At 40.8% G+C, this 117342-nt stretch overlaps 2 protein-coding genes across 2 annotated transcripts; one reads left to right on the top strand and one right to left on the bottom strand.

Moving 5' to 3' along the window:
• Nucleotides 1–9497: 9497 nt before the first annotated feature.
• Nucleotides 9498–83023, bottom strand: IGFBP3 (insulin like growth factor binding protein 3). The gene is made up of 4 exons (XM_070767122.1): nt 82685–83023; nt 75102–75322; nt 22661–22780; nt 9498–10329 (listed from the first exon to the last, which is right to left on the bottom strand). The coding sequence occupies exons 1-4, from the start codon at nt 82962–82964 to the stop codon at nt 10204–10206; spliced, it is 747 nt and encodes a 248-aa protein (XP_070623223.1). The 5' UTR covers nt 82965–83023; the 3' UTR covers nt 9498–10203.
• An 8972-nt stretch (nt 83024–91995) lies between these two features.
• LOC139153828 (uncharacterized protein PF3D7_1120000-like) lies at nt 91996–92817 on the top strand. The gene has a single exon (XM_070728247.1). It carries the CDS (start codon nt 91996–91998, stop codon nt 92815–92817), a length of 822 nt encoding a protein of 273 aa, XP_070584348.1.
• Nucleotides 92818–117342: the final 24525 nt, after the last annotated feature.

The raw sequence follows: 117342 nt of genomic DNA, 5'->3' as shown, positions 1-117342 counted from the left end.
GCCCCCTGGCGGACTACATGGCTGACTTTCGGTCCCTGGCTGGGCAGGTCCAATGGAAAGAGGCTGCCCTGCTCGAGGCCTTTCAGGATGGATTATCGGACACTATGTTGGATGAGCTGGTGCATGAGGTGCTGCCCGGCACTCTGGACGCTTTGGAGTGGCATTGCTTGGCAATAGAGGCCAGGCTGTTGGCCAGGGAAGTCCATCGAGCAGGATGGTCCAACCCCTGTGCTTCAGGCATCCCACCGACACCTGTTCCACGGCGGGGGTTGTCGACCGTAGCAACCCTGACTCCAGCCCCTGTGCCCTGACGTTTTCAACCAGTGCTGCCTCCATGCCTGATGGATTGTGTTTCCGCTGGGGAGCCGATGGACATGAGTTACGCCCGACCCCGCCAGACCCCGAAGGAATGGGGGCATCGGCAGGCGTCCGGGTTGTGTTTCTATTACGGGGCCCCGGGACATTTTGCTGTGGTTTGTCCCCACAAGAGGTGGAGCACGGTGGCTGCCGCCGTTCCAGTACCCTCCAGCTCTCCTGTGCTTCCAGTGGCTTCCCCCGTTCATTTCCAGGAGACAACCCCTTGTGTCACTGTCCCTGTCATGGACTCTGATGGCGGGTCCTTCATCTGGACATCCTCAGTCGCCGGAGCAGTTGGGAAATGAGGGGGGCCCGGCTTGGTGGCAACACTAGGTCAGGCAGGGATCCCACTTTCTACCGACTCCGCGGCTACCGACTCCGGACCATTTTAACACCTGACGCTCTCTGTGACCCTGCATATTGCTCAACGGACTTGGACTTATCCTGCGTTGGCCCTCGTGGATTTGGGGGTGACTACAAATTTTCTGGACGAAGCCTTTGCCCAATGCCATTCCTTGCCCCTTTGTCCTGTCACCCCTCCGTTAACTGTTGAGACCATTGATGGGCGGGTGTTGCTGGCTGGTCCCATCCATTTCCAGACCCTACCGGTGCGGATGTGCATCGGAACTCATGAGGAGGCCCTGCAGTTCTATGTCACCAAGGGGCTTCATTTTCCCCTCGTGCTGGGGTTGTCGTGGCTGCGCGTGCATGACCCGCATGTGGTGTGGTCCCAGAACCTTGTAACTTTCTCCAGCTTGCAGTGTGTGGACCACCACCGACATGTGTGCGCAGCCCACAGCCCAGTAGTTCCCGTGATCCAGTTACCCCGTTGCCTCAAGGAGTTCGCCAATGTTTTCAACGAGAAGGAGGCAGATCGTCTACCACCGCATAAGTCGTACGACTGCGCCATAGACCTGATCCCTGACGCCAAGCTCCCGGCTGGTCGTTTGTACTCCATGTCAGAGCCGGAGCTTGTGGCTCTCAAGGAGTTTATTGAGAAGAACTTGACCAAGGGTTTTATTCGGCCGTCCAAGTCCCCCTTGTTTGCCCCTGTTCTGTTTGTGAAGAAGAAAACAGGGATCTTCGCCTCTGCTGTGACTATCAGCGCCTTAACGCCATCACAGTGCATAATAGGTACCCTTTGCCCTTGATCCCTGAACTCATGGACCGGTTGCAGACGGCAACGGTGTAAACTAAAATTGATTTGCGCAGCGCGTACAATTTGGTCCGAATGCGGGCCGGGGATGAATGGAAGACAGCGTTCGGCACTCGTTACGGCCACTTTGAATACACCGTGATGCCCTTTGGCCTCACCAACGTCCCGGCAGTATTTCAGCATCTGATGAATGATGTGTTTCGGGACATGTTGGATCATTTTGTTGTGATTTATCTTGATGACATTTTGGTATATTCCCCGACCCATGCCATGCACTTGGGCCATTTGCGCCGGGTCCTGCTCCGGTTATGAGAGCAGCATTTGTATGCCAAGCTGGAGAAGTGCAAATTCTTCCAGACCACCATCGAATTCCTCGGGCACATTTTATCTCCAGGTGGCATTTCCATGGACCCGGGCAAAGTGGCCGCGCTTCAGTCTTGGCAACCTCCACATCAGGTTAAAGACGTACGTCTCTTGGGGTTTACGAATTGCTATCATACTTTTATTCTGGGGTATGCCACGTTAACCACGCCCTTGACTCGTTTATTACAGAAACAAGTCCCGTTTAGTTGGGGGGAGGCGGGACAGCGGGCTTTTGATGCCCTGAAAGCAGCGTTCATGGCTGAACCGCTCCTGCGTCATCCTGATCCCGCTCAGCCGTTTGTGATGGAAACAGATGCCTCGGATGTAGCGGTTGGCACAGTGCTATTTCTCTTTTCATCTTGCTTCCCATTATCTACCTCTCCTTTCCTACTGTCTCTATTTCCTCCCAGTGACATCCTGTTTCCATGTGCTTACTTCTCCCACAAATTGTCACCCTCGGAACGAAACTATACAATTTGGGAGAAGGAACTCTTAGCGGTTAAGGCCGCCTTTGAACATTGGCGGCATTACCTGGAGGGGGCCCGTCACCAGATAGAAGTACGGACGGACCACCGGAACCTAGAGTATCTCCAGACAGCTCAGAAATTGAACCACAGACAAATCGCTGGTCCTTCTTTTTTGCGCGGTTCAATTTCCGCATCAGGTACACTCCCAGCACCCAGAACCCTCGAGCGGACGCATTGTCTCGTAAGCCAGAGTACACTCACCCGAAGGAGCCGGCTCCTCTTCAGACGATCCTTCCCCCTGCAGCTTTGGCTGCGACCCAGGACCCAGTGGACTTGTGTCGCTATTTACGGGAGGCACAGCGGGGGGATGGGTTCGTAACGCAGAGGGTGCAGGAGTTAGTACCCAATTCCCCATGGACGTTCCAAGACGGTCTGCTCCAGTACTGGGGGCAGCTGTATGTTCCTGCAGGCCCAGTGAGGGGCCTGATTATGGTCCAGTGTCATGACAGTCCAGTGGTGGGGCATTTTGGCCTTTTCAAAACATTAGAGCTGGTCACTCGGACATTCTGGTGGCCACGCATCCAAGATGATGTGCGTTCCTATGTGGCCACCTGTGTCCGGTGTCGTACGGCCAAGGGGGTGACTGGAGCCCCGCCAGGACTACTGCAACCCTTGCCCATGCCCGAGAGACCCTGGGGTGCCATGTCCAATGACTTTGTGACCCATATGCCTTCCTCTGCTCGCCCCGAGTCTTCGGAGAGGGGCGGCATACAAATCTAATAAATTATTATTATTATTATTATTATTATTATTATTATTATTATTATTATTATTATTCACGGCAGTCATGGTGGTGATGGATATGCTCACCAAGATGGTTCATTTTGTACCATGCACTAGGGTGCCCACTGCCCAACTCACGGCCCAAATGTTTATCAGCCACGTTTTCAGGTTGTGTGGGCTTCCGGATTGGGTGGTCTCTGACAGGGGAACCCAATTCACAGCCCGGTTCTGGCGAAAATTGATGTCAGCCCTGAATGTGTGTGTGTGCCTCACATCGACGCACCACCCCCAGACCGATGGAGGCACAGAAAAGGTCATAGGGATACTGGAGCAATACCTGCGGTGTGTAGTGGCGGATCACCAGTCTGATTGGTCCCGGTTCCTCCCTGTCACAGAGTTTGCTTTTAACAACTCCCACCACTCCTCAACCCGACTCATGCCCTTTTTTGCGAATTATGGCTTCCATCCCCGCTTCTTCCCATTGACCCTCTTAGATTCCCCAGTGCCCGCTGCAGAGGACTTCCTCTCGGAGCTGCAGGCGGTACACGAGATGGTCAAATGGTATCTCAATAAGGCCAAGGAGGATTATAAGAGGGTGGCTGACCGCTCCAGATGGGATGTGCCCCCCTTGGTGGTGGGGGATCAGGTGTGGCCATCCACGAAATACATAGCCTCCGAATTACCTAGGCACAAGTTAGATCCCCGGTTCCTGGGACCTTCTCCCGTCGAAAAGGTTATCAACCCGGTGGCCTACCGGCTCACCTTGCCGGCCAACTTACGGGTCCACCCTGTGTTTCACCGTTCCCTGTTAGTCCCTGTCCCTCCCAATTGTCCGCTCCGTCCCAACATTCCCGTGTTTCCTGCCCCGTGTGTTTGTGACCACTTCCCTGATGCCATGGTGCATGTCATTCTGGATTCCCGTTGGGTGGACACTTGTTTCCAATACAAGGTACAATGGGTGGAGGGGGACCCTGATGATTGCTCCTGGGTGGAAGCAGCATTGCTGGACGCTCCTGATCTCATTCGGGACTATCACGCCCGGTTTCCCCAGAAACCACGTCCTCTCCGCTGGCAGGTGGGGAGGGGCCTTCCGAGGGGAGATGGTGTTGTGGTTCAGCCTGAGGCTGCTCAGGGGCTGGCTGTGTCTCTGCTGGCTCCATGCCCGGAGGAGGATGACAGCGAAGAGGAGGGGGCTGAGCAGTCGGACGAGGGAGAGGAAAGTCAGGAATGGGACGAGGGAAAACAGCAGGATAGCCCCGGGGGTGGGGGCTCTCCCCAGCCAGTAGCTTGGAGTCATTAGGTGATAAAGCACAAACCGTCATTGACATGCGACAGAGACGTTCAGATCAAAGAAAGGAGCAATTAAAGAAGTATCATCAGCAGTGAATTAGGAACAGCAGGGCTTGGGTGTGGTCCTCATTAGCAGGGTTTAAAAGGCAGGCAAGCCCTTGAAGCCATGTGGAGTGTTATCAGTTGGAGTTACGGTGACCTGCTTTGTTCTCGATGTCTCTGTTCCTGGCTTGTGGCCCAGCAGTTTGGAAGACCCATGGGAGGTGTAGGTCTGCTATCTACAGCCTCGTCTTGGCAGCAAGAATCCTGTATTGCTGCATGGACTTTTGCCTTCTTGGTATATTTGAAGTTCCAGCGTTTTCCTGTTTGTAAGGACATTTTCTGTTACCTGTGTTTTTCTTGAATTTTATAAACTGCCTTTGCCTTTTACCGGTGTGTCTGGCTTCTCTTTTTGGGGTTGGTCTTGGCTTACAGAGTGACCCAGATAGAACACCATGTCTGCTTTGAGATTCAGTGTATGAAGGGAGAGGCAATGGGATGGAAATTCAGTGTATGAAGGGAGAGGTGATGTTTTCCAGATGCTTGAGGATGCTTGAGAAGTTAGGCTTCTTCTTTGATGTACAGTGATCCCTCGATCATCGCGAGGGTTCCGTTCCAGGACCCCACGCGATGATCGATTTTTAGCGAAGTAGCGGTGCGGAAGTAAAAACACCATCTGCGCATGCGCAGATGGTGTTTTTACTTCCACTGCCGCCCGCCCTTCGCCCGCCCACCCCGTTGATCGCGCCTGGGGTGCTCGCGCGCTTGGGGACACCCCAGCTCCGCTTCCCAGCTGGGAAGCGGAGGTGGGGTGTCCCCAAGCAAGCGCGCTTTCCCCAGCAACGCGCGCACGGTGGGGACACCCTAGCTCCGCTTCCCAGCTGGGAAGCGGAGGTGGGGTGTCCCCAAGCGCGCGCGCTTTCCCCAGCAACGCACGCGCGGTGGGGACACGCTAGCTCCGCTTCCCAGCTGGGAAGCGGAGGTGGGGTGTCCCCAAGCGCGTGCGCTTTCCCCAGCAACGCGCGCGCTGGGGACACCCTAGCTCCGCTTCCCAGCTGGGAAGCGGAGGTGGGGTGTCCCCAAGCGCGTGCGCTTTCCCCAGCAACGCGCGCGCGCGTGGGGACACCCTAGCAGATGGCGGAGTTTACTTCCGGGTTGAAAACTCGCGATATAGCCCTTTCGCGATGCTCGAGGACGCGAAACTCGAGGGATCACTGTAATCAGAAGGGGGAGGTGTGGTTTGGGAAAGGCTTTGCAGATCTGAAGATAGGGTGTTGAGATGCTTTGTGTTGTTCTGTAACAGCGGCTGTCTCCAGGATGTGGGAGGGGAGGTTAGTGCTTCACGAAATTTACCAGTTGAATCCAGGTTAATTAAGGCTATTTCCTTAGTTCTGGGTTCAGCTGAGAATGGGCTTGCTGGCTTTGAGGATTACTGTGGGAATCCCAGCATAGTTTGCACTTAGCAAAGGAAAAATCTTGGCTTTTAAACAATACCCTGCCTGGGTTTATGGCTTCCTGCTCTCTGGGTCTCTTTACGACCTGGCTGTCATGGTGATACTTAACAACTTCACTTAAGCAGTTTGTAATGTTAAGAAAGAGGTAAGTGGCTGAAACAGGCAAGAACAATGGCTTTCAAATGTACAGTACCCCCCCCTCTTCCTTCGCAGCCAGCACTTTGAAATTTTAAGCAGTTTTGAACAGTCCTCTTGAGGCTGATGGCAAAGTTGTATCCAAATGGTCTCTACCCATCCCGCACAAATGTCTCAATAGTCCCTGCTTACCCTTTGATCAGGATAGCTGAAGGATTCGAAGGCTTTCCTCTTAACTGAGCCCTGTGGATGCTTTCCACTAGAAATCCTTTAGCTCTCTTCCAGCTGAGCTCTGTGGAGGCTTTCCACTAGAAGGTAGGAGTCCATGGGCACCTCTTCAGTAGTTGTTTTAGTATTTTTTCATTGTTTTAGATACTTTGGAGATGTCTTTTCCACTTTGAAAGGAGCAGCTCTGCCTCTCTGCTGCCTGCCTCTCTGCCTGCTTCACAGGGATGCTTCTAGGGATGCTTCTAGGCCCTCAGCAGTCAGGATTCAGACCCGGCTACAGCACGGAAACTGCTTTGGTTGCGCTGATGGATGATCTCTGGTGGGACTCTGTCCTGGTGCTTCTTGACCTCTCAGTGGCTTTTGATACCATCAATCATGATATCCTTCTGCGCCGACTGGATGGGTTGGGACTGGGAAGTACTGCTTTATGGTGGTTCTCCTCCTACCTCTCTGGTCGGTCGCAGTCGGTGTTAGCGGGGGGCAGAGGTCAACTCCAAGGTCCCTACCTTGTGGGGTTCCTCAGGGGTCGGTTCTCTCCCCTCTGCTGTTTAATATCTACAAGAAACTGCTGTGTGAGATCATCCAAGGACATGGGGTGAGTTACCATCAGTATGCTGATGACACTCAGTTGTACATCTCCACCCCATGTCCACTCAGTGAAGCAGTGGAATTGATGTGCCGGTGTCTGGAGGCTGTCAGGGTCTGGATGGGTGCCAACAGGCTCAGACTCAATCCAGACAAGACAGAGTGGCTGTGGATACTGCCTCCCAAGGACACGTCCATCTGTGCATCCATCACTCTGGGGGGTGGAAACTATTGACCTCCTCAGAGAGGGTTTGCAACTTGGGCATCCTCCTTGATCCCCAGCTAATCTTAGAACACCATCTTTTGGCTGTGGCAAGGGGGGCGTTTGCCTAGGTCCGCCTGGTGCACCAGTTGCAGCCCTATTTGGACATGGAGTCTTTGCTCATGGTCACTCATGCCCTATCATCTTGAGGTTCGACTACTGCAATGCTCTCTATATGGGGCTACGGAAACTTCAACTCATCCAAAATGCAGCCACGCGAGCAGTCTTGGGGCTTCCAAGAAATGCCCACATCTCTGCAGACTGCATTGGCTACAAATCCGTTTCCAGGCACAATTCAAAGTGTTGGTTATGACCTATAAAGCCCTTCATGGCATAGGACCAGATTATCTCAGAGACCGCCTTCTGCCACACGAATCCCAATGACCGGTGAGGTCCTACAGAGTTGGCCTCCTTAGGATCCTGTTGACCAAACAATGTTGGCTGGTGGGACCTAGGTGAAGAGCCTTCTCTGTGGGAGCCCCGAGCCTCTAGAATCAGCTTCCCCAAGAGATTCGTACTGCCCCCACCCTCCTTGCCTTCCGAAAGAGCTTAAAAACTCACCTTTGCCGCCAGGCTTGGGACTTTTAAATCTTCCCCTGACCAATGATTGTTTTATGTATGAGTGCTGAATTATTAGTTTGATTGGTTTTCCTTTTTTAAAAATTAAATTTAATAGTTGTTTTAATGTAGTATCAATTAATTAATTAATTAATTAATTGGATTCATATTGTTGTTTTGTTTTTGTATATGCTGTGAGCCACCGCGAGTCCTTGGAGAGAGGTGGCATACAAATCCAATTAGATAGATAGATAGATAGATAGATAGATAGATAGATAGATAGATAGATAGATAGATAGATAGATAGATAAATAAAGTCTTTCCTCACTAAGAGCACCAATCAAGTCCAAAACCCAGCAGTAATTTTTTGTACATAACAATGTTTTTTACATTCCCAAAATAATTGATTCCACATATTTTACTCAATTGAATTCCACACTAATTACGGTTAGCAACCAGGAACTTACATTCCAAAATACTTCAATTTAATTTAATATTTGCATTTAATTGGGTAAACAGTCCAATTTAATTTAATTGTAATTCAAAGTAAAATGAAAATGAATCAATTCAATTTCTGATAATTATTTTTATTACTAACTGGATTAATTGCTGTCTCTTACAGTAATCTCCTCATTGATATGTAAGTCAAAAACAGAAATATTGCCACAAAATTTTATAGTTTCTATGAATTTTAACAAATAGCTTTGACATTTTTTGCTTAGTATTTTTATAGTCTGGTATCTTACATGAAATCGTTTTATTTTTATCCATTGATGAATGTGATGTGATATCAAGAATTTTGGAATCCATTTAATATGCGTACTGGGAACAAATATGTAAACCTTTAAACAGGCTGTTCAGATATCTGGCTAAACAGACTATCATGGCATCTTAAAAATTGACAAATTTATTATAGCATAATATTTTTGTAGATCAGATGTTACTTTGAAAAGCATTTTTCAACTATTGTAATTCTATAACTAAACTCTATTTAAGGGTCTAGTAAGATACTTGATTTGAATTTTTTATAATCAAATCCTTATCTCCTTTTATCTATCATTTCTAATTTTGCCTGATGGTTACTCAATTGATTTAATCAATATTTGGCAACTGATTCAGACTAGTGTCAACAAATGTAATTTTGAGATAGTGTTCCAATTTCTGAAAGGTGGCCACAATGAGAAGAGGGTCAATTTATTTTACAAAGCACCAGAGGGCAAGATAAGGAACAATGGATGGAAACTAAGCAACTAAGCAACCTAGAACTAAGGAGAAATTTCCTGACAGTAAGAACAATTAATCAGTGGAATGGCTTGCTTTCAGGAGTTGTGGGTGCTCCATCACTGGAGGCTTTTAAAGTGGCTGGATAGCCATTTGTCCAGAATGGTATAGGGTTTTCTGCTTGAGCAAGTGGGTTGGACTAGGAGACCTCAAGGCCTCTTCCAACTCTGTTAGTCTGTTATTCTGTTACTCAGTATTGGACAATGATTCATGAGCAATGCTAATTAAAATATAATGAGCATTGCATTTTACTGAAAAGTACTGCTTTTTTCTGAATCTAGAATTTTGTAAATATTGATTGATCCACAAACAGTTTCTGGGAAAGACAATTTTGGTAACACGTGATGTTGATGTTACATTTAAATAGTTTATTAAAAAATTATATTAAATACAGATGAACAGAATAGTCATATATTTTGACAGAAAAAAATAACCAAGTAGAAACATGTGTATTTTAAAAGTTCACATGTTTTACCCGTGAAATAAAGTTCTTGTAAGACCTGTATAAAAACAAAACATCTTAGTTGAAAACTCTGAGTTTGATTCAGCCCAAGATAATCAGTATTAATAGTACCATCCTACATGTTTATCAACTATAAATTCCCACTGAATTTAATGGAACTCTTTCTTAAGCTTAAATATTGCAATTTAAGTTTCTTTCATTTCAATGAAAGATGTTTAAACATATGGATAGCCAATGTAACTTTAAAATGCTTAACTTGGCTTGTGTCATACCTATATCTTCATGATAATTACAGTCTACAAATTCTTCAAAATAAAAGCATGATTATCTTTCGGGATCAAATTGGTCACAGGCCATTATTTGAAAAAACAAAAAACAAACAGTGGGTGCTCCCTGAATCCATTCTGAAGTGCCTTTTTTCTCTTTCCTTATTTATTTATTTATTTATTTATTTATTTATTTATTAATTATTAGATTTGTATGCCACCCCTCTCCGCAGACACAGGGCGGCTCACAACACTCGGAGCGGCATTCTGGGGGTTAATAGTGCAGATATATCTGGGATTTCAGACCTCCCTATATCAATCTATAGAAAGCAGAAAGTGAATCTGTGGTAGGATGCAGTTGCAGAATCCAGGGCTACTGACTCTCTCCAATATAGATAGGAGTCAAAACTCAGAATTCCCAAGTCCAACGCATTCCATGCTGTAGCCCAGTCACTCCAAGGCTTCTGGCTGGTAAAGATGCCATATACAGACTCAATGGAAGCTAGGGGTCTCCTCTTATTTGCTTTCTAAATTGTAACAATGGACTTCTTCTTTCCTTTTCCCACCATATCCAGGGAGTGGCTGCCCATATTTATCTACACACCAGCAATATCCTCTCTTCCAGCCTCTGGATGGACGACACTAAAAAACAAAGAGAAAAGGGGTTACATTTTATTAATATTTTAAAAATCTAAGCATTTTAAATAGTTTTAGGGCTAGGTCCTAACTAAATACACTGGTATTTCTCTAAAAAGAAATCACAAAAAATAATTGCATTGTTTGAATAACTATTTTTATTTAACAATCAAAACTGATATTAAAACTATCCCAAGCACATGGAGAAAGAAATACCATATTTTTCAGAGTATAAGATGCACTTTTTCTTGCCCTAAAAGAGGGTGAAAATTTGGGTGAGTCTTATACACTGAATGTAGTCAAAAGGGCAAGGCATAGAGGAGGCAATGGTCTGTGGCAATCCCTGAAGCCCCGTTCACACTCCTGGATGTCTCCTTGTTGTTCACTCAACAAATACTGTTTCATACCTCAGTTACAAAATAGAGACAGTAGGAAAGGAGAGGTAGATAATGGGAAGCAAGATGAAAAGAGAAATAAAGAATATAAAGAATACAAAGATATTAGAATAACAAGAGCTGCTAAACCAAAGTATAGATAGAGAAATGAAAAAGGAAATAGAAATGATGTCTATAAATGTAAATGGACTAAATTCACCCCCCAAAAGGAAAAAAAAACCCTTTACATAAGATAAGTCAGATGCATTTAGATGTAATAATAATACAAAAGACACATATTAAGCACCAAAACAAACACTTACTATATTATCCTAGATTGGGGAATGTATTTATGTCCTTATCAAAGTATTTAAAAAGTGGTGTTGCAATATATGTAAATAGTGAATTTACAATGAAGCAGATATATGCTGACAATGATGGGAAGATACTCGTAGTTGAAATAATCTTGAATGAAGAAAAAAATAGCAATAGTTGAACTATATGCTCCCAATGAGGGACAGAAATCATTTTATAAAAACTACACAAAATTATAGGCAATCTGGAGTATGAGAAGATAGGCATAATTGGAGATTTTAATGCCATTACTGACAGGAAAATAGACTACAAGAGTAATAATATGAAAAAAGGAATGAAAAAAAATTGGCCTATAATCTTTTTAAAATGACAGATGAATTAAATCTCAAAGACAGAAATACAACAATGCAACAATTTACTATTACTCGGGTCAACATAGTTCCTGGTCCAGGATTGATATGGAATGGTCATCAGCAGAGCTAAATTTAGATATAGAGGAAATTACAAGTGATACGAATTACTGGGCGATCACAATCCAATAAGAATTAAATTGAAATGAGAAAAGAAAATTAGAAGATGGAGATTAAAAATGGAAATTTTAAACCACAACAAGTTTAAATTACAGATGGAGGACCAATTATATTTATTTTTCAAAATTCACAACAAAGAAGATACAAACTGTCAAAACTGGTGGGTTATTGCCAAGGTGTTTATGAGAGTAGTGGCGATTGCCTGCATGGCTAAAGTGAACAACAACAACAAAAAGAACTACAAAGAAAATTAGTTGAAGAATTAAAAATAGAAGAGGCTAAACTTCAATTTGAACCTAACACTTAGGAGACAAAACAACAAATTAACTTTATTAAACACAAAATGAATAATATTGATAAGGCAGAATTGGCCCAACAAATAAGATATGCCAAACAAAATTACTTTGAAAATGCCAAAATCCTGGAAGATGGCTTGCCCATCGAATAAAAAAATAAAGGGAAGAAAAGAGAATCAATAAATTACACAATGAGCTAGAAGAAATAATATACAATTAAAAAGGGAAAAACGCATAATATTTGAATTCTATAAGAAATTATACAATGATATAGAGAGAAACAATAATAGTAATATTTGGCAATACTTACAAAAATCTGATTTCCCGATAATCCCCATAGATATTCAAAAAATCTTAAATGCAGAAATAACGCCCTTAGAAATTTCTAATACAATTAGAAAACAAAAAAAATAACAAGACACCTGATCCAGATGATATACTGGCGGAACTATATAAAACCTTTCAAGAAACCCTGGGCATAGGACTACTACGCCTATATAACAAGGTATTAAAAATGGAAAAATCCCATCCTCGTGGGAAGAAACAACAATAACCTTGATTCCCAAAGTCAATACAGATATGACATATATAAACTTTTCTAAAATTTTAGGCTAGAATTTTCTAAAGAACTGTCCTTTTGGATTTATGCAGTAAATATAAAGAGAAGAGGGAGGAAGCAGCTAATGTAACATTGGAAATATTCAACTATTATTGAAATGACTCAGAAAGTTATAGCTAAAACCCAGATTGTTGGACTATTTCTTCTTTGGATTTATAATTTGGACTAAAAAAAAGAATTTAAAACAAGAAGCTTAAGATCTTTTCTTGGACTTAAAATAAAAAACCCAGGAATTTATTTTAAGTGGTGGTGCCATCTGCTGGTGGAGAATGAACGGGCTAATGGTCACATGTTTTATTATGAGTATATTGGTACTAGCACTAATAAAAAACAGATGTGAGCAGAAGCATGGGATTTGCAGACTAAGGAAGAAATTAAGAAAAAGGGAAGGTTGAGATTGGTAAAGACTGGTTACTTGAAGAAAGGAAGAGGCAAAAAAGAAAGAAAAGGTAGTACAAAAAGACAAGAAAGATCTTAACTTTAAACAGAAAGCTATTGATTTTAAACAAGGAAACCAGAAGTTTGAAAGGGATAAATAGTTGGGATTTTTTCTTTTCGATAATAATTTTTAGAAATTATTTTGAATTTGTATTAAGTATTGATAGTACTATTGACCTTAGTAACTTTGTTAAACATATACATATATATAAAAATTTATTTGTATGAGTATTATAAATGAATTTTTTAAATGAGGTATATAATGATGCACTGATAAGTATTAATAATGGCTATAAGATATATTAATTATTAAGAGAGATGATTAATTAGATAAGAGCTAGAAGGGTTTTTAGCTCTTTAGAAAAATGTATAAGGAGGGGAGGAGATATTATGGCTTAATATTTAAGATTTTAGAAATATTGGTGTTTTTTAAATAGGAAGGAACATTAATGATGAAATAAATTAGAAGACAATTGGTTAATTGGGATGACAAAATTAGAAACCTGACAACAAAAAAGATTGATACCAACATTAAATTTGAGTTAAGATTTTTTTGTGATTATATATGATGTACTAATCAAATCATCTTTTAAAAAGAGAAGATATTTTGTATTGTATGTTTTATGATGGAGAACCTCCCCCTCCAAAAAAAAAAGAATGTTTAAAGTGATATATTCAAGACAGAAAGCCAGATTGATTATTAATGGGAAAACAATGGAAAGCTTTCAAATTAAAAAAGAGTATCCTTACTATTTATATTATCATTAGAAGTGTTAACAAGAAACATTAAGTTGGATGGATGGATTAAAAGTCTTGAAGTCAATAGAGAGAGATTCAAACTGCAGGCTTTTGTAGACGATTTAACATTTATAACTGAAGAGCCACTACAGTCAAGATGTAGATTAATGGAAGCACTGGTGGAATATGGAGAATTGGCTGGTTTAAAAATTAATAGGGAAAAAAACAAAATGATTGTTAAAAATATGACTAAAAGACAAGAACAAGAACTAATAGGGAAATTTGATATTCAAATCACAAAAAAACATATTTGGAAATACAAATTATATCAAGGTATATCACATTGAAAAGAGATAATTAAAACAAATTGTTAAATCAAATAAAATTAGGCTTAGATAAATGGACAAGTCTTCAACTTTCCTTTATGGGCAGAATCACACTAGTAAAAATGAACATCCTATCAAGACTATTATTTTGACTGCAATGCATACCGATTAAGGTTGAAAAATCTTTTTTCCAAAATCTTAATAAAATTCCATGCAAATTTATTTGGCAAAAAAGAAGGGCAAGAATTAAATTAAAACTACTGCAAGATTCAAAGGGAGGGGGAATTTGAACTCCAGGATTAGGAAAAATATGATCTGGTTACTAAATTATTATGGATAAGAGATTGGATACAATTTTTAAACAATGAAAGACTGTTAAAATTGGAGAGACACGATTTGCAAGCCATCTGGCATGCCTTTTTATGGGAGGAAAAAAATAAAAACCACCAGTATTTTTTGAGACACTAAGAGGAGATAGATCTAGAATGGCAAGTCTACCCACAACTTCAGTCAAACTATAGTAAGGATAAAAAAGATCCAGATATTAAAATGGAACCATCAGAATTAGATAAAATACTTTTAGGATTAGAAGAGAAGGCAATAAAAAAATTTATCACCATTTATTAGAACAAGCTTTATGTGAGGATTGAGTCAAAGAAACAATGTGTCAATGAACCAAATAGCATCTGAGAAATAAATCGCATTCTACTCCTGTGCTCTCACACAAGGTTCAATTTATTAACTTCGCCATGTTAGATTCATGCTCCATCATTCCAACACTAAATTATCTTCAGTTCCCCATCCAGGTTAAGGTTCATCTCACATCCACAAGTGCAATCACATGGACCAATCCAGTGAAGGGATTCACTGGCTTCTTCATTTGTTCAGTTGACCTTGGACTCTGTGTAAGGAATGTGTGGTGATATCAATCTCTCTCTCTCACCCCTCCCATTTCCCAATCACTGCTAACTGTGGCAGGCCCAAAGCCTCTAACGTCACATAATGGCTTTGGGCCTGACAGGCGCCCCCCCCTTCCGCAAAGACCCGTCTCCTAGAACAATAGAATAAAACATAGTACTGCTTCCAAATCATTCTATCTCCCCCCTGGTGCCCCTTTGGCTTATTCGGATAATTTTCATGGAACTACTTGACTAACCTATCAGCCTTGACATCCCGACTCTTTACTCAGATAGCCTCCGACAGAGGGTACGCCTTCCAATGAATAAGGTACTGTAAATTACCCCAGAAAATGCGGGAATCCCAATTTTTTTTCACTTCATAGTACAGTTACCCCTGTATCACTACAAGGGAAGGGGGTGGCTGTGTGTGTGGTCTAATGTTGGACCCAATCACCGGCTTAAGCAGGCTGAAGTGAAATACAGGGTGGATCCTCCCTAGGATTTTAGGCAATCTGCACCGTGACTGGGTTGATTACTTTACAATTGGGAAAGGGCCCAGGAATATAGGACCTAGCTTTTTGCTAGGCAGCCTTAACTGAATGTATTTGGTAGACAGGAAAACCTTATCTCCCACTGTAAAAGGAGGTTGGGGAGATAGGTGTTTATCTGCTTGTTTCTTGTAGGCTTGTCAGCACCTTCTTGGTGTCCTCCCATCCTTTCTTCAGCTTCTCCACCCACTCTGTCAACATATTGGACGAGGAAGGTTCTGTAGGTAGTTCCAGCATGGGAAAAAATCTTGACCATTGGCAACCTGGAAAGGAGTTAGTCCCGTGCTGCTGTGTACAGAATTGTTGTATGCTACTTCTGCAAAAGAGAGCAATTCAGCCCAATTGTTCTGCTGGTAACTCACCTAAAACCTGACGTATTGTTCCACTAGGGTGTTAGCTCTCTCTGCTGCTCCATTTGTGGAAGGGCGGAACACAGAACTAAGTCCTTGGGTGGAACCAATGGTGCGGACAAATTCTCTCCAGAATCTTGGACCCCCCGATCTGATATGATTCTACGGTGGACTCCATGCAACCTGTAAATGTGTTTTAGGAATAACTTAGCCAGGTGTCTGGCTGTGGGTAGCCCCAAACAAGTGATAAAATGGGCTTGTTTGAAGAATAAATCGATGACAGTCCAAATAAGCATGTTGCCCTTGCTCTCGGGGAGTTCCACTATGAAATCCACCGCTATCTCTCCCCAAGGCCTTGTAGGGCTGGCTACTTGCTGTAGTAATCCGGGTTTTTTTCCAAGCCTATGTTTCCTGGTGGCACAGATGGCACAACTTTTCACATAATCTTCGACTTCCGCTCTCATTCTGGGTCACCAAAACTGCCTCCACACCAGGTGCAATGTTTTCAGGAACCCAAAATGGCCTCCTAGTCTGGGGTCATGACTCCATTGGAGAATCTCTAATCACAGACTGGCAGGCACATATAGTTTGGTTCCCTTCCAAGCCAACCCTTCCATCAGTATTAGGATTTCTTTATAGTTGTTGAAAGTGGGCAAAGCTAACTTCAATTTGTTCTCCCATTCCCCCTTTCCTAGTGGAAACTGTCTCCTGATCTGGTCTTGGGTGAGGACAGCTGCAACTTTCTCCTTACTTTCAGGATGCGGGGAAAGACATGGGATGATTGGATGTACTTCTTCCTTTCCCTTGCTATTGTACTGTGGTTTTCATGACAGAGCGTTAGCAATGAGATTCTTCCCAGCTGGGATATGTTTCAGTGTAAAATTGAAATGTCTGAAGTATTGGGCCTATCGCACTTGCTTAGGAGAAAGCCTCCAAGGGGTCTTTAATGCTTCAAGGTTTTTATGGTCAGTCCACACTTTGAAAGGAATTGCTCCACCTTCCAGAAATTGCCTCCATGTCCCCAGTGCTACACGTACAGCAAATGTTTCTGTCTCCCAAATAGCCCACCTCCTTTTGGTGGGGGTTAGCTTCTTGGAAAGGTATGCACAAGTCAGCAACTGTCCCTTTCCATTGTCTTGTAATAACACTGCAGCTATTGCCACATCGCTGGCGTCCGAGTGGATTACAAACTTCCGCTTGGGATTAGGATGTTGCAGGATTGGCTTCTTTGCAAAAAGTCTTTTGAGTCTTTTGAAAGTCTTTTGGCATTCCATCATCCACCTGATTGGCCGAGACGGTCTGGGCTTATTAGGGGCTGACCCGGTCTTTAGTAGCTCGGTTAGGGGCAAGGCAACTTCAGCGAAAGCTGGAATGAACTGCCGGTAGAAATTTGCAAATCCTAAGAAACTCTGTAATTGTTTGCATGTGTGGAGAACTTGCCAATCGAGCACAGCCTTCACCTTGGCTGAGTCCATCCCTATGCCTTTGTTTATATCCCAAATAGTCTACTAAAGTCTGGTGAAATTCGCATTTGGAAAGTGAAAAAAATAAATGCATATTATAATATGGTGTCAATCTCTCTCTCTCACACACACATCCCTCCCATTTCCCAATCACTGCTAACTGTGGCAGGCCCAAAGCCTCTAACTTCACATAATGGCTTTGGGCCTGACACAATGATAATTTGGAGTAGAGATTTTGGATACAATATTGAATTAAACAAATGGGAAGATTTCTAGAATAGAAATTTGAAACTGGCCTTATTTTATTTTATTTATTTTTATTATTTAGATTTGTATGCCGCCCCTCTCCAAAGACTCGGGGCGGCTCACAACAAGATAGAACAAATCATAAATAATCAGAAAACTTTAAAATTTATACAAGATTTAAAAGAACCCCATATACTAACAGATGCACACACAAACATACCATGCATAAATTAAACATGCCCGGGGGAGGTGTTTCAATTCCCCCATGCCTGATGGCAGAGGTGGGTTTTAAGGAGTTTACGGAAGGCAGGGAGAGTAGGGGCAGTTCTAATCTCTGGGGGGAGTTGGTTCCAGAGAGTCGGTGCCGCCACAGAGAAGGCTCTTCCCCTGGGGCCCGCCAACCTTAGATACCTTGTATAAAGAAAACCTATACAAGATGTTTTATAAGTGACATCTCCCACCAACAAGATTAGCAAAGATGGATACAAAAGTATCATCAGCTTGTTGGGAGATTTGGGTACTTATTATCACATGTGATGGGAATGTCATAAATCACAAAAATTTTGGATAACAATAAAATATTGTTTGGAAGAAATATTGGACATGCAATTGGACTTAAAACCAGAACTTTTCCTACTAGGGATAACAAGGGACATGTATGAGAAAAACGCCACCTATTTAATGCTGCATATATTGGCCACTGCAAAACTCACCTATGTTCAACATTGGAAGATCAGGAATATACCTGAAGAAGAAGTAGTTCTACATAAAGTACTAATGTGTGTGGAGACGGACAGACTAAAGTTGGAATTGAAAGGGAAAAAATGAAATTTTTTGGTGTTTTTTTTAATGTGTTTTATGAATAAAAAACTTTTTAAAAACTCAAATACTATTTCAGTTTCTAAACAGTCCTCAACTCTCACACACTGACAGGATGCTAATTAAATAAATGCTGATAGGCAGAGGCAGATTTTTTTTCTTATTTTCCTTCTCAAAAACTAAGGTACGTCTTACGTTAATTTTAATCTTTTGATTTTTAATCTTTGTGTTTTTAGTATGCTAATTATTTTATATTGTTTCATGATGTAAGTCACTCAAGTCAAGACAATGAGATGGGTAGCATACAAATGAAATAAATAAAGACTAATTAAAATTAAAAATTAGGAAGGACAACCAATAATTACAGGTTTAATATTAACGTCTTTGTGATCCATTGAAAGGGGGGGGAGCAGTGACAATTTTTTGTAATCATTTTGATTTAAGATTAAAAGATGCAAACCTAACTACTTGGAAAGAAATCTCTAAATGAAATTTAAGAAAAAGAAAATATTTTGTTTTATAGGTATTGTTCTGATTCAGGCTAGTCAGATGATAGTTGAATAATTTGCTTCAGACACTTAATGTTCAAACAGTAACACTTCTATTTATTTCTTCTACTCCATTCAGTACAATACACTTCTGAGACGCAGCAGAATTACTGTTGGTTTTCCGCATGATAAACTAGACCATATATCTCTATAATTGCTTCACTGGCTTCTAGGAGGCATGCTTTAATTATCTGGCCAATTTTGGCTGATTAGAAAGGCAATAAAAATGCAATAACTCACACAATAAAAACTTCACATTCTGCCACTTTTCTGGCAGCGTCTGGATTTCTGGATGTCAGATTGATGCAAGCAGCTACTGTTTCCATCCAACTCTGGATGTGATGTAATTAATTAATTAATTAATTAACTATGCTCTAAACTGCATCTTAAAATCTCTTCCCAGTAACTTCTTCTGACCTTTTCTGCCACCTTCTGAATTTTGTGTCTAACCATCTCAAATCCTGAAAGCTGGAACTGTCTGAAGACACATCTGTCTAAAAGCTTTTACTCGAAAGCTAAATCAGGTAAATTGACAAGTTCCATTTCACCCTCCCCCTCTGAATCTGAGCATTCCAATGTACATTAAGCAAACAGTGTATTTCCCCAGATCAAATGAGAAGATGTTACTTTGAACTTTCAAAGCTGACTTTCATACCCCAAATGTATAAAATTTTGATCAAGGATGTGTTAGTATGTCTCGGTGAAGCCCTGTGCGAAACCGTCGACATACACACAGCAGAGTGATAGCAGTGGTGTAATTATGTGGGTTAGCCAGTAAATACACAACTTAGTATTTAACAAAGTATTATTTACAAATATATTATTATTTTATTATTATTTATTAGATTTGTATATTGCCCCTCTCCGCAGACATACAGATATCAACAACAGAGAATAAACTGCACATAACTATTCTCAAAGATAACTCCCCCCCCCCCAGGGAACGGTACTGGCGCCCTCTTATGGCCAAACCAGTCAAAACTCTTAGAGACATTTTACATCTTTACAGTCACAGACTACTATTGGTAGTTTACTACATGGCAACCTCAAAACAGGTGAGTACCATGTGCTAACAATCTCCCCCCTTGGGGTTGACAATATAGTTTTCCATTCAATACAGTTTCACATTTACTGTTTCATGTTGTACCTAGTACAATTCTCAACATGTAGTTTAGCTCCTTGTGCCTTGTCAGCTATGTTATCTGGACTCTCACAGTATTCAAGCTTGATTATCCCATCCTTTACACACTGTCTTACATTCAGGTATTTTAGGTCTGTGTGTTTTGACAGTTTTACCTTTTGCCATACTTATAGATGACTGATTGTCTTCATATACCATAATAGGCTTTTGACACTCCATACCTAAGTCTAACAGCAACTGCTACCACTAAATCTGTACATAACTGTGACAGACTAGCAAATTTGGCCTCCATGGTAGACAGAGTAATGTGTTGCTATCTCATTGACTTCCATTCTACCAAGACTCCACCAAACAGAATAGCTAAACCAGACGTAGACTTCCTGGTTACATTACCACAGGCGAAACTGGCATATGCCGTCAATTTCAAACTATCATCAGGTTCCAAATATAAACCATGATGCATGGTACCCTTCAAATACCACAATATCCTCTTCGCAGCCTTCCAATAATATTCAACTGATTCCAACTGCTTCATTCTATATGCTATATCCAGCCGTGAATAATTTCCCAAATACGACAAGCTTCCTACAAGCGAATGATACAGTCTCTTATCAACAGCCTTTCCATCCTTCTTGCCATGCACAAAGCAACTTTCCATCGGAGTTCTAGCAATCTTATAATTTTCCATATTGTATTTCTTTAACAGACTGTTAATCTTTCCAGCTTGCGACAATCTATAGCAGTGATGGGCAACCTTTTGAGCTTGGTGTGTCAAAATTCGCCAAAAAACCGAGCATAACTCGGGTGGTGTGTCACCTTGAGAAAAAAACACTCTCACTCTCTCTCACTCTCTTCCTTCCTCTCTCATCTCTCACTCTTTCTTTCTTGCTCTCTCTCACTATCTATCTTCCTTTCTTTCCTTCTCTCTTCCTTCCACTTTTTTCTCTTTCTCTCTTTTCCTTCCTTCCTTCTCTTCCCCTCCCTCTCCCTCTCCCTTTATATTTATCTCTTCCTTCCTTCCTCTCTTCCTCCCTTTCTCTCTCCCTCTCGTTCACTTTTCTCTCCCGTCCCTTCCTCCCTCCTTCCTCTCCTCTTTCCCTCCCTCTTTTTCCCTTCTTTCTCTCCACGTCTCCAGCGGGCAGACGGCTTTGCTAACCGGCACAAGGCTCAAGCCAGCTGCCTGGGAAAGCCCTGTGCCAGACAGGAAAGCCGGCTTTACGGGAAAGCAGCGCGCTTTTCAAATGCGCTGCTTTCCTGCTGCAACTCTTTCCTGGGCAGGGGGGGCGCCCGAACAGAGGCGGCGGCAGGTTCAAGGGACCAACAGCCGGTCCTTTTCGGGGCTGCGTTGTTGCAGCGTCTGAGGCTGCCGCTGCCTCCACCTCCAGGCGAAGGGATCTCCTCGGTGGGCGGCCTCAGAGACTGCAACAACGCAGCCCCAAAAAGGACTGGCTGTTGGTCCCTTAAAACTGCCGCTGTCGCCCACTGCAGAGATCCCTTCGCCTGGAGGCGGAGGCGGCGGCAGCCTCAGACGCTGCAACAACGCAGCCCTGAAAAGGAACGGCTGTTGGTCCCTTGAACCCGCCGCCGCCGCCTCTGTTCGGGCGAAGGGATCTCCGCAGTGGGCGGCAGCAGCTTGAAGAGACCAACAGCCGATCCTCATTGAGTTGAGTTTCCTTTGGCTTCCTTCGAGGCAGCAGGTGAGCTTTGCAGCTTTGCCTCGAAGGAAGCCAAAGGAAGCTCAGCTCGGGGGCGGGCCTGAAGCAGCCGCCGCCTACTCTGCCCCACGCTTCGGCCGCGCCGGGGCCAAGTAAGCTGAGGCTAGGCCCATCGCCCCGGCTCCAAGTGCGGGGCCTGGGCGGGCAAGCATTGGGAGGGCCTCGCCGTCGCTTGGCGGGAGAAGAGCTCCCCTCCCCGTGATCCAGGACAGCATGGCCGTCAACAAGTTAGTGCGCGGGGGTCCTGATGGCTTGCTTACGGCCCCCTCCAGCCGCTCTTGCAGGGCTTCCAGGCTTCCCGCGGGGCGGCGAAGAAGCAAAAAAGCGGCACTGGAGGGACCAAGACGGTCGGCAGCTGAGCGTCTGGAGGAGGAGGAGGAGGAAAGCCAGGGGGCGGGGAGGAAAGCGGGCCTGCAATTGGCCAATTTCTTTCTCGCCTTCAGGGAGAGGAACTGCTGCTGCTCTGCCATAGGGTGCTTTCCTCCCCGCCCCCTGGCTTTCTTCCTTGCCGCCGCCAGACGCTCAGCAGCAGAGTGGAGGGGAGATTCGGGAGCTTATGGTAAAGTCTCGTACGTTGCCGGGGCCCGGGTAAATGGCCTCAGCGGGCCATAGTTTGGGGACCACTGCCCTAAAGTTCCCCGTTTCTCCAGCCGCGTGTCACCGAAAATGGCTACGCGTGTCAGTGCTGACACGCGTGTCATAGGTTCGCCATCACTGATCTATAGCCTTTCTTAGTCTTCACAATATCAATATGAGTCCATTAGGAGAAGGGTGGCTTATACATTTAAATAATAAATAAATTTAAATAATAAATATGTTGTTTTAGATCTAAGCCAAAAGGTGCTCTAAACTATCACCAATTTATTTTGCATTTAAAACACTGTGAATTCTTTGTTGTTGTTGCTTATTGATTATTACATGGAATCTTCAAGAGGAAGAAATGGAAATACAGTACTAAATAGTTCATCTCACCTGTTTTTTCTTATAAAATCCTTTCTTGTCACAGTTTGGAATATGCAATCCTCTTGGACTTAAAACATTCAAAATCTTCAGATTGTTTAATGTGTCTTCCATCTCTCTTCGACAAGGACCCTGTGAATTTCAATTTCAATATATATTGTTATAAATTAACAATTTCTTGCATGTCTGGATTTCTATGCCACCCTTCTCCTCAGACTCAGGGCAGCTTATGAAAATAATAATATAATACAAAATACAACAAAGAGAAACCCAAACATGAGTATTAAAACCACAAAAGATATTTAAAAAGCAAACATTCATATTCATTCTAACTAAGATTCTACAATCATAATATTGACCAGAGCAAGATGCTTGTGCTCAACAGCCCCAAACCTGCCCACAAAGGTGAGTTTTTAGGACCTTATGAAAGGCCAGGAGGATGGGGGTGGTGTGAATCTCTGGAGGGATTGATTCCAGAGGGTTTGTTGTTTTGGAGGAGGAAGATCAAGTGGATATATTCATTTCCTTGAGTTATTTGTAAAATGATAAAGGCAGAATACAAATAAATAAATGAAAAATAATGCTATGCATTTTATAAATTAATGGGCTGCTCTTTGTCAGGAGCAGTCTTCCCAATCATGGTCTCCTCCAGATGTATTTGACTACAACTGCCCTAAATTCTAGTCTGCACAGGTGATTTGGTAATGGTTGAGGGAATGATCTTGGAAGACAGGGCAAAGAGACACAATCCAATAAATGAATGAATGGCCTCTTTATTTATTTATTTTATTTGTCATACAAATATAGTATTGTATTGTAGTATGTTTAACATAATATAAGTATAAAGTAGAGATAGAAAAGATAAAAAGACATTAGGACAGGAACGGGAGGCACAAGGTGCATTTATGCACGCTCCTTACAGACCTCTTAGAAAAGGGGAGAGGTCTATTGTAGATAATGTAAGGTTGAAAATTTTGGGATTGGGGGAAGAAACAACAGAGTCCGGTAGTGAATTCCAGACGTTGACCACTCTATTGCTGAAATCATATTTTCTGCAGTCTAGTTTGCAGCGATTTATATTTAGTTTGTATCTATTGCATGCTCTTGTGTTGTTGCTGTTGTTGAAGGTGAAGTAGTCGCCAACAAGGAGTACATTGTGATGTATGATTTCATGAACAACAGTTAAATCAGTTCGGAGCCAGTGTAGCTGTAAATTTTCTAAACATAGTAATTGAAGTCTGGAGGAGCAAGGTAATTTGTTGTGTGAGGAGGAGTGGAGGACTCTTTTTGTGAAGTATTTCTGGACTCCTTTGATTGTATTAATGTCTGTTATGTAGTGTGGATTCCATACAGGTGAGTTGTATTCAAGAATTGGTCTGACAAATGTTTTATATGCTCTGGTTAGTAGATCGGTGCTTCTAGAGAAGAAGCTGCATAGAATTCAGTTTGTGATTCTTAGTGCTTTTTTTGGCAATGCTGTTGCAGTGGGCTCTGGCACTTAGGTCATTGGAAATGAGTACTCCAAGGTCTTTGACTGAGTGAGGGTCTTCTGCGAGTTCAGTTTGTCCAAGTGTATATTTAGTATTCAGAATCTTTTTACCAATGTGTAGGACAGAGCATTTTTGGATGAGATTTGCAGTTGCCAGTTGTTAGACCATTCAGCTGCATGGTCAAGGTCCTTTTGAAGAGTAGAAGTATTATCGGATGTATTAAATAGCTTAACATCATCAGCAAAGAGAACACAATTGCTTGTAATATTGTCACAGAGATCGTTTATGTAGAGTATAAAGAGAGTGGGTCCTAGGATACTGCCTTGGGGAACACCACTGTTAACTGGAGCAGGATTAGATATGGCATTACCTCTTTTGACCACCTGTTGTCTGTTTGACAGGAACACTGATATCCAATTGTGCAGTGGTCCTGAGATGCCATAAGATTTCAGTTTCCTAAGACGTTTGTCATGAATTACTGAATCAAAGGCTTTGCAAAAGTCTATGTAGATTGCATCAATTGATTTACCCTGGTCAATTTGGGAAGTCCATATGTTTTTGCAGTGTAAAAATTGCAGGTTGCAGGATAATTTTTTTCTGAAAACGAATTGTTTGTTGGAAAGTAGGTTATTTGTTTCAAGGTGGAGTGTAATGGATTGGTTAATGATGGATTCCATGACTTTGCAAGTGACGCAGATCATGGAGATTGGTCTATAATTTTCAACATTGCTAGGATCACCCTTTTTGAAAATAGGGATAACCGTGGCTAGAGACCAGAATTTAGGTAGGGAGCTTTTTGTAGAAAATATTTTGAAAATTATGCTTACAGTTCAGCCAGAGTTGAGGAGAGGTTTTTTTAAGAAGTATGCACATTGTCCTTCAGGTCCAATAGATAGAGATGTTTTTAGGTTGTGCAGTGATTTCTTAACGTTTTCTTCAGTAAAGTTGATTTGTGTTAGATCATTGAAGTTAGTTGGGGTGCAACTAGGAAATGCTGGGCATGAGCCGTTGCTGTTCAAAAAGACAGAGCTAAAGAAATTGTTAAAGAGATTGGCTTTAATAGAATAGAATAGAATAGAATAGAATAGAATAGAATTTTATTGGCCAAGTGTGATTGGACACACAAGGAATTTGTCTTGGTGCATGTGTTCTCAATGTACATAAAAGAAAAATAGACATTTGTCAAGAATCATGTAGTACAACACTTAATGATTGTCATAGGGGTCAAATAAGCAATGAAGAAACAATCAATATTAATAAAAATCTTAGGATACAAGCAATAAGTTACAGTCATACAGTCCTAAGTGGAAGGAAAAGGATGATAGGAATGATGAGAAAAACTAGTAGAATAGAAGTGCAGATTTAGTAAAAAGTCTGACAGTGTTGAGGGAATTATTTGTTTAGTAGAGTGATGGCATTCAGGAAAAAACTGTTCTTGTGTCAAGATGTCTTGGTGTGCAGTGCTCTGTAGTGACGTTTTGAGGGTAGGAGTTGAAACAGTTTATGTCCAGGATGCGAGGGGGCAGTAAATATTTGCCCTGCCCTCTTTTTTGACTTGTGCAGTATACAGGTCCTCAATGGAAGGCAGGTTGGCAGCAATTGTTTTTTCTGCTATATTTTCTATATGTATATTCTCAATATACTCTTTGTCATTTGGTCCCATAAGTGATGGGATGGATCTAGAGACTAAGTTTGTTTTTTACAAAGTTATAGAAGGCACCTGTGGATTTCCTGCGTAGGTTTTCTTCTTGTTTGATATGATAGCTGGTACATTCAGTCTTTATTTGATGACATACATTTTTATAGCAGTTTTTAAAGTTTGCAACATAACCTGTTTTGTTTTTACAACAAAGTAATCTTTTTTTGGATTGTAGCTTTCTTATTTTTATGGGTAATTTATTTCTCTTGGTTTTGGTGTATATTAGCTGTACATGTGATTTTATGACTCTTTGGATCTCAAGCAGAAATTTATTCTAATAGTCATCTACAGTGATACAGCCGGAGAATATTGTGTTCCAATCAAAAGATGAGAGGTCAGAGTCTATGTTATCATAGTTGGCTTTCTTAAAATTGAAATTGGTTGTTCTGCTTTTGGCATTGTTTATGAGAGGATGTACATTGAGGCAAAAGTTGATTATGCTGTGGTCACTGTTAGAAAAGGATTCTCTTACTTGGAGTGCATAAATTGAGTGTAAACTGTTGCAGAAGATGAGGTCTAGGCAGTTGTTGAGTCTGGTGTTGTCAGTAACTAGTTACACTAGCCCTAGACTAATGATAGCATTGTAGAGGGTTGAGTGAATGGGTTCAGTTGTGCATTCATTTAGGGACTAGTTAATATGTAGTAGGTTTAGGTCACCAAGAAATATGAGGGGATGTTGGTAGGAGGTTGCCCACGTTAGTAGTGAGGTTAACTTGTTCGCATGTGAGATGTCATAGTCAGGGGCTCTATAGCATAGGAGGAAGCGGAGTGTGGTGTCTGAGGTTAGTTCACAGATGATAGTTTGAGGGAGGTAAAGTTCTTGTTTAACTTGGATTTGCTTTATAATGAGTGATTTCTTGTAGAAGATTGCAACTCCACCTCCTCTATGGATTGCGCGATCAGAGCGGAAAACGTGTTAGTCTTTTGTAGTGATAATGGAGTTGGGGAGGGATGTACAGTGATCCCTCGATTTTCGCGATCTCGATCTTCGTGAAACGCTATATCGCGATTTTTCAAAAAATATTAATTAAAAAATACTCCACGGTTTTTTTGCTATACCGCGGTTTTTCCCACCCGATGACGTCACTCTCTTCCTTTCTCATCTTTCTTTCTCTCTCTCTTTCTCTATCTTGCTTCTTCCTCTCTCACACTCTCTTCCTCCCTCTCTCATCTCTTTCTTTCCTTCTCTCTCTTTCTCTATCTCTCCCCCTTTTGCTCTCGAGCGGCGGGCGGCGGGCGGGCGGGCGAGCGGCGGGCGGGCAGCAGCGAGGAGCCGAAGATCGGGGTTTCCCCTTTGCGTGGGCGGCGGGGAAGACCCAGGGAAGGTTTCTTCGGCCGCCCAGCAGCTGATCTGCTCGGCAGCGCGGCAGCAGCGAGGAGCCGAAGATCGGGGTTTCCCCTTTGCGTGGGCGGCGGGGAAACCCCGATCTTCGGCTCCTCGCTGCTGCCACGCTGCCGAGCAGATCAGCTGCTGGGCGGCCAAAGAAACCTTCCCTGGGTCTTCCCCGCCGCCCACGCAAACTCCACCATCTGCGCATGCGCGGCCATGGAAAAAGGGCGCGCATGCGCAGATGGTGTTTTTACTTCCGCACCACTATATCGCGAAAAATCGATTATCGCGAGGGGTCTTGGAACGTAACCCTCGCGATACTCGAGGGATCACTGTAGTTAACCACATTTCGCATATAAAAGTGATGTCAAATTTGGTGGTTTTTAGTAGGAAAAGGAGTTTGGGTATTTTGTTAACAATGCTTCTTGCGTTTATTAGTTTACATTTAATGTTAGAAGTGGTTGATGATGAGGAAGTAAGGGGCGTGCATTCCTAGTCTTGGTTGAATGGGAATTGGTTTTGGTTGGGATGGGCAGGTAGTTTAAGAGAAACCCTTCCACCCTTCCACCTCTCACAATACTAGACAATACAGTATCAACTGTAGAGACCTTCAAATTTCTAGGTTCTATCATATCTCAAGACCTAAAATGGTCACCTAACATCAAAAACATCATCAAAAAAGCACAACAAAGAATGTTCTTTCTGCGCCAGCTCAGGAAGCTCAAACTGCCCAAGGAGCTGCTGATTCAGTTCTATAGAGGAATCATTGAGTCTGTCATCTGCACCTCTATAACTGTCTGGTTTGGTGCTGCAACCCAACAAGACCGACACAGACTTCAGAGGATAATCAGAATTGCAGAAAAAACAATTGCTGCCAATCTGCCTTCAATTGAGGACCTGTATACTGCACGAGTCAAAAAGAGGGCGGGTAAAATATTTACTGACCCCTCACATCCTGGACACAAATTGTTTCAACTCCTACCCTCAAAACGTCGCTACAGAGCACTGCACACCAAGACAACTAGACACAAGAACAGTTTTTTCCCGAACGCCATCACTGTACTAAACAAATAATTCCCTCAACACTGTCAGACTTTCTACTAAATCTGCACTTCTATTCTACTAGTTTTCCTCATCATTCCTATCACCCATTTCCTCCCACTTAGGACTGTATGACTGTAACTTGTTGCGTATATCCTAAGATTTTTATTAATATTGCTTCTTCATTGCTTATTTGACCCCTATGACAATCATTAAGTGTTGTACCACATGATTCTTGACAAATGTATATTTTATTTTATGTACGTTGAGAGCATATGCACCAAGACAAATTCCTTGTGTGTCCAATCACACTTGGCCAATAAAATTCTATTCTATTCTATTCTATTCTAGTTAGGATGGATTTGAGCAGTAGTTGTTTGAGGGTTGAGGTTTATGGTGGGTTGTTCTTGGTTGACGGTGAATTGTATGCTGGGATGGTTTTGGATGCTGGAGTTTGGAGAGTTGAATGATGGGATGTGGGTCTTGGTTTTGATGCAGCCAGCTCGGTAGTCAATGTATAGGTTGGTTTGTCCTTAGTCTTGACATTTTTTAAGTTCTGCACGAAGTTCTCGATTGGATTCTTTGCAAAATGGATAAGTCCAGTTTTGCACAGTTTCTTGGGGTTGGGGTCATTTCAATTAATGGAATTTATAGTATTGATGAACTTACGTTTGCTAACTTTGTTTTTGCAGATGACTCTGCAGAATTAGGGGGCTGCTGAGCCATCTCTGTATTTGAACTCGGGACCGTCTCTGGACACTTCGATGATTTCATCCATAGGGATTACTGGTGCAATGATATTGCGAATCTTGTTAATATCAGGTTCATTTGTGATATCCAGGCCAAATAGGATGGCATTGTTATGTTTTTGTTCCCTTTCAAGGGTGTCTTTGATTAGTAGGGATAGGTTATTTGGGTGGTTGGTGGATTTATGAGGAGGTGATTGACATGATTGCTCGTATGATGGAGGTAGTAAGTGATGGGTTATTGGTTGAGTTAGAGGTTGTTGATGATCAATTAAATTTCTGTTTGCCTGTGCTGAGATTTTGTTGTCCAAGGATGTGAAGCATGCTTGTATTCGTGCTTCTATCCATGTTTCCATGTACTCAATATTTTTTTTTGTGAGGATAGGGTTGATTCGAGGTTGTGAAATTTATTGGACATGGTTATTAGTTTATTTAGCTTGGGTAGGCATGTTGGGCAAAAATGAATAAAAGTGGGACCTTTTTGAAGAAAGTTGTTTGTTTTTGTTTATTTCCAGGCAGGAATTGTGGGCATAATTTGAGCACATTTCGCATTGGTTACATTCTTCTATATGTAAGGTATTTTTGGTGCATTTATAGCAAATGGTATATTTGGTAGCTGTATGTTCCATTTGAGGATGTTTGTAAGTGGAGGTTTTTGATTTCTTGTTTGGCATGGTTGATGAAAACATTTCTAGGCTTTGTGAACGTTCCTATGCAAACAAGGGCAGTTGCCTTTGTTCCTTAAATGTTCACCACTTTAGATTTATTTATTTATTTATTTACCTATTTATTTTATTAGATTTGTATGCCACCCCTCTCCGAAGACTTGGAGCGGCTCACAACAACAAAACACAGTACAAATCCAATAATTAAAAAACCATTTAAAACCCTTAATATAAAAACAGTCATACATCCCAGACAAACCATACATAAAGCAGAAACGGCCTGGGGGAATCAATTTCCCCATGCCTGATGGCAGAGGTGGGTTTTAAGGAGTTTGTGAAAGGCAAGGAGGGTGGGGGCAGTCCTAATCTCTGGGGGGAGTTGATTCCAGAGGGTCAGGGCTGCCACAGAGAAAGCTCTTCCCTGGGTCCTGCCAGACAACATTGTTTCATCAACGGGACCTGGGGAAGGCCAACTCTGTGGGATTTGTGTGGCAGAAGGCAGTCCCGGAGATATTATGGTCTGATGCCATGAAGGGCTTTATAGGTCATAACCAACACTTTGAATTGTGACCAGAAACTGATCAGCAACCAATGCAGACTGTGGAGTGTTGGTATGACATGGGCGTATCTGGGAAAGCCCATGATTGCTCTCGCAGCTACATTCTGCACAATCTGAAGTTTACGAACACTCTTCAAAGGTAGCCCCGAGTCTTCGGAGAGGGGCGGCATACAAATCCAAGTAATAAATAAATAAATAAATAAATGTAGAGAGTGTTACAGTAATCGACTATGAGTGACTGTGAGCAGTGACTCCCAGTCCAGGTAGGGCCGCACCTGGTGCACCAGGCAAACCTGGGCAAATGCCCCCCTCGCCACAGTTGAAAGATGGTTCTCTAATGTTAGCTGTGGATCGAGGAGGACACCCACATTGCAGACCCTCTCTCTTTTTTTATATAAATTTTATTTATATACATATATACAGTGGTACCTTAAGATACGAACTTAATTGGTGCCGGGGGGAGGTTCGTAAGACGAAAGGTTCGTAAGACGAAACATTGTTTCCCATAGGAAACAATGTAAAGTCAATTAATCCGTGCAACAACAAAAAAAACCCGCAAAAAAACGCTGCCGCCCGGCTGTCACCTTTTAAAACAGCCGTGCGGCAGGAGATAGGCTTTGAGTTTTTGGCTGGGGGGGGGAGAAGTAGGACCTTCCTAACTCCCCCCCCCCAGCCACAAGGAGCGGCGAAGCGGCGAAGTGACGTGGAAGAATGAAGTGGCGTCCCACTCATCGCCCGTGTCTGGCAGAAGCTTCTGCCCGAGTGCTCTTGGCCGGCGGGATTCAAAGTGCTGGGGTGGGAGGTGTCCCGACAGTTCCCCCCCCACCCCAGCACTTTGAATCCTGCCGGCCAAGAGCACTCGGGCAGAAGCTTCTGCCAGACACGGGCAATGAGCGGGACGAGCGGCGCGGAAGCCGCTTGCAACAGCTGCCACAGCCACCGGCTTCCGCGCCGCTCATCCCGCTCATTGCCCGTGTCTGGCAGAAGCTGCCACCCGACCGCTCTTGCCCAGCGGGAGGCGAAGCACTGGGGTGGGGGGGCTGTCGGAACACCCCCCACCCCAGCACTTTGAATCCCGCCAGCCAAGAGCACTCGGGCAGAAGCTTCCCCCTCATCGCCCGTGTCTGGCAGAAGCTTCTGCCCGAGTGCTCTTGGCCGGCGGGATTCAAAGTGCTGGGGTGGGAGGTGTCCCGACAGCCCCACCCCACCCCAGCACTTTGAATCCCGCCGGCCAAGAGCACTCGGGCAGAAGCTTCTGCCAGACACGGGCAATGAGCGGGATGAGCGGCACGGAAGCCTCTTGCAGCAGCTGCCACAGCCATCGGCTTCCGCGCCGCTCGTCCCGCTCATTGCCCGTGTCTGGCAGAAGCTGCCACCCGAACGCTCTTGCCCAGCGGGAGGCGAAGCACTGGGGTGGGGTGGGGGCTGTCGGGACACCCCCACCCCAGCACTTTGAATCCCGCCAGCCAAGAGCACTCGGGCAGAAGCTTCGCCCTCATCGCCCATGTCTGGCAGAAGCTTCTGCCCGAGTGCTCTTGGCCGGCGGGATTCAAAGTGCTGGGGTGGGAGGTGTCCCGACAGCCCCACCCCAGCACTTTGAATCCCGCTGGCCAAGAGCACTCGGGCAGAAGCTTCTGCCAGACACGGGCAATGAGCGGGATGAGCGGCACGGAAGCCTCTTGCAGCAGCTGCCACAGCCATCGGCTTCCGCGCCGCTCGTCCCGCTCATTGCCCGTGTCTGGCAGAAGCTGCCACCCGAGCGCTCTTGCCCAGCGGGAGGCGAAGCACTGGGGTGGGGTGGGGGGCTGTCGGGACACCCCCACCCCAGCACTTTGAATCCCGCCAGCCAAGAGCACTCGGGCAGAAGCTTCCCCCTCATCGCCCATGTCTGGCAGAAGCTTCTGCCCGAGTGCTCTTGGCAGGCGGGATTCAAAGTGCTGGGGTGGGAGGTGTCCCGACAGAAATGGGCTCTGAAGCGGCGCAAAGTTATCCTGTCTCTCCACCTCCTCCCCCTGCGGCCGCCTTCCCAAAGGAGCTTTCTGGCTGCCCAGGGGGCGGGGTTAGCTTTGTGCCGGGGGAGCGGGGGCAGCCACCCGAGCGCTCTTGCCCAGCAAGAGGCGAAGCACTGGGGTGGGGGGTGGGGCTGTCGGGACACCCCCCCCACCCCAGCACTTTGAATCCCGCCGGCCAAGAGCACTCGGGCAGAAGCTTCCCCCTCATCGCCCGTGTCTGGCAGAAGCTTCTGCCCGAGTGCTCTTGGCCGGCGGGATTCAAAGTGCTGGGGTGGGAGGTGTCCCGACAGAAACGGGCTCCGAAGTGGCGCAAAGTTATCCTGTCTCTCCACCTCCTCCCCCTGCAGCCGCCTTCCCAAAGGAGCCTTCTGGCTGCCCAGGGGGCGGAGTTAGCTTTGTGCCAGGGGAGCGGGGGCTGCCACCCGAGCGCTCTTGCCCAGCGGGAGGTGAAGCACTGGGGTGGCGGGTGGGGCTGTCGGGACACCCCCCCACCCCAGCACTTTGAATCCCGCCGGCCAAGAGCACTCGGGCAGAAGCTTCCCCCTCATTGCCCGTGTCTGGCAGAAGCTTCTGCCCGAGTGCTCTTGGCCGGCGGGATTCAAAGTGCTGGGGTGGGAGGTGTCCCGACAGAAACGGGCTCCGAAGCGGCGCAAAGTTATCCTGTCTCTCCACCTCCTCCCCCTGCGGCCGCCTTCCCAAAGGAGCCTTCTGGCTGCCCAGGGGGCCGAGTTAGCTTTGTGCCGGGGGAGCGGGGGCTGCCACCCGAGCGCTCTTGCCCAGCGGGAGGCGAAGCACTGGGGTGGGGGGTAGGGCTGTCGGGACACCCCCCCACCCCAGCACTTTGAATCCCGCCGGCCAAGAGCACTCGGGCAGAAGCTTCCCCCTCATCGCCCGTGTCTGGCAGAAGCTTCTGCCCGAGTGCTCTTGGCCGGCGGGATTCAAAGTGCTGGGGTGGGAGGTGTCCCGACAGCCCCACCCCCACCCCAGTGCTTTGCCTCCCGATGGGCAAGAGCACTCAGGTGGCAGCCCCCGCTCCCCCGGCACAAAACTAACCCTGCCCCCTGGGCAGCCAGAAGGCTCCTTTGGGAAGGCGGCCGCAGGGGGAGGAGGTGGAGAGACACGATAACTTTGCGCCGCTTCGGAGCCCGTTTCTTTCCTGCTGCCACTATCTTCTTGAAGGTTTTCCCAACGAAGCGCTGCGCTGGGCTCCGAAGACATGGCGTTCTACAAGGTACAAATTGGAAAATGTAGATCAAGCCATGTACTTTCTTGAACAGAGTGGTTTGGGCCACTCCGACTACGCAAGTAACCAACAAGTGGTTCAACTACAACTAGTTCAACAGCAACCAGGGGAAAAACCACCAACTCAGCAAGAAGAAAACCTGGGGGCAACTGCTCAAGTAATAGAGCAGGACCAAGGTGCGAGAAGAGTTCAACCTCAGCGAGAAACTAAAAAAACCATTAAATGACAATGAATAAAGATTTTAAAATCTTCTCTGTAAATGTTAATGGACTTAATGAACCGAGAAAAAGGAAGCAAATTTTTTCTAAAATTAGAAATCAAAATGTTCAGATTGCAATACTACAAGAAGTACATATTAAAAAAGATAATCAAAAATTACTGGTGAATCCCAAAATTGGAAAAATGTATGCTGCATTAGCAGACCAAAAAAAAAGGGGTGTAGTGATGTATGTCAAGAATTCTATAAATTCCAAACAAATATATAAGGATAAAGAGGGTAGGATATTGATTGTACAAGTAGATATTGAACCTAGACCTCTAGTGGTTGTTTCTATTTATGCTCCCAATGAAGACCAAATGACATTTTATAAAAATTTACACCAAACAATAATAGATTTAGCTATTGACAATGTATTGATAATAGGTGATTTCAATGCTATCGCGAATAGACAATTAGACCATTCAGGAGGGGGAGGTAATAAAAAAAGGGGAAAAGGTAAAAAAACAAGAAGAAATTTGTTACCTAGTACTTTTCAAAAAATGAAAGCGGAACTACTACTAAGCGACATTTGGAGGGAAAGACACCCTCACAAAAGGCAATTTACCTTTTACTCCAATCCTCACAAAATTTGGACGAGAATTGACATGTTATGGGCACCAAAAACGGTGGCAGAACAAATAAGAGAGGTTGAGATAGACGTTAATACATGGGCTGATCACAACCCAATAGTGGTCTATATGACGATGAACAATAAACAGAACAACTGGCGGATGAATAGATATATATTAAATGATAAGAAATATAAGGATTGGATTGAAAAGGAACTAAAAATATTTTTTGAAATTAATAAAACATCAGACACTACTCCACAGAACTTATGGGATACAGCTAAAGCGTATATAAGGGGTTTAACAATATCTTACACAGCAAAACACAATAAGGAAAAGAAATTAGAGTATTTACAATTAACAAACGAACTAAAACAATTAGAATCCCTATCGCAGCAACATACTAAGAACAGAGATCTAAAGACAGAAATAAACGTAATTAAACATAAAATTAGAGTTACAGAACAAAACCAACTAACTGAAAAGATCAAAAGAGCAAAGCAACATTATTTTGAACATGCAAATAAACCTGGCAGATGGTTAGCGTACAAACTTAGAAAACAGAGTCAATCAAAATTAATCCAAAAATTAGAAGATAAAGATGGTAAAATAAAATATGACACAAAAGGCAAGGCAGACATTGTTTATAATTTTTATAAAGAATTATATGCTAAAGCTCATGTTATCGAAGATGAAGTTTTTAACTATTTAGAGGCTTCAAATCTACCACAAATAACAGAAGATCAACAGGCCACCATGGACGGACCAATAACAATGGAGGAACTTTTAACAACAATTAAAAAACAGAAAAACAACAAGGCTACAGGCCCAGATGCCATACCTGCAGAATGGTACAAGATAGATAACGAAATAATAAGAAACCATATGTTAGAAACTTTTAATTTATGTAGACTGGAGGGGAAAATTCCCAAATCTTGGTCAGAATCACTGACAACCTTAATACATAAACAGGGTACAGAACCAGAAAAGATTAAAAATTATAGGCCTATATCACTATTAAATGTAGATTATAAGATTTTTATCGCCATTTATGCAGAGAGACTTAAAAGAGTTATAAATGGAATAATACACCAAGACCAAAATGGGTTTCTTCCAGGAAGACAAATTAAAAACAATATTAGAACTGTAATAAATATACTAGAGTACTATGAACAACACCCAGACAAGACGGCATCTTTAATGTTTTTGGACGCTCAAAAAGCCTTTGACAACGTTAATTGGATATTTATAAAAATGCAATTAAATAAAATGAGATTTGGCCCAAAATTTGTTAACCTAATAGACACCATATATTCAAAACAAACAACGAATATAATATTGAATAATAGCCAATTACCAATACTTGACATAAATAAGGGAGTTCGCCAAGGATGTCCTATATCACCATTGCTATTTATCATGACCCTTGAAACTTTATTAATTAAAATAAGAGCGGACCCCAAAATAAAAGGTTTAACCGTAGGAGATGAAACCTACAAACTCCAGGCCTTTGCAGACGATCTAATGTTTATAATTGAAGAGCCGATTACAACAGTTCCTACTTTACTACAAACCATTGAACAGTATGGAAATGTAGCAGGTTTAAAGATAAACAAAAGCAAAACACATTACTTGACTAAAAACATGAATAAAATACTAGAAACGAAATTAGAAAGTATTTCTGCAATAAAGATCGTAAAAAAGGTAAAATATTTAGGAATAAATTTAACAGCGAAAACAATAACATTAAAAAATGATAATTATATGAAATTATTAGCAGAAATTAAAAATGACTTAGCAATGTGGAATAATTTGAAAATATCTTTCTTAGGAAGAATTGCAACAATCAAGATGAACATTTTACCCAAGGTTTTATTTCTTTTCCAGACAATACCAATAAACCCAGGGGGTATCTTTTTAAAAACTCTAACAAACTTAGTTAAAAAATTTATATGGCAAGGTAAAAAAGCAAGGATAAAAATGAATTGTTTAGAAGATATTAAAGAAAGAGGCGGATTTGGCCTTCCAAATTGGAAACTATACTATCAGGCCGCTGCATTAACATGGCTTAGAGATTGGATAACTTTAGATAACAAAAGAATACTCGACCTAGAAGGACATGATTTAATGCTTGGATGGCACGCATTTTTATGGTATGACAAGGACAAAAATCATTCATATTTTAAAAGGCATACGTTGAGGAAATACTTATTAGAAGTATGGAAAGACATAAAGAAAAATCATTTTTTAAGTATCCCAGACTGGCTAGCTCCTTTAGAAGCAATAATACATCCAAAGTCTATAAAAGATAGGAAAATAACTTATAGATATAAAGAACTATTAAATGATCAGATGAAGCTTAAATCTAGAATTGAATTACAAGAAGAAGGCACAATAATAGATTGGTGGCACTATGCCCAGATCCGATCCAGATATCAGAAGGACAAAATTCTTTACATTTTTAATAAAAGTAAAAATCCTTTAACTACTTTAATCACCATCAATTCAACAAAAATGATAGGGAAAATATATAAACTACTTATTGCTCATAAAAATATAGAGTTGACTTTAAAAGATACTATGATAAGATGGTGTAGAAATATTGGTAAGGAAATAGATATAGACACATGGGAGAAAGTATGGACTAATAATTGGAAAATGACTAAATCAGTTTCCCTAAAAGAAAATCAAATCAAAATGTTTTATAGATGGCACCTTCCACCAAATAGGATAGCAAAAATGTTTCCTAATACATCCCCAATATGTTGGAAATGTAAGAAGGATATAGGAACCTATTATCATCAATGGTGGACATGTGGTAAAGCAAAAATATATTGGAAAATGATTGAAAAAATGTTAAAAGAAATAATAAAGCAAGATATAGATAATACCCCGGAATTCTATTTACTAGGTGTTACAAATCAGACCTATAAGAAAGAAATCTTTTATTTAATTATACATATATTAACTGCGGCTAGAATAATATATGCGCAAAATTGGAAAGGGGAGGAAATCCCCAAGGAAGAAGAGGTTATAGCTAAAATATTAGATTGCGCTGAAATGGATATGATGACAAGAAGATTAAACGATCAAGAGGATACTAAATTTTATGAAACATGGAACAATGTCTATAGATGGATAGATAAGAAAAAATAAGATATATCCTTAGTTGTTTTTTTTTTGTATTAGTTTTTACCTAGGTGATAATAATACTAATATTAGTTTAAAAGGACTTTTTGATGATTATGATATAGTAGTGTATGTATGTATAAGTACAAGCAATATACCAAGATGTATAATAGTTGAATTTAGCTTTATTGTTTGAATTGAAGGTTTGACATTATTTTACTAAAGTAACTAAGATTATATTAAAGGTATTTTTTGGAAATTATGTTATACTAACCTTACTTAATACTCATATCAAGATTTGTAAAACTTTAACTCAAATTTATTAACTTTTTCTACTATAATAGTTAACATATATTTAACTATGTATTCTTTTTCTATACTTGAATGTATACTTTCAAAAGAAGCGGGGGAAATATACCCCCACTTTATGTTTATTGTTTGTATGTATTTGTTTGTTTTTATGAAAAAATAATAAAAAAAAAAAAAAAAAAAAAAAGAAACGGGCTCCGAGGCGGTGCAAAGTTATCCTGTCTCTCCACCTCCTCCCCCTGCGGCCGCCTTCCCAAAGGAGCCTTCTGGCTGCCCAGGGGGTGGGGTTAGCTTTGTGCCGGGGGAGCGAGTGCTGCCACCCGAGCGCTCTTGCCCATCGGGAGGCGAAGCACTGGGGTGGGGGTGGGGCTGTCGGGACACCTCCCACCCCAGCACTTTGAATCCCGCCAGCCAAGAGCACTCGGGCAGAAGCTTCTGCCAGACACGGGCGATGAGGGGGAAGCTTCTGCCCGAGTGCTCTTGGCCGGCGGGATTCAAAGTGCTGGGGTGGGAGGTGTCCCGACAGCCCCACCCCCACCCCAAAGATCTTCCCGTCTGCAGAGGCTGGCTGAGCCGGAAGATCGCAGCGCGCGTTGCCTGTGCTGGCGAGGGAAGCCAAGCCGGGAGCGATCTTCCGGCTCAGCCAGCCTCAGCGGATCAAGCCCGGCCCGGCAGCTGCCTTCCGTCACTGAGCCTCGCCGGCCGGGAAGATCACAGCATGCGTTGCCTGCGGCGGCGAGGGAAGCCAAGCCGGGAGCGGCGGCGACGCGGCTCCGGTTGCCTGGTCCTCTCCTGCCTCCCACGCTGATGTTCCCCGCTGCGTCGGGCGCCGCCAGCCCTGAGTCGGACGCACCCTCCCCACAGCGCCCAGCCGCTGCCCGCCCCATCCTAGCCGGAGCCTGAGCCGGGTCTGCTCGGTCGCGCCTCCTCGCCCGCCGCCCGCCCAGGATGCAGACCTGCTGCCTCTCCCCACGCCCGCCGCCGGCCCGATCCTGCGCCTCCTGCTTCCCCCCCCAGCCAAAAATACAAATGTGGTCGCCCGCGGAGCAATGAGAAGCTGAAGCCGCTGGCGGTTTCAGACTCCTGCTGCTCCACGCTGCTCCGCCCTGCCTGTCATGCGGCGGCAGACCCTCTTTGTGTTTTTCGCTGAGGGGGGAGCAGGAGGACCTTCCTGACTCCCTCCCCCAGCGCCGGACCTCCAGCCAAAAACCCAAAGCGGCCTCCCAACCTGCCGCCGCCGCCGCCCGGCTGTTACCTTTTAAACAGCCTCCCGAAGTCGAACGCCAAACCCGAACTTCTGGGTTCGGCTTCGGGAGGCTGCTGGGAAGCCCCCCAGCTGTTTTAAAAGGTGACAGCCGGGCTGCGGGGCTTCCCAGTAGCCTCCGGAATGCCGAACCCGGAAGTTCGGGTTTGGCGTTCGTAAGACGAAAAAAGTTCGTAAGAAGAGGCAAAAATTTCCTCAACCCCGGGTTCGTATCTCGGGTTGTTCGTAAGACGAGGGGTTCGTATCTTGAGGTACCACTGTACATATATATATATATATACAATACATAAATCAATACCACTACATTTAAAAGAAAAAGAAAAAGAAAAAAACATAGAACAAAGAAAAAACAGACAATGTTTGGACGTATTTGCAGCATATCCTATAGAAAAAACGGTTCCAACTATGGCAACATTCTATTATAGCACTATTAAATTATCTGCATATGCAGTTTTGAAAAAGAATACACATCTTAAATTATACAAAACATTCTATATCTTAATATTAACAATAGATTCTAATACCAGGCAATAGTTTTGTCAAATAAATGTTTTTCTGATCTTATTTTAACCATGGTTTTTTCCTTTTTTCTCTAATCACAAATAGAACCTTTCCCAACACTTATAAAAGTCTGATTCTTCCTTATTTTTGATTTCTAACATTAATGTATCCATTTCTGTGCAGAGTATGACTTTTTCTATGATCTCTCCCACCTGAGGGATTTCTTCATTCTTCCAATATTGGGCATAAATTAACCTGATCGCAGTAGTTATGTGGATAATCAAATATATTTGGTGTTTTTTAAATTTTTGCTAGAATATTTCTAGCAAAAAGCTTTCTGTCTGTCTGTATTTCTATGCCACCCTTCTCCTCAGACTCAGGCCAGCTTACAAAAATAATAATACAATACAAAATAGAGCAAAGAGAAACCCAAACATAAAACTAGTATTAAAACTACAAAAGATATCTTAAAAGCAAACATTCATTTTCATTCTAACTAAGATTCTAAATTCATAACATCAGCCAGAGCAAGATGCTTGTGCTCAACAGCCCCAAACCTGCCGGAAAAGGTGAGGTTCTAGGACCTTATGAAAGGCCAGGAGGGTGTGTGTGGGGGGGGGGTGCGAATCTCTGGAGGGATTGATTCCAGAGGGCTGGGGCTATCACAGAGAAAGCTCTTCCCCAGACCCCACCAGCTGACATTGCTTAGCTGACGGGACCTGGAGAAGGCTGACTCTATGATGGCAAAGAATTTTTTTATTATTTCACGCCAATCACATATGCAAAATAATATACCATCAATCTTAAATTGCATTACAATAATTCATTTTTTAAAAATTCGGTATACACAATCCATCCAATGCTGCCTCCTTTACATTTGGCATCTTGGCAAAAATAGTTACTCAAATGTGTTACATGAATTTAAAAAGGTATCAGCTAATACACTTTTTAGGCTGCTTCTATTCTAATCACATCTAATAATTTAGGCCATAATGCCTAAATGATTATCCTTAATATCAATTTCATGTGTGTGTGTGTATATATATATATATATATCACTTTGAGGGGGGGGGATCCAAAGTTTGTCACATATGTCACAATAAATCCAATTGATAATAGTTCCTTTGGTAGGTAAGTTAAAAAATAAAAAGAAGAAAAAGAAAAAAGAAAGAAAGGAAAAGAATACCTTTTCCCCTTTTCTTTCATATATCCCTTGTAAAACCCAATATAGTCATCATACCCTATGCAATTTTATGGTTCAAAGAGCCCAATAAAATCCTCAAACCCTACTTTATTTCATATCACTGTAAATCCAGTGGAATCATCATGCCCTCGTCTAATTATTTCACTACAAACCCAATTAAGTCATCATACTCCATTCTAGTTATCTCATTATGAAGCCAAACCCAGCGGAATCATCATGCCCTGTTCTAAAAATAATTCACTGTAAGCCCAGTGGAATCATCATGCCCTACACTAATTAGAGAAAGCTGACTCTATGGGACTTGACCAGCCACTGGGATACATGAGGCAGAAGAAAGTCCTGTACAGCTCTCACGGCTGCATTTTGCACCAACTGTAGTCTCTGAAAATTCTTTAGTTGTAGTCCCACATAGAGGGCATTGCAGTAGTTGAACCTCAAGGTGATGAGGGCATGAGCAACTGTGAGAAGAGACTCCCTGTCCAAATAGGGCCACAACTAGTGCACAAAGTGAACCTATGCAAATGCCCCCCTTGTCACAGCTAAAAGATGATGTTCCAAGCTCAGCTGTGATGCATGGAGATGCCATTCAGCAAAGGCTGAATGATAAAGAGACGGCTGCTATAATGTTATCTGTCGAAGATAGCCAGTTAGTAAATGTAAGGCTAACAGATAATGCTTCTCAGGTTTGTGGAAGGTTTAAGGAGTTATTTCAAAAAGAAACAGCTGGAACAAAGGTCATCTTGACTAGACAACTGTATAATTTAAAGCTGCAGCTGAGTGAGTATGTTAATCAACACGTGCACAAGATAAAAAGCTTATCTGCCAAATTAAAATGCAGAGGCTTGACTTTTCCAGAGGAACATAAGACTTATATATTGCTGTCATCACTAGATAAGAGCTGGGAGGAATTTGTTTTGAGTCTCCAAAGTGTTCATGAGACATCTTTAAATATGGATTTTGTTGCATCCAAATTATTATGTAAAACAAAGACAGTTACAACAGGAAGATCAAGAGAAGACTGAGAAAACTGGAAAAACATTTTCTGTTGTTAGATGTTATTTTTGTGGCAAAGTAGGGCATATTGCAAGAGACTATACACAAAGAAATAAATCATTGAGTAAAGCTAAAAAGGGAGGGAGTTGGTGGAATGAAGATAAACAAAGATTCAGCTTGCCTAGTGTCAGCAAAAAGGCAACAGAACAAGGCAACTTGGATCCTAGGTTCGGTTTGTTCTGAGCATATTGTGAATTCAAAAGATATACTTAATGGTGATTTGAAAATATCTTAACTAAAACATATAACTTTAGCAGATGGTTCAGCTTCACAAGTACAATTAACTGGTTCAGCATATATTCCTTGTTTGGGAACAATTGTAATTTGTGTTCCAAAATTAAAGTTTTGTTTGTTAAGTGTGGGGAAATTAACAGCTGAAGGTTACATAGTCCATGTCTATGAGAAGGACTGTAAAATTTTGTGAAATAGTACGGTTTGTGCTGGAGGAATTATGCAAGACAAACTGTATGTAGTGCTTAACAAAAGTGAAACAGGGAATGCTATTTGTATAAAAAATGAACCAGTACATAATAATAGTTTACATTACCTACATCAAGTATTAGGACATGCAAGTTTTATTATGTTAAGGAGGATGTCTGGTATATGTAACCTAAATATTGTAATAAATGTTTAGGTTGTTCTATATGTAGTATGGTTAAAGTGAAAGCATACCTGAATCCAAGGTTTAATACCAGAATCACAAAAAGACCATTTGAACTAGTGCATGGAGATTTATCTGCACCATTTAAAGCAAGTCAAGGAGATGTTAGATACAGTGATCCCTCGATTATCGCGAGGGTTCCGTTCCAAGACCCCTCGCGATAATCGATTTTTCGCGATGTAGGGTTGCAGAAGTAAAAACACCATCTGCGCATGCGCGCCCTTTTTCCATGGCCGTGCATGCGCAGATGGTGGAGTTTGCGTGGGCGGCGGGGAAACCCGGATCTTCGTTTGCTCGCTGCTGCCGCGGCCGCCCAGCAGCTGATCTGCTCGGCGGCAGCAGCGAGCAGACGAAGATCCGGGTTTCCCCGCCGCCCACGCAAAGGGGAAACCCCGGCTCCTCGCTGATGCCCCCGCTCGCCCACCTGCCCACCCGCCCGCCGCCCGCCGCCCGCCAGCAAGAAGGGGAGAGATAGAGAAAGAGAGAGAAGGAAAGAAAGAGATGAGAGAGGGAGGAAGAGAGTGTGAGAGAGGAAGAAGCAAGATAAAGAGAGAGAGAAAGAAAGATGAGAAAGGAAGGAAGAGAGTGACGTCATCGGGTGGGAAAAATCGCGATATAGCGTTTCGCGAAGATCGAGATCGTGAAACTCGAGGGATCACTGTATATATTTGTATTAGTTGACAACTATACAAGGCATACATTTTATTGAAATTTAAAAGTGAAGTACAGTGGTACCCCTACCTAAGAACGCCTCTACTTAACAACTTTTCTAGATAAGAACTGGGTGTTCAAGATTTTGCCTCTTCTCAAGAACCATTTTCTACTTAAGAACCCGAGCCCAGAAAACTTTCCCAGAAATTTGAGAGCGGCACAAAGGCCTAGCCAGTTTCCTGCCATTCCCTCTTTAATCCTGTCCATCTCGGACTTTTCTGAGCTGCCAGAGGAGCCTTTCAGTGGTGCTTAAGGAGGCTTTGGCAGTCCAGAGCGAATGAAGCATTTTACTTTCTCTGGGAGCTTCCCTGTGGTGACTCCCTCATGCTGCCTCCCATACATCCGGCGCAAGGTTGCCTCCCAGAACTTCTGGGTGTGGAAAGGCAAAAGGGGGCACTTCACCCCGGCTTCAGCCAAACCAAGAAGTCACCACAGTGAAGAAAAGGCGCCAGCTACAAAGTGAGTTAGCGAGAAGAGAGGGGAGTCCTTCAGCATGGGAAGGAAGAGGAAGCAGGTAGCAGCAGCAGCAGAAGCAGCTGCCACCTTTCGGTCCAAGGAGCAGGAGGTTCCATCCTCTCGCCTACCTGGGTTTCTCTCTCTGGTGCAGTGTAATGGAGGCAGCCTCACGCCGAATGTATGGGAGGCGCATGCTACTCCTCACCATCTCAGAGTCCCTCTTTTTTTTAAGCCTTAAAACTTTGGCAACAACTGTCTTCCTCCTCTTCTTCCTCCTCCTCCTCCCACCCAAATTCTGAGCTTTTATTTCTTTCCTAATGGGTTTGCATGCATTATTTGCTTTTACATTGATTCCTATGAAAAATTGTCTCTACTTACAAACTTTTCTACTTAAGAACCTGGTCACAGAATGAATTAAGTTCTTAAGTAGAGATACCGCTGTATTTCAAAAATTCAAAAAATGGGTGACTATGGTGGAAAGGCAGTTTGATTGTAAATTGGTAAAAATTTACCAGTTACAACTTTAAAAGATAGCTTAATATGAAAGGGATAATACACAGATTAACAAACCCTCATTCCCCAGCAGAGAATGGTATTGTAGAATGACGGAAAGGAATGCTAAATGTAATCTCATTGTTTTTCCACACCTTACAGAGATTCAAATTCACATACTTCAAATTAAAATACAATACTATATAATATCAATGGCCAAATTCTTAATCAAAATGTCCTAATTATTTATCCATTTTATTCTGGTACACATCATTCATATTGTGCTACCTCCTTTTCAGATTTTATCATCTGGATTTCAGACATTATTTTTCGCTTTCATTTGAATTCAACAAGCTATTAGCTATCCAAATTTCTCTTGGCTTTTTGTTTTTATCTACTAAAACTATGCCGCCGTGTTTCAATCAATTTCTTATATTCATACTTAACTCATTCCTGCTTTTTAAACCTTCATTTTATCGTAGCTGCCCTTAACAAAAACAAAACTCCAAATTTACTTCTCTTTATATCACATGAAAGAAAGAAGAAGAAAAAAGAACATCCACAGTCTGATTATAACATCAATACATATAGGAGGGTTATTATTTTAAAAAATTAAGATAGATTTTCTACTCTCTGTATTTAAGCATTTTATCATTCCTTTCATTTCTTCCATTTTACCAATATATCATTTCTAATTTAACAAATCATAATCATTATGTAACATATTTTTCTATTTTCTTTTCACAAAAATATCTACATTTAAGAATCCCAATATAATAATAATCTTCCCTAATCTATATATTTTCTACTGTTGTTCTCAGTGTAATAATCTTCCTTAATCTATAAATTTTACTGCCAATCCCATCTTTCCTAATCTATACATCACTGTCGTACCCAGCGTAATAATCTTCCCTATTCTAATTGTTTTCACTGCCAATTGCAGTGTGATAATCTTCCCTAATCTATGTTTCCCTAATTTATATATCTTCCCTATTTTATATATCTTCCACTATTGAACTCAGTGTGATACTTTTCCCTAATTTATTTAATTTAGGTATCATTCCCCAAAAAATAACTTTTCCTTACTCTATCTTTCACTATCGTGCCCAACATAATAAATACTAATTATTTATCTCATATTAATCCTGCTTTAATAATCATAGCTTATATTATATCCTTTTTCCCTTTCCTCCTACAGTGGTACCTCTACTTAAGAACGCCTCTACTTAAGAACCTTTCTAGATAAGAACCGGGTTTTCAAGAATTTTTTTTTCCAATTTTTTTTAATTAATTTTTTAAAATAAACAAACACACATACAAACATTAAACATAAAGTGGGGGTACATTTCCCCCGCTTATCTTGAAAGTATAAATTCAAATACAGAAAAAGAATACATAGTTAGCAATATATTGAATATTAAAAAAATCTAATAAATTTGAGTTAAAGTTTTCCCAATTTTTACTAATATATGTAGATAAAACAAAATTCTTACTATGTTCCTTATACATAAACTAATTCTACCATAATCATCAAGCAGTATATTTAAACTAATGTTGACATTAATATTACCCAAATAAAAACAAATTCAACAAATTAACTAAAAATAGGTTTATATGTCTTATTTTTTCTTATCTATCCATTTATAAACATTGTTCCACGTTTCATAGAACTTAGTATCTTCCTGATCATTTAAATGTCTTGTCATCATATCCATTTCAGCGCAGTCTAGTACTTTTGCTATAACTTCTTCTTCTTTGGGGATTTCTTCCCCCTTCCAATTTTGCGCATATATAATTCTAGCCGCAGTTAATATGTGTATAATTAAATATAAAATTTCTTTCTTATAAGTCTGATTCGTGATTCCTAGTAAATAGAATTCCGGAGTGTTTTCTATATCCTGCTTAACTATTCCTTTTATTATTTTCTCTATCATCTTCCAATATGTTTTAGCTTTACCACATGACCACCATTGATGGTAATATGTTCCTATTTCTTTCTTACATTTCCAGCACAATGGAGATGTTTTGGGAAACATTTTTGCTATCCTGTTTGGTGGGAGATGCCACCTATAGAACATTTTAATTTGGTTTTCTTTTAATGATACTGATTTAGTCATTTTCCAATTGTTAATCCAAACTTTCTCCCATGTATCGATATCTATTTCCTTGTCAATATTTCTGCACCATCTTATCATATTGTCTTTTAAGGTCAATTCTATATTTTTGTGTGCGATAAGAAATTTATATATTTTACCTATTGTTTTTGTTTGGTTGATAGTAATTAAATTGCTCAACAAATTTTTGCTTTTATTAAAAATATAGAGGGTTTTGTCCTTCTGATATCTAGATCGAATCTGGGCATAGTGCCACCAATCTGTTGTTATCCCTTCTTCTTGTAATTTAGTCCTGGATTTTAACTTCATTTGGTCATTTAGTAAATCTTTATATCTTATAATTTTTTTCTTGTCTTTTTTAGACTTCGGATGTGTTATTGCTTCTAGAGGGGCAAGCCATTCAGGAATAGTTTAAAAATGATTTTTCCTTATATCTTTCCAAACCTCTAGTAAATATTTCCTTAATGTGTGTCTTTTAAAATATGAGTGGTTTTTCTCCTTATCATACCATAAAAATGCATGCCATCCAAGCATAAGATCATGTCCTTCTAAATTTAATATTCTTTTATTATCTAGGGTTATCCAATCTCTAATCCATGTTAAGACGGCCGCCTGGTAATATAGTTTCCAATTTGGAAGACCAAATCCTCCTCTTTCTTTAATATCTTCTAGACAGTTTATTTTTATCCTTGCTTTTTTCCCTTGCCATAAATTTTTTTTAACTATATTTGTTAAAGTTTTGAAGAAAATACCCCCTGGATTTATTGGAATTACCTGGAAGAGAAATAAAACCTTAGGTAAAATATTCATCTTAATTGTTGCAACTCTTCCTAAGAAAGATATTTTCAAGTTATTCCACATTGCTAAATCTTTTTTAATTTCTGTTAATAATTTTATGTAGTTGTCATTTTTTAAAGTTATTGTTTTAGCTGTTAGAGATATTCCTAAATATTTTACTTTTTTGACAATCTTTATTCCAGAGATGCTTTCTAGTTTGGTTTCTTGCATTTTACTCATATTTTTAGTTAAAAATTGTGTTTTACTTTTATTTATCTTTAAGCCTGCTACCTTTCCATATTGTTCTATAGCTTGCATTAATATAGGAACTGTTGTTATCGGTTCTTCAATTATAAACGTTAAATCATCTGCAAAGGCTTGGACTTTATAAGTTTCATCTCCTACAGTAAGGCCTTTTATTTTAGAGTCTGTTCTTATCTTGATTAATAGAGTCTCCAGAACCATAATAACAGTGGTGATATAGGACAACCTTGATGGACTCCCCTATTTATCTCCAGTATTGGTAGTTGATTATTATTCAATATTATATTTGTTGTTTGTTTTGAATATATAGTATCTATTAAGTTAACAAATTTTGGGCCAAATCTCATTTTATTTAGTTGCATTTTTATAAATATCCAATTGACATTATCAAAGGCTTTTTGAGCATCTAAGAACATTAGGGATGCTGCCTTACCTGGGTGTTGTTCATAATATTCTAATGTGTTTATGACTGTTCTAAGATTATTTTTAATTTGTCTACCTGGTAAGAACCCATTTTGGTCTTGATGTATTATTCCATTTATAACTCTTTTAAGTCTGTCTGCATAAATAGCGATAAATATCTTGTAATCTACATTTAACAATGTTATAGGCCTGTAATTTTTAATTTTTTCTGGCTCTGTACCCAGTTTATGTATTAAGGTTGTTAATGATTCTGACCAGGATTTGGGAATTTTACCCTCCAGTCTACATTCATTAAAAATTTCTAACATATTGTTTCTTATTGTTTCATTTTCTATTTTATACCATTCTGCAGGTATAGCGTCTGGGCCCGTGGCCTTATTATTTTTCTGTTTTTTAATTGTTGTTAGGAGTTCTTCCATTGTTATTGGGCCATCCATAGTAGCCTGTTGGTCTTCTGTTATTTGTGGTAATTTTAAAAGTTGTAAGTAGTTAAAAACTTCGTCCTCACTAATATTATCTTTTGCATATAGATCTTTATAGAAATTGTACACAATAGCTGCCTTTCCTTCTGTGTCATGTTTTATTATACCATCTTTGTCTTCTAGTTTTTTAATTAATTTTAATTGCCTCTGTTTTCTAAGTTTATATGCTAACCATCTGCCTGGTTTTTTTGCATGTTCAAAATAATGCTGCTTTGCTCTTTTGATTTTTTCAATCATCTGATTTTGTTCTATAATTCTAATTTTATGTTTAATTACGTTTATTTCTGTTTTTAAATCTCTATTCTTTATGTGCTGCTGTGCTAAAGATTCTATTTGTTTTAATTCATTTATTAGTTGTACATACTTTAATTTGTTTTCCTTATTAAGTTTTGCTGTATAAGATATTGTTAAACCTCTAATATAAGTTTTAGCTGTGTCCCATAAATTTTGTGGAGTAGTATCTAAGTTTTTATTAATTTCAAAAAAAGTTTTTAATTCTTTTTCGATCCAATCCTTATATTTCTTATCGTTTAATATGTTTCTATTCATCCGCCAATTATTCTGTTTATTATTAATTCTCATAAAAACTACTACTGGATTGTAGTCGGCCCATGTATTGACATCTATCTCAACCTCTTTTATTTGTTCTGCAATAGTTTTTGGTGCCCATATCATGTCTATTCTTGTCCAAATTTTGTGGGGGTTGGAGTAGAAGGTATACTGTCTCTCGTGGGGGTGTCTTTCCCTCCAAATATCGTTTAGTAATAGTTCCGCTTTCATTTTTTGAAAGGTACTAGATAATAAATTCTTTCTTCTTTTTTTACTTTTGTTGTTGCCTCCCCCCCCCCTGAATGATCTAATTGTCTATTTGCAATAGCATTGAAGTCACCAATTATTAATACATTTTCAATATCTAATTCTGTTATTATTTGATGTAATTTTTTATAAAATGTCGTTTGATCTTCATTAGGGGCATAGATAGAAACAATAACCAGAGGTCTAGGTTCAATATCAACTTGTACAATCAATATTCTACCCTCATTATCCTTATATATTTGTTTGGAATTTATAGAATTCTCAACATACATCACTACTCCTCTTTTTTTTTTTGATCTGCTAATGCAGCATACATTTTTCCAATTTTGGGATTCAACAGTAATTTTTGGTTACTTTTTTTGATATGCACTTCTTGTAATATTGCAATTTGAGCATTTTGATTTCTGATTTTAGAAAAGATTTGTTTCCTTTTCCTTGGTTCATTGAGTCCATTGACATTTACGGAAAAGATTTTTAAGTCTTTACTTATTGTCATTTAGTAGGTTTCTTGGTTTCTCGCTGCGGTTGAACTCTTCTAGCACCTTGGTCCTGCTCGACTATCTAAGCAGTAGCCCCCAGATCTTCTTCCTGCTGGGTTGCAGGTTTTTCCACTGGTTGCTGTTGTACTGGTTGTTGTTGAGCAAATTGTTGTTTGGCTGTCTGATCCAGTTGGCTGATGCCGCTATTTTCAAAAAAGTACATGGCTTGATCTAGATTTTCCAGTTTGTATCTTGTAGAGCGCCAAGTCAGAGATAGTCCTTGTGGAATGAGCCAACGAAAAGTTATATTTTCTTTAATCAAAATTCTAGTTAAGAAATGATAGTCTCTTCTAGTTTCTCTAACACTTCTTGGAACTTGTTTCAGTATTTTTATTTCAACTCCTTTATGTTGCAATTTGGAGTTTCTTGCCCAGTGGAGTATGTCATCTCGCAGGGCTTTTCTTGTAAACTTGATGTGTATCTCTCTTGGAAGATTGTGGCGACGAATGTAGCTATTCGAAGTTCTGAAAACTTCATCGATTTCTTTCAGTAGTGCTGTGGGATCCTCTTGGAGTATTCCTCCAATAGTTTCAGCCATAGTCATTTTTAAATCTTCATCTTTTTCTTCTTTTATATTCTGAAATCGTAGCCCATACGAAGCACGTTGCATCTCCAAATGAGTGATTGATTCATCATATCTTCTGTATCGTGCATCAGCTCTGCCTTCGAGATAGTCCATTCTTTTTTCAGTTTTGTCAGACTTCTCTTCAACTTTCTTAACACGATCTTCACTTTCTTGTAGTGTTTGTTGCATCTCCTTTATCTGTTCTTTCATTTCTCCCATGTCAGCTTTCAATTCAGTCATCTCTGTTTTGAATTCTGCCAACTCAGATTTTATAGCTTCTCTTTGTTGTGTTGCATCCTCTTTTATAGCCTCTCGTTGTTGGGTTGCATCTTCTTGAGATTTAAACATAAAATCTTTCAATGTGTTCAGAGTTTCTTGTATTGTTGCAAAATTAGATTGCATTGATTTGTCCTTGTCTTTGTCCTTCTCCTTGGTAGACATAGTGACTGATAACACCTGGTGCGTCGGGGAAGGATGGGGTGACCCTTGTGGGGAAGAAATAGCTGCTGTGGTTTGTTTTTTAACTGTTTTGACATAGGTTGAAGTGCTTGACATTCTCAAATTTGGATCTACTGTTTCAAACCTGAAATTACTTTCAATTTGTATGGAGTGAAAGGAAGAAAATTCCTATAAATTCCAAACCTATTCAATTTACCTTATTAGCAATTTCCCTTAAAATATAACAATATAACAATATTTCAATCAAATTACTAACAAAATTCAAGATATATTGTTATTTTTAAATTTTTAAATAGGCAAAACCAAAAAAAAAAGCCAGGTGTAACACTTTTAAAAATAAGAAAGGAGAAAAAAGGAAAAGGAAATAATCTGGAAAGAGGACAGAATGAATAAAGAGAAACAACTATTCATGAGAGGAAAAAAGAGCATAAGAAGAGAAAAATATAAGAGGGGAAGAGGAGGGAGAGAAGAAAGAAGAAAAAGAAAAAAAAAGAAAGAAAAAGAAAGGAGTAAAGAGAATTATTTTAATAGGGAGGAAAGCAAAAGGAGGGGGTATTTTAATCCAACTGTAAAAGAGCAGGAAACCAAGGTTTGTTAACAACGCATATGTTTCAAATCAATTTTCTTTTAAAAATAACACTGCACTAGAAAAGGAGAAAAACGTATCTTCTTCTTATCTTCTTCTTATGAATCAAATAATTTTGCTGGTAAAGGAAGGTTATAAATCCAAATGTCAAGGAGTAGTTCCAATTTCAAGTTCAGAAGGGAAATCAAATTAAAAGTTTTCGTTTATTTAAAATGGAGTCAGTTTATTTATTTTCCAAATCCAAGACAGATATAGACAGGCAAATCTTAAAATGGAGTCAGGTTATATTTCGTACACCAAGGCAGGTATTAAGAAGATCTCAGCAAATAGTCCAAAAGCAATCAGCAAGTAATCCAAATACGATAATCCAAAGGCAAATAATCCACAGGAAAGGCTGAGTAAACTCTTTTTAATTTAATATTTCAGTTCCCTTTATTTTCCATTTATTTTCAAATTATTGTATTATTTCGTTGTTGTATAGGAGAAAACGGCAAAATGAGAAAAAAGGCAGCAAAAATGTGTTCCTCCGCTGTCAAAGTTAGAGCCCGGAACACAGTATTGTTGACGATCTAAAAAATCCAAGTTTCAATCATCATTGCAGGTTACCTTTAACAGTTTAAATCTTTTCCATAGTCATATCAAATTTAGATTGTTTTATTAATCCATCAAAGAAGAGAAAAAAATATATTTTTTTTGTTTCAAAGTTCAAGTTCAAGATAGAAAGAACGAATGTGAAAAAATTAGATTCGGCTGTTATTTGCGGATGGATACAAATTGTCCAAAAACTTTCACCTTCGCCTTGTTAAGAAAAAACTTTCACTTGAAACTTTTGCTATGATCGGATCTTCTGTTCTTACACATGGAACAAAAAAAAACTTTTTACCTTGGGTTGTTGTCTGCAGTATTCCTTTTCAGTCAGATAGGTTACGATAACTTTCACTTTCTTTAACTTTCTCTTGCTTCCCGCTGGGTATGGAGAGAATGCACTGGCCGAATCCTCCTGATTGAGGAGGATCGGTTCTCCCTTCTCCGAAGCTGCGGGGCGAACCGCTGTCTCTGGAGCCTCAGCGACGGCTCCTCGGACAGAGGGGAGCCCCCTGTTCTAGGATCGGGCCATCCGGACCCGATCCGATCGCAATTAGCGACCTTCGGAGGGGTAGAAGGAGTCTCGAGGCAGAGCCCTGCCGAAGGAGACTCCGCTGCGGTCTCTTCCAGACCGGAAGTTCAAGAATTTTTTGCCTCTACTTAAGAACCATTTTCTACTTTAAGAACCTGAGCCCGGAAATTTTTCCCAGGAAATTTGAGAGCAGCACGAAGGCCCGGACAGTTTTCTGCCAACCCCCTTTTAATCCCAGCCATCTGGGCTGCCAGAGGAGCCTTTTGGTGGCACTTAAGGAGGCTTTGGCAGTCCAGAGTGAATGAAGCATTTTCCTTTCTCTGGGTGCTTCGACAGGGAATAAACCTCTGCCAGCGCCCAGAGAAAAGAAATGCTCCCTTTGCTCTAGGCAGCCGAGGAGTCACCACAGTGAAGGAAAGGTGCCGGCTACAAAGCAAGCGAGTGAGAAGAGAGGGGAGCCCTTCAGCATGGGAAGGAAGAGGCAGCGGGTAGCAGCAGCAGCCAGTGTATGGGAGGCAGTGTATGGGAGGCAGCCTCACACCAGGTGTATTGGAGACATGTTCTCCTCCTCACTGCCTCAGTGTCCCTTTTTCTTTTTAAGCCTTAAAGTTTTGGATTTTTGATTCCTTTCATCTCACCTTCTTCCCTCGGCAGCGACTGTCCACCCCTTCTTCCTCCTCCTCCCACCCAAATTCTGAGCTTTTTATTTCTTTCCTAATGGGTTTGCACAAATTATTTGCTTTTACATTGATTCCTATGGGGAAAATCGCTTCTACTTAAGGAAGTTTCCACTTAAGGAACTGGTCACAGAACAAACTAAGTTCTTAAGTAGAGGTACCACTGTATTTTATCTATCACTATAGCAATATCAAAAATATTAATCATCTATAATAATATCTGTTTTCAATTTTCTCATCCATAATAATCATAATCATTTCATTTTCAATTTTCACATCCATAATAATAACCATTTCAGTTTTCTCTTCCCTAATCAATCATTCCATTTTAGCATTCTTTATCTCTTACTTTCTTTTCAATATCTTCCAATAAAATTAAATCATTAATAATTCCAATTCCTTTAATTGCATAGTCTTTTCTTTTTAAAATGTGTAACTTTGTGGTAGAACTCAGTCCTCTTCCTCTGCTTTTACAGTATTGTTGCCATCTATATTCCATATCTGTGAGGAATATATTCCACTCTGTATTCTTCATAGAAAAACAAATGTGAAGGCCAAACAGATAACATATGCTTTCCACCAAGATGTTTTAACAAAAACATATTTACACCAACTGCAATATTTTCCCCAACCACTATATGGCACTAGATGATAAATTTTCAAATCTTCCGATATGTAATATTCCTCTTCATTTGGTGAATATAAGGGAAAGAAACAGCCTCCACAAAGGAATTTTTTTAGACCCTGATCTAGCAAAAACGAATTTATAAATAGTTAAATATCTCAGCAATTGAATCCTCGGCAATTTGCTATGTTCCGAAGCCTTTGCCATTCGCCCCATAGCCGCTTCCAGTTCCATTTCTGGCAGTTTTAGCTCCGTTGAAAGACAAATAAAAAAATTAAAAACCAAAAATCCCTTTCGGTAGTTCTCGCTCACCAGTACCAAATTTGATCCTTTCTTCTCTCTGTAAGTATTCCTCCCTCTCTTTCTAGATGTTACCGCTCATCTGTCCCAGTGTTTTGTTGTCTCCGCAGCTGTGTCGGCTCAGACATGGCTGCCTGTCCAGCTTCGCACCACCGCTGGTGCAAGACTGAACCGGTTCATCTAGTGAGGTATGCCGACCCCTAACCAGACCCCCGGTAGTGTCCCCTGCATCACCTCCCCTTCAGGGAGGATCCAGTCTGGTTCAAAAGGACCAGAACCCCCGGATGGTGGGGATTCGGAGCCTTCCCAAGACAGCGGGAAGGCTCCTGCTGCTGCAGCCATTTGACCCCACCCCTCTCTCCTGTGATGCATTGTTGACTGATGCTGGTTTGCAGTTCCATTATTGGGGAGAAGTCATAAAAACAGCCATATGTGTTAAATAGAACATGGAGTTCCAGTATTAACCAAACTCATTACATGTTATATAGGAAAAGCCCTAATTTAGGTTATAGATTTTCTGTTGCATTTGCAAATTTTAAAAAGCACTTTGGTTGGGAGAGAATACATAAAGAATGATGTTAAACCACAGTAACAACAAAACAGAAAGTTCTAAAGCATTGCAGGAAAGTAGTAAACCAGAAACTAAGGTTGAAAGTATATTAAATTCAGAATCAACATAGAGTTATGACAATGATAGGCCATTACCAGAAACTCTGTCAGATACAACAAAGGAATACCACCAGAGAGCTTTGGGTATACACAGGATGTATGTATATAATTTATCGTGTGAACCACAAAATTATAATGATATGTTAAAAAGACCACCAGAGGAAATTAGACAATGAAAGAAAGCTATGGATCTAGAGTTTGAAGTTCTGAAAAAGAAAAATATGTTTGAGGTTGTGAGTTTACCTACAAAGCAGATATCAGTTGCATCAAAATGGATGTATAGATTAAAAACAATGCTGGATGGAAGCTTAAAGTATAAAGCAAGGCTTATAGCACAGGGATTTGTACAAAGTTATATGTATAATTATGACAAAATGTACTCTCCTACTGCGAAGGCTGAATCCATGAGGATAATGTTGGTATTAACACTCAAGAAGGGGTTCAGAGTGAAATATTTTGACTTTGAACGTGCTTACCTGAATGCTTAATTAACAGAAGTAGTTTATTTGAAATCAGCACCTGGGTATGAATTAGAGCAGTGATGGCGAACCTATGACACGCGTGTCAGCACTGACATGCGTAGCCATTTTCGGTGACACGCGGCTGGAGAAACGGGGAACTTTAGGGCAGTGGTCCCCAAACTACGGCCCGCTGAGGCCATTTACCCGGGCCCTGGCAACGTACGAGACTTTACCATAAGCTCCCGAATCTCCCCTCCACTCTGCTGCTGAGCATCTGGCGGCGGCAAAGAAGAAAGCCAGGGGGCGGGGAGGAAAGCACCCTATGGCAGAGCAGCAGCAGTTCCTCTCCCTGAAGGCGAGAAAGAAATTGGCCAATTGCAGGCCCGCTTTCCTCCCCGCCCCCTGGCTTTCCTCCTCCTCCTCCTCCTCCAGACGCTCAGCTGCAGACCGTCTTGGTCCCTCCAGTCCCGCTTTTTTGCTTCTTCGCCGCCCCGTGGGAAGCCTGGAAGCCCTGCAAGAGCGGCTGGAGGGGGCCGTAAGCAAGCCATCAGGACCCCCGCGCACTAACTTGTTGATGGCCATGCCGTCCCGGATCGCGGGGAGGGGAGCTCTTCTCCCGCCAAGCAACGGCGAGGCCCTCCCAATGCTTGCCCGCCCAGGCCCCGCACTTGGAGCCGGAGCGACGGGCCTAGCCTCAGCTTACTTGGCCCCGGCGCGGCCGAAGCGTGGGGCAGAGTAGGTGGCGGCTGCTTCAGGCCTGCCCCCGAGCTGAGCTTCCTTTGGCTTCCTTCGAGGCAAAGCTGCAAAGCTCACCTGCTGCCTCGAAGGAAGCCAAAGGAAACTCAACTCAATGAGGATCGGCTGTTGGTCTCTTCAAGCTGCTGCCGCCCACTGCGGAGATCCCTTCGCCCAAACAGAGGCGGCGGCGGCGGGTTCAAGGGACCAACAGCCGGTCCTTTTCAGGGCTGCGTTGTTGCAGCGTCTGAGGCTGCCGCCGCCGCCGCCTCCAGGAGAAGGGATCTCCGCAGTGGGCGACAGCGGCAGTTTTAAGGGACCAACAGCCAGTCCTTTTCGGGGCTGCGTTGTTGCAGCCTCTGAGGCCGCCCACCGAGGAGATCCCTTCGCCTGGAGGCGGAGGCAGCGGCAGCCTCAGATGCTGCAACAACGCAGCCCCGAAAAGGACCGGCTGTTGGTCCCTTGAACCCGCCGCCGCCTCTATTCGGGTGCCCCCCCCTGCCCAGGAAAGAGTTGCAGCAGGAAAGCAGCGCATTTGAAAAGCGCGCTGCTTTCCCGTAAAGCCGGCTTTCCTGGCTGGCACAGGGCTTTCCCGGGCAGCTGGCTTGAGCCTTGTGCCGGTTAGCAAAGCCGTCTGCCCACCGGAGACGTGGAGAGAAAGAAGGGGAAAAGAGGGAGGGAAAGAGGAGAGGAAGGAGGGAGGGAGGGAAGGGAGAGAAAAGTGAATGAGAGGGAGAGAGAAAGGGAGGAAGAGAGGAAGGAAGGAAGAGATAAATATAAAGGGAGAGGGAGAGGGAGGGGAAGAGAGGAAGGAAGGAAAAGAGAGAAAGAGAAAAAAGTGGAAGGAAGAGAGAAGGAAAGAAAGGAAGATAGATAGTGAGAGAGAGCAAGAAAGAAAGAGTGAGAGATGAGAGAGGAAGGAAGAGAGTGAGAGAGAGTGAGAGTGTTTTTTTCTCAAGGTGACACACCACCTGAGTTATGCTCGGTTTTTTGGCGAATTTTGACACACCAAGCTCAAAAGGTTGCCCATCACTGAATTAGAGGATACGAACAAAATGTATAGATTGAAAAAGGTGTTGTATGGTTTAAAGTAATCTGCACAGAAGCGGAATACATGTTTGAATACAAAGTTATTAGAAATGGAATTTAAAGGTAGCATAGCACATGCTTGTATTTATAATAAGGGGCATGGAGACAGTCAGATTATGATAATTGTCTACATAGATGATATCTGTGCAAAGGATGACTATATGATGAATCAGGTGTTTATTTATTTATTTATTTATTATTTGGATTTGTATGCCGCCCCTCTCCGAAGACCCGGGGCGGCTCACAACAAGTGAAAAACAATCCAATACAATCCAATTAATTAAAATATTACAAGTTTAAGAGAATCCCCAATACTAACATACACACATACAGGCATACCATATATAACTTCAACGTGCCCAGGGGGAGATATTTAGTTTCCCCATGCCTGACGGCAAAGGTGGGTTTTGAGGAGTTTACGGAAGGCAGGAAGAATAGGGGCAGTTCTGATCTCCGGGGGGAGTTGGTTCCAGAGGGCCGGTGCCGCCACAGAGAAGGCTCTCCCCCTGGGGCCCGCCAATCGGCATTGTTTAGTTGACGGGACCCGGAGGAGGCCCACTCTGTGGGACCGAATCGGTCGCTGGGATTCGTGCGGCAGAAGGCGGTCTCGGAGATATTCTGGTCCAGTGCCATGAAGGGCTTTAAAGGTCATAACCAACACTTTGAATTGTGACCGGAAACTGATCGGCAGCCAATGCAGACTGCGGAGTGATGGTGAAACATGGGCATACCTGGGTAAGCCCATGACTGCTCTCGCAGCTGCATTCTGCACGATCTGAAGTTTCCGAACACTTTTCAAAGGTAGCCCCATGTAGAGAGCATTACAGTAGTCGAACCTCGAGGTGATGAGGGCATGAGTGACTGTGAGTAATGAGTCCCGGTCCAGATAGGGCCGCAACTGGTGCACCAGGCGAACCTGGGCAAACGCCCCCCTCGCCACAGCCGAAAGGTGGTTCTCTAATGTCAGCTGTGGATCGAGGAGGACGCCCAAGTTGACACCCATCCAGGCCCCAACAGCCTCCAGGCACCGGCACATCACTTCCACCGCTTCGTTGACTGGGCATGGGGTGGAGATGTAAAGCTGGGTATCATCGGCATATTGATGATACCTCACCCCATGTCCTTGGATGATCTCACCCAGCGGTTTCATGTAGATGTTAAATAGCAAGGGGGAGAGGACCGACCCCTGGGGTACTCCACAAGGGAGAGACCTCGGAGTCGACCTCTGACCCCCCACTAACACCGACTGCGACCGGCCAGAGAGGTAGGAGGAGAACCACTGAAGCACAGTGCCTCCCACCCCCAACCCCTCCAACCGGTGCAGAAGGATACCATGGTCGATGGTATCGAAAGCCGCTGAGAGATCGAGGAGCACCAGGACAGAGGATAAACCCCTGTCCCGGGCCCGCCAAAGATCATCCATCAACGCGACCAAAGCGGTTTCCGTGCTGTAACCGGGCCTGAAGCCCGACTGCTGGGGACCTAGATAATCGGCTTCTTCCAAGGACCGCTGGAGCTGGAGTGCCACCACCTTCTCGACAACCTTCCCCATGAAGGGAAGGTTGGAGACTGGACGATAGTTGTTAAGTACTGCTGGGTCCAGGGAAGGCTTCTTGAGGAGGGGGCGCACAAGCGCTTCTTTATAGAGTGATGGAAAAACTCCCCTCCCCAAGGAAGCGTTGGTAATCTCCTGGGCCCAGCTCCGTGTCACCTCCCTGCTGGCCGAGACCAACCAGGAGGGACACGGATCCAGTAAACAGGTGGCGGAACTCACAGCTCCAATGGCCTTGTCCACTTCATCAGGTGTCACCAGATCAAACTCTTCCCAGACAGGTGGACAAGTCACCTCGACTGACTCGTTGTCAGCCGACTCTGTTTTACAATTGGAGTCGAGGTCGGCCCGGATCTGAGCGACTTTATCAGCGAAAAACGTGTTAAACTCCTCGGCACTACTCTGCAAGGGCTCCCCAACTCCCCCCTGGTTAAGAAGGGAGCGGGTCACCCTAAACAGAGCGGCCGGGCGGGATTCCGCTGATGCAATCAAGGCGGCATGGTACGCGCATCTTGCCGCCTTGAGCGCCACTTTGTAAGTCTTAATAAAGGCTCTTACAAGTGTTCGATCAGATTCAGACCTACTCTTCCTCCATCGCTTCTCTAGTCTCTTTTGGCGTTTCAACTCCCGGAGCTCCTCGTTGAACCATGGAGCTCTACGGGGTCTAGCGCCACGGAGAGGTCGCAAAGGCGCAATCCGGTCGAGAGCCTCCGCAGCAGCCGTATTCCAGGCCTCCGCAAGAGACTCTGCCGAACTGTGGATGAGTGCCTCTGGAATAACCCCAAGCGCCGTCTGGAAACCCTCTGGATCCATTAGGCGTCTGGGGCGGAACATCTTCATTGGTTCCGCCTCCCTGCGGGGAAGGATTGGAGCCAGGAAGTCAAGCCGTAGTAGAAAATGGTCTGACCATGACAAAGGCACTGCTTCTAAGCCCCTTAGTCTCAGACCATTGCTCAGTTGCTCGGAAAGGAATACCATGTCAGGTGCGTGCCCCCCCTCATGAGTTGGACCCCGTACTACTTGAGTCAGGTCCATGGCTGTCATGGTGGCCATGAACTCCTGTGCCAACCCCGAGGTTTCGCCGAGTGACGGCAGGTTGAAGTCCCCCAAGACAATGAGTCTGGGGAACTCCACCGCCAACCCGGCTACCTCCTCGAGTAGCACAGGCAGGGCTTTTGACACGCAGCTGGGAGGCAGGTACGTGAGAAATAAGCCCACCTGAACCCCTAAGTCCAACCTCATCAAGAGTGACTCGCAACCCGCAATTTCCGGAGCAATGAGTCCACGTAGGCAAAGGCTCTCCCTGGCTATAATAGCCACTCCTCCCCCCCTTCCCTGGGGTCGAGGTTGATGCCATATCTGAAACCCAGCTGGGCAAATTTCGGAGAGAGGAACACCTCCCTCCGGGCCCAGCCAGGTTTCAGTGATACATGCCAGGTCGGCCTCCTCATCCAGGATCAAATCCCGGATGAGGAGAGCTTTATTTACCACCGACCTGGCATTAAGGAGCAGCAACCTGAGTCCAGGGCCAGAGTTACACTCATCACCAGTACCCAAGATTGGGCTCACAGAGTTGGAACAAGGGACCGTTATTAAGCAACGGTCTCTCGTTCCCCTGGAACGGCTAACTCTGTGACCCCCGCCATATCTGCCTCTCCCCAGCAACACAGGGATATTCCGGCCCTCTGCCACCCCAGAGATCAATGCCCCTTCCTCCCCTGCCTCCCGAGCGTCAGGTGGGCCAATTCTGTCGCTCATACTACTGTCACTCATCCCATCCATACCATATTCCCACCCACCCCAACCATCACACTCATACTCATTCATTCCATATACAACATTGAATCTACTCCAGTCATCCATTAATTAGAAACCCCCCCCAATATTAAAAGAGGATTAAATTAATAATAGATAAAAATGCTGATAGAATATAGCACAGTATAATACATATAAATAGAATAAAAAGTTCACAAGATTAATAATTGATAAAATAGTATAAAATGTTAAAAAATGGTATAAATCAGTTCTTAATATTAATTATTAGCTAATCGTCGGTTAATCAATCGGCCCAGGTGTAGTGTCTTTATAGGTCTTCAATGGATTTATGGATTGAATATGTCATTTTTAGTTAGGGAGTGATGTGAGTCAATGAAAAATGTATTATTTTAATGTAAAAACATCCTGGAACTGATAGAAAATAATATTCATGGAGAACAGGGACTCATAATAAGCAAAGTAATGCCTGCAGAGAGCAGAGACTCTAAGACAGTATATACTTCGGCCTCACAGGAATAGTGGTGTCCACAAAGGATAGGGACCCCAAACTCAGGTATTATTAAAAATTGGCTGTTCTTGCTGGTGGGCCAGCAAATTCTTGTTAACTAGCCTAAATATTTACCTGATTACTAAAGTCAATAAGGAGAGTCCAATCTGGATCAAGTCAATGAAGCTAAGAGAAATTCTTAAAAAGTCCCTAACTACAATTGTTTTTTTAAAGAGGATAAATCAGCATCTAAAAAACAATAACTTATTGGACCCAAATCAGCATGGCTTTGCTGAAGGCAAATCGTGTCAGACTAATCTCATTGAGTTCTTTGACTATGTCACAAAGGTGTTGGATCAAGGTGGTGCCGTGGATATTGCCTATCTGGACTTCAGCAAAGCCTTTGATACGGTTCCACATAAAGAGCTGATAGATAAATTAGTGAAGATTGGACTTAATCCCTGGATAGTTCAGTGGATTTCAAGCTGGCTGAAGCATAGACATCAGAGAGTTATTGTTAATGGCGAGTATTCTGAGCAGAGACAGGTTACAAGCGGTGTGCCACAAGGGTCTGTTCTGGGTCCTATTCTTTTTAATATGTTTGTGAGTGACATAGGGGAAGGTTTGGTAGGGAAGGTTTGCCTATTTGCCGATGACTCTAAAGTGTGCAATAGGGTTGATATTCCTGGAGGGGTCTGTAATATGGTAAATGATTTAGCGTTACTAGATAAATGGTCAAAGCAATGGAAACTGCAGTTTAATGTTTCCAAATGTAAAATAATGCACTTGGGGAAAAGGAATCCTAAATCTGAGTATTGCATTGGCAGTTCTGTGTTAGCAAAAACTTCAGAAGAGAAGGATTTAGGGGTAGTGATTTCTGACAGTCTCAAAATGGGTGAGCAGTGTGGTCGGGCAGTAGGAAAGGCAAGTAGGATGCTTGGCTGCATAGCTAGAGGTATAACAAGCAGGAAGAGGGAGATTGTGATCCCCTTATATAGAGCACTGGTGAGACCACATTTGGAGTACTGTGTTCAGTTCTGGAGACCTCACCTACAAAAAGATATTGACAAAATTGAACGGGTCCAAAGACGGGCTACAAGAATGGTGGAAGGTCTGAAGTATAAAACGTATCAGGAAAGACTTAATGAACTCAATCTGTATAGTCTGGAAGACAGAAGGAAAAGGGGGGACATGATCGAAACATTTAAATATGTTAAAGGGTTAAATAGGGTTCAGGAGGGAAGTGTTTTTAACAGGAAAGTGAACACAAGAACAAGGGGACACAATCTGAAGTTAGTTGGGGGAAAGATCAAAGGCAACATGAGAAAGTATTATTTTACTGAAAGAGTAGTAGATCCTTGGAACAAACTTCCAGCAGACGTGGTTGGTAAATCCACAGTAACCAAATTTAAACATGCCTGGGATAAACATATATCCATTGTAAGATAAAATACAGGAAATAGTAAAAGGGCAGACTAGATGGACCATGGGGTCTTTTTCTGCCGTCAGTCTTCTATGTTTCTATGTTTCTATGTTTCTACAACTGAATTTTAAAAACTGGCCTTCTAGGCAGCTAGAGGGCACTATCTCATTTCTGAACCATGTTGGACTCTCCTTAGCAGTGCATTGGAGAGAAAAAAAGTGCTTTTTTGTCCTCCATCCACTCGTGTGTTCTTACTCATTGTACAATTCATGCATTTTGGTATGTCTTAGATGGGAACAATAAACCAATTGTGTCTTACGGTTTTGCCTGAAGTTATTTGGGAACATATTTGATGTTGTGTCTTTGCAGGAGTGGTATTCACTTACCTTCCCTACTGGTTTCCAAATGTGAATGTGCAAATCATCTGCACATGCACAGTCTTCCGTGCATATGCACAGCTTCCAAAACGTGCATAAATGGGACATGATTATGCCCAGGTGGATGGGGCCATCCACAGTCAACGCTACCAGTTCGCCCAAACCGGATAGAATTGATTGAATACCACCACTGTGTCTTCTTCTGAAGTGGATGAGATAATTATAGAAATCTGAAGATCAAGAGCACAGAATTCCTACATTAATAAAACCCTTTTGTTTAAATATGTTTTCATATTTTGTAAATCTAGATTCAGTTATGTGGAGAGGCATTCCAGTGAGTAGCTATAACGTAAAGATTTAGATGCTGGAAATAAAGGATGCTGGCAATATTACTTCAGCTTAGCAATATTTCATCTACAAGGTCCAGACCTTTTTATATGCATCTGGAAACTCAGTGACAGAAAAGAAAAGAAAAACAACAACAAACCAATAGCAAGGGCTTTTTTAAAAAAGTTATATTAATTCATTCATTCATTCATTCATTCATTCATTCATTCATTCATTCATTCATTCATTCATTCATTCATTAGATTTGTATACCGCACCTCTCCGCAGATTCGGGGCGGCTCACAACAGTGATAAAACAATATACAATAACAAATCTAATATTAAAAGTCTAAAATAACAATTTAACATTAAAAGCCTAAAAACCCCATTATTTAAAAAGCATACACACAAAAATACCATACATAAAATTACATAGGCAAGGGGAGATATCTCAGTTCCCCCATGCCTGACGGCAGAGGTGGGTTTTAAGAAGTTTACAAAAGACAAGGAGGGGGGGCAATACTAATCTCTGGGGGGAGCTGGTTCCAGAGGGTTGGGGTTGCCACAGAGAAGGCTCTTCCCCTGGGTCCTGCCAACCGAGTCAGTCGAGGTGACTGGGGCTTGTCTTTGTCCATCTGTCTGGGAGGAGTTTGACTTGGCGACACGTGATGAAGTGGACAAGGCCATTGGAGCTGTGAGTTCTGCCACCTGTTTACTGGATCCGTGTCCCTCTTGGTTGGTTTCGGCCAGTCGAGAGGTGACATTGAGCTGGGTCCAGGAGATTGTCAACGCTTTCTTGGGGAGAGGGTCCTTCCCGGCTCCCTACAAGGAGGCACTTGTGCACCCCCTCCTCAAGAAGCCTTCCCTGGACCCAGCCATTCTTAATAACTACCATCCAGTCTCCAACCTTCCCTTTATGGGGAAGGTTGTTGAGAAGGTGGTGGCACTCCAACTCCAGCAGCCCTTGGAAGAAGCCGATTATCTAGGCCCTCAACAGTCAGGATTCAGGCCCGGCTACAGCACGGAAACTGCTTTGGTCGTGCTGATGGATGATCTCTGGTGGGCCCAGGACAGGGGCTTGTCCTCTGTTCTGGTGCTTCTTGACCTTTCAGCGGCTTTCGATACCATCGACCATGATATCCTTCTGTGTGGGCTGGAGTGGCTGTTAGTGGGAGGCACTGTCCTTCAGTGGTTCTCCTACCTCTCCGGTCAGTCGCAGTCGGTGTTAGTGGGGGATCAGAGGTTGACCTCTAGGTGTATCCCTTGTGGAGTGCTTCAAGAGTCGGTCCTCCCCCCCCTGCTATTTAATATCTACATGAAACCGCTGGGCAAGATCATCCAAGGGCATGGGGTGAGGTATCATCAGTATGCTGATGATACCCAGTTATACATCTCCACCCCATGTCCAGTCAACGAAGCAGTGGAAATGATGTGCCGGTGCCTGGAGGCTGTTGGGGCCTGGATGGGTGTCAACAAGCTCAAACTCAACCCTGACAAGACGGAGTGGCTGTGGGTCTTGCTTCCCAAGGACAATTCTATCTGTCCGTCCATTACCCTGGGGGGGGAATTATTGACCCCCTCAGAGAGGGTTCGCAACTTGGGCATCCTCCTCGATCCACAGCTAACATTGGAACACCATCTTTCAACTGTGGGGAGGAGGGTGTTTGCCCAGGTTCGCCTGGTGCACCAGTTGCTGCCCTATTTGGACAGGGAGTCATTACTCACAGTTGCTCAAGCCCTCATCACCTCGAGGTTCGATTACTGCAATGCTCTCTACATGGGGCTACCTTTGAAAAGTGTTCAGAAATTTCAGATCGTGCAGAATGCGGCCGTGAGAGCTATCGTGGGGCTTCCCAGATTTGCCCACGTTTCTCCAACTCCGTGGCTTGCACTGGCTGCCGATCAGTTTCCGGTCACAATTCAAAATGTTGGTAATGACCTTTAAAGCCCTACATGGCATCGGACCAGAATACCTCCGGAACCGCCTTCTACCACACGAATCCCAGCGGCCGATAAGGTCCCACAGAGTTGGCCTTCTCTGGGTCCCGTCGACTAAACAATGTTGTTTGGCAGGCACCAGGGGAAGACCCTTCTCTGTGGTGGCCCCGGCCCTCTGGAATCAACTCCCCCCAGAGATTAGAACTGCCCCCACCCTCCTCATCTTTCTCAAACTACTTAAGACCCAACTGTATCGCCAGGCATGGGAGAACTGAGACACTTCCCTCAGGCTTTTATATTTCATGTTTTGTATGTGTGTGCTGCATAGTTTTAAATGATGGGTTTTATATGTTTTTTAATATTAGATTTGTTTCATTGTAATATTGTTTTATTATTGTTGTGAACCACCCTGAGTCTTCGGAGAGGGGCGGCATGCAAATCTAATAAATTATTATTATTATTGTTGTTGTTGTTGTTTAGTCGACAGGACCCGGAGAAGGCCAACTTTGTGGGACCTAACCAGCCACTGGGATTCGTGTGGCAGAAGGCGGTCTCACAGATATTCTGGTCTGGTGCCATGAACGGCTTTATAGGTCATAACCAACACTTTGAATTGTGACCAGAAACTGATCGGCAACCTATGCAGACTGCGGAGTGTTGGTATAACATGGGCATACCTAGGGAAGCCCATGATTGCTCTCGCAGCTGCATTCTGCACGATCTGAAGTTTCCGAACACTCTTCAAAGGTAGCCCCATGTAGAGAGCTTATTTTACTGAGTTTTGGCCTTATGCCTTGCAATATTGAGCATTTAAAATCTATGACCTCCATGATTTTTCCCCCTCATTTGTGATCTATATGTAACAATTGGTTATGATGGCCTTAGAATGGGTAATTATGGCTCATAAAGCACATCCAGCTGTCATGTCCTGCTCACTGATAACTGTATTTCAGCCACCTGGTAAATGACTAGTCTTTGCAAATTCTACAATCATATGACTGTCCTTTTAGCTAGTTCTGGCAAACAGTGCCCATGTGAAAAAATATTTAACTTAACAAACATAAACATGTTGAAGAAAAAAGGCTCCACTTTGATATCTGGATTTTGGGCCACAACTGTGTTGGTACAACAACAACAATAACAACAAAAACAACAACAATCGTCATCATTAATTTTATAAAGCCTGAAAATTTCAAATGAAATAATTGTGTATTTTTCACTCTGAACATTGTTAATGTCATGTATCTGAGAAGTTGAGGCTGCTGCTGCTCAATATCAGGTCGGCTGTAAATAAAGCTCCCCTCCTAGAGGAGGTGATTGACCTGGCATGTGTGACTGAGACCTGGCTAGGTCCAGAGGGGTCCCTCTCTCTGAAATGTGCCCAGCCAGGTTTCAGATATGGCACCAGCCACAACCCGAGGGAAGGGGAGGAGGAGTAGCTATTAGAGCTGAAAAGACCATCAGTCTACGCAGGTTCACTGTTTCTGACATAGCAGGTTGAGAGTCTCTCCTTGTGAAGCTGGACCTAATGGTTCAGGTGGGCTTGTTGCTCATGTACCTGCCCTCCCAGCTGCTTGTCAACAACCCTGCCTGCACTACTCAAGGAGGCAGTGGAGTTCCCCAGATTTATTGTCTTGGGGGACTTTTACCTACTGTCGCTCAACGAATCCTCTGGGTGGGCACAGGAGTTCATGGCCACCATGGCAACCATGGACTTGAGCCAAGTAATTCAGGATCTGACTCATGAGGGAGGACACACTCTTGACATTGTATTTCTCTCAGAACAGTTGAGCAATTATATGAAATTAAGGGGCTTAGAGATTTTATCTTTGTCATGGTCAGATCATTTCCTGCTATGGCTTGATTTTAAGGCTCCAATACTCCCCACTGGGAGGCGGAAACCATTAAGAGGTTCCACCCCATGCACCTGATGGACCCAGAGGGCTTTCAGAGGGACTCACTTGTACTGGACTCACTTGTACACAGTTCATAAGAGTCCCTTATCACTGCCTGGAATACGGTGGCAGTAGGGACTCTAGACTGAATTGTGCTTTTATGACCTCTCTGAGGCAGTAGACCCTGGAGATCTCCTTGGTTCATTGAGGAACTCCAGGGGATGAAACACCAGAAGAGACTTCTAGAGGATCACTGAAGGAAAAGTAAATCCGAATCAGACAGAACACAGCTAAGTGCTTATGTTAAGACTTATCAAGTGGCGCGTATCATGCTCAAGATGATGGACAAGATGTGCGTGTCATGTCTCTCTAATTGCATCTGCGGAATCTCACCCAGCTGCCCTGTTTAGGGTGACTCACTGTCTCCTCAATCGGGGGTGGGGACAGTTTGACAAACCTTTACAGGATAGTGCTGAGGACTTTAATATGTTTTTCATGGACAAAATCACTCAGATCCAGACAGACCTCGATTCCAATTGGAACGCAGTGTCGGCTGACAATGAGTAAGTCAAAATGACAGGGGCTCACCTTAGTCCTGTTGTGTGTGGAGAGTCTGACCTGGTAACACCTGATGAAGTGGACCAGACCACTTTACTCTGTGGGACCTTATCGGTCGCTGGGATTCGTGCGATAGCAGGCAGTTCCGGAGGTACTCTGGTCCAATGCCATGTAGGGCTTTAAAGGTCATAACCAACAGTGGAAGAGCCTTTTCTGTGGTGGCCCCGGCCCTCTGGAACCAACTCCCCCTAGAGATTAGAATTGCCCCCACCCTCCTCGCCTTTCGTAAGCTCCTTAAAACCCACCTCTGCCGTCAGGCATGGGAGAACTGAGATATTCTTTCCCCCTAGGCCTTTACAATTTTATGCATGGTATGTTTGTATTTATGTTTGGTTTTATAATAAGGGTTTTTTTTTAGTTGTTTTAGTATTGGATTGTTACATGCTGTTTTTATTGCTGTTGTTAGCTGCCCCGAGTCTACCAGTTGCGGCCCTATCTGAACTGTCTCTACTCACAGTCACGCATACCCTTACGCACCCTCTCTGAGGGGTTCAAACATTCCCCCCCCCCAGGATGATGGATTGGCAGATAGAATTGTCCCTGGGTGGCAAAACCCACAACCCCTCTGTTCTGTTGGGGTTGAGCCTGAGCTTGTTAACACCCATCACAGTCCCCAGACACCTCTACTGTTTCACTGGACACAGATGTAGATATGTACAGCTGAGTGTCATCAGCATACTGGTGGTATTTCACCCAGCAACCAGTTAGGTCCCAGAGAGTCAGCCTTCTCCAGGTCCTGCCAACTAGACAATGTTTCTTGGCAGGATCTAGGGGAAGAGCCTTCTCTGTGGGGGGCTCAGCTCCCCCGATTCGTACTGCCCCCACCCACCTCACCTTTCGTATGAATCTGAAGACTCATCTATGGCGCCAGGCTTGGGCCCATTGGAAACTACCCCCTGGCCAATGAATGTATGGTGAGTTTGTTGACTGCTGTGAGTTTGAAAACCCTGTTTTTTTCCTTGACCCCCAATAATATGGATATGAGTGTATTTTAATTGGTTTTCAGGCTTTTAGTTTTTAACTTTAATTAATTGGATTGTCATGTACATTGTTTTTTTTATGTTGTAAGCCACACCGAGTCTTCGGAGAGGGGAGCATATAAATCAGATAGACAGACAGACCGACAGACAGACTGACAGACAGACAGACAAATAAATCGAAAGGCTGGCCACTTCAGGCAGGCCGCCATTTGTGGAAGAGCATGGCGAGATCACCCGGAAAATCCAGCACCCATGCTGGGCAGGAGGGGCTAGAAGGTGGAGTGCAGAGTCCCCATATAAAAGGGGCAGGTGCACCATTCTGCACCCTCTTTGTGGTCTATTTGTCAGTCCTGCTGCAGGCCAATGGGTATTTGGCCAAAGCTGCATGTGGGTCCAAAGATTTGACCCCTGCTGTGGTAGAAAGAGGTGAAAAGGGGGGGCTAACAACAACTGAGTGATCTCCTTTAGGACACCTTTTGCAAGGTGATGGGTTGTCCCTCCCAGAAACTCCGGGCTTATCTGGCCTAAGTGTTGGGGAGGTGGTGTCCTTGGGGCTCACCTACCGCAGGCCTACAGGCGATGAAGTGGGGGTGAACCTTCCCACATGCCTTGGGCATGGTGGAGAGCAAGGGAAGACCAAGGTCAAGGTCAAAGGCAGCCTTCCCTTGTTCAGCAAGGAGCTTCACCCATAATTGCCCAGGAATGTTAAGAACATTGATTTACACCCTATTTGGTTTACCTCTGCAGGTCCAGAAAGAAATTAATAAAACCCAGCTCTGTTGTCTGTGTGATTATTCCACATCCAAAGCAAGGGAACAGCCGGCCACTTGAGGCTAGCCACCATTTACAACGGGGCCAGAAGAACACAGCCACTGTTGCCGAAGCCAGGGAGGAGGGGGTGATCTCGCAGAAATGTGCAAGATTACCCAGGAGGGGCTAGAGGGTAGAGCGGTGAGCCCCCATATAAAAGGACAGATGCACATAAGGACATAAGAAGAGCCATGCTGAATCAGGCCAAAGCCCATTGAGTCCAGCATTCTGTGTCACACAGTTACCTACCAATTGTACATAGGGATCTTGAGCAGAAAGAGGGGGCAAAACCCTACTTTTCCCTTGACCCTCAAAAAATGGTACCCAAGGGAATCCTGCCTGCCTCAACCAACACAGAGACAGCACTTGGGCATCCATTTCAATAACCACTGATACACTTGACATCCATGAATTTGTCTAATCCTGCCTTGAAGCTATCCAGGCTGACAGCTGTCACAACTTCTTCTGAGAGTGAATTCCATAAACCAATGACCCTCTGGGTGAAGAAATATTTCCCTTTATTTGACCTCACTTTCTTACCTATGAGCTTTGTCCTAGTATTGTGTGATAGAGAAAATATTTTTTCTATATCCACCTTTTCTATCCCATGCATGATTTTATACACTTCAATCAAATCACCTCTTAAACACTGTCTTTCAAGGCTGAAGAGACCAAGGCATTGCAACCTGGTTTCATAAGGGAGGTGCTCCCTTTCCTTGACCATTCTTGTTGCCCTTTTTTGCTCTTTTTTTAGTTCCATTATATCCTTCTTGAGGTGCAGTGATGAGAACTGTACAGAGAACTCCAAATGTGGTCTTAACATCGATTTGTACAGAGGCAATACAACACTTGCCAACCTATTTTCAATTCCCTTCCTAATCATGCCAAGCATCTTCATTGAGCTGTCCACCAAAAGCTCAATATCCCTGTCTTGAGTTGTCTCAGAAAGCTTGGTCCCCATCACTTACTAGGTATAATTGAGGTTCTTTACCCCAATATACATAACTTTGCACTTGTTTAGGTTAAAATGCATTTGCCACTTTGTTGACCACTCGCTCAATTTTGAGAGGTCTTTCTGGAGCTCCTGACAATCAGTTTCACTTTTCATTACCCGAAACAATTCAGTATCATCAGCAAACTTTGCTACCTCACTATTTACTTCTACATCCAGATCATTAATAAATAAATTAAAAAGTAAAGGTCTCAAAACTGCACCTTGGGGTACACCACTTCTCACTTCTTTCCATCCAGAGAATTGTCCATTATTGCCACCCTTTGCTTCCTACAGTTTAGCCAGTTAGCAATCCAGGACAAGACCTGTCTTCTAATTCTGTGGCTGAAGAGCTTTTTTAGGAGCCTTTGGTGAGGGACTTTGTCAAAAGCCTTTTTGAAAGTCAAGATATACAATATCAACTGGATCCCCTTTATCTATGTGTTTATTTACATCCTCAAAGAATTCTAACAAGTTAGTAAGACATGATTTACTTTTGCAGAAACCATGTTGATTTTCTTTCAGCAATGTCTGATTTTCTATGTGCCCAGTAATTTTATCTTTAATAATGGTTTCCATCACTTTGCCTGGAACTGAAGTTAAACTGACTGGTCTATAATTTCCTTGATCACCTCTGGATCCTTTCTTGAAGATCAGGGTTACATTTGCCTCCCTCCAAGCCTCAGGTACTGTGCCTGATCTTAGAGAAAGATATATTTTAGCTAGAAGTTCAGCAAATTCACACTTGAGTTCCTTGAAAACTCTAGGGTGGATGACATCTGGACCCGGCGATTTGTTGACATTTAGTTTAGCAAGGCATCCGAAAACATCTTCCTTGTTTGTCTCTATCTGATTTAATTTTTCTAATTTTTTCCCTGTGAAAACTAATTCTGCAGCAGGCAAATACTCTCTATCCTCCTCATTGTCATCAAGTGGCCCAACAGTTTTTCTGATTGGGTTCCTGCTTCTGATGTACTTAAAAAGTTTTTGTTATTATTTTTAATATTCTTTGCTATTTGGTCCTTAAAATCTCTCTGGCTCTCCTGACTATCACCTTGCATTTAGTCTGCCAGAGTTTGTGGTCCTTCCTGTTCTCCTCAGTAGGAAGAGCCTTCCATTTCTTAAATGAGTTTTTCTTCTTTCCAACATCCTCCTTTACCTTGCTCGTAAGCCATACTGGTGTCTTCTTTGACTTTCCAGTCCTCTTTCTTCTTTTAGGAATGCATTTTAGTTGAACACTTCTTGGCACCCTCTTTGTGGTCTACTCGTCAGCCCCATTGGCACCTGCCCAACCTTCCCTTTTGTCTCAGCGTGACTACTGATTGCCTTCGGGGGATGAGTAGGAATTTTTTGCAGCTGTAGTGCATTTTATGTTGCAGCCATTTTTTCGCCTACTCCACACTGGGAGCTGGGGACAGGAGAGATTAGGGAGTGCTTTGCAGTTATTAGATCCTTAGGACTAGATCAATTCAATCCCTTTGGTAACTGGGGTGGCAGAAAGCGGCAGAAAAAGGGGGCTAACAACAACTGCATCATTTCCTTCAGGGCACCTTTTGGAAGGTGAAGGGTTGCCCTCCTCAGAAGCTCCAGGCTCATCTGGACTGAGTCTTGGAGAGGGGGTACCCTTGGGGCTCACCTCTGCAGGACTACAAGTGACAAGCTGGGGGTGAGCGTTCCCACATGCCTTGGACATGGTGGAGAGCGAGGGAAGACCAAGGTCAAGGTCAAAGACAGCCTTCCCTTGGTCAGCAAGGAGCTTCGCCCATAGTTGCCCAGGAATGAACGTTGATTTACACCCCATTTGGTTTACCTCTGCAGGTCCAGAAAGAAACTAATAAAGTGACCCATGAATCCCAGCTCTGTTGTCCGTGTGATTATTTTGTATCCGACACAATTAAGTAGCAGTACTTAAGTGGAAGAAAGCCAGAAATGATTTGGCCTATAGGTTAGATTGGGTAATTGAGGCTGTGGAGGATAGATTTGAACTCAACTCAAATGAGATATTTTATTGCTTTTTCCCCGGCAGCCATTAGTCAATCCTATCACAAAAACATGGCACTCAAGTAACAAAATTTCACATTTCTGGTCATTTTTGCTTTGCTGTGAGGGAGGAAAGGAAGGAAGGAAGGAAGGAAGGAAGTGACTTATTTCAAACTAACCTGCAGAAAAAATGGCTTTAAAAAAAGATTTCAGAAATACTTTACCTATATATAATAATAAAATTATAATTGTAAAATTATAAAATTATTTAGGAAATACTTGGTTTTTTTTAACTGGAAACATTAAAACATTGTAAGAACAGGCGGAAGCATTTCACCAGAACATTTCAAGTAGCATTGTTTTTCTAAAATTTGATTTTATTCATATATGTAAATCTCTGAGTAGAGACAGTCCAGATAGGGCCGCAACTGGTGCATCAGGCGAACCTGGGCAAACATTCCCCTTGCCACAGTAAAAACAAAATGAGAGGACTGGATTTTTCAAAAATATTACAATTTTATTTATAAATTTGTAGAGTCCGTGGTTGAAGAAAAAAGTTTGAAATGAAGTGTTTACTATCTTTTGCAGATTTATAAACCGTTTTCTCCAGGGGTCAAATTCTTTCGGTCTGGGCATGCCTATTGGTTGTCAGAAAGCAAGTTGCGAAGGCAGTGCGAGGCTTTGCCTACCCATCCATATGCTACCCTTTTCAGTTTCTTTTACCCTCTACACATGCACAAAGCATTCTGTGCATGTGCAGAGGGTAAAAGAACCCAAGTGGTGGCATCTGGGCAGGTAGGCCATGCCTTGTGCTGTCCTTGTGACTGGCTCTCTGACAACTGACAGGCACACCCGAACTGGGAGCATTTCACCCTTAGTTTTCTGACCTAAAATCTGGGATAACTTTGAAATTTCTTAAGCCTAGAAATATAAAATATTTAATCAATTCCTGTTTGTGTCTTCTCAGAAGCCAGACTCACTGAACTTCAAAATCCATAGCAATTTTAGAAAAAATATTTTGAACAGTTTGGGTGAATCTGGTTTTCTAAGAATTTTTTTTTTCCAAATCATGATGCATGATTACTTCCAGTTAGCAAGTCTTTAAGAGGCTGCAATCATCATTTGTCTCATTCTCTGTCTTCTCTCTCTCTCATCATAAACTGAAGTTTATATCTGGAAATTTATATAGATACCAATGCAATTGAATTATTCTGATTTCAGAATTTGAGTACTTTCATTGGCTAAAAAGTGCTTGCATTGAAATACAATTACGCTACCTATTTTATTTCTGTTCAAGAGAGAAATGGACTTCGAAAACCAACATTGATGGACTGCCTCTGAAAAATGAGACTCTTTTATGACAGAATTAGCAGGACAGGCACTTTTTGCATTTTTTTCAGACTCCAAACATTTTTATTTCTGTGGGCTTTTGGAATAGCCTCTCCTGCAATTTTTTTTCTTTTCAACAACACAACACTGTGTCAAGATCAGCTATGAATATTTTGATGTAAAGCCAAGAAATACCCAGCAATGTTTTGTGTGCCTGTTGGCATAGACATGGGGATAAGCAGATTTCCTGCCAAGAACAGTACATGAACCACAGTATTCTATGCTCACATTTCCTACAACTCGGCTAGCCTGCAGACTTTGTTCGCACACTGCACATAAGGAACAAGAAACAGTAGCCACTTCATCCCCATGTGTTATTTTGCCCAAAGGCATCTCAGTATGGTAGAGCAATCACTAATGAAGGTAGACATGACTTTAGGAGCAGTAGACACCTTTTGATAGACAGCCAAAACTTGATTCAGAATCTTACATTCATTATACTCGCTGGAATTTGCTGCTTAGGATGCAAGCTCACAGAATAGAAGTAAGAAATTTTATATTTATTCATAATTTGCCTTGTCTATTGGGAGGAATAAAAGTGAATCAATCCATTATCTCCAGAAAAAAAAACCCATGCTAATCAAAGTGTAGGCATGCATGAATGTACACATTATTCTTTAATTTTTTAAATTTCTAAATGATGACTTTATTAAAAGGTTTACATCTTGTGAAATTACTAGACATTTTCTGGAACAGGAATCACAACATTTGTCTAAATGCTTACTAGTCTGCTTATTTTATAGAATTATTCACAAACCCAAGAAGAAAATTAGTACTTTTAAAAGGTAAAAGAACATATATGGCACCAGCTTCGATATTTGTGGTGGAGCTCCTTTGGTGAGGTCAAACATAAAAAGCCATTGATTGACTTTGGGCCAGTTCTCTGTTAGCTAACCCAATTTAATTCACAGGAGTTGTTATGGGAAAAACAGGGAAGAAGGAAACATTGCACATGCTTCCTGGAGCTTCTGAACAAAAGGCAGAATGTAACTCTAACAATAGATAATGAATAAATAAAATATTTTTTTAAGGAACTAAATCAAGAAAAAAATTTCTTTCATCTTCTCTAAAATATTTGTGATATTTTCTCCAAACTAGAACTTTTATAGTTACTAAAATGTAATTGAAGATGCTGTTTGATGACATCTTCAAAGTAAAGTCAATGTGATCTATTGTTAAAGCACCAAGCTAAAAAGCAGGAGAGTGTGAGCTCTAGTCCTGCTTTGAGCTTGAAAGCCAACTGGGTGATTTTAGGTTAATCACCCTTTTTTAGCCAAAACCACAGGGCTGTTGTTCTAGGGAAAATAAAAGAAGGAAGGTATATTAGGTATGTTTTCCATCTAAAATTATTTATAAAAACAATCAAGGTTGATTAAAAATAAAATGAAACCTTTAGCTATAAATGATGGGTAATTACATAAGAGTAAATATTTAATTACCTATAAGATAATAATGGAATAACAAAATAAAACTGATAAACAAAACTTCAAATTCCATTAAATCGATACTCTAATAATTTTGATGGCAGCAAAAACTCAGGTAAAACTCAGGCTGTGTATTTTATTTTTTTTATTATTTTAATTGATTTTTTAAAAACTTTGTTCATTGCCCAGAATCACTTCGTGAGATTGGTGGCTATACAAATTAAATAAATAAGTTAATTAATAAATATGTAAAATTTATCCATTTAAAATGATATAATGAAGACATGGATATATACAGTATAACACTGTTATGTAAATTTTATCTACATGATATTATTAAACAAATGTTTACATATTTGTAAGCAAGTAAGTATATAACAAACTTAAGTACTTACATATTCAGTGTCCTGTTTAGATTCAGAAGAGAAATTCTGTGTGTCTGTGCTTTGTGAATTGTACTTATAGCGCTGGGTATTTTTGGCATATTCTTTCCTTATGACATCTATTTTGGTCTGATGGACATGTGACTTAGAATCTAACAGACTGTTGGTGCTGGGAACAGACTGATTTTCTGTACTACTAATATTCTGGTCTTCATCTGAATCACTGGAATTCCCTTTAAATAAAAACAAGTTAAACAAGCTGTTAGCCAATGATAGTTTAATAAATATCAACTTATGAACAGCTTTTGAATAATTGTTTATACTTTGCCATCATTTGCATAGAACATTACTGAATAGGAAACAAAAAAAAAAAAACAGGTCAGTTTAATTCTGAGGAAGCATAACAAAGCAAGGAATCTAAATAAATATTATGCATATATTTAGATTAAGGATTACATAGAGAAAATGATCTGCTACTGATGCCACAATATTTAAAAACACCTACTTATTGTGTCCTGAATGCAACACATAGTTCAGAGCACATTGTTTTAAGATGACAGCCTTGGGCATCATATAGATAATAACACCTGTTTAGAGTTCAGTGATCCCATGACAAAAGGAACCTAGTAACTTCTCAACCTATAATTTCAACATTATTGGGTTGCAACGCTTGTGCTTCTTTCATTTATATTTAAATGTTTGAATAATGGCCTATATATTCCTAGTCATATTTTTGAACCCTAAATTGAGGAAGACCTCAACTTACAGCAGTTTGCTTAGTGACCTTTTGAAGTTACAACAGCACTGAAAAAAGCAACTTATGACCATTTTTCACACATGACCACTGCAGCATCCCCATGATCATGTGATCAAAATTCACACACCTGACTCATATTTATGACAATTGCAGTTTCCCAGGTTTAAGGTTTTGAGACCCTTGACAAGCAAAGTCGATGGGGAAACTAGAGTCACTACACAATGGTGCTACTAATTTAAAAACTGCAACGATTGATTTTTCATTGGCAACAAAAGTTGTAAAATGGGGAAAACTTAACAAATTTCTCACTTAGCAACATAAATTTTGGGCTCAATTGTGGCCGTAAGCTAAGGACTACTGCAGAAATAGAAAGCAGCTTTTCCTCTACGTATTTAAATTATCTCTAACTTGTCACCAGAAGATGGCAGAATTGTATCAGGATTGAATTGCTTCTAAATCTGAACCTAAATCAAGAATATATTGGGATGTTATCTTGACTTTTAAAGGATTGAAATAGTTTGCCTATTATTAATAAGATTTATTTATTATTCATAAAATTGATTTTAAGAGTATTTAATTTTGAGTTTGCCATGAAAGTTTTTCATAAATGGATGCAGACACAGTATAATCTGTAATAATAAAATGGAATTATTTAATAATCACTAATCATTAGTTTTTTTTAAAAAAAATCTTAAACCAGGAGTCCCCAACTCCTGGTTAAAGGCCTGATACTGGTCCACAGCCCATTGGGAATGGGTCATGCAAGCAGTGGGCAAACACACAAAGTTCTATTTGCAATCTGCACGATTAGGTTGTGTGCATGAAATCATCCTTTTTCCCACTGACATCACCACCAGGTGTGGGGCAGAAAATGTTTTAAACAAAAAAAAAAACCTGGAAATTCCTTTCAGGGCTGTTAATATTACTGTGCTATCATTCTAAAAAACAAATATGTGTACTTTGTTTTTCCTGAAACTTTAAAAAAAGTCACTTTCATAAAGGAAGTTTTCAAATATGTGGCAGACAAACAATTCCTACAGAATCAAAAGCCTATACATATAATTTTTCTCCAGCTCCTCTTGTACCTGGCTACACTTCCTCTGTGTATTTTAGTATTTTCCTAGCTCATTGGGCATTTATTTTTCAGCCAAAAGACACCTTGGCAATAGCTCAAAAAAGTCACAATGTTCAATGATTAACAGGGAATGTATTCACCTATAAAGCAATGGGCTCAGAAACATACCAACTTCATATTCAGCTACAAAAAATAATATAAATGAAAGCTATTCATAGTATAGAAAAGCCCACTCAGAAGAGGCCTATGGCATGTTGCCAAAAGACAAAGGAATGGGGTCAAAACTAGGTACTTGCTATTAATATCTTGCCCCCACCACTGAACAAGTGGCAAAAATAGTAGAGAGAATAAATTTCTCACAAAAGGTGAAGGAAGGAAAATTATTGGCTTTATATAGATTACTTCTAGAGGTCAACAGTTAACCTCTTAAGCTTTACATATAATTTTTAATGGCATTTTCTTTTTTATTGTTAATTGCATTATCATATAAGTACAGCTCCCTTTTTAAACATATTATTACATGTGCGTATATTGCATAATATTGAATGCCCATCATTAAAATATGACAAAATTGTTTTGTATAATTGAGACTATTTAAGGTACCAATGATAAATCTGACCCACTTTTCATATTAAAAAATATTTCCTTTTGACTTTTTGAGGGGAAAAATTACTTTAAATCATCCAGTAATCCCTATAGAAAGACTATAAACAGGCATAAGGAGTCTACGGAGAGGGGCGGCATACAAATCTAATAAATAAATAAATAAAGAATATCCAATTATTGCATCAGGATTTTAACACCCAGATCCAGTAGCCCCTTCTTAGAGATAAAGAACCTGGGAAGTCTATCTCTATAGTAACCTTACTGTACTAATTATTGACTAATTATTATTTTTCTCAATTATCTTTAAAAGGAAACAAAATAATTTCCAGATAGGATTGTTTCTTGCATTGCTTACCCTTCCTGGATACATTTTGAAGTGTTTGAAAGAACCTGAACATCACAAAAGTTAGGATTGCCAAAAACAAAACAAGCAGATAGATTCATTTAAAAAAGCAATAATATTACTTTGCTAAAAAATATACTCCCAAATTTTGTAATGTATAATTGATTTCAGTTGCCAGATATTACTCTTTAAAAAAACAACAAATTATATACCAATATTCTTCCAGATCTGGATTTTTATCTGAAAGCAAAAATTATAATAAGTCTAATCACTAACAATTTTTCCACTTTAGGAGCTTCGTAAATTAATACATACTATGGTCCACATGGTTCTTGTAGACACACCTCAGCAAGGAGTCTGTTAGCTAATTCTTCTTTATAATGTGTCAAAGGCTGCTCAGCAATAACTTTCATGTGTTCAGATTCATCTGTAGGCAACAGCATCTATTACAATAGTTTGGCAGCTTTCTGTTTTTGTGAAAATGTCTTCCAAGGAACTCAGTACATTGAACAGATTCTTATGGTCTGTTTTATAATACATGCATGGTTTATGCAAGTCTGCTGAGATTTGGGATGGGGAGCACTAGTTGATCTTGTCAGTAGAGAGTCCTAAACATAGTGAATGCTGCTGTACTGTATAGATCTTCTCACTAAGAAAATCCTGGATTAATCTCAAAATTCAGAGAGCACACTTTGAAGTCCAACTGCCTATGATATACAGTACAACAATGCAGACTATAGTATTTATTAATTTATTCATGTCCCAAAAGCACTATAATACAGGTTTGTAAACAGCTTTATCCTCTATGTCAATTAAATGACTCGTTTTAATTAAATCCTTTCATAATTCTTTCCATTTCTGATCACTGCTAGTCCTTGAATTTTATGTTTTATTCTGAATGAATAAATATTCGACTTACAACTAGTCACTTAAAAACTTTTTTAAATTATGCCAGATCCCCAAATGGGTAAACCCAGATTCCAAGTTCCAATAATCGCTCATTTCACTCATGGGATTGCCTTTTGAGCAACAGGCACTAGCCAGCCTTTGCAGCATCCCATAGTTATGGGATTGATGCAGAGAGGATTGGGAATCAAAAATATGTAATTATCAAAATAGATAGAAACATAGAAGACTGACAGCAGAAAAAGACCTCATGGTCCATCTAGTCTGCCCTTATACTATTTCCTGTATTTTATCTTAGGATGGATATATGTTTATCACAGGCATGTTTAAATTCAGTTACTGTGGATTTACCAACCACGTCTGCTGGAAGTTTGTTCAAGGATCTACTACTCTTTCAGTAAAATAATATTTTCTCATGTTGCTTTTGATCTTTCCCCCAACTAACTTCAGATTGTGTCCCCTTGTTCTTGTGTTCACTTTCCTATTAAAAACACTTCCCCTCTTGAACCTTATTTAACCCTTTAACATATTTAAATGTTTCTATCATGTTCCCCCTTTTCCTTCTGTCCTCCAGACTATACAGATTGAGTTCATTAAGTCTTTCCTGATACGTTTTATGCTTAAGACCTTCCACCATTCTTGTAGCCCGTCTTTGGACCCGTTCAATTTTGACAATATCTTTTTCTAGGTGAGGTCTCCAGAACTGAACACAGTATTCCAAATGTGGTCTCACCAGCGCTCTATATAAGGGGATCACAATCTCCCTCTTCCTGCTTGTTATACCTCTAGCTATGCAGCCAAGCATCCTACTTGCTTTTCCTACTGCCCTTCCACACTGCTCACCCATTTGAGACTGTCAGAAATCACTACTCCTAAATCCTTCTCTTCTGAAGTTTTTGCTAACACAGAACTGCCAATACAATACTCACATTGAGGATTCCTTTTCCCCAAGTGCATTATTTTACATTTGGAAACATTAAACTGCAGTTTCCATTGCTTTGACCATTTATCTAGTAAAGCTAAATCATTTACCATATTACAGACCCCTCCAGGAATATCAACCCTATTGCACACTTTAGAGTCATCAGCAAATAGGCAAATCTTCCCTACCAAACCTTCCCTTATGTCACTCACAAACATATTAAAAAGAGTAGTACCCAGAACGGACCCTGGTGGCACACCGCTTGTAACCTGTCTCTGCTCAGAATACTCTCCATTAACAATAACTCTCTGATGTCTACGCTTCAGCCAGCTTGAAATCCACTGAACTATCCAGGGATTAAGTCCAATCTTCACTAATTTATCTATCAGCTCTTTATGTGGAACCGTATCAAAGGCTTTGCTGAAGTCCAGATAGGCAATATCCACGGCACCACCTTGATCCAACACCTTTGTGACATAGTCAAAGAAATCAATGAGGTTAGTCTGACATGATTTGCCTTCAGTAAAGCCTTGCTGATTTGGGTCCAATAAGTTATTGTTTTTAGGTGCTGATTTATCCTCTTTTTGAGTAGAGTCTCCATCATTTTAACTATAACTGATGTCAAGCTAACTGGCCTGTAGTTACCAGCTTCTTCTCTACTGCCCTTCTTGTGGATAGGCACAACACTGGCCATTCTCCAATCCTCAGGAACATCTCCTGTTAACAGGGATTGGTTAAACAAATCAGTCGGGGGGGGGGGGTGTAGCAATGACAGATCTGAGTTCTTTAAGAACTCTGGGGTGGATGCCATCTGGACCCATTGCCTTATTTTTATTTATCTTTAATCGTTCAAGTTCTTCTAAGACATCAGCTTCTAAGATCACTGGAGCTGAATCCGTACAGCTAGAAGCAATGGTATATCCCTCTATAGTATTATTTTGTAAGGTGTCTTTTGAGAAAACTGAACAGTTTTCTTAAAAGACAGATTTTGAATTAACCCTGAGAAACAATGTAAAAGTTGATTGTAGCCAAATTCTTGAGATCAAAAGGTTTAATGAAAGATAGATGTTAAGCAAATACAAAAGTGTAAGAATGTGATGAGGAAGAGGAAGCTAAAAATGGGCAATGGTGCTTACATCAGGTCCAAAAAAATGTTTTCCTGTGAAATTTATCTTAATATTTCTCATCAATAAATCCCAACATTGTGTTCTGGGAAAGCATGTATATATGCAGAAGTTAACCATGTGATCAATGAAACCTTGCACTGCTTCTACAATGAAGAGAGGCAGTCTGGGGTCTATCCATTTTAAATTTCTCTTTGTTTCTCATCTCTAAAATCAGGTAAATTAATTTTATTGCCTTGGTCAATTTGCTGATTACAGGACACAGAACAGCAACTTCCACATTTTAGAAAATAAAAGATGCAAAAGGATATCATTTTACAGAACTACTACGGTAATTTAAGAATTGTTCTGAAGCATTAAGTATGGATAGGTCTACTCTGTTTTCCCCAAAATAAGACATCCCCCGATAAGAAACCCAATTGGGCTATTGAGTGCATGGCAATGAGGCCATGTGGTTTTTTCAGGGTTCAAAAAAATATAAGATAAGGTCTTATTGGTGGAAACATGGGTATTACCTTACGCACATATAAGGACTCTTTAATACAAAATGGCATAATTCATGGGTCTCAGAGTAAAGGTTTCTTGTATTACAAAAAGAAACAGTCAATGTTACTTCGCTTAAATAACTATGTGCTTCCCCAAAATTAAGACCCTGTCTTATATTTTTTTAAACCCTGAAATAAGCATTTGGCCTTATTCACTCAAAAGCCCGATTGGGCTTATTATCAGGGGATGTCTTATTTGGGTAAACAGGGTATTAAATAAAATTGATACAAGAATGCACTTTTTCGTGTAGGTTGTTTATAACAACAATAGCTTACTTTAAATGAAAAGATCAGCAGCAGGATATATTGGCTAATGGCAATTAACCATTGCTCTACATTGGTCAATGTATAGCCAAGTAAACCTTATGCTCCTGATCCATACAGATGGAAGCTACATAAGACATTATATACTCATCATATCACTACCACCAAGATTACCCAGGAAAATCTGCCTATGGATATGAGATTCAGGCACCATCAGAACACACAGCTGGTTTGCTAAATGGAATTGCTTTTGCAGATAGAACTAAGATATAGTCTCCCACACAGCTGAATCAGACGAAATCGAAAGTCATTGATGAGAGAACTCACTCGGGTTTCAAACTACTGTACTTGAAACACGGACTTATCTTTTCTTAGCGTACTTAACACAAAGCGTTGGACTTTACAAAGTAGCAAGTTATTTCTCATAGGGGCTAATAATAACGAATACCGATATTATCGTACTTGTGTCAATTCACGCTATGCTCTTACCTCTATAAAGGATATTTATTTATTTATTTATTTTACTTACTTACTTACTTACTTACTTACTTACTTACTTACTTACTTACTTACTTACTTACTTACTCACTCACCGACCCACCCACCCAGAGTTTGAACTTCACATGCACGTACATATACACATTAACGAAAGCAACAAACCCTACCAACCTTACCGCCCCGCCTCGTGCTACACAGTGCGGTGTACCGATTAGACTCGGACGTCCGAAGGGAGAACTCTTAGCTAAGTATAAATCACTACTGGGTGACTTTGGACAGTCTTCTGTCCCAGTTCTATCTTAACAGCGGATCGTCGCTGAGGGGAAAAAATCAGAGGGAAGGTTGCTTTATTTGCCTTAATCTTCTGGAAGAAACGAGCCGAGCCGAACAAATCAGCCGCGGAGTGCTGGCGCTGCTTGTTTCGTACAAACCACTTCACCTGCCTTACGAGTTGCGCACGCGCATTAGGACCTTCAGGGCAGGCTGGCCACGCTGTTGCCGCCGCCGGGATTCTAGACTAGAGAATCACATACGATCCGCTCTTCGTTTTCTTACCTGGCCTGTGGGTCCCGCGCAGGAGGAAGTCACGGACCCTGTTGAGGGTGACGGTGTAGCTATTGATGCCGGCCGCGGCATCACCGCTCACGGTAATGCAGTACCCCTTGCCGTCGAGCAGCGCCTGCAGAGGCTTCGGTTCGTCGCTTCGAGGTCGGCAGCTGAGTCCGGAGCCACAGCGCTCGGTGTAGACGCCGCATGGCTGTCCTTCTTGCAAAGCGCAGGTTAAGCAACACCCGCAGCCCGGTTCGCGCACCAGCTCCAGGCATTCTGGCACCATGGGCTTGCACTGCTCCAGAGCCCGCGTGTCACACGTATCGCATCGCACCACCGGCCCCACCGCCACCGCCAGCCGGCTCAGCAGAGCCGTCGTCACTGCCCAGAGTAGCATGTAGAGCCCAGACACAATGGCAACAGCGACAGGGAGGAGGGACGAAAAGAGGATCAAGAGCGGCAGGCAAAGAGGAAAGAGAGTCTGCAAGCAGTCTCGAGCAGTGCGCACTGGCCGGCCCGGGTACCCTACTAACACAAAAAGAGAAGCGTAACTTCACTCGCTCTTGCACACATACTTCTGTAGGTCGAGGGCAGAGCACAAGCACACGTCTTGCTTGCCTCGGAAGATGGAGAAGTGTAGCTCCTTGCAGCTTCTGCGTAGACCCCAGCAAGTTTTTAAAAGGTGGCAGGAGGTTAGAGATCTGAACCTCCTAACGCCAAAGCCTGGAAGAAACCGCAGAAACAAGCTATAAAAAAGTCAGTCTCTCCCGTTATGCCGCAGGAACATTTCCCCTATTTTGCCCTTTAATATCAATACAGTCATTCAGATTTCTCTGTTTCAAAAGCTCCTTCCCTTTCAAAGCTAAAAACCCCGCTTCTTTGGAAATTATCCCTCCCCCCAATTCTCCACACAATTTCTTACGAGTCCCAACCCAAAAGCGATAAAATAAGATGTCCTTTGGGGAAGAGAAGAAGAGAGAAGAGAAGAAAGACAGAAAAGAAATGAGGCAAAACAACAGGATTTTAAAGAAGATAAATGTCCTTTTTGTCGTTTAAATCTCCTCGTTGCCTTCAACTTGCTCTCCCTCTCTTAACTTTGCTCGCTCTGATCTCTCCTTCAGCCGCAGTTGGTGCCTATATAAATCCCCTCCTTAAGACACGCCCCGGACTTACTATTGGCAATCCAGTAGAAGGAGGGGGAAGACTTTCGGTCAAAGAAAGTAAAGAAGGCGGGAGAATTGGCAAGTGATTCGTACTGATAAGCCTTTTAGAAATTTTGTTAAAGTAGATACTTTTGTATCGCATTGGGGGGGGGCGCAAAGGAGACTCGCGATTTCTCTACCAACCTTTCTATTTGTCTTTGTTTCAAAAATGCCCCCCTCAGCTCCCTTCATTCGAGGAAAGGAGCTCCAAATAGGAAATTCTTTTCAAATTTCTTATTTGCAGTGAAACCGATTAAAAGAATAGCTAAACCCAAGAGGCCAATTTTTTTGTTTGCAAAAATGGATATCATAGGATATCACCTCCTATGATATCTGCACTTCCTTAAGAAACTGAAATATGTGTGACATTGTATACATGTTCCTGTCAGTCTGCCTCTTCTTGGCAACTATGGGAGACAAGCAGTAAAGGGCTACCAAAAAATTTACTACCACACTGTGTGCATGGTTTATGCATTTTCTTTCAACATCTTTCAATGCAAATTGGGTGCTCTGTGGGGGCCCTGATCTTCTGGAATCAGCTCCCCTGGAGATTCACACCAATTGCACCTCTAACACTCAAAATGACTTAACTCAAATAGACTTCACTGAAGAACACATTGTAAAAGCATTATGTGACGTCAAACCTTCTCTGTCAGTTGGACAGATGGTCTATTTGCATATTTCCTAAAAAACATTTCCACAGCTATAGCTGAACCATTAAGCATAATCTTTAAAAAAATCATTCAAGTCCAGCTCACTACCAAAGCTATGGTCATCCCTATCTTCAAAAAAGGAGATCCCAGTCTAGTTGAAAATAAATTTATTTATTTATTTATTTATTTATTTATTTATTTATTTATTTATTTATTTATTTATTTATATTTGTATGCCGCCCCTCTCCGTAGACTCGGGGCGGCTCACAACAACAATAAAACAATTCAAGACAAATCTAATAATTTAAAAACATTTTTAAAAACCCGTTATTAAAGCAGACATACACACAAACATATCATACATAAATTGTATAGGCCCGGGGGAGATGTCTCAATTCCCCCATGCCTGATGGCAGACATGGACTTTAAGGAGTTTACAAAAGGCAAGGAGGGTGGGGGCAGTTCTAATCTCAGAGGGGAGCTGGATCCAGAGGGTCAGGGCCGCCACAGAGAAGGCTCTTCCCCTGGGACCCGCCAAATAACATTGTTTAGTCAACAGGACCCGGAGAAGACCAACTCTGTGGGACCTAATCGGTTGCTGGGATTTGTGCAGCAGAAACCGGTCCCGGAGATATTCTGGTCCGATGCCATGAAGGGATTTATAGGTCATAACCAACACTTTGAATTGTGACTGGAAATTGATCGGCAACCAATGCAGACTGCGGAGTGTTGGTGTAACATGGGCATATCTTGGGAAGCCCATGATTGCTCTCGCAGCTGCATTCTGCACGATCTGAAGTTTCCGAACACTTTTCAAAGGTAGCCCCATGTAGAGAGCGTTACAGTAGTTGAATCTCGAGGTGATGAGGGCATGAGTGACTGTGAGCAGTGAGTCCCGGTCCAAATAGGGCCACAACTGGTGCACCAGGTGAACCTGGGCAAACGTCCCCCTGGCCACAGCTGAAAGATAGTTCTCTAATGTGAGCTGTGGATCGAGGAGGACACCCAAGTTGCGGACCCTCTCTGAGGGGGTCAATAATTCCCCCCCAGGGCTAAGGATGGACTGATGGAATTGTCCTTGTGAGGTAGAACCCACAGCCACTCCATCTTATCTGGGTTGAGTTTGAGTCTATTGACACCCATCCAGACCCCAACAGCCTCCAGGCACCAGAACATCACTTCCACTGCTTCGTTGACTGGACATGAGGTGGAGATGTACAACTGGGTATCATCTGCGTACTGATGATCCCTCACCCCATGCCTCTGGATGATCTCACTCAGCGGTTTCATGTAGATATTAAATAGCAGGGGGGAGAGGACCGACCCCTGAGGCACCCCAAAAGGGAGTAACCTTGAAGTTGACCTCTGACCCCCCACTAACACTGACTATGACTGACCAGAGTGGTAGGAGGAGAACCACTGAAGAACAATGCCTCCCACTCACAACCCCTCCAGCCGGCGCAGAAGGATACCATGGTCGATGGTATCGAAAGCTGCTGAGAGGTCAAGAACCACCAGGACAGAGGATAAACTTTTGCCCCGGGCCCACCAGAGATCATCCATCAATGCGACCAAAGCAGTTTCCATGCTGTAGCCGGGCCTGAATCCTGACTGCTGAGGGCCTAGGTAATCGGCTTCTTCCAAGGACCATTGGAGTTGGAGCGCCACCACCTTCTCAACAAAGGGAAGGTTGGAGACTGGCCGATAGTAGTTATGAATGGCTGGGTCCAGGGCAGGCTTCTTGAGGAGGGGGCGCACAAGTGCCTCCTTGTAGGGATCCGGAAAGGACCCCCCCCCCAAAGAAGCATTGGCAATCTCCTGGACCCAGCTTCGTGTCACCTCCCTGCTGGCGGAGACCAGTCAGGAGGGACATGGATCCAGTAAGCAGGTGGTGGAACTCACAGCTCCAATGGCCTTGTCCACTTCATCAGGTGTCACCAGATCAAACTCTTCCCAGACAGGTGGACAAGTACGGGCCCCAGTCACCTTGACTGATCCGTTGTCAGTTGACTCTGTTATCCAATTGGAGTCGAGGTCCGCCCGGATCCGAGTGATTTTATCAGCGAAAACATGTTAAAATTACAGACCAATCTCACTCTGTTGTGTCACAAGCAAAGTCATGGGATCAATCATAAACCAATCAGTTATTCTCCACCTAGAAACTACTCTCCAACAAACAATTTGTATTCAGAAAAAAATTATCCTTCAACCTGCAACTTCTTCACTGCAAAAATATATGGACAACACATCTTGATCAAGGAAAATCTATAGATGCAATTTATATTGACTTCTGCAAAGCCTTCGACTCAGTGGTTCATGACAAACTACTTCTAAAATTCAAATCCTATGGCATCTCAGGATCCCTCTTTAGTTGGATAACTGCATTTCTATCAAACAGACAACAAGTTGTTAAAATAGGGAGCACCATATCTAACCCTGTTCCTGTTAAGAGTGCCGTCCCCCAATGCATTGTACTTGGACCAAGACTCTTCATACTCTACATAAATGACCTTTGCAATCACATTACAAGCAACTGTGTTCTCTTCGCCAATGATGTAAAACTTTTCAACACCACCGATAACACAGCTACTCTGCAGAAAGACCTTGACTTTGTATCTGATTGGTCAAACATCTCGCAACTCCAAATCTCAACCAGCAAATGCTCAGTCCTACACATTGATAAAAAGAATAAGAACACCAAATATAAACTGAATAAACAAGATTGTACAGACATCTAAATATATCATTTACCATCATTCCATAGTCAATCCATATTTAATCCATATGATTTAATCAATCATCCCTCCGCAAATTTCCACCACTCTTGCCAAAGGAAAGAAACCATGTTGTTTTTCACTAGCCTGCATTTTTCTTTTGATATTTGTTATTTTTCTTTTTAACTATAAGCTACCAAAGGTTTTTATGCAGCAGAGACATGAAAATTAACTATACAGTGGTACCTCATCATACGAACTTAATTGGTTCCAGGAGGAGGTTCGTAAGGTGAAAAGTTCATAAAATGAAACAATGTTTCCCATAGGAATAAATGTAAAAGCAAATAATGCGTGCAAATCCTTCAGGAAAATCCCAAACTTTAGAAGGAAGGCGAACAGAGGGCAGGGAGGGGCAGCTAAAGGGGGCAGGTGGAAGAAGCAAGGCTAGGCTAAAGGGTGAGTGGGAAGGAAGAAAGGCAAGGGGGGCACCCCTCCCTTTTCTTTCTTAAAAAGACACCGTTTCAGTGCCTTTGCAAGCATGCAAAATCTTTACTCCTCCAAGCTGCCCCTCCCTTTTCTTTCTTAAAAAGACACCGTTTCAGTGCCTTTGCAAGCATGCAAAATCTTTACTCCTCCAAGCTGCCCCTCCCTTTTCTTAAAAAGACACCGTTTCAGTGCCTTTGCAAGCATGCAAAATCTTTACTCCTCCAAGCTGCCCCTCCCTTTTCTTTCTTAAAAAGACACCGTTTCAGTGCCTTTGCAAGCATGCAAAATCTTTACTCCTCCAAGCTGCCCCTCCCTTTTCTTTCTTCAAAAAAAGGGGGGGGAAAGAAACCCCTTCATCCCAGTAGCAGCTGCTTGGGTTCGTAAGGTGAAAATAGTTCGGAAGAAGAGGCAAAAAAATCTTAAACACCGGGTTCGTATCTTGAAAAGTTTGTTAGGAGAGGAGTTCGTAAGATGAGGTACCACTGTATTAAGAAATTGGATGATTGATATTGTTTTGCTGATATTAATCTGCAGTAAAGATATTTTGGTTTTTTTTTTAAACCCACCATATTTTGCCTCAGAGAATTTCAAAATAAAAATAGTGTGTCTATAACAGTGACCTCAGAATGGGACAACTCTGCTAAGTATCAAAATGCCACTTAAATAGTTGAGTTAGTTTCAAACCAGATTTTGATTTTCTTTCTCTTCCCCCCCTCTCTCTTCCTTCCTCTCTCTCTTTTTCTCTTTCTCTCTCTTCCTTCTTCCCTTTCTTTCCTTCTCTTTTCCTTCCACTTTTCTGTCTCTACCTCTTCCCTCCTTCCCTCCCTCTCACTCTTTCTTTCTCTCTTCCTCTCTCTCTCCCTTTATATTTCTCTCTTCCTTCCTCTCTTCCCCCTTTCTCTCTCTTCCTTCCTCTCTTTCTTTCTTTCTTTCTTTTCCTTTCTCTCTTTTCTCTCTCTTTCTCCCTTTCCCTTCCTCCCTCTTTCTTTCTCTCTCTCCCTCCTCCCCTCCTCCTATCACTCTCTTTCTCTCTCCCTCCTCCCTCCTTTTCTCTCTCTCTTTCTTCCCCTTTCTTTCTCTCTCTTCCTTCCCTCCCTCCTTTTCTCCCTCTTTCTTCCTCCTCGCTTTCTCTCTCTTGTCCTCCCTTCCTTTCTCTCTCCCTTTTTGTCTCTTCCTTCTTCCCTCCCTCCTTCCTTTCTCTCCACTTCTCTTTCCCTCCCTCTTTCCCTTCTCTTTCCCCTTTCTTTCTCTCCACTTCTCTCTCTCTCTCTCTTCCCTCTTTCACCCTCCCTCTTCTCTCCCCACATAAGACTCGCCCAACCAGCCTCCACCCTCCAACCCCAGACTCCCATTCAGTCCACATTCTAAAAATGAGGGCTGGCAATTCAAAGAGGAAGAGGCAGTGTGTGTGTGTATGTGTGTGTGTTATGCCCAGGTCGGCTTTCAGCAGGCTTTCCATTACCTTGGCCTTGGATGCGGAGGTGCCTCAGCGAGCAGGTGTGGAGACTCACCGCCTACTTCAGCCGCAATCCCCGCCTCCTCCCTCAGGGCTGCCTCAAGGCGAACCTCTGTGCCCTGCCATGTGCCTTTGGGGTGGGGCGGACCATTGCTTTTCCCTCACAGGGCGCCGTTCCTGCATCCAGGTGTGTGTGTGTGTGTGTGTGTGTGTGTGAAGGAGTGGGCTGAGCAGCAGCAGCAGCGAGCAGAGCCTCGTTGAAGAGCAGAATGATGGCCACTCGTTCACTCTGCCATTCTTACATGGAGGAGGCAGAGGAGCGGGAGGGTTGTGAAGGAAACCAGCATGGGGGCAGCATTGGGAAGGTGCTGCCCGCAGAGCCCGAGAGTGAGTGGATGAGCAGGCACCTTTCTTGAATGCTGGTGGGGGTGGCAAGGGAGCCCCGGTCGCCCCCGGTGCTGAGCCTCCTGGTTGTGGCTGCTGGGAGAGACTCTCCGCCTTTCTCTTTAAAGTTTGTGATAGAGCACTCAGCCTCCCCCCCCCAGGTGCATGGCAGATTGGCAGTAGAAAGGGAGCTCCTGCGTGCACATGTACGCAACATTCGGAGGAGGAAAACCTTCACAGGCGGAAGACTTCCCCGCATTTTCCTTGACGCTCCCCCCCAACTCTGACACCTGGCTCCCCTGCGCAGCCTTGGAAAAGACTGCGTGGGGGGTTGTTTTTGTGTGTGCGTCTGCACGGCCGTGCACCTTAGAGGGAACGCTGCTTGCAATCCTTGGTTTAGAAAGCTTAGAACTACGTCACCTACACAATCTAAGCATAGTCCATAAAATCATATGCTTCAACATCCTTCCTGTCAATGACTACTTCAGCTTCAATCACAACAATACACGAGCATACAACAGATACAAAATCTTCAGAGAGGGGCGGCATACAAATCTAATTAATAATAATAATAATAATAATAATAATAATAATAATAATAATAATAATAATGCAAACCATTCCAAACTCAACTGCAGGAAATATGACTTCAGTAACCGAGTAGTTGATGCATGGAACTCACTACCAGACTCTGTAGTATCATCTCCTAACCCCCCAAAATTTGCCCTTAGACTATCAACTATTGACCGCTCCCAATTCCTAAGAGGTCTGTAAGGGGTGTGCATAAGTGCACCAGCATGCCTTTTGTCCCCTGTTTTAATGTTTTTCATTTTTACTAGTTGCACGTATTTGAATAGTATTATTTATAATACTCTTTTTCAAATTTTTGGCTTTTACTAGTATCATGTATCTTAATATTATCATATCTTCACTTGACAAAACAAACAAATAAATAAATAAAATAAAATGTGGACAAATAATAAATAATTAAGAATTGCTCTTTAAGAATTTCCTAAGAACTATTATAATTTACAACTATGGTATTAGGAATCTATATAATTTGTTAGAAAATTTTTACTGTGTATATTTAATAATTTAATAATTATAAGCTAAACTAGTAATTGGTGGTATTGATAGTGCTTGATATACATTGCTTCTATTTATTAAATTTTTGATTGATAGACATAAGAGTTCCAACTTACCATATTTAAAGCTTATTATAAATCAATTGTTTAGTGGAAGACTTAATATATTCATTATTATTATTAAGATAATATAATCATTGTTTTAGAATAGAGCAGTTAGAAAACAATACTTAATCTCTGGGTTTACAACCTGGATCACAATTGGATTACAAATTAGACAAACAATTACTGTTTAATAGACAATTAGAAAATTACACAAACAAGAACTGTTTAACATTTTTAAATCAGCTTTTTAGAAATTAAATAAACTTTGGACATTGACCCATTTTTGAATAATATCAAGATCAAATTGCATCATTTTAACTTACAGAAGAAGAAGTAGATGCCTGGATTATTTCATATATAATTGAAAGTAATTTTAACACTATTGAATAGTATTGAATGAATTGCTAGATTTTTCTCCTCCTCCCTCTTACTGTGGTGTGCCCCTACTCCTTACTGTAATTAGATGGTTATATTGAGTTCCTCTTACACCTGAATTGTTTGACAATCTTCTAATTATTCTCCCCAGCTTCCTTTCTTTCCTTTTTCTTCTCTCCTCCCTTTTTCTTTTTTTAAAATTATACATATACATATTTCCTTGTCTTCTTTCCCTTGATTATATATTTGTTTAGACAGGTTTGATATATCTGCATTATACTTATACCATAAACTGAGCATTTACATTACATTGGATTATTATTAATTGTGTAAATATTTCAAACATATTTAAATACATTTTAAAGTATTAAGCAGTTAAGAAATAGAGTAAATTTCTTCTTTTTCAACCATATTCAAGTTTTCTTTTTTCTTACTTTTCTTTTTTCTTTTTTCTAGATATAAAAAATAAGTTTTTAAAGATTTCTCTGTATTTTTGAATAATTGATTAATAATTGACTGATTGATATTTTTAAGTTTTCTTTCTTTTTAATTTTGAATTATATTTTTGTATCAAACCATACTTTGTACTTTTATTTTAGTTAATAATTGACTAAATAATATTATAGAAAATTAAGGAATTTAGAAATAGAGGTTTTTTTTCTTTTTTAACCTTGTAAGTTGTTAATGTTGATGCCATTTTGGAAGCAAATAAATTTCAAAGGTCCTAGAAGATATAGAAACCTCCCCAAGATGTCCACTACATCTACCGTCATAAAAACCTCTAAAAAACAGTATCTACTCCACAAGGGTCTCCTTCACCATCACCATCTCCACTACCACAAAGAACAATAACAAGTATGTTGGGCAAGGAGAAAGAAAAGGAAAAGGAAAAGACTCCGACCCAGCCAACCCTGCAGACTATTCAGGATTCCTTGGCTCTCCTTCAGATCTCAATTGCAGTTAATAGAGAAGATGCCCACGAAGAAGCAAAAAAACTTTATGAAGATATAAAAGCAGATATAAAAGCAGAAATGGGTGATCTGAAGGTCGAACTAGGAGATTTGAAAGTTGAACTAGGAAATGTGAAAGGAAGTGTACAAGCAATGGATGGCAAAATTGAAGTGATCCAACAAACTTTAAAAGAAAATGAACAAAGGATGAAAAAGGTCGAGGATAAAATGGAGAAAGCTGAACAGAGAATGGAAGAATTTGAGGACCAAAGTAATGTGATAAATCGAGGCTTCGACGAAGCTATTACTCATTTAGAATTACAACGAGCCTCACATGGGTTGAGGTTCCAAAATGTATTTGAAGAAAAAGATGAAAATCTAGACTCAATAATGGTGGAAATAATAGGAGAGATTCTACAGATGGACCCACAAGAATCAATAAAAGAAATTGATGAAATTTATAGAGTCCAAACTAGCTACACCAGAAAATATAACTTGTCAAGGGAGGTCCACATCACATTTATCAGGAAGACTATAAGGGACGACATTTTAAAATGGTCAAGAGATGAAAATCTAAAATACAAAGGGAAAGACATTATAATATTAAAGCAAGTACCAAGGAGAGTACGAGAAACCAGGAGGGAATTCTACTTCTTAACAAAAATTCTAATCCAAGAAAACATAACCTTTTGTTGGCTCATTCCAGAAGGCATTTCTCTATACTGGTGAGGATCCAGAATAAAACTGGAGAGTGTAGATGAAGCGAGAGTTTTTTTATGAGCAATCAGGCCTTTTCAGGTCTAATTATGCTTCCAAAGAAACCAGAGAAAGAGAAGAGGAGCAAGAGGCGACATCTAAGGAGAGGGAGGAGGACCAAGGTGCCAAGAAAAAACAACTACAAGTACAAAAAGAATTGGTATTAAGTAGCAGACTTCATGAACCCAAAGTAACAAAAAAATACTATAAATAGATATGTATGCGGATGTAATTCCCCCCCCATAAATGTAAATGGATTAAATAATCCAAGAAAAAGAAAACAAATTTTTGCTAAACTTAAAAAACAAAGAGCACAAATAATAATCTTACAAGAAGTTCATATTAAAAAGTCAAAGAACTTTACTATATAATCCAAAACTAGCAATATGTTTACTAACTTAGCGGAAAAGAAAAAAAGAGGTATAGCAGTTTATATTGATGAAATGATTGAGACTAAACAACTCTATAGTGATCAAGAGTGAGCCGCCCTGAGTTTGCGTAGAGGGGCGGCATGCAAATCTAATAAATAATAATAATAAAATAATAATAATAAAAGAAGGAAGAATCTTCATTTTGCAAGTAAATTTAGAAACAGGACCTCTCGTTATTATATCGATCTATGCGCCAAACAAAAATCAAAAAATATTCTACAAAAGATTACATGAAAAAATAATAGAGTTATCTATTGAAAATATGATTATAGTCGGAGATTTTAATGCAATTGCCAATAATCAAATGGATTATTCTGGAAAAAATAAAGAAAAGGAAAAGAAAACAACCTTACCAATAACATTTTGGAAAATGACTTCAGAGTTATTATTGCAAGACACTTGGTGAGATCGCCACCCAACAAATAAACAATATACTTTTTACTCAAATCCACATAAAATTTGGACCAGAATAGATATGGCATGGACTTCTACCCATATTTCAGAATATATTTCAAGTATTGAAATTGAAAAAAACAACTGGGCAGACCATAACCCATTAGTAACTACTTGGAAAGGAAGTAAAAAACAGAGCTGTTGGCAAATGAATAGAAGTATCTTTCGAGACTCCCAATATAAGGAATGGATAGAAAAAGAACTGGAATTTTAAAAAAATGTAAATAAAAAAACAGATAACTCACCACAAAATTTATGGGATACATTGAAAACGTACATACGCGGCCTGACAATATCTTATATGGCTAGAAAGAATAAAGAGAAAAAGTATCAATTTCAACAATTAGAGGCGGAATTAAGAACTTTAGAAGTAGCACCACAAAGTAACCAGGGAGATAATACAAACGAAAAGAAAAGATAGCTAGCAAAACATAAACTAAATTTAATATAATAAGAACAGCTAACAGAAAAAATTTAATGGGCCAAACAGGAATACTTCGAACACACCAATAAACCAGGCTGCTGGTTAGCATTTAAATTAAGGAAACAAAGAGAATCTAGAATAATAAAAGAACTAGAAGACAATAAAGGCATACTTAGACATAGAACTGATGATAAGAAGGAGATAGTGTTGCAATTTTACAAAAAATTATACCAAAAAAAAGATACAAATGAAGAGAAGGCCTTTGATTTTCTAAGTTCAACAGATTTACCTTCTTTAACAGAAGAACAACAACAAAAACTTAATGCCCCTTTTACTATGTTTGAATTACAACAGGTATTTAAGAGTCAAAAAAATAATAAAGCAACCGGCCCGGATGCCATTCCAGTGGAATTCTATAAGTTAAATAGTAACATACTTTTAACAAACATGTTAGAGATTTTTAATGATATAATTCTAGATGGTAAAATTCCCAAAACCTGGACAGAAGCTTTAATAACTTTAATACATAAACCAGAAACCAAAAAAAGAAAAAATTCAAAATTACATACCAATTTCGTTACTAAATGTGGACTATAATATCTTTGTCTCAATATATGCTTATAGACTAAAAAGTATTATTGGAATAATACATGAAGACCAAAATGGTTTTTTACCAAATAGGCAGATTAAAAATAATCTGAGGACAATTATAAACACTTTAGAATATTATGAACAACATCCAGAAAAACAAATGGCATTAATATTTTTAGATACAAAAAAAGCATTTGATAATGTCCTCTGGTCTTTTATGAAACTACAACTGAATAAAATGAATTTTGGAACTAAATTTTTCAACATAATTGATGCCATATATTCCACTCAAACAGCTAAAATTATTCTTAATAAGGATCAAACGGAAAAGTTCAAAATACAAAGAGGAGTCAGACAAGGTTGCCCTATTTCACCATTGTTATTTATTCTAACATTAGAAACTTTATTGATAAAAATAAGAAAAGATAAAAACATTAAAGGCCTAGAAGTTAAAAAAGAAACTTACAAACTTCAGGCTTTTGCAGATGATGTTGTCTTTATACTAGAAGACCCTCTAACTTCAATAGTAAAATTAATAGATTCAATAGAAGAATATAGAAAAGTAGCCGGTTTGAAAATTAACAAAAATAAGACACAAATATTAACAAAAAACATGATAGACTTTCAGATAAAACAATTAGGAAAAAAATTGAAAATGAAGATAACTAAGAAAGTAAAATACTTAGGTATCTGGATATCAGCTAAATCCATGTTATTAAAAGAAGATAATTATACGAAACTTTTAAAGCAAATTAAAAAAGATTTAACAACCTGGAATAATTTACAACTATCATTACTAGGTAGAATTTCTACAATTAAGATGAATATTTTACCCAAAGTTTTGTTCTTATTCCAAGTAATCCCCATAAATCCAGGAAAAGATTTTTTTAAAGAATTAATGAAAATAACTAAAAAATTTATATGGCAAGAAAAGAAACCTAGAATAAAACAATGTGCATTAGAAGATGTAAAGGAAAGAGGAGGCCTTGCCCTCCCAAACTGGAAATTATATTACCATGCAACAGCCCTAACTTGGATTAAAGAGTGTTTACTTTACAAAATAGAAGGCTATTAAACTTAGAAGGACATGATTTAATGTTAAGTTGGCATGCCTTTATATGGTATGAAAAGTATAAAACACACTCTTATTTTAAGAGACATATAATTAGAAAGGCACTCATGGAAGTTTGGAATGACATTAAAAAAGATAATTTTCTAGCTATGCCAGAATGGATATCCCCGATAGAAGCTATAAGTCCCCCAAATTTAATACAAGAAGGCAAAATATGGAAATATAGTGACCTAGTAGACCAGTGTTTTTCAACCGGTGTGCCGCGGCACACTAGTGTGCAGCGAGACATGGTCAGGTGTGCCGCGAAGCTCAGCTTCTGAGACCGGAAGCTGAGCATCCTTCTTCCTGGCTTTCTTCTTCGCGCCTTCATTTTCGTGCCTTCCTTCTTTGCAGCAGGTGAGGTTGGGGCACGGCAGGAGGGCAATAGCCGGGGGGGCGGCTGAGGCTTCCCCTTGTGGCGTTGTGAGCTGCCATGGGAGGGCCAATAGTAGCGGCAGTGGGCAATAGCCGGGGGGCGGGTTCTGCAAGTGGGAGCTCCAGGGCTGAGGCTTCAGCCCTGGAGCTCCCACTTGCAGAAGCCGCCCCCCCCCCGGCTATTGCCCTCCACCGCCACTACTATTAGCCCTCCCGCGGCAGCTCACGACACCACAAGGGGAAGCTTCAGGGCTGGAGCTCCCACTTGCAGAAGCCGCCCTCCCGGCTATTGCCTGCCGCCGCCGCTGCTGCTATTGGCACCCTTCTGCGGGAGGCCGGCAAAGGTTGTTTTGAAAGTCGGCCCCCTCGCGCCCCTGGCTTCTCACCGCTGCCCCCACCTGCCCAGTCCATCCTTTTCTCCAGCTTTCTTGGGGAGCAGCTCCTCCCACAGCGGTGGCTGCAGCAACACTGGCGATCCGGCTGCTAGCCACTCCGAGCGCTGTGGGAACGCCCGCCCCTCTCACAGTCCCGTCCCGGGCTGTCAGTAAAGCGGCTGCTTCCCATCCCCCTGCCAGCTTGCTTGAAACATTCAAACTAAGAAAAACCTTCGCCGGCCTCTGCAGAGAAGAAAGGAAGAGAACGAGAGAGAGAGAGCAACAGAGAGAGAGAGAGAAAGAAAGAACAAGAAAGAGAAAGCATGAGAGAGAGAGAAAGAACAAAAGAGAGAGAAAATAAGAGAGAGAACAAGAGAGAGAGAGAAAGAGAGATAGCAAGAGAGACAGAAGGAGAGAGATAGCTAGAGACACACAGAGAGAAAGAGATAGCAAGAGAGACAGAAAGAGAAAGAGAGAGATAGCAAGAGAGAGAGAGAGAAAGAAAGAGATAGCAAGAGAGAGAGAGAGAGAGAAGGAGAGAGATAGCAAGAGAGACAGAGAAAGAGAGAGAGAAAGAGAGATAGCAAGAGAGGCAGAGAGAGAGAGAAAGAGATAGCAAGAGAGACAGAGAAAGAGAGAGAAAGCAAGAGGGGGGAAGGAGGGAGAGAGAAAGACATGGAGGGAGAGAAGGAGGGAGAGAGAAAGAGAGCAAAAAAGAGAGGAAGGAAGAGAGGAAGGAAGAGGGATGGAGAGAGACATTCCTGCGTCGGGAATGTTGCGCGGTTCAGTTGGTTACCTCCAGGCAGTTGCACCAACTTTTTCTTTCCCCGTGGCGGCTCCGGCGGCTTCCCTTCACGTGACGTTCCTGACGCGGCTGTTGCTCCTCGAAGGGAAGCCGACGGAGCCGCCACCGCCGGGGAAAAAAAATTGGTGCAGCTGCTTGTAGGTAACCGACTGAACGCTGAGGAAAGTAGCCCCCACGAAGCTGCCGGTATTGTAGCCAGCCCTACCCTTCCTGCTGCATAGAGAAGTTACAAGGTAGAGACTGGAAGGCTATTAAGAGGGCGGCCAGGAGGGGCGTTCCGACTCCCATTCCCTCTCACCTCGTCCCTCAGATCTTACATTTCGGATAGAAAACAAAATTTTCTGTTCAGTATCCGAATTTTTGTTCGGATACTGAAGCAAATTTTTGCAGAAAATTTTGTTCGGTATCCGAAATGTACGAGAAAGGAAGCGTTCGAAACCGAGGTACCACTGTACATGGGAAAGGGTGTGGATATATAATTGGAAAATAACAAAGTCAACCTCTTTCAAAGAAAACCAAATAAAAATGTTTTATAGATGACACCTACCACCCAATAGAATCTCAAAAATGTTTCCAACAAAATCACTGTACTGTTGGAAATGCAAAACAGAAATAGGTGCCTATTATCATAGTTGGTGGACATGCTCAAAAGCAAAATAATATTGGAAGTTACTAGAAAGATGGCTAAGAGAAATAACGCAGGAAGACATCACGAAAACACCAGAAATTTTTTTATTAGGTATTTCAAATAATAAGTACAAAAAAGACATATATTATTTAATAGTCCATATATTAGTAGCTGCTAGGATAGTTTTTGCACAAAGATGGAAGGAAACAGAGATTCCAAAAGAAGAAGAAATACCTAAGAAAGTTTTAGAATGTGCTGAGCTCGATATGATGACAAGATAGTTAAACAACCAAGAAGACTCTGAATTTTACAATACTTGGCAGAGGGTATATTCTTGGTGGAATAAAAAGAAAAAGATATAAGTATGTTGAAATAACAGTTTAAAAATTTGAATACAATTAGAAAAATACATTAGATTGTGATTTGTTCATAACATAAGGTAATATCTCTTGCTTTTTTTCTGTTTTACTTAGGTTTGACTTAATTTACAAATTAAGAGTTTCTTTATATATTTTTTAATATATTATTAGATGTGTTTTAGGCAGTTAATACTTTTTTCTTCTTTCTTATCTCTCTCACCTAGATTTGACTTAATTTACAAATTAAAAATTTGCTTAGATATTTTATTGTACCATTAGAAATGTTTTATATGTACTGAAGTATAACAGATATTGCAACATATTCTCCGGATGATCTTTAAAAATAACAAGATCTTTTCTTTTTTTTGTATAATGAAGACTTCTACTTTGAGCGGAGTGATTGTAGCTCCATTTAATGATTTATGTTGTGTGTGTCCTGTCTGTCTTTGAAAATCAATAAAAATATATTTTTTAAAAGAAAACAATCTAGTTTGTGCTAATTTAACTTTTAATTTAAGGTTTCATAGAATATACATTAAGGATTGTAATTCATTATATATAATATAAAATTTATATAATTTACTTACTTACCCTAATTTATTTTTAATCATCGCCCATACTCTTTTCCTTTACTTCTTCCTATCATTGCCCCCTGCTCAATGTTTAACAACCTCTCTCTTTCTTTTCTTTCTTTCTTTTCTCTCTTTCTTTTTTATTGATTAACATAAATTATTGCAATTAAAGTCTAGGGTAGAAATATAGTGATATTCACTAATAGTTGGGAGATAGGTGTTGCTTATAGTTATTTGGAACAGGATATTTAAAATCTTAGAGAAACAAGATCAAATCTCCTGTTCTGTTCTATTCATTCTTCATTCTATTCTATTATTATATATACTCTATTCCTGGGATCGACAAACCCAGGCGCCTGGTCGCCAGTGGCGCCTAGAAAATGTTGTCTGGCGCCTAGAAAATGTTGCCTGGTGCTTGAGGAGTTGAGAAGAAAAAATATTACTCTCAATCCAATCCCACCTCCTGCACGGAGTCATCCAATCGGAGGAAGCAGGGACAGTATCGCTCAGGCCGCCTTCCCCACTTTGCTCCGCCCCCCTTATGCTCCGGGACTGGACAGGGAGAGTTGGGTTACGGGGGAAGGATCGCTGTGGCCGGGGGCCCGTTCTCATCTCCCGCTACCTGTGTAAGTACATACAAAGGCCGTGCTCCCCGGGGAGACGCCGTGTGTGAGGGGGTCTATATGTACATACAGTGTGTGCCCCACCATCCCCCCTCCCCGGCCGCGTTCAATGAGGCCGCAGTACTGTTTTGGGGGGATCTACTGCACGGATTTTCCTAGGACTAGCGTGTTAGTGATGCATAGCGCATCACTAACACGCTACTGCACCCACTTTAACATGATTTTTGCAGGTGACAGGTTCCCTTTAAGCACTGTGTGGAACGGTCATGCGCGCCTAGCGCGCATGACCGCAGCTGTTCCCTGCCCCCTGCACTGACGTCATCTTTCCAGAGCAGATAAGCGCCGGAAAGATTGTGACCGCAGCCTCTGCACCCTACTGCGCATGCGCGGCTTCTGTGAGCGCGCATCGCAGGCAGTTCATTCATTCACCTCCCGGAGCTGAACCAGGACGTGCAGGGAATCTTGCAAGACGTCGCTGGACATCGCAGCTCACCGCTGAGTAGGTGAGTATGTTGTTTCATTGATTTAGAAAAGTGTTGTTCCTACAAAAAAGGATTTGAAACTTCTTATGGTTAGAAAATAAAATACATGGATAATAAGGCAGATTGATTTTTAATCTTCTCTAGAAGTGCTGAGAGACCCTATCCTGCTGGACCACCACTGAATGGAGTTTCCTACATTGCTAAATCTTTTTGTAAGTAGGGTATAGCAGTATATACACAGTATATGCTGTAATTATATGGTTACTATATGGCAGTATATTCACAGTGTATCCCATTACCAGTACTATATGGCGGACTGCGGAGTGCTGCTGGAAGAACAAAGTCGGGTGCCGCCAGGAGAACGAAGCCGGAGTACTGCCTCGTCCACTCGGACAAAGAAGGGTAAAGAGTTCATGTGTAAGTTATAATTGGCATAGCAGAGCAAAGTGCACTTTTTTTTTTCTTTTCTGGGTTCAGGAAAAAAATGAAGCGCAGAGCAACAGAGAGAATACCAGAAAATGAAAAGCAACTGAAAATGACACAGTTCTTTACAAAGACCTCTCTTGAAAGCGCAGTGCAACAGGTAGAAAGTGCCGGGCAACAGGTAACTGAAGAAACAAGAGAAGACCCACCAGCAGAGGAGTCCCCATCAACAAGCCGTTGTCAAACTGCTGGACCCAGGAGATTTAGGCAAGAGTGGTGTAAAGAACTCGCATGGCTTAAATTTGACTATACAACTGGTATAGCTATATGCGAGATTTGTGCTTCCTTCCCTGGCATTGCTGACCAAGCATCTAGGATCGTAAAAGGATTTTCAGGACCCTTTAAACTTGAAACCTTCAAAAAGCACGCAAAGTCTCTCCAGCATCTAAATTGTGTGGAGGCTACACATGCAGCGTTGGCTCCAGAAGCTACTCCATTGGCTGCTTGTATAAGGAAAATGGATGAAGACATGTTTAAACATATGACCATTCTATTTAATGTGGCCTATTATATTGCCAAAAACAACAGACCTTTCACTGATTTTGAAGGGTTGCTAGAGTTGACGGAGAAATTAGGGAGTGCTGTGCGACAGGAATATGCAAACGATAAAAGATGCAAAGAATTAATTTCCCATATTGCAGAAATAATCAGGAAAAACCTAATCAGTGAGCTCAAAGAGGCAAAATATGTCAGCTTGATGCTAGATGGCTCAACTGACAAAGCAGGGGTTGAACAACTGATTCTGTATGTCAGGTACATCAAGGACAACAGGGTCAAAGAAGTATTTCTTTCTGTTTCTCCTCTTGAAATGGCTACTGCAGATGGATATTTAGAAGCGCTCACAGAAGAACTTAGAACACTTGGTCTTGTAGGCTGGCTTTCTTCAAGTCACTTGATTGCCATTGGTACAGATGGTGCTGCCAGCATGATTGGGACCGAAAATGGCTTGGTGCAGAAAATACGCCAAAACATCAGTCATTTAATTGGCATTCACTGTGTTGCACACCGATTGAACTTAAGTGTATTAAGTTCAGTAAAACAAGCTAAATGTTGTGAGCCGCCCCGAGTCTTCGGAGAGAGGCGGCATACAAATCTAAGTAATAAATAAATAAATAAATAAATAAATTAATTAATTGATGACCTTGACTCTATTTTAAAGAAACTCTACCAATTTTATCAATACTCACCTAAGAGAATGCGACAGCTGAAGCAAGTAGCAGAAAACCTGCAGCTTACAATTCTGAAATTCCAATACTTGCATAATGTCAGATGGGTAGCAAGCAAAGTCGGTGCTCTGTCTGCACTTGTCAAAGACTGGAAATGCGTGACAATCCACCTAGAAAGTGTGGCTGCGGAAAAAGACAGTGCCTCTGCAGCTGCCCATGGTTTACTGAGAAAGCTCACAGATTTTAAATTTGTTCACATGCTCCATTTTCTACTGGACTATCTGGAAATTCTTAAAAACTTGTCACTTATATTTCAAAGGGAAGAGCTTTTTTTAAGCACAATTGAGTTGCATGTGAAAAGCACAATTTCAACAATCAATTCACTTAGAGATGCACCAAAACAACATGAGGCCAGATTTGTCTCAGGAACATCTCTTCAAGGACTGTTTCAAAATGTACAGCTACATGGACTGAGCAACACTGTAGCTGCATCAATTCAGCAGGAAAAAGCTAATTTAATTAATCATGCAGTTAAATACTTGACAGTGCGATTTCTAAGTGATATAAATATTGAAAGATCCACCGCAGTGTTTGACACCTTTGCCTGGCCAGCAGGAACAACATTGCAAGACTACGGTGTGGTTGAGATTACTGCATTGGCTCATCATTTTCGTAAACAGCTATCTCCACCTGAAAGTGATGACCAATGCATTCACTCACTCCTCAATGAGTGGTATGAGTTTAAGGTCCTTGGAAAAGGAAAGAAACTGTGTGAGCTTCTGGATTTGGCACTCTCCAACACCGAGAGATTTCCAGTTCTGGGAAACCTGTTGTCGATTGTAGCGGTGCTCCCTGTCTCAACCTCATGTTGTGAAAGAGGATTTAGTTTGATGAACATGGTCAAAAATAAATTCAGATCAAGGATGCAAGAAGAAAGTTTAAGTGACTTGTTTATGATCACCATGAATGGGCCATCTGTGAAGGCGTTTGATCCTGCCAAGGCTGTGGACCACTGGTACTTCAGCTCTAAAATCACAAGGCATGTTCATGGCCACAAAACGCAAAGTGAAAAACACTAGAATGTTGCCTAAAATCTAAAATATCAAAATATAATATTTATTATCTTTAAAAGTAAAATGTTGTTTATAACGTTTGTAATGTTTTTTTTGTTAAATTAAAAACCAAGTTTGCTTAAAAAAAATTCTGGCTCCTAAATTTTTTGGCTGGCTCCTAGATTCTGAACAACTTTGTCGACCACTGCTCTATTCTATTCTATTCTATTCTATTCTATTCTATTCTACTCTACTCTACTCTAGCCTACCCTACCCTACCTTCTATTCCAATCTATTCCATTCCAATCTATTCTATTCCAATCCATTCAATTCATTCTAATAGTATGAATTTTGACATTAATCATTTATTCTACATAATCAATATGAATATATTTACTTTTTTTGAGAGTGGTTTCTTCTTCTACAAGATAAATATCATCTTGTAGAAGAAAGATTTTACAATTAATGATTGAGTAACCCCGAATTGTTATATATTTTATTTATTTTATTTTATTTATTGTATTTATATGCAGCTCACTCCAAAGGGACTCTGAGCGGCTAACAATTAGAATAAATACAACAACAATAAAAACAGTTAAAATCTAATGATAAAAATCAATACGTGATTTATTCCAAATCACATAAAATTCTGATTCCTCTTGGTTGTTTAACCGTCTTGTCATCATATCCATTTCAGCGCAATCTAATATTTTCTTCCTCTTTGGGAATATTTTCCCCTTTCCAATTTTGCACATATATTATCCTGGCCGCTGTCAAAATATGAATAACTAAATGTAAAATATCTTTCTTGTATTTCTGTTTAGTTATACCCAATAAGTAAAATTCCGGGTTTTTTTCTATCTCTTGCATTACTATTTCTTTTATTATTCTTTCTATCATTTTCCAATATAACTTAACTTTGCTACAAATCCACCATTGATGATAATATGAACCCATTTCTTTCTTACATTTCCAACATAATGGGCACGTATTAGGGAACATTTTTGCAATTCTACTCGGTGGGAGATGCCACCTGTAAAACATCTTAATTTGATTTTCTTTTAACGAGACCGACTTTGTCATTTTCCAATTAGAGATCCAGACATTTTCCCATGTATCTATATCAATTTCTCTACCTATATTTTTACACCAACGTATCATATTATCCTTTAAGGTCAGGTCTATATTTTTATGTACAATCATATATTTATATGCTTTCCCTATTAATTTAGTCTGGTTTGTAATTAATAAGTTACCTAAAAAGTTTTTACTCTTATTAAAAACGTATACCTTACTATCTCTTTGAAATCTAGACTGAATCTGGATATATTGCCACCAATCAATTTCAATCCCTTTTTCCTGTAATTTATTTCTCAATTTTAATTTCATTTGATTGTCTAGTAATTCTTTATATCTTATTATTTTCATTTCCTGTGTCGAATTGGGGTGAGTTATTGCTTCTAAAAGAGAAACCCAATCTGGGATAGTTAAAAAATGATTTTTCTTAACATCTTTCCAAACTTCCAATAAATATTTTGTTATTGCATGTCTTTTAAAATATGTATGTATTTTATCTTTATCATATCATATGAAGGCATGCCAGCCAAGCATAAGATCGTGGCCTTCCAAATTTAATGTTCTTTTGTCTTCTAACGCTATCCAATCTCTAATCCATGTTAGAGCGGCTGCCTGATAATATAACTTCCAATTTGGTAGAGCAAATCCTCCTCTTTCCTTGATATCTTCTAAAACATTTGTCTTTATTCTTGCTTTTTTCCCTTGCTATAAACATTTTCTAGCTATTGTTGTTAAAAAAAATTTAAATTTCCCCCCTGGATTTATTGGTATAACCTGAAACAAAAATAAAATCTTAGGTAAAATGTTCATCTTAATTGTAGCAATTCTCCCCATAAAAGATATTTTTAAATTGTTCCATATTTCTAAGTCTTTTTTAATTTCTTCAATTAATTTCATATAATTATCGTTTTTTAAAGAGATAGTTTTTGATGTTATCCATATTGTCAAATACTTAACTTTCTTAACTATTTTCATGCCTGTGATGTTTTCAAGTTTTCTTTCTTGAGATTCCGTCATGTTTTTAACTATAAATTGTGTTTTACTCTTATTTATTTTTAACCATGCAACTTTACCATATTGTTCTATCGTCTGTATCAACGTTGGGACTGCTGTTATCGGATCCTCCATAATAAAAGTCAAGTCATCTGCAAAGGCTTGAACTTTATATATTTCTTTCCCAATGGTCAAACCCTTTATTTTTTTGGTCTGCTCTTATTTTTATCAATAAAACTTCCAATGATAAAATAAACAATAAAAGTGAAATCAGACAGCCTTGTCGAACTCTGAATATTTCAAATTTTTCTAGTTGCTCATTATTTAATATAATTTTTGTCATTTGTTTTGAATATATTGCGTCAATCAAATTTACAAATTTTGTACCAAATCTCATTTTATTTAATTGCATTTTTATAAAGATCCAATTTACATTATCAAAGGCTTTTTTGGCATCGAGGAACATTAACGATACTGGCTTTCCAAAATGTTGTTCATAATATTCTTTTTTTTTTCTTTTTTTTTTAAATAAATTTTTATTTTTCTTAAAATAAACAAACACACATACAAACATTAAACATAAAGTGGGGGTGTATTTCCCCCGCTTCTCTTGAAAGTATAAATTCAAATACAGAAAAAGACTACATAATTGAATATATGTTGAATATTAAAAAGTCTAATAAATTTAGGTTAGAATTTTCAAAATCATAAGTACTATGCATATATAAACTACATTTCTTAATATGTTGGTTATACATAAATTGATATACCATAATCTTCAAACAATACATTTAATCTAATTTTAACTACTATACGTGTATAAACCAAAATTCTTGATATATTGCTTTTACATAAACTAATATACCATAATCATCAAACAATATATTTAAACTAATTTTAACTATTATACGTATATAGACCAAAATTCTTAATATGTTAATATGTTGCTTGTACATAAGCTACTATACCATAGTCATCAAAAAATACATTTAAACTAGTATTAACATTGTTATCGCCTAGGTAAAAACAAATTCAAAAGATTAACTAAAAATAAATTTGCATATCTTATCTTTTCTTGTCTATCCATTTATAAACATTGTTCCATGTTTCATAAAATTTAGTATCTTCTTGATCATTTAATCGTCTTGTCATCATGTCCATTTCAGCGCAATCTAATATTTTAGCTATAACTTCTTCTTCCTTGGGGATTTCTTCCCCCTTCCAGTTTTGTGCATATATTATTCTAGCCGCAGTTAGTATGTGTATAATTAGGTAAAGAATTTCTTTCTTATAAGTCTGATTGGTAATTCCTAATAAGTAAAATTCCGGGGTATTTTCTATATCTTGCTTTACTATTTCTTTTATTATTTTCTCTATCATCTTCCAGTATATTTTAGCTTTACCACATGTCCACCATTGATGGTAATAGGTTCCTATTTCATTCTTGCATTTCCAACATAGTGGGGATGTTTTAGGAAACATTTTTGCTATCCTATTTGGTGGGAGATGCCACCTGTAAAACATTTTGATTTGATTTTCTTTTAAAGAAACTGATTTAGTCATTTTCCAGTTATTAATCCAAACTTTCTCCCATGTATCTATATCTATTTCCTTGCCAATATTTCTACACCATCTTATCATAGTGTCTTTTAAAGTCAACTCTATATTTTTATGAGCAATGAGGAATTTATATATTTTACCTATCATTTTTGTTGGATTAGTAGTAATTAGAGTACTTAGCAAATTTTTACTTTTATTAAAAATATGAGAAGTTTTATCCTTCTGGTATCTAGATCGAATCTGGGCGTAATGCCACCAATCTATTGTTATCCCTTCTTCTTGTAATTTAATCCTAGATTTTAACTTCATCTGGTCATTTAGTAATTCTTTATATCTAAAAGATATTTTCTTGTCTTTTATAGACTTCGGATGTGTTATTGCTTCTAGGGGGGCAAGCCACTCTGGGATACTTAAAAAGTGATTTTTCCTTATGTCTTTCCAAACCTCTAGTAAATACTTCCTTAATGTATGTCTTTTAAAATATGAGTGGTTTTTTCCCTTGTCATACCATATAAATGCGTGCCATCCAAGCATAAGATCATGTCCTTCTAGGTTTAATGTTCTTTTGTTCTCTAGAGTTATCCAATCCCTAACCCATGTTAATGCGGCAGCCTGGTAGTATAATTTCCAATTTGGAAGGCCAAATCCTCCTCTTTCTTTAATATCTTCTAGACAATTTATTTTTATCCTTGCTTTTTTCCCTTGCCATATAAATTTTTTAACTAAATTTGTCAAAGTTTTAAAGAAGATTCCCCCTGGATTTATTGGAATTACCTGGAAGAGAAATAAAACCTTGGGTAAAATATTCATCTTAATTGTTGCCACTCTTCCTAGAAATGATATTTTCAGGTTATTCCACATTGCTAAATCTTTTTTGATTTCTGTTAGTAATTTTGTATAGTTATCATTTTTTAATGTTATTGTTTTCGCTGTTAAATTTATTCCTAGGTATTTTACTTTTTTAACAGTCTTTATTCCAGAAATACTTTCTAATTTGGTTTCTTGTGTTTTGCTCATATTTTTAGTTAAAAAATGTGTTTTACTTTTGTTTATCTTTAGACCTGCTACCTTACCATATTGTTCAATAGCTTGGAGTAATGTGGGGACTGTTGTTATCGGTTCTTCAATTATAAACGTTAAATCGTCTGCAAAGGCTTGGACTTTGTAAGTTTCATCTCCTACAGTTAAACCTTTTATTTTAGGATCTGCTCTTATTTTAATTAATAGAGTTTCAAGAATCATAATAAATAGCAATGGTGATATAGGACAACCTTGACGAACTCCCTTATTTATCTCAAGTTTTGGTAGCTGGTTATTGTTCAATATTATATTGGTTGTTTGTTTTGAATAGATAGTATCTATTAAATTAACAAATTTTGGGCCAAATCTCATTTTATTTAGTTGCATTTTTATAAATATCCAATTAACGTTGTCAAAGGCCTTTTGGGCATCTAGGAACATTAAGGATGCTGACTTACCTGGATATTGTTCATAATACTCTAGTGTATTTATAACTGTTCTGAGGTTGTTTTTAATTTGTCTCCCTGGTAGAAACCCATTTTGATCTTGGTGTATTATTCCATTTATGACTCTTTTAAGTCTGTCTGCATAGATAGCAATAAATATCTTGTAGTCTACATTTAATAATGATATAGGCCTGTAATTTTTAATTTTTTCTGGGTCTGTTCCCGGTTTGTGTATTAAAGTTGTTAGTGATTCTGACCAAGATTTAGGAATTTTACCCTCGAGTCTACATAGATTGAAGGTTTCTAACATGTGATTTCTTATTGTTTCATTTTCTATTTTGTACCATTCTGCCGGTATGGCGTCTGGGCCTGTGGCCTTATTATTTTTCTGTTTTTTGATTATTATTAGGAGTTCTTCCATTGTTATTGGTCCATCCATGGTGGCCTGTTGGTCCTCTGTTATTTGTGGTAATTTTGAAGATTGTAAATAGTTAAAGACTTCATCTTCGCTGATATTATCTTTTGCATATAAATCTTTATAAAAATTATACACAATGTCTGCCTTTCCTTCTGTATCATATTTTATTGTACCATCTTTGTCTTCTAGTTTTTTAATTAATTTTGATTGTCTCTGTTTTCTAAGTTTATATGCTAGCCATCTGCCTGGTTTGTTTGCATGTTCAAAATAGTGTTGCTTTGCTCTTTTAATTTTTTCAGTTATCTGATTTTGTTCTATGATTCTAATTTTGTGTTTAATTACATTTATTTCTGTTTTTAAATCTCTATTCTTGATGTGTTGCTGCGATAAAAATTCTAATTGTTTCAATTCATTTATTAATTGTACATACTTTAATTTATTTTCCTTGTTATATTTTGCTGTGTAGGATATTGTTAATCCTCTTATATAGGCTTTAAGTGTATCCCATAAATTTTATGGAGTGGTGTCTGAATTTTTATTAATTTCAAAAAATATTTTTAATTCTTTTTCAATCCAATCCTTATATTTCTTATCATTTAAAATGTTTCTATTCATCCACCAGTTATTCTGTTTACTATTCCTTCTCATAGAGACCACTATTGGATTGTGATCAGCCCATGTATTAACATCTATCTCGACCTCTTTTATTTGTTCTGCAACCATTTTTGGTGCCCAGAGCATGTCTATTCTTGTCCAAATTTTGTGGGGGTTGGAGTAGAAGGTATATTGTCTCTTGTGAGGGTGTCTTTCCCTCCAGATATCATTTAATAATAGTTCCGCTTTCATTTTTTGAAAAGTGCTAGGTAGCAGATTCCTTCTTGCTTTTTTACTTTTTTTACTTTTGTTATTACCTCCCCCCCCCTGAATGGTCTAATTGTCTGTTCGTAATAGCATTAAAGTCTCCAATTATTAATACATTTTCAATAGCTAGTTCTAGTATTATTTGGTGTAAATTTTTATAAAATGTCATTTGATCTTCATTAGGGGCATAGATAGAAACAATAACTAGAGGTCTAGGTTCAATATCAACTTGTACAATCAATATTCTACCCTCCTTATCCTTAAATATTTGTTTGGAATTTATAGAATTCTCAACATACATCACCACTTCTCTTTTTTTTTGATCTGCTAATGCAGCATACATTTTTCCAATTTTGGGATTCAACAGTAATTTTTGGTTATTTTTTTTGATATGTACTTCTTGTAATATTGCAATTTGAGCATTTTGATTTCTGATTTTAGAAAAGATTTGTTTCCTTTTCCTTGGTTCGTTAAGTCCATTGACATTTACAGAAAATATTTTTAAATCTTTACTTATTGTCATTTAGTAGGTTTTTTGGTTTCTCGCTGAGGTTGAACTCTTCTGGAACCTTGGTCCTGCTCTATTATCTGAGCAGTAGCCCCCAGATCTTCTTCTTGTTGGATTGCTGGTTTTTCCCCTGGTTGCTGTTATGTTGTTCATAATATTCTAATGTGTTGATAATCATTCTGAGATTATTTGTAATTTGTCTACCTGGTAGGAACCCATTTTGATCTTGATGTATTTTCTCATTCAAAACCTTTTTAAGTCTAGCTGCATAAATAGAAGTAAATATTTTATAATCTATATTTAATAATGATATAGGTCTATAATTTTTTATCTTTTCTTTATCAGTTCCTGATTTAGGAATTAAAGTTATTAAAGATTCTGACCACGATTTAGGAATTTTGCCATCCATTCTACTTTCATTAAAAATTTCCAATATATTATTTATTATTACATCGCTATCTATTTTATACCATTCTGCCGGTATGGCGTCGGGCCCAGTTGCTTTATTATTTTTTTGCTTTTTAATAGTTATTTGTAGTTCCTTGATTGTTATTGGACTATCCAAACTTTCCTGTTGCTCTTCCGTTAATTGTGGTAATTTTAAAGATTCTAAGTATTTAAAAATCTCTTCTTAATTAATGTCCTCTTTTTTACAGAATTCTTTATAAAATTCTTGTACTATTTTTGCTTTCTCATCTATGTTGTATTTTATCATTCCATTTTTGTCTACTAACTCTTTAATTATTTTTGATTGTCTATGTTTCCTTAGTTTATATGTGAGCCATCTTCCTGGCTTATTAGCATGTTCAAAGTAATGTTGCTTAGCTCTTTTAATCTTTTACTGGCCCTCCGGCATTGCTCTAGACATTGTTCTGGCACTTCACCTCCTGAAGTTCCTCGGTAAACCAAGGGGCTCTTCAGGATCCACTGCCGCGGAGAGTCTGCGCAGGCGCAATCCGGTCTAGAACCCCAGATGCCGCCCTATTCCAGACAGACACTAGGGACTCTGCCAAGCATGTTCATAGGGTGCATGGGATAATAATAATAATAATAATAATAATAATAATAATAATAATATAATAATAATAATAATAATTTATTAGATTTGTATGCTGCCCCTCTCCGAAGACTTGGGGCGGCTCACAACAGTAATAAAAACACTATAACAATGGAAGAAATCTAATAATAAAACATATAAAAACCTCAACAATTAAAATCCATACAGCACATACACATCAAACATGAAATATAATAAGCCTGGGGGAGATGTCTTAGTTCCCCCATGCCTGGCGATATAGGTGGGTCTTAAGTAACTTGCAAAAGACAAGGAGGGTGGGAGCTGTTCTAATCTCCGGGGGAAGTTGATTCCAGAGGGCCGGGGCCACCACAGAGAAGGCTCTTCCCCTGGGGCCGGCCAAATGACATTGTTTGGTCGACGGGACCCGGAGAAGGCCAACTCTGTGGGACCTTATTGGCCGCTGGGATTCATGGGGTAGAAGGTGGTTCCGAAGGTATTCTAGTCCAATGCCATGTAGGGCTTTAAAGGTCATTACCAACACTTTGAATTGTGACCGGAAACTGATCGGCAGCAAGTGCAGCCGCATTCTGCACGATCTGAAGTTTCCAAACACTTTTCAAAGGTAGCCCCATGTAGAGAGCATTGCAGTAATCGAACCTTGAGGTGATAAGGGCATGAGCGACTGTGAGCAATGATCCCCTGTCCAAGTAGGGCCACAACTGGTGCCCCAGGCGAACCTGGATGGAATCACCTAATCGGTTTCACCTCTCTGTGGTGAAGGATTGGCATTTTGAAGTCAAGCCTCACCAGGAAATGATCTGACCATGACAAAGAAAAATTATCTCTACCCCTTAAACTCAGATCATGTGTCCACTGCCCCAAAAGAAAAACTAGGTCGAGTTTGTGTCCCCCATCATGAGTCGGGTCCTCAATTACTTGGGTCAGGTCCATGGTTGTTATTTATTCAATTTTTTTTAATGCCACCCTTCTCCTTAGACTCAGGGTGACTTACAACATATTAACAAAAGCACTTTTTAACAGAGTCAGCATATTGCCTCCATAATCCGGATCCTCATTTTACCCACCTCGGAAGGATGGAAGGCTGAGTCAACCTTGAGCCAGTGATGAGATTTGAACTGCTGACATGCAAATCTAGCAGGCAGCTTTAGTGGCCTGCACTACTGCACTCTACCCACTGTGCCATCTTGGCTCTCTCTTTCTCATGGAAGCGATGAACTCCTGTGCTGCGCCTGAGGGTTCACCGAGCAATGGCAGGTTAAAGTCCCCAAAAACCATCAGTTTGGGGAATTCTACTGCCAACTCGGCTACCACTTTGAGCAGCGGAGGCAGGGCTGTTACAACACATCTGGGAGGCAAGTTCATTAGCAACAAGCCCACCTGAATTCCTAGGTCCAACTTCAGGAGGAGAGACTCACAACTGACAATCCTGGGTGCAGGGATCCTGTGAGGATTAAAGGTCTTTCAGACTAGCCACTCTTCCACTCCTTCCCTGGTGTCGTGGCTAGTGCAGCACCTGGAATTCGACCGGGCATATTTCTGAGAGGGGAATACCCCCCTCATGTCCCAGCCAGGTCAGCCTCCTCCTCCAGGAGCATGTCCCAGATTTGAGGGGCTTTGTTGGTTACCGACAGCAGCAGCAGCCTGAGACTAGGGCCCTGACATTCCCGGTCACCGGTTATACAGGTTGAACTCGAGGGGCCAGAACAAGGGATCGCTGTGACATAGCGAGACCTAGTTCCTCATGTGCCACTTACCCCATGGCTCCCATTGTACCTTCCTCTCCCCATTATGACTGTAATGCTCTCATCATGGTGCTCCCCAGAGATTGCCTCTCCAACTCCATTGGTCTCCGTCTCCTCCAGCAGACCCCATGCATTCACATCACACCAGGGGTTATATTCAGGCCTTCATCTGCTTCTGTAAGTCCACTCACAGGGAGGGCACCGACCTTCACCCCCGGCGATCTCATTCGAGCTAACTAGTCCTTCCATTCACCATTTCATCTCCCCATTCCCAGTCATACAATATAAAATAATGCAATATAAAATGTTAAAAATAGTTTCTCATGCCCACCAAGGTCAATAAACTTAATCTGCATTGTCCTTTTTCATGATCTAATAATTGATGTAAACACAAAAGCATATTCCTAAAAAGGAATATGTCCCAAGGATAAACTCTTCCAAGGAAAACTCTAGTTCAGGTTGCATCAGTTGAAAAGATTGTCAAAATCAAATAGTTCCCCTGAGTTGATGATAAATCAGTCAGTTTTGTTCCTGTGATAATAATCTTACCAAAGCTAGATACTGTTATGCCGGGCTTCATGTTACGAGCCCCAATTAAGTCCAAAATGTAAATTCAAACACACACGGTTGTAAAGTAAATAAAGAGTCGGTTTATCAACAAGAAAATATTGTACACATGGACTTTAAATCAGCCAAAGTGCTCTCCCACAAACCACGAGCCTGGATTGCTGTGAAAAACAAAAACAAAAGCAGAGCAGATAAAAGGCAGCTGTGAAGATGTCACAGCCCTTCAAGAATCCTCACACTGTACTTAACTGTGAATTGTTCAATAAAGTCCTTGTAAATCCTGAAGCAGTTCAAGAGCAAACAGCACTTCTCTCTCACCAAACGGATAATTTCCCACACACGCTCTCAACCACTCTGGCAATTTATCAGCAGCCCCATTAGCATAATTGCCCCAGCCACAGGTGTTCTCTCTTATTTTCTATAATACTTGCGTAGTTGTTCCCTCCTTGTCATAAACCTGTGCCTGCGAGCATCTATAAATCCCTCTTCTTCTGAGTCTAATGATGATGATTCACTAATGGGGTAATTAGCTAATGGGCTGCCTGTAACTACCTCATCATCCGATCCTGCTTCACTCCCAGAACTTGCCCTTGACTCAGAATCCTCACTGTCCGAAGCTGTTGGCAGCAAAACCGGTCTCTGATAACAGTCCTCAGAGCAGGAACTGGCTCAGAGCCAACCACAACAGATACAAGCCTGAAAAAATAAAAGAGTCCCCTGCCAGAATTACTCCCCCTTATGTCTGAAGTTTCTGTAGCAATAAAGGCTGAAATTCCAAATAAGCAAAAGTTCACTAGTATGACAGTCAGCGTCTGGATTATCCTATTCTTGAGAGTTGGGCGTAATATAGTGAGCTATTGAGATAGTAATGATTTTAACTTATGGAATATGTTTTAAATGGAAAATCTGAATATTCATCATATGGAGGTTTGATTTAAGCAATTGTTCTGAAATAATATATGAAATCCCAATTATTAAGAAAATTATAATGATATTGTAATAAAGATGAAGATAACAGGTTTGATTACGTACCTAAAGATATTTTTAGAGGTTTTTCGTTACGATACAAGAAGGAATTAAAAAGAAAGAATTAAAGAAGGAATTTTAAAAAAGATATTGAGGAAGAGATTTAGGAAGGGGAGGAATTAGTAGGCCTAAAGATGGAAAGGTGCAAGAAATAAAAACCATTCTGTGAACATAAAATACTAGTTGAGAGCAAATATATCTTATAAATCTATTATTTCTACTCATAATTTAGTTTGGTTAACAAATAAGATATAAACAAGCTTAACATGGTTTCTTCCCTTGCACATCGGCTGATCTAAGTTTGCCTATTTATTTAGGCAAGCTTCTGTGCCTTCTGTTCTTTAAATTATTGATCATGCTAATTTCAGTTGGAATCTTTGTATGTTTGTGATGTCAATAATTAGGCAACCAGAATAACAGAATAACATAGTGGGAAAGAGACCTTATTCTGCCCCAGCACCAAGCCCCAAATAATTACGCAACAATTTGTCTTGGGTGAAAAAAGTCAGGTGGTCAAGCATGAAAATGTGCTGCTCAGACATTATACTTTCCCACCCACACCTAAAAAAAAAATTAGAGGGAACATTGGTTGGGACATCTCTGCGGCAGTCGACCCCAGAGAGCTCCTTGGTTTACCGAGGAACCTCCAGGGGATGAAATGCCAGAAGAGATGTCTAGAGATGCATTGGAGGAAAAGTAAGTCTGAATCCAACCGAACACAGCTCATATTGAGACTTATAAAGTGGCACTCAAGGCAGCAAGATGTGCATATCATTCCACCTTGACTGCATCAACAAAATCCCGCCTGGACGCTCTGTTTAGGGTGACTCGCTCCCTCCTTAATTGGGGTGGGTGAGTGTTGATGAACCCTTGCAGGTAGTGCCGAGGAGTTTAACAAGTTTTTCACTGATAAAATCGCTCAGATTCGGACAGACATCGAGTCCAATTGGAATGCAGTGTCGGCTGAAAACAAGTCAGCTAAGATGAAAGGGGCCCGTCCTAGTCCATCTGTTTGGGGGGAGTTTGATCTGGTGACACCTGATGAAGTAGACAAGGCCATTGGAGCTGTGAGTTCCACCACCTGTTTACTGGACCCATGTCCCTCCTGGCTGGTCTCAACCAGCAGGGAGGTAACATGGAGCTGGGTCCAGGAGATTGTCAATGCCGCCCCGAGTCTTCGGAGAGGGGCGGCATACAAATCTAATAAATAATAATAATAATAATAATAATAATAATAATAATAATAATTATTATTATTATTATTATTATTATTATTATTATTATTATTATTATTATTTGAGGGAGGGGTCCTTCCCGGCTCCCTACAAGGAGGCACTTGTGTGCCCCCTCTTCAAGAAGCCTTCCCTGGACCCAACTATATTTAATAACTATTGTCCAGTCTCCAACCTCCCCTTCATGGGGAAGGTTGTCGAGAAGGTGGTGTTGGTCCAGAGGATTGTGTATGCATCAGAGACAATTGTAGACACTCCTACAGGAAGCTCCCAAATGCGACCTTGAAAAATTGGAAAATATCTCCCAAAACCTCCTTAACCTCCTCAAAAGATAAGCAGAACTGCACAATAATTAAAGAAGATAAAAAGAGAACTTAAGATAAATGCTGACAGGGAAAGACATGCTCTACTTTCACTATCAGTAAAAATGAGTAGAAACTTCAAACAAAGAAAAAAAGATGGTGGAGGAGGAGATCCAATCCTTGGGGGAAGTGCTGAAGCGAAATTAGATAAACTGCTTCAAATATTTGGATCTTTTGAAGAAAGATTTAGGGCCATGGAAGATTTACTGGTAAGTCTTGTTAAAGATGTTCAAATAGTTTAAAAGGGGGCAGAAGAATCTGCAGAAAAAAATTAGAAAAATAGAGAAGCAAGTTAAAGCCCAAGCTGAAGAACACAGGCTTACTAATTTAGAGAACTGCCAAAGGAGAAGGAATTTGCATTTACTTGGCTTTAAACAAGGTTTTGGTGCAGGCCTGAAGAACTCTTTGATTGGCTGAAAGTGAACAGAGTTCAAATTATTTTTGAAGATATGGAACGAGTTCACTGGAGTGCTCCACGTAGAAATCTGGAGAGGCAAAGAGACATCGTTATGGCGTTGGCCAGCGAAAAGAAAGCCAAAATAATTTACAAGCATTTGAAAAGTTGTGCTGGCCTCAACCAAGATGGAAATGAGATAAGAGTTCTCAGTGATCTCTTTCGGGAAACCCTGAAAGAGAGGGCTGCCTTACGCCCAATTACAAATTGTCTGTTTCAAAGTTAATCTGGGCTTTTCCTGTAGCTTTTCTGGTGTTCCAAGAAAATGAGATGTTCAAAGCACATTCATTGCAGGAGGGAAAAGCGTTATTGCAAAAGCTGGGTATCGAGTTCAGGGAAAGCGGAGCAGTTGGAGAGCCACAAGGAGCAGAAGAAGGAGAAGAGGATTTCAGCGGCTGAGGCTGAAAGGCAAAGAGAGGAGCAGTTGAAGGAATTGGTTGTGCAGGTGGAGGCCTGAAGAAAAGAGCAGAGGAGAAAACTGAGAGTACAGCCCGAGAAGAAAGCAAAGAGTTGAAATTGACTCTGTCTCCTATTTTTGGAAATATTTTTGAAAATGTTTGTCAATTGGTTTATTTTTATTTTATTCTCTTTTTTGGGGGAAGAGAGGAGTAAAAAGTAAAAGAAGGTATTTCTTAATGGTAAAATAAAGGATGGGGGGAAATTTTCCAAAATATATTAAAAAGTGATTGTAAGGGGAGCTCAGAGATGTAGGAACATAATCAGGAGAGGTGCCTTCATGATAGGACAAGGGGAACTCTTGTTCTCCTCCTCTCCCAGGGGGTAGCATGGGGGGAGGCACTTTGGGGGGGGTTGAGGTGAGGAAGGGGGAAATAGGTAAACCAAGAGCAAAACAAGAGGGGAAAGGGATTAAATTTGTATATTATGAGTGATTGTATTATAATGGTCTTAAATGTGAATGGTTTGGGATCGGATTTGAAACATCATAGAGTATTAAGGATGGCTAAGCAAAATAAGGTGGATATTATGATTTGGACAAAAATGCATAAAAGACGAGGAGGAAGGGACAAATTGGTTAACGATAAAAATTGGAAATGGATATATGAAACTTGCGGTATCCAAAATAGTAGAAGTACTGCGATTTTTATTCACCAGAGGGTCTCATTTGAGGAGGTTGGAGTTCAGAAAGATAGAGAAGGAAAGTGGTTGTTCGTTAAAGGGAAAATCAAAAGAAATTGACATTGACGGCAATTTATGCCCCAAATGCAAAACCAAAACAATTTATAATAAATACAAAGAGGAAGTT

This window comes from Erythrolamprus reginae, chromosome Z, assembly GCF_031021105.1.
Source record: "Erythrolamprus reginae isolate rEryReg1 chromosome Z, rEryReg1.hap1, whole genome shotgun sequence".
Taxonomy (NCBI): domain Eukaryota; kingdom Metazoa; phylum Chordata; class Lepidosauria; order Squamata; family Dipsadidae; genus Erythrolamprus; species Erythrolamprus reginae.
The sequence above is the reverse complement of the archived record's forward strand: the minus strand, read 5'-3'. Positions and strand labels throughout refer to the sequence as shown.

Coding starts and splice junctions, on each gene's coding strand:
- IGFBP3 (XM_070767122.1), bottom strand. CDS start 82,964: ATGGTGCCAGAATGCCTGGAGCTGGTGCGCGAACCGGGCTGCGGGTGT. Junction 75,323..82,684: donor GCGCGGGACCCACAGGCCAG/GTAAGAAAACGA, acceptor TTTTATTTAAAG/GGAATTCCAGTGATTCAGAT. Junction 10,330..22,660: donor GATTTTATAAGAAAAAACAG/GTGAGATGAACT, acceptor TTTGTTTTTTAG/TGTCGTCCATCCAGAGGCTG.
- LOC139153828 (XM_070728247.1), top strand. CDS start 91,996: ATGTTGGGCAAGGAGAAAGAAAAGGAAAAGGAAAAGACTCCGACCCAG.